The following is a 123,607-nucleotide window of genomic DNA, read 5'->3' as shown; positions in this document are numbered from 1 at the left end:
TTCACCGAAAGGTTGTTCGTCAGCGTTGAGGGTTAATATGATAACCAGTGTAAAGCGAAGCCTTGATATGTCACAAAGACAACACCAATGGAAACAGATCCACCAAAACAACTCACGAAAGATTAGAACAAACACAACAAATATAAGAAACGATCAGAGGAAAAGTAGACTCGGGTAAAACTCCTGAGGGACTGGCTATTGTCCAGCTCTATCTTCGAAGGTTTTTTCCAAGTAGAGGGAAAATAGGCCTTGTGGGGGTAACTCGCGATAAGGGTAGAAGGAAGGGAGGCGGTAGAAAATTTCTCACCCAGAAGAACGTAATAAAAAGTTTGGGTAAATCCTTTGGCCACATGTGGGTTTAAAGAATTCGGGAAGTTCTCAAGTTTATAATCAGGACATCTGGAATGGCTTGGAGATCAGGAAATGTGGCTTGCTTATGGCAGGAGTTGATTTTATGATTTAAACACATTTTCTTTCTATACGAGCCATTTTTTATTTTTTAACAGTTCCCGTACCTTAAATGGTTTTTGCCCTTACGGGAATTGTATTTGAATTGAATTGGATATTCATAATTGTATGATATACTTGAATTTTATGACAGTAATCGAAGTTTATGTAATGCTTTATGCAAATTGATATAGACTATTGAAAGTCAAAGTTATTTATTGTAAAAGTCGTCGCGTAGTCGAGACAAATATTATTGAATGTTATAGAAGTCGTTAATGCTTCAATTTTAAATAAGAAAATAATCTTATGATCACTAATTGTAATTGTAATTGAACTTTATATCAAGACGTGATATTATACTTGTAAAAGAAGTTAATTTATGTTGAATTATTACTATATTTGAGAGTCAATTATTTATATTTCAAAAAAATCCTATGCCAATAAACTATTCATTGTTTTATTGTATTTATTTAGTCGAATTATTTAAGGGGAACCTTACAGTAATATTATTTTCCCTGAATTGTATTTATTGCTCAAGCAAATCATTTGATTCAGTTGAAGTCATTTTAGTCGTATTTGGATTGCTCTCAAAAGTGGAATTTGTATGGAAAACTGTTAGGATAGTTGATGATCTATAGAATCATCCATCCAACTACACGGGGATCGTGATCACCCTCATTAAAAATTAAAGATCTTCTTCCCACATATATCATCATTTTCATAAAAATCACATTAACAAAGAAGGTAGTTCGAAGGATAATCATATAATCAACATAATATAATTGATAATCTGATGTTTGGCTCTAATAATTTTTCATTGTTGACATGAATTCAAAAAAAAATAATGTGTTATATGAACTAATTTACACTTTAAGCTTATTTACAGATATTGAGATTTCAACAAGATTAAGGAATTTATTTATTGTATTGAATAGACAATCACTTCATGTTACAATAAGTAGTATTGAAAAGTTCATACAAGGAGTAAGTAACAAATATTAAAGTAGAAAAGAATTTAACAATCATTGTGATAATTTTTATTTGATTCAGTATGTACATCAACTCCAGAAGATAATCCTAGTATTTTTAAATGATCCTTGGGACTTAAGGACTCAATTAATAGAAGTAACAGATTCATTCAAAATAATTGATTTTTAACTTTAAAAAACTATTAAATTTTTTATTTCTCCTCAGCAATTAGCACCTGCAATTGATATGTCTGATCCTATTTGGCTTATTTTTCTGCAACCAGAAACTGAAATCGACCATTACTTTGATGGACTTGATATACCTTTTAACTGTCGATTTATGGTATCACAACAGAATACCAGTGATAGTAACAATAGGGAGATTATTACAGAACTTTATCGAGTGTGGAAAGACAAAGAGTTAAGATATGACATTTTTGGAAGCTGGAGTCCAATTGCTGGAATGAAATTACCAACAAAGACTTTGTATAAAAGAAGAAATAGTTTGCATGGACATACATTACGAGTGTCCACAGCAAATGTTAATAAACTATAACTCTAATAGATGATTTAAGTTTTTATCATTATTGATATAATATTTATGATTTTTCTTTTAACAGTGGAAACCTTTAGCAACTATCACTGTCGATGAAAATAACAAAACTAAAATGGGGGGAAGCATGGGAGAAATTATGGATATATTACGGGAAACTATGAATTTTACGTAAATGTTCAGAAATATATTTACAGAAAGATTATGAGTATTTATTGGTATTAATTCATTAATGTATTCTTTCAAGATCAACTTATTTAATAACAGATGGGTTTGGTTATCCCATGAAGAATGGAACCTGGAGTGACAGCACAGGTGATTTGATTGCCCATCGAGCAGACATTTGTCCTCTGGCTTTTCTGATGACTCGGCGACGAGTAGATATCATGGAATTTACTATGCCACTTTTCGCAATTCGGTATATTTTTTTTTATTCAACTTGAATACTTAAATTTCACCATGCCTCTGCTGAAAGTTCACATTCATATCTAAGGGGTGTGAAACTTTAAGCATAGATATGGTGAAGAAATAATATTTATTCTAGGTAAGACAATAAGGGCTGTTTCAAACCATACAATCTTACTATCTTACTAGTGATTTGAGTTGGTCCACCTTACCTCTCTAAACGTGAAATATATTTCTGTAATAATTATTTTCTTCTAGAGGTTATTTCTTTTTCAAAAAATCAGCCCCACCAATCAATTGGTATGCTTTTCTAATGCCGTTTCATAGCGACCTTTGGATTTTTATTGTTTTTATAATCATAATCACTGGCACTTTGATGAATCTTATAAAAATATTCTATTGGAAAAAATTTCCTACAATTATAAAAAATGAAAAACACCTACACTTTTTAAATATATTCATCAATGTTTTCGGTGCATTCTGTTCTCAAGGTATAATTATGAATCAAACAGGATGTAAAAAAAATATTTATTTAATTTAAATTTTGCGTTTTGTCTCCTAGGAATTCCGAGATCATCAATTACTTCTATTGCCATCATTCAGTTCACCGTTCATTTGACATCTATTGTAATATATGCTGCTTACTCAGGATTGTTAATTAGTTCTCTGTCAATTGATACAACTTTGATTTATACTTCTTCATTAGAAGAAATTCTCAATAATGAAGATTTCAAAAATATTGGAGCTGTAAAAGACATTGGACCTCATATAATAATCAATGTACTAATTAAAAAGTTTTAAAAAACAACTTCATTCAATTATCTTGGGATTTTTAATTTTAGAGTACTGAAGATCCAGTATTAAAAAAAATTCATGAAAAAAAATTTTTACCGAGAAACTTACTACCATTAAATAATTTTGAAGCTTTGGATCGTTTATGTAACGGAAGTATGATATTCTTAAGCACTAATTTATATGTATTTAATCTTAAAGAAGATGATTGTATTGTGAGAGTATCAGAAGCTGCATTTGAATTTAATAATGCTTTTGGATTGCCGCAGAACAGTCCATTTCGTGATTTCTTTAACTATCAGTATGATTGTGTTTAATAATGTATGTTTAATTACTTTGAAAAATTGTTTAATTTTTATTTTTCAGGATCGCTTATTTACATGACAATGGTATTCTAGATAAATTGTTAGGAAAGTATGTGAAAATAAAATCGATTACAGTAAGAGACTTAATTTTAAAAAATAATTAGTAGTCATAAGACAGATTTAGAAACAAACTGCCCCAAGTCTGCTTAAGAAAGATCACACTTATGGCAGTCTGTTTTCCTATGGCTAAATATTAAGCTGTTCATAATAATTATTTTATTAATATGTTATCAACAGGAACAAATTGATTTTGAACCAGTCGACATGGGTGACATAGCCATGCTGGTTGCTTTTCTTGGTGTGAGTTATTTCATCGGTTTACTTTTTTTATGCTATGAAAAATATCTTTATATGAAAAGACAACGAATATGATGAATAAATTCTGGACAGTTGTAATTTAGATTTTTTACTTATAAATCCTATGTTAAATGCTATGTTAGTAAATATTATAATTAGAATTATGAATAACAATAATAATTCATTTTTTGTGAAATAGTACTGAAGGGTTTTTTCCTGTAGAGTTGCTTAGGCACGAGACTCTTGGAGCTCGTACACCTTAAGATCGGCGAAATACTAGACGTGAGTGAGACCCGTCGTCTTCAGAGATGATGTTCTCTGAAATTTCCTGAAAGTTTTTTACATTGCTGGATACTTTCGTACCGAGTTTTGCCATATGGCGCCAGGTATAATTGCTTCTTCACACCGTCCAAACCAAAACTTTTGAACCTGCAATATCTCTTTGACAGATTTGCCGTGTAGCTCACCGGAGGATAGGGATCTTGATCTCAGGGTTCGTTTGGACAATTGATTATATTGAATGGATATAACTGATTCTCAACTGAACTAAATTCTCTCTTTTTTACAACGAATGTAAGGTAGATTTATTCAAGAAAACAACCGGATCATTTACAATACAATTTAGCGAATCTGACTCAATATTCTCTCTTACAATTATTCTAATTTTTCGTCTTAATTCATACAGCATTCTATAACATTCTAATTGGCACTCTCTAAGGTAGGGCCCCCGGGGTTACATAGATGTTTCTGTTCTTAAGATATGTCGCGTAACAACGGGGGCAGATTATTGATCACAGCTCGTCGTGCCCCATTTTCTTACTGCCCTATATGGTAAACTGAATGTGGGCACGTCGAACACGTCGAGCGCAAGACGCGTTAGCAACCGCCGACCAAAGCGGATAAAGTTGGTACTACGGGAGGTCATATTCCAAGCCCTGTGCCTGGGGCTGCAAAGTCAAAATATGACATGTAGGCCTAGGTACAACTGGCCAATTGAGGTCGGACTCGTAGTGGTATGTTGTAAGGCCTCGGGCTTGTTACGTGTATCCCTGTGCCTGTTCTAGGTGCAGGTATACGCGTCCCGGGAAATGCCATCGCGAAGAGAGTAGAGTTATAATTTCCCAGAGTTATGCCCAAAGAGGCGAGGTACTCAATTTCCGTCCTTCGGACAGGGGAAGCATGGTGTGGTGCACTCTCTAAGCTTCTTTATCAATTCAATTACTGGATTTACAATGTTTACATACAATAACGGTCTGTTCTGACTTTATGCAAATTCTGATTACAATTTACTGATTTACTACTTCATCGAGATCTCCCATACGATGCATAAGGAGAGAACAGTAGTGATGCCGACTTACGTTAACTTCTCCTCAATCCTTACCGGGTGTTAAGATAATCCTGCCGGTGGACTAACTCTGACTGGATTCCTTGAAGCCTTCTCAACTGAGTAGATACCAAATCCACGGGTTTTCATGGACAACCTCAAACCGTACTGAATGGATATTCTCGGCGTGATTGAGACACCTGTCTCCTAATTAGTTCCTCGAAAAAGAACTCTACTGATCAGGAACTGGATTTGACGCTCTGGTCCGGATTGCAAAGCGATATGCTCTAACACTGCTTCTTATTTACTAATAGAAGACTTCAAGTACTGAACTGAATACTGTGAGAACGCTACTGTGTCTCCTCTGAATACTGTATAGCGTATGCTTTATCGAGTTGCTCCTCGTGGCTACAGTTTCTCTTCACTGGATCAGGTGGGCTGTTACACACACAGGTGACTGAAACTCGAGCAGATAACGTTAATATGATGTTATGAGATCTCTGACAGCCCTTTCAGAAGCTCTTAACATTCAAATATTCCGGTGGGAACACGTACTGTTCTGGTCATATCACAATTGTATATCTTACTGTTTTTTCAAAAGGAACTGTAGAAATACAAAAGAAATTTTAATTAGAAAGACTTAAAATTATTGTAACAAAAGTTTTCTACTTATTAATGAAGTATGTCAAAATAGTATTAAATATAACTTATAAACCTGTCTGAAAGCTCACTAATATCTTTTTATGCTCAGCCTTTTAATATGTCAATAATAAGGCTTTGAAACTTATGCTCGCATGATAATTAATTATAAATTTATACAAAAAATTCTTCATTAACTTCTTTATTCATTGTTCAGATAACCGTAGTAGTAATTACTCATTAACTACTAAAATCGATACATGTATCTTTCCATGCACATTCATTTATGATAATTAATACTAGATCAAAATTGCATCGTAATATTACATGTTACAAAGGGTTTTACATGATAAAGTATATTCACAAGAACTAAAACGTGCATTCAAAAACAAACAAAAAATGAGTTTATTTTTCAAGAGAATTTTTTTTTTAATTATGTTCTTAAAGTCAATAAATCCGTATCTCATAAGACCAAATAATATATATGAACATATTATAAAAGAAGTATGTAATTATTATTATTGTAACTCAATTATATTATTTTATTCTAATCCAGATCAGATCAACAGTCAAGGTAAATAAAAATTTTATTTTAAATCCATCCTACGCATAATTTCAATGAATTGTTAAAATTTCAAATCAGTTAGTAAAATGTAATTTTATATTCAAAAGTATTCATTCATGATTTAACTCAATCTATTTAGGTATTGAGGAGTCAACAAGGTTGAGAAATTTATTAATTTTTTTAAATAAACAATCAATTCGTACTGCTATCACAAGTGTAAATAGGTTCACCCAAGATGTAAGTAGAAGATATAATAATGAAATAAATCACATTATTATTACAATAATTATAAATTCTTCTAGATCATAAAAAATTCAAATAAATTAAATAACATGCTTTTGGTGTTTTTGGATGGCTCTCCGGACCTGAAAAATCAGCTTATAGAGGTATAAATTTTCTAGATTATTTATCCATAGTAAATATTGTTTATAAAAATGAATAATGTTTAATGTAGAGAATATCTATTTTTCTAGCAATTAGAACCTGCAATTGATATGTCTGATCCTATTTGGCTTATTTTTCTGCAACCAGAAACTGAAATCGACCATTACTTTGATGGACTTGATATACCTTTTAACTGTCGATTTATGGTATCACAACAGAATACCAGTGATAGTAACAATAGGGAGATTATTACAGAACTTTATCGAGTGTGGAAAGACAAAGAGTTAAGATATGACATTTTTGGAAGCTGGAGTCCAATTGCTGGAATGAAATTACCAACAAAGACTTTGTATAAAAGAAGAAATAGTTTGCATGGACATACTCTACGTGCATCTGTATTACATGTAAGCACAATCATATATGTATATGATCTGATAATTTTTCACGAGGTATAATACTTAATTATTTATAAATAATTTATTATAGTGGCCTCCATTAACACTTCTTACTGTAGACGAAGACAATAAAACTGAATTAATAGGAAGCACCGGAGGTGTTATAAATGCACTTCAACAAAATATGAACTTTACGTAAGTTTAACAAATATCTAGGCTTTTTTGTTATCTAGATATTTAAACTATAATTACCGTTATTTTTACAGGTCAAAATTATTGATCACAAAAACTTTCGGTACTCGTTTGAAAAATGGTACTTGGACTGGAGCTATAGGCAATATAGTTTCTGATTATTCAGACATGTGTTTTTTATTTTTTCAAATGAGTACGGCGAGGATGGAAGTTATCAAATATACAACCCCATTTTACAGAACTCGGTATATAATTTAATGTCAATTTAATCAAAATCAATTATGTTGTTATTATTAATACATATTTCTTTTCATTTTTATCTAGATATTATTTTTACTCGAGAAAACCAGATGTAGTAATTTCATGGAAAGCTTTTCTGATGCCGTTTCATTGCAATATTTGGACCATGGTCATATGTACAATACTAGCTAGTAGCACTCTAATAAAACTTACATTCAACTTTTACCAGAGAAAATTTCCTCAAACCACGATTCATGAAAAAGATTTGAAAAGATCAAGTATGCTCCTAAGCATATTTGGCTCATTCTGTAACCAAGGTATTAAAATGATCAAATGAATCAATTGAAATAGATATATCGGCATCCTTATACTGTTACAGCAACACCCAGGTCATCAATCGACTCCATTGCTATTATTCAATACACTATTAATTTGACAGCTGTAATTATATATACTGCTTATTCTGGAATTTTGATTAGTTCATTGATGATTGATACAACTTTAACACATAGAAAATCTCTTGAAGATATCTTGAATGACAACGATCACCGAATAGGGGTATTGAAGAATTCCGGGCTTCATCAAACGTTGAAGGTTTAATCATAAAAATTTAAGCAGAGGATGAATCTGTAATAATTAATATTTTTATTTCAGATAACTTCAAATGTATTATTGAGAGAAATTTATGAAAAAAAAGTTCTACCAGACGAATTATTACCGAATACTCATCAAGAAGGTATAGACCGTGTATGTGAGGAGAATTTCATGTATTTAGGAACAAATTTATATGTATTAAATCTTAAAAAAGCTGATTGTATTGTCAGAACATCGGAAGTAGTGTTTGATTTCAGCAATTCACTAGCATTGCAAAAAAGCAGTCCATTTCGTGAATTTTTTAATTATCAGTAAGTTTATGAAAATAAGAAAAAGTTTTTTTCCTTTTTTTTTTAGTATTTTATCAGATTCTTTGAATTTTTCTATTTTTGTAGGATTAATTTATTAAGAGAAAATGGTGCTATTGATAAGTTCTTAAGTACTTGGGTAAAAACAAAACAACCTGAGGTAATTTTTTTTTTTGCAGAAAGGTCATTTTATTATCTCACTCTTTTTCGTGTTAACAGGAAATTGAAACATATGAAGCAGTTGATATCTTCGAGGTGCTTGCACTTTTTGTGTTTCTTGGTGGAAATTTTTTGCTCAGCTTTTTATTCTTATCATGGGAAATATTTCACCTTAAAAAGTGGAACTTACGTAGAATGTTGCAATCTAACAAAGAAAAATTTTTAATGCAATTTGTTTTAAAAAATAGAAAATAGTCATAGATGTATAATAATAATTAGTATTTTTTACCTTAATAAAAGTGTTCTTTAAAGTATTCAATATTGATTTGAATTGAGTTAAATTAAGATTGATATGATCAAATGACATACATGTATGGAAATGCAATAGATACCTATCAGCATAATTCCATTCCACTTTACTTTATTCATCATTGGCATAATCGCAATTAATTATTACAGAATTTAACAAATGTTTCCAACTAGATTGTAATTTATGAAAAATACAAATTTTTATTCTCATAGTAAATTTGCTACAATCTATATTTACTGATCTTATCAGATCAAACAAAATTTACAGTAATGTTATAAAATGGACGTATAATCACTACTATTTTTCATCAATTATTTTATTTTACCATCATCTGAATTATTATTTTTTATCCAAAATATGGAGAATATCTAAAGTAATTACAAAATATAACTCAATTACAATTTCTAGCTTTAAAACAACATTAGTAAAAGCTACTTAAGCTCTTCAATTTAGTTCTAATGATCATGATGATTTAAATGAAATATAAATGCAATAAAATACAAAAAATTTAATTCATATACCTATATGTTTAATTTTATGAATATAAATATATTAAATTATAACTTACTAAAGAATAAATAACTCTTCAGCCAACCATACCCAAGAGAAAACACCTGTGTATATAATTTTGTCCACTTCAACCAATATGATTTTTATCAACATTGCATATGATATTATTATTTTTAAAATATATCATTTACTTCATGTTAAATTATTTATTTATAGAAATGAAAGTAAAAAAATACTCTACAGAGTCCCTACAAATGGTATTCACTGCAGTTCCAACTCAATATGACAAGGCACCGTTTTTTATATTATATTAAACACAGGATCTGAAAGGTTTCGTAATCATTAATGTCAAAAATAATGTCCATTTGGATACCACTATTATTATCGTTGATTTCATCACTATCAGTTTATTCAAAATTAATAAGATCAAACCATGTTTATGGAAATGTGATAAAAGGTGTATACAATTACTATGATTGTAGTGCTGTTATTTTATTTAATTCACAATTTGAAAATGGAAATATTCAAGGTAAGTTTATTTTCAATCTTAAAGCAGGATCCATAATAAAATATTAAACATTACACTTTTGGAATAAAGAATAAACTTTAGTTCTGCCTAATGGAACACCGTGTTGCTGTCCACATTAGAAGAATAAAACATTACCATAAACGTCCATGTAATTCGAAAATTTTATGTGTTATGTCAATTCCTGATTCCTACACTGTAAATTTTCGTATTTTATTTTAAAACATTAAAAGTGTTTTAATATGACGTCACCCATTTGACTAACATTGTCTCGATTTTAAAATGTTTTTAAGTGTTTTATGTTTTATAGCGACGTCATATAAAAACACTTTCAATGTTTTAAAATAAAACACTAAAATTTACAGTATATGTTTAAAGTTGAATGTACTTATTATGGCTGCTCCTTTAAGGCCACCCATTAAAATGATACACCAAAAATCTGTTTGTAGAGAAAATCATTGATAAACGATAGATAATTAGTGGCCATTTTTAAAGCATTTTTCAAAGTGAATTAATTTCCTATATCTTGTTTATGGTGTTGATAATGTTTATTAATGTTTACAATACACATTTAGTTTAAAAATTATTTTTTAGATACAAATGAAATGGCAAAACTGCAAGAACTTGTGTTTATTCTGAGTAATAATATGATTCTAACTACAATTACGAGTATCCCGAAATTTTTGACTGTAAGAAAATGTTATTATTAATTGATACAAGTTATTGGTGTAGTAATATTTGGGCAGTATTAGGTGTATAATAAAATATGAAATTTTGAGTGTCCGTTGCACGACTGACGGTCAATAAGATTTAATTTTTACAAATTTATTAACTTTTTATCATATTTTATTTAGAACTCCAATATTCGTCGCCGTTTGGATAATTGTCTTTTAGTTTTTTTAAATGATTCTCTCGATTCAAAAAATCAGTTGATGAAGGTAAATATATTTTCTTCCTAAATAATTATCAATTTATAGGATTATGTTTTTCTTCTTGTTTTGCAGCAATTACTTCCAGTGATAAATATGTCTGACTCTGTCTGGTTATTTTTTCTCAAAGATGAGACAAACGTTGAAAATTTTTTTTCTGATATTTACGTGCCTTTCAACTGTCGATTGATGATATCCAAAATAGATACAGAATCTAAGAATAGTGAAATAATCACTGAAATTTATAGGATAGAAAGAAACAAACAACTGAGATATAATACTTTTGGAAGCTGGAGTTCACGGGCTGGAATGAAAGTACCAAAACTTTATCTATACAAAAGAAGGAATGATCTTCACGGTCACTTATTGCGCGTTACTGCAATAGATGTGGGTAAAATAGTACATTTCACATCTAGGGAGGAAAAGTAGACTAGCTTAAACCACGTGTGGCTAGTCTAATTGTCCTCCCTAGGGCCGAATATGATTTTTCGTCATACCTGTGTGGAAAGTTCAACCTCTCTCCAATGGAAAAGTGAACTTTTCGCGCGGGTATGATGAAAAAACATTTTTGATATTCATGATTCTTATAAAATATCACATTATTTAATTATTAGTCGGCACCCAATACAATTGTTAAACTCGATGAAAAGAATAATATAATATTAACTGGAATTTTTGGATCAGTGTTGAAAGTACTGCAACAGACCTTAAATTTCACGTAATAATCATAAAGCATAAAACTAACATTTTCTATTTTGATGTTTATTAATATTCAATGAAAAATTAATTTTTTAGGACTACTTACACACTTGTTGATAAATATGGAAGTTTCAAACACGGAAAATGGACAGGTGGTATGGGTACTTTGGTTTATAATCAATCAGATATTTTTCCGGCTAATTTACGTATTATAAAGAGCAGATTGGAAATAATTCAATTCACTGTACCAGTATATCCAACTAGGTATATGTATATGATTAAAAATAAATGAAGAAGTCTGTATTGATTAAACGCATGTTATTATATAATTTGATATTTTCAGAGATGTATTTTTCTTTAAAAAACCAGAAAAAATAATAACATGGAATCTTCCTTGGAGACCATTCCATGTAAAGGTTTGGATTGCTATTTTATGTGTAATCATACTTATAAGTACAGCACTCGATCTCATCTCTTTATATTATCAAAAGAAGTATTCCATAATGAGATTTAATCGAAAAATTGTAAAACATTCGAGTGCTTTTCTAGATGTCTTTGGCATATTTTGTAATCAAGGTAAACATGAAATACTCCACAAGATAATTTATTTAACTAATTAATGCATATTTATATTAGCAATGCCTTTGTCACGAATAAATTCAATTATGATCCTTCAATATACTACCCATATAACAGCGGTAGTAATACTTGCAGCATATTCAGGAATATTAATGAGTACCATAGCAGTTCTTACTGTTGAACCTCCTTTTAAAACTTTGGAAGCTCTTCTTCATGATGAAACTTTTAGAATGGGAATTTTAGGACACTCAGCATATACTGATTTCTTCAATGTAAAACGAATAATTTTAAATGATAAACAATTTTCGTTCTAATATCGATTTTTTTTTTAGAATTCTGTGGATAAAACCATCCGTGAAATTTATAAGAAAAAAATATTACGAGAACACTCTCTTCCTTTATCTTACATACAAGGACTGGAGTATGTGTGTAAAGAAAACAAATATGCTTTTTTGGCGACATATTATTCAGCGTTACAATTTCATATGGAAAATTGTGATATAATAGCATCCGAACATGTTCTTCTCGCTATTTTTGCTATGGGATTGCAACTAAAAAGTCCATTTAGGGAATTAATTAATTATCAGTATGTCAATAACAATGGTAAATCGTTGACGGAATTTATAACTTTTTTTATGTTTTAGAATTGGTTTATTGAGGGAGAATGGAATTCTGCAAAAAATTTTCCATGATTGGATAAAAAAAAATCCTTCTGAGGTGAATATACAAAAAAAAAACTATTTAAAATGTATTCTTGAAAAGTAATAATTATGCATAAATATTTTTTTTATTTGCAGAATAAATTTATGTTTTATTCAGTTGATATCATTGACGTCTGTCCCATATTTGTTTGTTTTTTCATAATAACTATCATAAGTATTTTATTTTTATGGGCTGAAGTAAAAGTACATAAAATATTAACAAAACGTAAGATCAGTGAATTTTCAAAAGTACATTTGAAAAAACATTGTTTACCGAAGAAAATATCGAAAAATCAAATAATACGAAGGAAGAGTCGATTATTTAAAAATAAAAAATTGCACAAACATTTATAAATCATCAGTTCAATTTTAAATTATTTAATAAAATTGATTGCATTAAAAAAAAATTATAATTGATAAAAATATAAGTTGTAAGTGAATTTTTTATGTTTCTAGAAAATTTATTCACAACAAACCTATTACCTCATTGTTATCAACACTTCACATCATTTTTTTTTTCTATTCAATTATCCACTTATCAGTCAGTTAACTACGGGTCAATGGATATTGTTTGAACAGTTATATTTTTGTAAATAGTTAATATGTTGAACATGTTTAAAATAGAAATACTTGTTCGTAGAATTTAAAATGATTAAAAATAAAAATTATTCACAAATAATTACTCATTCATTTTTAAAATACAGTAAAATAAATAGTTAATTTTTCTTCAAATAGAGCTAAAAAAGAGTATTAGAAATTATTTCTTAGAGAATAGCAGTAATGAAGTTCCATACATGCCCTATTCTTCTCTTTATTCATCTTCAATTGGTGAATACACAATTAATTAAATCCAATGATATTTATAAGAATGTTATCATAGGTATTTATAGACATTATGAATGTCAATCTGTCATATTATTTCATTCTGATACAAATTTTGCTATTATTCAAGGTGAGTTAAGTTCACTTATGTATAAATATAGACACATTTTAATTTTTACAATATATTAAAATAATTGACTCCATTAATCTTGAATAGACATTGAAGTTTCAACAAAATTGAGAGATCTTTTAATTTTCTTTAAGAAGCATTTGGTAAAAGCTCTTGTGACTGATGTAAACACATTTATAGCACAAGTAAGAGAATCATGTTAATATTTATAACATAAATTTATTTGATATTCTATTTTTTTTTTTTATTTAGAATGCAACAGCCAACCATCATATTGTAAATAATCTCTTCGTATTCTTGGATGATTCTGATAAACTCAAAGATCAACTTGTGACAGTAAGTGTAATATTCTGATATTTTTAATGATCCACTAATTAATAGTTTATTTACTAAGTAATTTAATTATTATTATGTTGTAGCAATTCATACCTTCAGTAGCGATTTATATCCCAATTTGGCTAATTTTCTTCAAAGATGAAACGAGAATTGCAACTTTTTTTGAAAACTTTTATATACCATTTGATTGCCGGTTTATGATATCCCAGCGAAATGTCACTAATGACAAGACGAGTGAAATAATAACAGAAATTTATCAAATAGATAGCCATGGAGAATTAAGACAAAATATTTTTGGAAATTGGAACCCAGAAACTGGAATGAAACTACCTGCGGTGAGCTTATATAAACGTAGAAATAATCTACATGGACATGTTTTTCGAGCTACTGCATTGAATGTAATAACATTTTTTTATTAACCAGTTATTATATAAAACTGCTATTCAATTACTGCTAATTATAAATTAACTCTTTAATTAAATAGTCTCCACCGGGTTCAATCGTTGTCATCGATAAAGATAAGAACATTAAGTTGGGAGGATTTTTTGGAGACTTTATGGAATTATTACAAGAAAGTATAAATTTTACGTGAGTAGTATGAATTTTGGATCACATTTATTAATAATTAAATCTAAAAAGTAATTTTTGTTTCTGAAGCGTAACTTACACAATTGCTAATTCATATGGTATACGTATGGACAATGGTTCATGGACAGGAGGTATGAATACTTTGGTTAATAATCGTTCAGATTTATTTCCTACTGATTTGAGGTTTGTTACTGAACGACTTAGTGTTATACAATACAGTGCTCCAATATTCATGATCAAGTACGTTTAATAATATAGCAATAACTTTATAAATAAAAGTAATTTATTCATACCTTTCTTATATTTTAGCGATTGTTTTATCTTCAGAAAACCACCAACAACTGTTACATGGAACATTTTCTTCCACCCATTCCATCTAAATATTTGGCTCGCTATTATCTGTACAATTTTTATTTCTTCTCTTTTGATAAATCTTATTCAATTATTTCATCGAAAAAAATATTTTCGAATTATGACTGACCAAGGGCCTTTCACCAATTTAGAAGTTTTCCTAGATGTTTTGGGTGCATTTTGTAATGAAGGTATTCGACCTTAAAATTATCTATTTGCCATTAGTTTTCAGCTAATGTTAGATAATTTCCATGAACAGCAATGACTCGATCAAAAATTGAATCAATCGCAATTGTTCAATACACAATTCACTTGACAGTAGTCGTAATATATGCAGCTTACTCAGGAGTATTAATTAGTTCGTTAACAGTTAATCGATTTGAGGCACCTATTCAAACCTTGGAAGAATTTGCTAAAGATAGCTCTTACAGAATGGGAGTTCTAGACGACTCGGCATATTATTACATTTTTCGAGTATTTTAAATATATATTAAATTAAATAACAGTTATCTTTCTTCAAACATCAATATCTTCTTTTTCATCTTTTTTATTTTAGAATGCTACTGATAAAGTAGTTCATCAAATTTATGAACATAAAATCAAAGTAGAAACTTCATTACCCCAAACTTTTGCTGAAGGAATAAGACGTGTATGTAATGAAGATAATTATGCATTTTTAAGTGCACAACCTCTCATATCACAATGGAAATCTCCCAATTGCATATTGAAATCATCAGAAACTATATTTGCAGCATCAATATGTATGGGGATGCATAAAAGCAGTCCATTTCGAGGTTTAATAAATAGCTAGTATGTCATTGAATGATGTTAAAAATATAGAAGTATGTTCCTTTATTGTGGTTTTGCTTTTTTTAGTATTTATACATTCAGAGATAATGGCCTCTTGAACAAAATCTCCGATGCTTGGATGGTACTCAAACCAAACAAAGTGAAATATCATTCTTATTAAATTTATAATTGCTTTTTGTTAATTAATAATCTAATTGTAAATTTATATTTAAAACAGGAGGAACCAATCACTCCAGTACAACTCCACAATGTGGTTCCATTAATTGTTTTTCTCCTAGGGAGTTGCCTCCTCAGCCTTTTATTTCTCTGGTGCGAAAGAATAGTCCACAATCACAAGGAGAAAATAAAATTACGTAGAAGACGGTTACTGAAAATTAAACGATCAAAGAGAATACGTTTCAAAAGAAAATTTCCTCATTTTAATTTATGCATTTAATTTCGTTTAGATAAAATTAAAATCATGTTTGGAAATGTCACGCAAGTCTATTTTTATAATAAAAGAAAGAAGATTGTCGAAAGAAAATAAGTATTGATCAAATTTACAACAAAATTAAACATTAAAGTTGATTAGGTACTGTTATTAAAATCTTTGAACTCAAAGAAACATATCATTACAGATAATCAATTTTCATTTAAGTCATAAGTGGTTTTGTATTCTTTGATCAATAAAAAGTTTCTCTATGATACTCAACACGCAAATCTATGCAAGTACATAAAGCGACTCTTTACGATCGAATAAACATTCTTGTATGACATTTTCAAATATAAAAAATCTTTAAGAACCTTAATATAATGAACACTTTCATACAATTAGGATTATTATTCACTTCATTACAGTTTATTGATAATCAATTAATAAAATCAAATGATATGTATCAAGATATCATAACAAATATTTATAAATATTATCAGTGTAATTCTGTTGTCTTATTTTATGCATCATCCAGTTTCGTAGGCATTGGAGGTAAAATATCATGGTAGTAGCAATAATAAATATATTTTGCAAAAAATGTGCGAGTGAAAAAACAAATGAAAATTGTAAACAAAACAGATTAACTGGAAGTTTATTTAGTATTCTATTTTTTAAATAAAAGTTAAAAGTTACCAGTAGCTCATTAAAAAAAAATGACGATTTATTATTGTTTGTTTCATTATCAATAAGACATTGAAGGCAAGACTAAGTTAAGAAATCTCATTATTTTTTTCAACAAAAATTGGATCCAAGCTACGGTTGTTAACATTGAAGAATTTTTCATACGAGTAAGTAAAATATAATAATTTTTTGTAGTTATTAAATAAATTTAATTTCTTTTAGGACAACAAAATTCTCCAACAAAACAGTAAAAATTTCTTTGTATTCTTCGACGACTCTGATCAACTAAAAATTCAGCTTATGAAAGTAAATCTCATTCAACATATTTTAAGTGAATATTTAGTCTTAAAAATATTTTCTACATTTGTACAAAAATTTTTTACAGCAGTTAATACCGCTGATAGACATATCTGATCCTGTCTGGCTGATTTTCTTTAATGATGACACAGAAATCAAGAATTACTTTGTTGATGTTTATATACCATTTAATTGTCGATTTATGATATCACAGAAAAATTCTAGCAGTAGTAATAATAGTACAATAATAACAGAAATTTATCAAGTAGATAAATACACGGAATTAAGATATAACATCTTTGGAAGTTGGAATCCAGATTATGGGTTTCAATTACCCACATTTACCTTGTACAGGCGACGAAGTAACTTGTATGGTCATTTGATGCGAATAGCAGTGTTAGATGTGAGTTCAATTATTTTTCAGGTTAATTGTGTGCATTTATAAAAATATAAAAATTAATTAGTCTACTCCTGGTTCCACAATTGTAATGGATGAGCAACGTGGTATCAGAATAGGAGGAATTTTTGGTGCAGTTGTGGATATTCTACAAGAACGAATGAATTTCACGTAAGAAAGAGTTTTCATTTCCTCAATCTCCTAGATTCGTTGAATTTATCTAATTTTAAATCATGGTTGTGAACTGAAAGGCCAGCTTATCATGTAGTATCTGAATACGGCTCTCGCTTACAAAATGGCACTTGGACAGGAGGTGTTGGTAGTCTGGTCTACAATATTTGTGACATTTTTCCTACTAATTTACGAATGGTTTCTGCTAGGCTGGAAGCTATACAATTTACTACACCATTATACTTAACTAGGTATTGTTATAATAAATTAATTAATCATTGTATAAAATATTATTTTTAACATCATCTTATTCAATTCAGAGATTGTTTCTTCTTCAAAAAACCTCTCTCAACGCTATCATGGAACTTATTTCTAACTCCTTTCAGCGAAAGTATTTGGATCATCATTCCATGCTTAATTATAATTACTAGTAGTATAATTGCTCTCATTATATTTTTCTATAAGAGAAATAGGTTTTTAACATTAGTAGAAACAAATGCCTTAAGAATCTCTGATGTTTTTTTGGATGTTTTTGGAGCATTTTGTGGTCAAGGTATAATCTACTCATTGTATCAGCATAATTACTATTAATTGATAGGAGTTATATTTCCAATGATACTAAATTGATTTTTCAGGCATGCCAAAGTCAACCATCGCTTCAATTAATGTTGTCCAATTTACTACTCACTTAACTGCAATAATAATACTTGCAGCATATTCAGGAATTCTCACTAGCTCGTTGACAATCAATAATTTTGTAGCACCCTTTGCGACTATGGAAGGATTTATCAAAGATGGATCTTACCGGATGGGAGTTTTAGGAAACTCGGCATACTATGATTTTTTTCAGGTATTATGAATAGTAAAATTTATATATTATATTTTATTTACTGATTTTTTATATAATTTATTTGATTAATAGAATGCTGCTGATGAAATAACAAAAGAAATTTTTGTAAAAAAAATATTAACAGAGGCTTCATTACCACAGACATTTGCAGAAGGATTGGAACGGGTATGTCTTGAGAAAAACTATGCTTTCTTATCATCAGATCTTCCTGCTGCAAAATTTCGTATGAAGAATTGTATCCTATTGGCATCAGAAGCTGTGTTTGTGGCATCTTTAGCCATTGGATTACCACAAAATAACCCATATCGTGGATTAATTGATCGCCAGTATGTTGATGAATATAAAATCACAAAAATAACTATGTTAAGTTATTAATCAATTATTTGAACATACTGCAGCATTTTCATATTGAGAGATAGTGGTGTATTACACAAAATTATCGACGATTGGACTAATACTCCACCTACAAAAGTAAATGCATGAATTTAAATAATTATATAAACGACCTTTAATAATTATTAATCAAAAATATTTTGATTTAATAGGCAGAAGATGAAGCTAAAACAGTCGAATTTTACAATATTCTACCACTGATGACTTTGTTAATTTTTCATAGTTTGTTGAGTATTTTATTTTTATGGGGGGAAAGAATAATGTATAGAAAATTTTTAGAACGTAAAAAAATGAAAATGTGGAAAAATTTGAATATTAAAATCCGTCGATATTGAATAATGATAGCTCCATTATACTTCCTAGTATTCTTATTAGATGATTAACATGATTAACAACTGAGGCCAATATAATATAGTTGTTAATAACTTCATATGATTCTAAACAATCATGTATTTGTTTATAACAAATTCAATTTATTATAACCAATTAAAAATGGTTTTAATCAATTGAATTATTATGACTATGATTATATTTGATAAATATCAACAAATATTGTTATAAATAACTTGATGTGATTAAACAATTGTATATTATTTATGACAATAGTAATTTTTCAGAAACGAAAAAAATAAAAGATGACAAAGTTATGGATTTCAATTAATGGGAAGTTCGTTGTCAGGGCACAAATTAAGCCCAGACCCATTGCTTATTTTGCTTTTTGGATAAAAATAGAAAAATATAATCAGATAATCATAAAAAAGTTTTATATAGTTATAGTTGAACTACTTTCATTTGATCCACAAGATTCAGCTTTACTTTTTCTCCATTTAAAATAAAAAATAATTCTCAGTTGACCCCGACGTGATTTGAACACGCAACCTTCTGATCTGGAGTCAGACGCGCTACCGTTGCGCCACGGAGTCTTTGAATCTCATTGATTAGATTACCTTTTTGAGTAATAATACACCGGTTGAATTAGGAAGAGTCATTAAATCATTACCTTTCTATAAGTGAAAACAGTTTTATCAAAACGTTCTAAAAATTTTCACCATATTTATAATGTAATAACTCTATTCTCACTCTGTAAAAGTTTTTCACCAAAAATTGAAAATCTACTAAAAATGTTATTAAAAGTTTCAACGTCAAAGCTAATCAAAAGAGTAAATTTTCTGTTAAAAATATAAGAAAAATGTAAGGTATCTATGAACTTTTATTAATTATAAAATAATCTAAATATCTCTTCAGAACTTGAACTAAAAATAATGAAAAAAAGAGTTTTGTTTCTTCAATAATAAGTTCTCAGTTAATTAATCATCAAATCTTAATTCATTAATAGTGATATTTCTTATTTTTATAACTATATCATTGATCTTCAAGAATATAATAATTTTTTTATTTCAGAGAATAAAATAAAGCTATACCTTCAAGAGATTTGACACTTCTAAAAACTCATCATGTTGATCCAGGTGTGCTCCAAATTAACGAGATGCTTACTGAGATATTTAGGCTGTCATTATCTATTAAAGAGTGTTGTACTTCTTAGTGATGGAGATAATAAAAAAGTAAAAATTCAATGAATGTAAAGAGGGGTCATTATGATTGTGGAGGTGTTGAAGAATTTCGCGCGGATTGTCTCGCTAAGCCCCTCCTACTATCAGGAAATCATGTCAATAATATTATTTTTGCGGCAAACCTTGTGCTATATAACCTTGTACAGTTCACCATTCTCTATACTACTCCACAAGCCAGTGAATATTGCATATTCCGTCGTACCTTGACTTTCGCCCGTGAGGAATTTTTTCAACAGGAACGCATGTAGTCGACGGTGCGCACTCTGACGCAACTGGCAGAAACGGCACAATGTCATTGACTTTGCAACACGCAGTGAGGCAGGGTAGGATAACGAAGCTTTAGCAATATAGATTTAGCAAAAATTAGGGGAAATTATTAACACGTTTGACCCATAACTACTTTCTGAGTTGATACGTCTCGCTGTTATGTATATTAATATTGAAAAAATATTTACCTCAAAATATTGTAATATCCAAATATTTATCAACCACTGAGGAACACTTGAAATGGCAGTGACTCGTTAAATTTGGGGGAAAACAGAGTCATTGCACTTTGTATGACTTCATATGCGTTATTCGCACGTATTTTTGCACTTGCTTGAGAAAATTATTTATCAATCATTCATCTCTGGCGTCAAAGTAAGACCAGAAGCTAAATGTTGTAAGCTTAATGTGTTGGTCCTGTCCAAATTTCTGGACAATCTGATATCTATGGACCAATACACAATGGAAAGAATCATAGTAAACCAATAAGATGACGGAACGTCATAGAGGTGCTTAAGGCCCATGCGGCTCTTCCTCAAAATTATGTCTTTCCGATCCACGGGAAACATACAGTAGATGAAGCCAACATGTAGACACGTGGCAACAGCTGTTCTTAGTTACTCAACTATGCCTCATGTTCGCCTAATCTAAAGTCAGTTGATTTGTTGATTATGTCCATTCCGCCTTCTTGTTGCAAGAATTTACCATTTTGTTTGTCCTACTGATGATACCTAACATTCAGTACTTATCCCCTCTGGTTCCTATACTATCATCACAAGTCAGTCAAGAACTTCTTTTCTCAGTAAACCTTTTAGTATAAACTGATTCCAATAAATCATCATGAATCGAACAGTATAGTGAAGTAATGATGATTCGTCAACGATCGCAGGAGTTTAGAAATGAATAATTAATGATAAATTCTTGAATTTTTAGAAGTGAAATCTTTGTGGTTTAAGCTGAATATAAAGAGATACAGTGCTAAGTGATTCTACTTTCCTGATGCTAGGAGGGGCTGAATGAGACAACCCGCGCGAATATCGTTTCACTGCATAAGCTACTAAAGAGCTCTTGAGTTCTTATTGTTTCCTAATGTGGAATAGACCGTATGCGGGATGTAAGCACGCACCACTCGACATTTTCAAGATAAAACAGGGATCATATGACTGTAGATGAATGTAGATGTTGATCAGTATGAATAAAATGACCAAGAATTGTTTCATCAATTAAAAATAAAAATCATTTCTGATGAATTCTAGCATTTAAAATGAACTCTGTAGAGTAAAATAAATTGACTTGATGATGAAGTAAAAAATATTTTGAATTTTTTTCATAAAAGTCATCTTCTGAGACACTTGGATATTTCGATGAACTGTTGAGTTTTGATATGAAATATATTTTTCATCGAATTTATTTTTATTTATTTTTATATCAACACTAGAGTTCATTGAAAGGAAATGATGTTAATAATGTAGAAATCAATGCAGATAAGAAAAATGATAAGATAAAAATAGGAAATGAATTTTAAAAAATATACGATGGTTGCAATAACAGTTAATATCAGCACATCAATCCCTTTATATTACGTTACAATTAGAGGCGTGGTCCGGGGTGGCATCTTCAGAATGAAACCTCTATCAGGGCAACACGCCCGGTTTGGAGTAACTAGCACATTCTTCTTTCATTCTCTCTTTTTCGGCATCCATATTTCCATCTTCCCTCCAGGGGTAATACTCAAGCCTTGCCCTCAACAGACTTGATGACCTCGGTACCATTTGTTGTTTTTAACATAGAAATCTATACCCACATAAGGATTCTAATAAACTCACTCGAGCCCCTGAGAACAACATTCTCAGCAGGATTTCATATGCCAGCAAGAGCTTACGAAGTGTATCCCTGTAAGGAGACCCTTTATCCCTTTCTTGATTCCAACTTCTTTTTAAAAGACGCTACGAATATCGAAGGAAGTAAAAAGATAGATGGAAGATTAAAAGGACTAAAAAGTACCGAGGCCTAACACACATGTACGTATCTATAGCCTTGCAGGATACCTATTCATTTTGTTGTTTATCTTCTAACAGTTCATAATCTCCTGTTAGGTGTGAACCACGGCGCCGCGTGCCGACGCAACCCATTGGATCATCGTAAGCCGCAAACTTGCGCATAAAAATTGGCGGATTATACATATTGAGTGCGTCTGTAAATACTGAGAGATAATCCTAGTTAAAAAAAGAAGCAAAATCAAAAGAAACTGGCAGCGGTGGGATTCGAACCCACGCCTCCGAAGAGACTGGTGCCTTAAACCAGCGCCTTAGACCGCTCGGCCACGCTACCTCGAAAGAGAAGTTTCCAAATAATCTATTTGAATTTAACATAGGAAATACCACTAACTTTTATTTTTGTGCTGATAATTTGATGGTGTACTAAGCCAATAATAACTTGGATCATGTCCAGGAGAATTAATACATCAACCTACCACTCACTATTTTGATCCAGCTCCAAAAATTTAATTATCCAAGACCAACTGCTAGGGCAAGGATACATACACTTTAATACTCAGCTCCAAATTTTATCACTGATAAAAATAAAAATTAAATTGTAAGTGGATGTCATGATGTAAAGATTGATAAATCTTGAATAAATAAATATTATGCACCTTGATTGAATAAAACTCTTATTAAAAATATTTATAATAAAAAGAAATTACTTGAGGTATTTATTTGTTATTTATTTATTATTTTTAACTTATTCACTTTAATGTTTAAAATAAAAGCAATATTATTAATTGATGACATATTTGAATTTAGCTGGTTTTCGTTATTTTTTAGATTGAGAACAAAACAAAAGTAATGAAGATATTTTCTGCTCCAAAAAGTTTGGAACTAAAGTTTCCAAAGTTATTGATCCATGATTTCCTTCCATTTTTTCATGCTTTCTCGAGTTAATAGAATAACTGGAATAGAAAACTTCTTGATTTTCTGATAAAAGGTTTGCGAACATTTTATTTTTTAAAGTTGCATCAATTATTCGTAATTTTATTCCAATTAATCAAACTTTGTTTTCTAGATCTTAAGTTTTGGAACAATAAATCTACACCGATTCATTAATGACAAATAACAGTGAAAACATTAGCAATGTTTACATTCACATAATGTTTATCATCCTGAGCAGAAGCTGTGTTAACTTAGTTTAGTATACTTGACGATAGTTTTGTTTGAATTCTGATACAAAGAATGCGTATATAAACTTTTGTATTATGCAGATGAGTAAGTGATCCATATATAGAAACGCGCCTACGCCAATTTACACTAATACTCTTAAATCCATGACACAGATATATACCTCCGCACGGACCATCGCAGCCCCACATTTTTGTGTGCTTGCGCTAACGTCAGTATAAGCAAGGAGTGAAAAAAATTTTTCAATTTTATCTGCCTATTTTCTGTGAAAGCATCAGTTTTCAAAGTTATACTCAACATGCCTGGACGTCCATTGTGGCAGGTAAGCTTAATAAACGTCTACATATTGAATAATTAGCTGGATGATTAAATATTGTAACTGAATCTCGTTGATTATGAAGTATAATGATATTGAAATATGGTAATTCATTGCGGTCAAGTTGATGAATGCGTTTCAATTTGCGGTGAAGTGCGCGCGACAATTATGACGTGTTTAACAAATGGAACATTGCGTGCGCAACATTTGACATCGCGCGAAAATCAAAACAATTGCGAATTTATGGTTTTTGGTGATTCTCATTCATCAGTTTATTGTTTGTTTACAGTCTATTGTTAGTTTGAATATTATAAGAATAATTGTTCAACTACTATTGACCTCTAAGTCTTAAGTAGACCAATTTATTGAAAATTATATTTTTCGCATTAATTACAGACAGCACTTGTCATCTTCCGAAAATTTAAAGCTTTCCTTTGATATTCAGAAATAAGTTCTAATTTTATCGATGATCTATCATGACTTAAAGGCTACGTAATTTTAACAGATTAAAAAATATCTTCTAACATTTTTCAAGTGAAAAAAATATAGTTAATTTTCTCGGTTAAATTTGGTGTTGTGAAAATTTAAAGTCACTTTTAAATTCGTGATAAAAAAAATAAAACAAAATGAGGTCATTTATTAATAGAGAAGGATGCCCTTGTTTGTTTTCAAATTTGTTACGGAGCCGTGACCTGATCCAGAGATGTTGAAGAAAATCAAATGAATCCAGAAATAGTTTTCTTCATTTAATGCCAACCAAAGTGAAACTGAATTACATTTTCTTACAAACTCGACTGATTTTTAATCTTGAAGTTTTTTTGTTATTTTGCAAGATATTTCAAAAAGTTACTCTGATTGTATTATTTTTAAAATATATATTCTAACACAAAATGTCAACAGACACTACGTTCACTTCTATTACATTAACGTGTACTGGTGTTGAAAGACAACCGGCGTGTAAATGACTTCATCATCATACTCTTGTCTTTCATTAAGATCCAACGCATATCACTCTTATTTTAAAATAGTAAATAGCTTCAATTTTCAGCTCCAAGTATAAAAAATAGAATTGTTTATTTATATTTCATTCCTAAAAATAGTTAATAATTTAAATAAAAACTACAAGATAAAAACTTGTTTTATATTATTATTATTCAAATAATGTCAATTGAGTAGATGTTTTTGTGTGTACATTGTTGGTGTTTGTGTATGTGTGTGTTGTAAAGGTGTTTTGACTTAAAAAAATATTCCAATTACAATCATTTAAATATTTAACTTATATAATATCAATATATGACAAATGATATCTTATTAAATAATAAAAGAGTTCACATATGTCTTGTGTTTCCAAATCCACCATGACCAGCTTGAGTTGCACCTTTGTTGAATCCCATTTGAAGGTTGAGTTGGCCTTCATGTGCTCTTAGTTGTTCTTCAGTAAAGGTTCTTTCATTTTTGTCTGCCATTTTGGGGCCCAATCTTGGTCCATTATATTCAGGATGTTTTTGGGTCTAAGTGGAAAAAATTAAATAATTATCCATCATGTTATAAATAAAATAATCTTACAAATTAGTTATAGAAATATAAATATGTGCTCTTACTATTCTTCCAAGAGCATAGAGACACAAGGTGACTTGAGGAATATTTCTTTTCTCAAAGAGATCAGCAGTTTGGAAAATTTCTTCTTGAGGCACACCATATGCTTTGATAGCTGCTTGGAATCTGCAAAAAATTTATATTTAGATATGTCATATCCTGTTAAGTAAGTCTAGAGTTTATAAAAATAAATTCAAATACTTTTTCTGAAGTAATTAAATCAAATTAAAGGTAGTTAAAAATGATTTACCTCTGAACATTCTCCATAAGCTGGAAGTTCGTTCCTTTAGTTTGGATCTTTTTTACTGATCCAGGGGCAATTTTATTGATAAGTTGACAAAGAATCACACCATCCTTTAAAATGTTTTCATAATCTCCATTAGGAAGTTTTTCACCTAGAACTGCTTCAATCCAAGCTAAAACTTCAGCTTCTTGTTCCTTATTGCGAGCCTAAAAAAAAATATTTACTTCAGAAAATATTTTCATTTTTATTTTATTATTTATGATTGTTGTTGATTTGTTATTGAACTTAACTGTTTATTTTAAATAAATTAAGATTCCCACATATCATCAAGAATAATTATTTTTGATGAAAAGATTATGAGAAATAAATTAGAATCAATTAATAAATTGTAACTTTTTTTTATGTAAACTAATATATTAGTATTTTAGGAATATGTTAGTGTGCCCAAAATTAATATCAGAAAAAAATTTACGAGGTTAATAGTATCACTTAAGCACATCTGAAAATAAAATTGGCTAGAAATAAAAAATGACAGATATAAAATATCATCAGCAGTAAATATACTATGCAGCTGTTATCAATAAGTTACTTGAAAGTTTTATTTGTACATTTAAACAAAGTCGTGGACTTTATTATCTTTATAATAAACAATTAAGTGCCAATAATCCTCATATCTCTTTTCTAATACTTTGATCTTTATTTTTTTCTCCAAGTTCCATGAAGTCTGTGATAATTTACTGGATGTATGGGCTAGTTAAATGCGAATGACGTAAAGTCTTAACCTGGCGCGATAAATAAGTATTTATAAACTGGATAGAATCATCATCATTTTTAATTTTACTCTTGAAAATTGACGATGAAGTTATAACATTATATACTGGTGTCATGTTTGTCTATTAACAAATATTCTTTTGGCAGATCTCACGATGATATTTTGGGATATTAACTTGTAAATTATCTGTGTTTGCCAATATATTTATTAAGCTTAACGGTTAATTTTCCATTTCATTATTTTCTAACTCTCAAGTAATCTACCACTGTTATAGTTACTTCACTTAGATTAATATTTACAATTAATTTGTGAGAGACAAGGAAAGTTTGTACGCTGAAATAAATCTTCCAGTCTCGTTTAGATGGTTGTTCTGGAGCTTTCTTGCTACCTTAGATTATTTTCAGCCACTTTTACAAGTACCTAAAACTCACTAGTGTTGGATGGAGTGCAGATGGCTAACTTAATTCTCCTTTCTTTTTTATTATTACACACCGGAAGTCTAATTTCAGCTTGCAAAGGTGAGCTCATTCTTTTCTAAATCAGTTAAGATATTAATTGAAAATTAAACTAACTAAAAAAATAAAAATTTTATCAATAAATTTGAAATACAGAATATATTTGTTGAAAGTTCTCTTATAAAAGAAATTTCGAGGAAGTTGGCGAGACATAGAGTTCATCAAGTCCATTCCTTAATTTTATCTCAAAAAAGTAATATTCAAACCAAAATAAAATTTATAATAATTCAAAAAGTCACGCCCAGTTGTTGTCATGTTGAAGTTACTTGATAGAATCCCAAAACAATTATATAAACATTTATGACAAATGTTTGAAAGTAAAATTACTCTAAAGCTTCCATACATATGAGCAAGTGTTAAATTAAAAAGCATTATAAAATAAATTAGCAGATAATTTTTTAATTTCATATTTTCATTTGTTTAGTTAAATGTTAATGAAAAAACTAAAACTGTTCAAAACCTACCGGCATTTTTTAAGTGTCTTGGATCACTATTAACAAGTGAAGTAAGCTTTATCCTGATAAGTAGGATGAAAACCACTAATTTTGAACCAAGTCTGTCGTGTTGGGTAGAAACTAAATCAGACGCCGTACGTCGCGATGCTATATGCCAACATCCCCTCCAGTCCAGTAAAGAGAAGTCTACTGATCTTTGAAGAAGCTTGAACACTCTTTGGCATCTTTCCCATTGGATGTTCCCACACCCTCACACGCTTTTTATTTTTTTATTTTATTTTTTGTACTATGATCTATGATTATCTTTTTCCGTGCTATCTTGAAGAGTATTTAAAAAAGTAGAATTTCTATAAATTATACTTTGTGTCATAATATTCATTTTAAATTCATTTGATTAATGTTAGATAGGTTAATGTGATGAACATTAAGTTGAATCTCCTGCCAAGGGGATAGTTTTAAATCTTGCTCAACTCTTCCATTATAAGACAGATATTAGTTTGCAAAGACAATGTAACTATTGAAGTAAAGCCAATAGTATAATAGAACTATAATATAACTTTTTATTTATGATATGTCATTAAATTTAATAAAAGTTTAAGTTTTTAGTGTTTTATTTTTAACTTAATATTCATTTCTTAGATTTTAGTTAAAATTGCTTGATACATTGTTTTATCCTTGAATAAAGAAATTTTTATTAAGAAGTAACGAGAGAAATATTCATGTTAACTAATTAAAAGTACCCATTCAGAAAGTTTCAAAAGTAAAGTATAATTATACACTTATATTCATTTAATTAAACATTACAATAAGTAACGAATTTAATTGCATATTTGAATGTATTCATTGAACGTAGAAAATATCATAACGTTCTAAAGATGATTAATTATTAACTATTTTTTATCAATCAATTATTCATAAAATTTTTGTTTATAATTAATAATAATCAAATTGTAATAAATTATTATTAATTATTATAAGTAATGTTATTATTTATTTTCTTTACAAATCAAAAGTTTATAGTAGTAATGTTTTAATTATCATGAATTAGCTATTAAAGCATGGTTGTAGAAGATACGGGGAATTTAATTCATTGGATATTTGTAGATGGCGCACACCCGAAATTTTTTTCGCATTAGTAATATTGTCAAATACTTTTTAAATACAAAACTTGAAGTAATGATCGTTAGCTTTGCGCAGTGGCGATATCGTAACCAATGAGGTTCTACCGAGGTGCGATTATTGCTAGTTGAAAACTTTTACCAATACCCCGCCAAGACGATGTGAAATACCATCGGCTACGGCAATTTTTGAAAGTTTCTGCGGAAACTGATTAAAAAAATCCAAAATTAATTCTCATATACATAACACTATGTATAACAGTAAAATAAAACCAATAGATAAATACATTATCGTTTAGAGGCAATAAATTATAACTACATTTCTTATAATTTGTTGCTACGAATTTATTTTTATGTGACTAGCTGCTGAATGACGACTTCCGCCCACAACGAATGTAAATTTATATCCCTAACGACGTAAGAGAAGTGTCTTTAGTTTAGAGTATTTCGATCGAAATTAATTTTGTTTAATTTTTTTTTTTACTAAATTAGAATGAAGATTATTAGAAAATAAAACGGTTGTTTTAAAGAGCAAAATCGATTTGTCGTTTAGAACTACAGTTACGTGAAATCAAAGTGCACTCTTTTTTTTATTTCAAAAAATGATAACTGATTACAAGACTAGGTTTTGTAACATTCATTTGAAAAGAGGTCCTTCAAATTCTTGTAGAAATAATTATGTAATGCAAGTACATTTATAATAAATACTTTGTCCAAGAAAAAATCAGGTTTTATAGTATCGTTTCTGAAAAAATTAATTATTATTAATAATGTTATTCTAAATCTTTTTACATTTTTCGAAATAATAAAAGACAAATTCATCAATATGCCAAAAGCTAGTGTGTATATTTAATGAACAATATTAATTTTCTTCGAAGGGCCTTGGGTCTTTTTTTTATACTGCCCAGAGCGATTGAAATACTTTAAGTCTGATTAATAAACTCAGACAGAATGACATAGCAATACAAATAGCCTTCTTTTTTTACATTATAGGTTGCTGGTAAACGTGAACCCGAGCAGGAAGCAGAAGCACAACAATGGATTGAACAAGTAATCGGGGAAAGGTTTCCACCAGGTGAGTACATAGACGTAATTGTTTGAAACTTGTCTAAACATCAATTGGTCGAGAAATCAGGAGATCATAAACGCAAGTAGTAATCGTTTACTCTACTCAATTCAACGTAAGGGGGCAGAGTCTTTTTATCGATTTATTTGAGCATGAAATTTTGTGTACAATTCTATGACATTCTCTACCCTAGATGCCATATCAACCCTCGTATAATATCCTGATATTTAGGGGTGGAAAAATCGCTGCAAGCCCTTCAGAATCATTTAGAAGTTATCGGTGTTGCAATATTTCGTACAATCATAAACCAGGGTTATGATTTCACCCTCTAAAAAAATTTTCAACCCTGCAGAGTATATGATATCCTGTTCATTAAAGGTGGTAAGGGTCTGCAAGCTTTGACATTTGGATATTTTTGATCCCATTTACGTGAGAGTTTTCCCTACATACATATGATGCGTTCCGGATAGAAATTTTGAGGTACATGACGTTGGTAAGGTTAAATTGCTGTGAAAGGTCAGTTTTTGAACAAATCAATAGAATTTAATCTACGTATATGCAAGAAAAGCATTATTCACACGTGGCTGCTTCCTTGATTTCCACACTTGACAACCGTACTAGAGGGTAGCTTTTGCTTTCTAGGCTTCGTACTACCCTGGCATAACGCGCGCTCTATTATGTCACAACGTGAGTGAATTTAGATTCTAGAACAATCTCAAGGGTAGATCAAATTCATATTCTTACCCATGTCTAACTACATACAATCCTGATTTTGTGAATACATCGCGCGTCGACGCAAATCAACAACTTTGTCTCAACGGATGTTTCATCATGTTGCTACTGATGTAACAAACACGTCATTATGTTTAATTCAAGACATGAAATCATGCGACTTTTATCACGCCAATCAATTAACAAAGTTTAACAGCATCAGCTGATCTGAGTGTATTTCTTTGATATGTAATTCATTAGACTTTGATTGTCAAAAACGTATCATTTTCAATCAAAAATGGTTGCTAATCTCAAAAGTATAAATCCTCTATCCACGACTGTCATCCTGGTGAAATAGAGGACGCTGTGGAGGTGGCCAAACGTCCAAACCAACCCCCACTTACCTATACAATCCCCTCTCAGAGCTTGCACTGTACCTTTATGTTATTCGCACCAGTACCAACTCGCGAATGTCTGCAATGTCTGGTGGGGGTTTTCCACAGTGAGCTTTCACCACCGAGTAGAAGCCTGGTTGCTTAAACAGCCAGTTCCACCTGTCGAGTTCAAAAATAACGAAATTAGCAGAAGGTTGGTGGATCGAAATGCTATACAGACCTTGATAATTAATACGAGATTGGTGATTTTAGGTATGAATAGTATCATTAGTCTCAACAGCAACAACGGACTGCTCTGAGAAATGTTTCAGTTATCGATTTGCCGTCACTCGTTCATCATGTTACGTTGTAGAGACGCTAGAGTATCAGGGAGACATAGTTAAAGCCTAGTTGTTCATCTACTTTTTTTTCATACTTTTCAAGACATCAAAGATCTTTGCTTCTATGTTTTGTAAGTAAGAAATGCTAGAGTGTCAGATTCAAACAAAAGCTTTTGACCATCACATACTGTCACTTGAACTATCCAAACGTCAGTCATCCGTCTGTCACGACGGCGCAAGGCGACCTACAGCATCAGGAAACTAGCAGACGTTTGAGGGATTTATAGGGTTCTCTTCTTCACCCCTAACGTCAACGTCAACCAGTTGCGCCTGATCAATCTACAAAATTGACTACTGTAGCTTTTATACTAGCCCTGTTTGTAAAACTGCTAGTTTCATCGTCTTTCCTTTTTTTTCTTCTCTGGACACCTTTGGTTTATTTCTGAATCAATGATACTCTGGTCAAGGTGAATGTTGATCAATCGCGTTGAAGACATGACAAACTTCAAGATACTGAAAGCTCGTCAGAGCTTCGTCAATGACGTCACTTTGAGACAAGCCTACCAGGATTACAGCCTGGGGGAAAATTTACGAGCTTGCGCAACAAGTTGACGTCAAACCGCGCATTTACTTCCTTGCTTTTAGATGCTAAGCTTTGCTATCTATTTTCAGTGATCGTAGTTTTATTATATTTAAATCATTCCCCTTTTGTTTGGATCTTTGAATTTTATTACAAATTATGAGGAAATTGTTGGAATATTTACAAATTGAGAATTCAAAATAGATTATTGTTGAATTGAGTTAACAAATGATTGTTCAATTACTCTTTGAATTGAATAAACATCTCATCCTCTTTAGATTATGTTCAATTGTGTAGTTACGCCATTCGTGTAAACTCCACCTCAATAATTTCAATAAATTATAGTCAAATTTTTTATTCAAATTTAAACTTTTTATTAAAACCAATCATTTTATGTTTCCTATTCTTTTAATTTATGTTGTTAAAATGATTAATAATAAATATTTATGTATCAAAAAAAAAATGATTTATGAGTTTATCATTCAAAAACTTATTTTGATTTGCATAGAAATAATATATTATGCTATCATTGCAAGTGTTTCTTGTATCTAACCATCATACGACATGAAAAATACATTCCCGCCATTGTAGCAAAACCTGTTGCTTGAGGAAAAGTCGTAAATTCGCATGCAGGATGTTGTCCTGATGAAAATCGTGCCTTTGACGTCTTTATGATGTGAGCTTGACATTTAATCGATAAACCTGAAATACCAAGCTACCAGCTGACAGTTTCATTCAAATACTTTCATTCATTTTTAATGGAATATAAACTAATTGAAAATTTATTCTCATTAGTTATATTCTTCCAGTTCATTTTTCAACAATTTGTTTTATCATACATTAACTATTTTAATTAATTCTATTGATTGTGACGACAGTAATGATTATTATCATTTATGAAACAAATATTTATTTATCAGTGAGAGAAAATTTTAACTATTGATTAGCTGTCACCTCTTTTCTTTTACGACATTTCATAGGTTTTCGAGAATACCAGGGTTGCATCATTTATTTTGTTTTCTGATGAATGTCCAGTTATTTTAAATAAATTTCACAAACCAAAAGCTAGCAAATCTACTCAAACATCAAACAGATGTTATAAAATAATCTATAAATTAATATAATAAATTAATTAATATATTATTATTAATGATGACGAAAAAATTGATTTAGTGTTGAACCACCAGAATCTCTAAATACCATTTTTGCATCTTGAATTAAATCAGCTTCAATATGATCATAAAACCCTAGTACTAAAATACGACTGGGCGCCTCCCCAAGGATAAATTTTTGTACTTCTTCTAAACAATTAAAACACACTCATAGCGAAATAAATTCCTGATACTATGATATCGTACCCGGAAACTGACTTCCTGGACGGTAATGAGTTCCTGATGTCGTACGAGCACTTTCTGTTTGCTGCTCCCATATCTTACTTTTTTCTGAATGTAGTATATCTACAAACAATGTAAGCATCATTCAGTTTTCTAAAGAAGCATATCGAACAGTTTTATACTTGGTTCAGTCTAGAGTTAATAGGATTCCAACGTACTAGGAAGAGTCGATCGGCTGTCAATGGCTCGTCAATTGGGAACGCCGAACTCCGACCAGTTTTGTATTAGGCTAGCAGATTCAACAACAAGATAAAACGTATCTCTTTCCCTCTGCGTCGCACTTTACCTAGTTGGTGTCTTCCAAACCCTAGTTGCCAAATCTCCCCATGATGTAGTTTCCCTAGAAATTTGGAACCACGTGATCAAACGTCCTTGCAGGATCAGGCTAGTAGTTTCATGAACAGATGGCATGTGGTTTCGTTTATACCTGTTGACCTTCGAAATTTCCTGATTTTGCTATTCTCCAATATCACCATGAGCTGCTCTACAACACATGTCAATATGGGAATGACATGGTATGAACAGTAATTCAATTTCAGAATGAGTAGGTCAACATACCCAACATCATGCATGCTCTCTTAGTATAAGTTAAACTTTTATATTTATAGCATCCGCATATTTTTCAAGTCAATTTAAATATCAGCACTCGTATTGTATAACCGCCTGGTTCCTAGCAATAGTGTGTCCACCGGCCATCACTGATTCTTCGTATTTCTCTTCTTCCACGTATCTTCCGGCAAAATCCTCGAATGGACGTGGTCAATGGGAACGAGTTAGATTTTGAATGCTACACATCAAAGGATAACATGGAACGAACATAATACGCCAATGAAAAAGTACAAAACGAATGAATTAAAAAAAGAAAATAAAAACGTATCGATACACCTCCACAAGTCAACTGCACTCCTGGCTATTGGAGATACGGTGCGTCTTTCGAATGGCGTCGAGTTACGAATGAAATAGCTCCAAGCTCATGTGAGACCGGTTTGTATCTTGAGTATGTGTCGTCGTTACTCGCTTGACGAAAAAACGCATTTGAGATGCTTGTAAAGACGATTCCGTAGTCCAATTTCTTCTTTGATAACTGTAAAAAAAATTGCATGCCCCCTTGGACTCCCTCTTGGCATAATGGGGTGACATGAAACTGCGTTGGTCTCTCTTCGCCTCCCCCTCATCCCACTATTTACCCATCAAACAGGTTCGATTATTATTCCATACTGATAGGAAAATAAAAAAAATTTCAAAATAACACCCAGAACAATGAAAGCTACACATTGGAGCCTTATGCTATCAATAATACAGAGGCGGAGTTCAATAATTGACGCCGGCGCACTTTCGATTTCTATTCAATCTCCACGTCATCTTTTTTACCTCACGATTGCGCAGTTTGTATTTTTTTGCAATATCGTGCGAAAAAATGTGTATTCTTATATTTTCTCGTCGATTTATGCGTTCCTGATTCGTTCGTGTGTCTCAACATTCTTTTCAGTCAACTTTGTATCCTCTGAATCTTATTTTTATTAGATTCATCAGAAAATACGAAAATATTTAGGTACTTAGATTAATTATATTTATGATTAATTAAGTTCTTAATCAACAATTCATGTATATTTAAATTAATTTCAATGCAAATAATGTTTATTCTCATTTGTTGTAATGCTTTCAATTTTTCACATTGTTAATAGATAAAAAAATATACAATTTGTTTTAAAAATTTAATTTTTTATCATAATTTATCATTTTTGTGTAAAATAAATTCAATAATTTGTTGAAATAAATTTCTATGAATTGTTTTATTCATTTAATAACAGAATAGAAAATTTTGCAATAATTTTTTAAAATATTATATAATAAAGTAAAATAAAACATTTCAATTATTAATTCAATTACAATGTTAGAAAATAACACAAAGTTTAATTAACAATTATTTTTACTAGATTATCTTCTTCATTGTTAGAACGTTTTTTCGAAAAAAATTTTTAAAATTCTTCCCATTTTTAAACAATCATTTAGATACTAATCTTAAATTTTAGGTGTCAGATATGAAGATGCATTAAGAGATGGTGTGATTTTTTGCAAGCTGATGAACCGTCTTCAACCAGGAATCATCTCCAAAATCAACACATCGGGAGGCGATTACAAAATGATGGATAATTTGAACCAGTAAGTAGCAATAATTAGCTAAAATTTCTTGAAAATCTCAAAGTTTGCGAATAATACTTGCTTTCCATTTATTATCTCCCCATATAGAAGTTTATTTTTTTGCAAATAAATATGCGAACTGATTGCAAAATGTTGAGTCAGTCTTCCACTTACTTGCCTTCATGCTTGCCGGATTCTTATTCGACTTTACGCAATCGACAGTATTTTGTAGTAAACTATTTTTCGATAAATCTTTCCAGAAGACATGATATGATATAACTTATGATGTCATTTTTAATAATTATTTGAAATGGTGAATATTACTTCAACGATTTCAATCTAAAAAATTATCAAGTGTAGTTGCAATTTTCAAATTTAAATAATTAATTATGTAAGTTGTAGAATTTTTTCGAGAAAACCGTGTTAGCTCTTACAACTTCATAAAACCTTGATAAAGAAGCACTGACAAAGTCCGAGGTCGGGACCATCGCTTATTTATGACAACAGACAGTATTATTTTTGCTTGGAATTAACTCCATGATCTTTGTCTTATTGATTAGGAATAAACCTGTTCTAATTACGAATGTTTATCAACAAAAAATCATCTGGGAAGTAAATATCAATATTAAACAATACATATCTTGAGACTGCAGTAAATTCACAATGATTTTTCACTTTTACGACATCGTCTAAGTCTAATGATTTTCTAACGAGCTAAATTTCTGCTTTTAATACTTTGCTACCATCCTGATCGCATATCTGCATGTGAGGAGGTGGTCAAAATAGCTTTGATATCAACACTGAAGAAGTTTTATTCCTAAACCGATTAAACTCTTGTTTAGATTAATTTTTTTCAAATTTCATTTTGTTTTTCTTTTTGGTAATTTATTTTTTTATTTTTGATAATCTTCTTTATTTACATAAAAGATAAAAATAAAGTTAATATTATAAAAATACATAAAATTAAGCAATAATTGATAAAAAAAAGTGTTCGACATTATATCCAAACAATTTTTTTTATTTTTCTCTAAACCAATCCTTCATTAGGAAATCATGCGCACGATTGAATACTCAATTGGAAACTTAAAAGGTAAGAATGACTGGATTTTTTCTGTTTCTTCTGGAGAAAAATTGACTGATAATTCACTAATTTGTGGATCTACTCTAAATTTATTTAAAAAACGAGGAGGACTGAATTTAAATTTTAGATTTGAAATTCCAACTTGAACATAGGCCATTGAATTGTTGAGAGCACATACAATTGGACTACCAAAAAAACTCTGTCAATGATAAAAATAAGCAATAATTTCATATTTTTCAAATAATTATAACAATCTACATGGCAAAAATATATTCCATTATATTTATTTGATTAATTATTCTACTTACAACTTCTGTAGCAATTCTTTGTAGTTCTAGTTCTTTATCATTATCATCAATTAATCGCAATCTGCTTTTTGGCAAGTAAATTCCATCCACTTCTTCAAATCTAACTGGAGTTACATATGAAACTAAAAAAAATAATAGGATATTACTATCAAGTTCTACTTCTTGTCATTAAAAAATAAAAATGAACAGATTTGATATTTGGTAAAAACATGTACATACATAAATTTTAATAACTCACCAAAACTACTCAAGTATTCATGATGAATAAAAGAATAAATTAAACAATTAGATTTATCAACAATATCATCACTGAATGCTAAACGAACCACATCTACTCTTGGATTCGTAAATATTGAATTTTTAAGAACTATGAAGCCATACTTTGATTCTATTCCTGTAGAGTTTGAATAATTATCTGTGATAAATTTGAAGCGTAGAGCTTGCTTAATGTCAGAACAAGATTTTAAAAAAATAAACCAATCTGAATAACAATCAATATGAACCAATAGATCTTCTGGTTGGTACCTATAGTAATTAATATAGTAATAAAAAACACCAGCAGTGTAATAAGTAAAGTTATTTAATAATAATCAAATAAAGAATTAAAATTTTTCTAATGAATCAATCAATTACATTTTTAGAATATTTGCAAATGTAAGAACATATCTGGGATGAATTATAGATCCATATTGTACCATAGTTTCATCTAATAAGCTATCTGAAATTTAATAACAGAAATGAATTAAATTTCGAAGAAATGAGTAAAAATTCATATTTACCATGTACTTTGTTTGAAATCATCACGACTGGTGTTGTAAGTGTATTATAATGTTTTTGACGGTTAAGAGAAATCGAAAATTGACACAAATTAATGATAAATACAATTACATACGAAATAGTTTTGAAATTAGTCATTTTAGTGGTGATAAAAAATAATCTTCCGCCAAAGAAAGAGGATTCGTTGATTGTTCAGTACAATAGTAATTCTGTTTTGGGAAAACCTTATGTTGAAACGAGTGTTTTTATATATTAGTGCATGTATATTGTAATGTCTATCTTATCTAGAAAACTTCGTATAAATTTAAATTAATTTATTGAGTAATATCTATCTTTAAATCATCAAATATTTGAAGTAATAGGGATCAATAAAAAATCAAATCTGTTCATGATTCAGTATCATGATTAAAATAACAAATTCAAAAATTATCAACTTAAGTAAATTTAAAGTTTAGATAATACATTTATATTAAGATTACTACGACGTCAATTCTTATGATTTAAATATTGACGAATGTAATTCAGGTGTCTATAAGAGACTTATTTTAAGGTAGCAATTTTTACTTTTATTTTCTTTGTTCGAAACATTCTTAGTTCAATCAAGAGTTCAAATAAATCAGTAGACTGTATGGAATTTAAATTATGATTAGATAAAATTAGAAATGATCTTCCTATTTTAATTTAATACAATCATAACATATGTTATGAAAAATTCATGAAAAAAATTATTCTTCTTAATTTTGTACTAAAATTATATTTAATTCGATTTAATCTTTAATTCTATAGAAGGTCTGCATCTTTGACTGTAAGGTTAAGTTCATCCAAGCATCCTAACATATGTATTGGGGATAACATAATGTGGAAAGAGCTTTTTTAGTACTTTTACTTTCACTACTCCAGTTCATACCGACTCTTCTAGATCTTTATGTACTTATGACTCAGTTAAGAGAAGAGAGAAATTAAAAAAAAAAAATACTCAAATTTCTTATCAAAGTCATGCGTATGATGATCAGAATGATGTCTAGAAAATCATTTTTACCATTTATCTTCATTTATTTAATTCCTGTGATTGTAAAATAAATATCGGTATAAAAGAATTCAGTAAGTAATCAGTCAGATTTATTCAAACCATAATATCACCAATTTATCAAAAAATTCAAATAATTTCATTTTATCAATCTATTTTTGTATAAAGAAATATGTTCGACATTAAATTGATATCTTTGTGCGTAGTATAAATTTTTTTAACTATGGTGTATTGTATTTTATATTTCTCTTTTCAAATTGTTAAATTACCAAGTCTCTTACCATTGAAATAAAAGAAAAATAAATAAGGATTAGTATTAATTCAGTAACTCTATCATACATTATTTTTCTTAAGCTTAAAAACCATCTGTAAAAACATTACTAAGGTATTTGAGTGACCAATTGAACGGAAAAAGTTCTCGTAACACGATGTAGTAATTAATTAATAACTATCATAAATACTAATTATATAAATAGAAGAGGAGAGTGGGGTCAACCATGCGCAACGCGGCCACTCCGCATTACTCCCTTTTGATGCGAAAAGCATAAGAGCAGTACAAGTATAAGGTCCACGTGTTTAAGAGAACGCGAGAAAGGAAACCACGGGTATTCTCTACTGAAACTAAAAAGACGTATCGTAACTTTGAAACCCTTCATGTTACTCTGGTCTACCTGGGCTTTCTAAGTACCGTCCTTCCTCATTTACTGATCGTTCAATTCAAAAGCATCACACCCTCAGACATTGTTCGTCTTGAAGAAAATACTCACTCAAAAGCCGGACATTCAGAGCACACGTGTGCTGTTTAATTGGCAGACGAGTAGCGCAACATCATAGAAATAAAGTTCGGTGCTCATATGCGGCAGACGCGTTAGTCATCAGGAAGTTAGCTACTCGAGGAAGGTATAAGCTGAAATACTCACAGTCGACTTTGTCGTGTATGTAAAAACCTACACATGCGCGAATCAAATCATGAATTTTATAGATGAAATTAATCTTTTTACTAATAATTCAAATTTTATACATTTTAGAGGATTATAAATTTCCTTCAATCAATAATGCATTTTGTATTGCGAAAATTCATTGGAAGAAATATTTTCAATATAATATAACGTAAATAAATATTTTTAATTATTTTAAATAAATTTCAATATTTAATTAGCTATCAGTTACATCGAAAAATTAATCTTCAGATTTACAAAAATTATTTGGATCGATCAAAATAATCAATTTCAATAAAGAATTTACTTTTGTATCAATATATTGTATTCCTAAACATTCACTTAAGTGTTATCATGCATGTATGCCACGTTTTCATCGTCATATTCTCCTGGTCGATTGGGATATGCGACACGTCATTTCTGTGACAGAAATCTGCCTTTTGAATGACCTGGCAATTTCTTCCCTTTACGAACGTCTTTTAGAAATGTATCCCTTAAGAACAGCCTAGTGTTATTAATTAATATTTTGCAATTAATGTTGAGACAATAGAAGCGCGTCACTAAGCTAAGAAAAGGGTCAGGCGAACAGATTTACCAAAGAGCTGATTCATGAGCTTGGTTTTCTTTTTCTTCATTTTTTACCTTTTCCACACACACTTTCTCTTGTTTTCTTCAGCTTTTTTACAACATTTTTTCCAAATAAGTCTAAAAATATTCCCCTCTCGTAGCACATTTTCATCTGTATCATTATTCATGTTGCAGATTTCAAAAAGCTTGTGTCAAGTATGGAGTACCAGACGTTGATCTATTCCAAGCAGTGGATCTGATGGAAAGGAAAAATATTGCACTTGTTACAAATACTATTTTTGCTATTGGTCGCACGGTAAATATACTCTTCAGTAATAAACTTGTCTACTTAACAATACAATGATAAGTGTTAATAGTTACTTCATTAATTAATCAAATAATAAGGAAGTGAAATTTATTGTCATCAAACCTGAACTTTTTTTCAGACTTACAAACATCCTGAATGGCGTGGACCATGGTTGGGACCTAAACCTTCAGAAGAAAACAAAAGATATTTCACTGAAGATCAACTACGAGCAGGTGAATCAGTAATTGGTCTCCAAGCAGGATCCAACAAAGGAGCGACACAATCAGGACAAAACTTTGGCGCCAGCAGAAAAATTCTTCTTGGAAAATAGACATTTGTTGACTTATAGAAGCATTTATTGATTCTTTTGTGAATTTTCTTTTATACTAACCCTTATGATAAATCCCTTGAGAATACAATAAAATAAATCTACTTACTCTGAATCATTGATAAAGGTTTTCATTTTATCAACAAAGAGGCTTTTTCATGAATAATGTTGCTGATATTGGCATGAGATATTAAAGTGAGCGATAAATTTTGCAACAACGTAAGCTGAATCGTGGGGCAGGCCAGTTCTCGGGGACCCCCTGAAACAGGAGAACAGAGTAAAGCGCGAGAGTTTGAATTGATATCGCGGCTATACTTAAGTAACATGTTGACTCCTTTCTGTTCATGAAAGCCTCGTGAAAGGGGAGCGCTTCGGAGTGGCCGCTCCGCGCATCATTGCGTCCCACTTATTGATGCAATGCTTAAATTTACTTTCATGTTATGGATTATCTCATTCAAACTATTTATCAATGCTGCTCTCAAGCCTTTTTAAAATTATTCGACCATCATTTTTTTCATTGTGTGCTCCAAAACTATTTTAAAGTATTTTTTGTATCCCATAAATTGCAGGTGAAATAAAAGTAAGTTTATTTACTATAATAAAATTTTCCTAGTTGTTCTTTCTTTTTTGTATAACATACTTTATCTTATCTTATAAAAACATTCCATTTACTTTTGATGAAAGGAAAAAAATATTAATGGCATTTAATTTTGATGTTTGTAAATTTTTATATTTTAAATGTTTTCTAGATATTTTTCATTATTATCAAAATCAGTATGAATCGTATAACCGATTTCTAGTAACATTAATTTGAATTGTTTTGCTTATGTGAATAAAAGAGATAAAATGACTTAATAATATTGACATTAATCAAGTACTGTGCTAAATACTTGTTATATTTAGATATCTTGAGAGGGAATTGAAGTTTAAGTTATTAAAAGTTTTAAGTAACTTGAAATTTTTCTCTAGTAATAGTCAAAAATTTGTAGAAAAAATCTAATTTTATGATAAAATATTTCTTATTGTTATTGATAAATCAATTAAATAATCATAGCTTTCAAAATGTTACACATACATCACGAATACCTATACGTATATGAAGATCTGCTTCACCAACATCTCAAATTGATGATTTGAATCATTTAATAACGAAAGTTTTCGAATTTGTACTGAGAAGCAGTTACAAAAAATATACAATTTAAATTTAAAATTACACAGATAAATAACTTGGAATCTAATGAACAAACCCTTCTATTCCTCACTCTTAGTTTAAATTTTGTGTATTCTGAAATTCAAAGTACTGCTATCTTTAAAGAAGATTTAATCTGATACACATATGTTTTGAACTTCTATTCGCTTTATTTAAGTGAATTATTATAATTTTTATATTTCTATTTGATTGATTTTTTCAATTTCTGTTATTATTCACGATGAATATAAAGACATCAATGCTTATTAAAAAGATTTAAAAAAATGTAAATTTTTATCAATGGGATACTTGGGCAGAAGTCAAAATAAAACGGCATTCTATATTAGACTTTGCATCAAAAGTAATAAAGTGAAATTGATAATATAAATGTGTTTAAATAATTGAATCAATTATAATTTTATTTAATAAACAATTGAATTGATCAATTTTTTTTCTTATAATTAATAATATCTATTATGTTTTTATATAAATGAAAGAAAGTCAGTGACACCTAAGTATTGAAAATCCAAGTTATTTGATTCATTTTTAAATTATTTATTATAAATACATTAAACAAGATAAAATGGAAATGTATACGTTTAATTTTGATTAAATTTATTAATCTAGTAAAAAATAAAGTTACAACCGTTAGAGCTCATAACCCATATAGAGCTAATTTGTTTCACTGAGAGTTTACTGGGAAGTTATATTAGTATTTTTTCAAATTAAGAAAGAAAAATCATTTTTTCTTATATCATTGGAATCAATCTGATTTTTATGAGATTATTAGTTTGTTTAGCTATTGAATGGTTCTATGGCTTGTATAAATATCTTCAATTCAGTAGTATTTAAGTAACTGAAAACTCTATCAATACAATTATAAGGCATTATTTGGCAAACATTTCTATGAAAATATCTTTTCGCAGAATTCATCGCTTTATATCAATATTTTACATTTTATTTGAATGCCCTACTTATCACCAATTCTGAATAAGAAACGATCATGTTGTTTTAAAATATCCGCAAAAGTTATACATTCACAAATACCATCAGTCTCACTGGTTATATTGATATTTTCTCTTTTCATCTCGTCAATTTCTTGTTGACATTCTTTCTCAAGTTCCTGTATATTAATTACAATGCTTGTATTCTTGCCTAGAGAATGATTAGAATCATAAACTATTTTCTTTATTTACTTTGAATCCAGCAACACATAATTTAACAATTTGTATTTTCAAAACTTCTATAATCCTTTCATTCATTTTCTCATAACGATAATGTAGTTAGTAATGAAGCGTACTGTAGAAATCAGTATACCGGCCAGTGTTTTTTTATGATGATAGTAAACTACAAAACAAACCAACAAGACTTGGTGTTGACTTATGACGTCATATACAGATTGACCCTGGACCCTGTAAACTGGATTATATTTCAGAGCATACCCATCAGCAAACGTTTAGTGTCAGTTCTGTGGATAAAAAGTCTTCTACTTGCGATTATTAAAAGTGAAACAAATTCACCAAATTCATGAATCTTGATGACACAGAAGGAAGTATAAATCAATAACTAGGGTAAAGAAAAAAATAGTTGCTAAAAAAGAAAACCGTAGAAGTGATGTTACTGTACCGACATTAATATTGATAATTTCTCTTGTATTGACATTTCTCTTCTATCGATGAAAACATAGAAACTAATTCTACATGGAGAAAAGTTTTAGCAAAGAGCCTCTAAATTTCAACTGTGATTCGCAATAATGCGTGTCTGTGTGTGCGAACCCACATATACGGTTACATATGTTTTATGTGATACATCAAAAATATTTTCCATATATGAAAACCTATATGGCCAGATTTTTATGTATAATCAGATATAAAAAATTTTTCTCGGGTTCTCACAAATGATGATTATTTTTTCTCTTTTATCTTAATATTATTTATTTTTTATCTTAATAAATACATTTGATCATATGAGTAATTGAACTTTCAACAATCAGACAGACTAATGATTTATGAAAATGTTAGGCCGTATTTGAGTGCTAAAAAATTGAATGTATTCTAGTAAGGAAAAACTTTACTTCTATTAACTAATTTTTTTTATTGACAAGTGATCAGATTATCACTGATATTAATAAAAATTTTAGTGTAAGGAGAGTCATTTAATTGGAACAATGAAAGTGATCGGAGATATATTTTTTTTCAAATAGTTTTTCAATCGTAATGGCATTAAGTGGTTCAAATTTATTGAACTGAATATGAAATCATATAAAATGTGTATTCATTGGTCAGCTCGAGCTAAAACATACTGCTCTAATATTATATATTTGTACAAAAAATTTTATCTCTTACTCTAGAGAATACGCATGATCGAACAAAGATAACAGATGCACAGAGAGAATTTTTTCACTAAATGTAAGTGCAAAAATGACAAGCCCGCGTTTCGAAATTTAGAAGTGAAAATATTTCTGTTCAACAGTGAATTTTGGGTTGTCATAAGTAAACTTGAGACTTAAAAGATGTCTTAGTAAAAGAATTACTTACGACAACCCAAAATTCACTGTTGAGCAGAAATATTTTTACTTCTAAATTTCGAAACGTGGGCTTGTCATTTTTGCACTTACATTTAGTGAAAAAATCTCTCCGTGTGAATTATCGGGTTTAATATTTAGTGTGATATTATTTATGATTTTCATGTTCATGATATTTCTTTAAAATGAAATTAACTTTACATATACCTGAAAAATGTATTGATATGATTAAAAATTTTTTTTTTGAATATTTAATTTAGATGATATTATTTTATTCTACTCAAGTACATGGAACACGTAGTAAACTAAAAGACTTCTTTTTCAAGTTAAAGGGATCTTTAATCCCTTTTTTATCTCTTTGCCCAGAAGATTTCTGAAAAAGTTACGACACTGAAAATAGACATTTTTTTGATAACTTTTTTCAACTATCATATGGTCCACTGGGAATTGTCATATAGATAAATACAAAACTCTTGCTACGTGGGCTATCACAAGCCTTTCAAATATCACGCATGCGCAGTGACAAAATTAAAATGGCGGATATCAAGTGAGAGGTGTGTTGTCATGTTCTAAAGAAAATTTTCAAACAAAATTAATTAAACTTTCAAAGAATTAATTATGCTTTATTATTGTTACATATTGTTCTAGATTCATTTAAATAGTTACATATTTATTTTAATTTAAAAAAATAACAATGGATGAAAGTAATGTAGAACTTAAAAATAATACTAAAAATATTGAAGGATTTTCAAGTATCCAGAAAAATAGTAAGTTTGGCCAATCAACAGGTAACATTTATCTTCCAATATTTTACTAAATGGATTATTTATAAAGTAGTAAAAAATATTTATTTATTAGCTCCAATGTCACTGCCCTGTCCTGGACGTACTCAAGGTGATGGAATGGAAAACGTATCCACAGATAAAGTAGAAACGAAGAAAACTCACTTACGTGACACACTTATCTATCATCCAACAAATCTTAATCAATCATCATACACTCCTGCAGTGACTCCAACAGGAACAATTGTTAAGCTTATTCCAACGCATGTAACCCAAAGGAAGAAAGAAAAAATTTTACATAGTTTAAAATCTAAGGAACCTAAATTTGTTCCTTATGAACCTTATAAAGCATCAGTAAATCCGATAATTCCTTTTGAAAAGAAGCATAAAAGTTCGAGAAATAATTTAGATATTAATGAAATGGTTGCTCAAATGGCGATTCATAAATCAATTGAAATGGAAAAAGATGAGGCTAAAAGAATAGCAGAGTCTCAAAAAGACAATAAAAATAAAGAACTTAAAGACTGGGAGATAGAAAAAAAATCTTACGAACAAGAAATCCAAAATCTAAAAGAAGAAAATAGCCAACTAGAGAACCAATTAAAATTTCAAGCTCAAGTAAATGGGGAATTGAAAAATTTATTAGTGGCAGCTGTTGGTGAAGATCTTGAAACTAAAGTTCATTTACTAACCGAGGACAAACTGCAGTTAGCAAGAGCTTTACTCAATTCAGCTCAACATTTAAGTACCCATCAAGAACAAACTGAATGGCTGGCTGGCCAGTGCGAAGTTTGGAGAAGTAAATTTTTAGCAAGTAGTTTGATGGTTGAAGAGTTGGCAAAGTGGAAAGCTGCATTGAGCCAAAGAACAACTGATTTGCAAGAATCCATTAAAAGACTGTTAGAAGAGAGGACTAAAGTTCGTGACACTTCATTAAAAACTTACAAGACGTTAAGCATTTTAAGAGAAAATTTTGATCCTGTGGGAACACTTACTTATAAAAAACATGAACTGCCCAGCACCAATATTATTGATTTAGCTGACGGATGCTGTCAATTAGCAGAAATTCTGAAAATTCAACTTTTAAGTGGAATGACCCACATGCCTAAGCAGAAAGAAATCGTAGCTGGCTTGGAAATGAAAACAGTTGGAGAAAAGAATGCAGAGCAATTGTTGATGAACCCAAATGTTATGATGTCTGGAAGACAAGATGCTGCTTGTAGTGCCGTAATGGGAGCTGCATTTGCGTTAAGTGGAAAAATGTGTCTTCCTTCATTGATGACTGAATCTACTATTGCATGTTGTCCACATTGCAGTGGAGAAGTGAAACAAGTATGATGAACAAGATACTATTAAAACTGTAAGTTTCACTGAATAAAAGGCATTTATGTCTGCAAATACTTTAATTGCTGACACTCTCTGTAATGTCAATGTAAAGTAATAGAAGCTACGATGAATTATGACAATAGATAGTAACAATTACCAAGAAACAGTAATAAAAAATATTTTGATGAAAAATATTTATTTAATCAAGGTAGTTAGATAAATTATCACAAACTATATTTTTTTATTAACTAGATCAATAAATCATCATCACTCGTTTCCGATGAATGTGATATTTTTGATATGTTAATTCCCTATAAATATATATGTAGATTTATTACAACTTTCAATGATCATATTATTTAGTTTATTATTTTCTAAATTACTGCAAAAATAAAAAGATACTAAGTATATAGCTTATAAAATAATTTTCTTACATTTTATTTAAAAAATTAATTAATTCTTTACTTCATTTACCTTTTGACTCTGTAGTTCGATAACTCTACGAGAGCTAGAATGTGATTTATTAGACATAACAATTATTGTAAACTCTTTAAATACATCTTGTAAAATGTTTTCAATTAATGATGGATCTGGTTCTAAATCTTCAATTATTATTATCTATAAAAATGTCAATTTCTGTTAAAAGTATTCTATAGAAATATTTTTTTAAATAATTTAAACATGTCATGTAATACTCACAGAGCGATTTGGAAAAGGTGAATTAAGGTAAATTCGAGCTAAAAATAAGAGTTTCTTTTCTACTCTGCTAAAGATATTATTTGCATCATTATCTAGTTTGTATTTGAGCTTAGAAATTTTTTCCCAGAGTAATACTTGCTGTAAAGCTGCCATTATTTCCTCATTAGATTTACGTACAGTTATCTCTAGATTATATCTAATTGTGCCATCAAAAAGAACTGGCGTTCCCGGAATATAGTTAACGTATCTTCTCAATTTATCAATGTGTATATCATTAATGTTTACATTGCCAACTAAAATGTTTCCAGAAAATACTTCTTCAAATTTCAGTAAAGCATTGACTACATCTCTTTTCATGATACGATCATTTGTATGAATTTCTAGAAATCATCAAAATATTATTTATATTTAGGCAAACATTTATTTTTATAAAAAAATACTTAGAGACGTTATTAATAAGTATTTACCAACTTTATCGCCAGCATAGATAGAAAAGTTTAGAGGTTCATAGTCGGTAGAGCTACTTGTTAAAAGAACATTCTGGAAATGAATGTTTGGTGCAGAAGGCCAATCTCGTCTTTGATCATCTGAATCTTTTTTTTCTTGTGGAATATTCTTAAATTAATAATTAACTATTTTACTATCTTATACATTTCCTGGTTACGATTTAAAAAAAGTTTTCACTTATAAATACCTGGATATAATTTTCAACAAATCCAATTGACATAAGACTACCATAAGCATCGATAATTGCCCTGCTTAGATGAACAATACTCTGAGTTAATTGAAGAGTACAAATAAATGCCAACCCAAGAACTTCATAACGATCTTTAAAACTACTCAACGCTGCACAAATCACCATAACTGCCATTAAAGTAAATACTGAGAATATTTTAACTCGATATTCAAACCATAATTTTGTTGCTTCCAGCATGAAATTATAAGCAGCATTGATATTACAGTATTTATAAAATTTTCTAGCAAACTCTCTGTCTTTTCTATAAGCTTGAATTATTATCCTTTCATTTACAGTATTAACCATGTGACTGTAAATTGGAGTGATGGATTCTATTTTTAATTCATCCAGTGTTAAAATTATTTGTCGTACATAAATTTTATAACCGATTATTCCAGCGATAAATAATAAAATTGGGATCAATAACCATGGGCAAACTATAGTGAGGATTACTGCACTAATGATGCTAATCCCTATGTGCATCAAGGCAGTTATTTTCAGCTTAGGCAATGCGTAATCGACTGAAAAATATTATTTTTATTGTTATTATTATGAGTGAAAATATAATTAAATATAATTATTGAAATGACTAATAATGTTTGTAAATAGAATAAAAAATTTTAAAAATAGATACAGTGATTGATTTAAAATAAAAATTACCTTCTTGCATATCATGAGTGCAAATATTTATTATAGCAGATGAGGAGATAGCAGAAAACACTGATATATGTGCTCGATAAATGCTTTGGAGCCATCTATCATGCATCGTTTTTGCAGCGTTAAAAACATCCTAAAAATAATAACATTTGTTAATTCATTTATAACAAATCGTATCATCAATAATAAGCTTTACCTTATTGTACATAATAATGAGAAATAATCCACAAACGACAATAAATACTGCTAATGATGCCAAAATTATTGCAATATAAGTCGTAGTTGTTAAAGTTTTCTGAAAAAGTTGATAATTTTACTATTAAATATGACAAACTCATTAATTAAATAGTTAATCAAGGTATATCTTTTATTAAAAATTTACCTGTGCAATGTAAAAAAATATTAGCGGCGCAGCAGCAATAGGAATTGAATAAAATAAGGATAATCCACAAACGAATTCACTTAAACACTTTCCCTTATCATTTTTATAAGGACGGCAATCAATTCTTGGAGCAATTCCCCAATACATGCTAGTGCCAACAGAGTTCTCTGGGTCTTTATCTACATGACTGATTGATCCTAAATTATGTGTTGACGCTCCTGAATTTATAAAACTCTTCATTCTGATGATATTCTTTACCGGTGTTTTCGGGATTTCTTGGTACTTCTTTTCAAATGAATTTACTAAATCTTCATACTCTTTATTCCATTGACGAAGGTCATCATGTTTTCCTTGATCAACGATTTTGCCTTGTTTCATCATATAAACAACATCACATTTAGTCAAAAACTGTAAATGAAAAATATTGAATTATTAAAACAATTCAAATATAAAAAAAATAATGTAGAAAAAGTAAAATAGAAATATTAGTGAAATATATACTTGTATCTTATCAGATATCATGATAATAGTCTTATTTCCTAAAATTTTCAGAGACTTTTCAAAAATCTCTAAGCTTTCATTCAAGTCCACATCCTTTAATGGATTATCCAGCAGAATAATATCTTTATTAGTATATACCGCTCGTGCAAATGCGATTTTTTGTTTTTGACTTGCCGATAAGTCAACGGTGCTAATATCAGTATCATCAGAACCAGGAAGTAAGCTTATATCCGTATTTAAATTACATGCTTGGATAGTTTTATAGTATAAAGTAGAATCAAAGGGTTCTTCCATAACAATATTTTCTTTAAAAGTCCCTTCTAGTAGACAAAAAGCTTCAGATACATAAGATAAGGTACCATCAATTGTTACTTGACCATTTACTCGATTTAATTGGCCCATAATTGATAACAGAAGTGATGTTTTTCCACTTCCTGATGCTCCACATATTCCTACTAAACGTCCTTTAGACACATAAAAATTTATATCAATCAACTCTGATGAAGTATTTGTTACTTGATTGTCTAGACATGATAAGTTGTCATTATCTGAAACAAAACTACTAGACATTCATCAATTATTAATACATTGATATGAATTACAATTACTTTCAATAAGACTTTGACGTAAAATACTCACTAAGAAGTATGTCTGATTGATTTTTCAAGAGATGATTGATCACAATCCCAAGAAAAATGTCCACAATTAATTGTAATAGCAAAATTTTTATCAATCGGTTTATCAGTAAAACGGTCGGCATCTTTTAGAATAAGAACGCTCTTCAGTTTATTCAATGATGCTACTCCATGTGAAATACTACACATTGCAAGCCAACTACTTCGTATACAATGTTTCAGGTGGAGGAAGATTAATACGAAGCATGGAATGTACTGTAATCAAAATTAATGAGTAACGTTATTGATAATTAATGTTTATGAAACATAGTGTAGGGAACTTACGTTTGCTGAATCAATGAATTCATGAGTAAGAAGATAAGCCATCGTCATGGCACTTACAGAGACTATTGGAATAACATGAACCATGAAAAGACTACACCCTTCACTAATTGCTCCAAATTTAATTTCCCTTATTTCATTTTTTCGAATTGAATGGATTCTTGATATAAAACATCTGTCTCTCTGTGTTATTTTGGCCAAGTGAATTTTACCAATGAACTCTTCTAATAAAGACAGTCTTTTCAAAGAGTAATGCATCGCGCTCGTAGCAAACTTGTTTGTCAGGTAAGCATTAAGAATAAAGCCAAGATATAATGTTATCATAACAATTACTCCTATTAAAGCCCAATGTCCCATCGAGTACCAGATGAATAGTGAAGATAAAAGTAAAACAATGGGTCCAGAAAATATCAGAGGCCCATTTGTGATAAATTCGTATAATGTCTTACTATCGGGAACATAGTAAGTTAGAGTCTAAAATAAAAATAAATTCATTGTAATTTATGTATTTTTTACAAACAAATGTTTAGTGAAAGTTTTTTGAACCAAGGCCTACTTATGTATAATGTTTTTATTACCTCAAGGTTCTTTCTCAATTTTAATTTATTTATATGAAGCCTAAGGCTACAATAAAGAAATTTAATTAACTAATTATAATTTCTTTTGGTAAGAAATATTTTATGTTCATATTTTTAAATTAAACAGAAAATATTATTGTGTAGTCATTTATAAGTTAATTTGATAAAATATACTGATGCATTTTTAAACTATCATATTACTGGTTTCGATAATTTCTTGTGAATAGTATCATGTCCACAACACTCTATTTACCACTTGTTCAAATAATGTCGTACTAGATTAAAAAATTCATATTATACAGACAAGAAAATTTAAAAACTTATTCATGACTCTACAAAAATATCATATGTAATTGTTTTTTTAATAAAAAACATTACTTGGTATACTGGAGCTTTAAATCGTATTGAAGATCGAAGAAGTTTTTTGTAAGCCAATGCCAAACAAGCAGATTTGAGTCTTGTTGCAGTTCTAAGATTCATCGAAGCACTCCAGGAAGTCAGAAAATGAGAAGTAATTTCAGCAATGACTAGAATACCAATATTGGTGAAAATAATGATCTCATCCATTAGCAATAAGTGCTGGAAATTATCAGTACTGTTTCCAGGAGAATTACTACTGTTGTTGACTGTAAAATTGGATGCATTTAATGAAATCAGTTTGTTTGTATCTATACTGATGTTACTATGTTCAGCAAGCATTTTTATTCGATCTTCAGTAGCTGTAATAATTTTGTGTAATACTAAAATCTACAAAAAAAATCAATTAGTAATTCTATTCATTTATTTGAATTATTTTCATAAAATAAAGAAATATTTACTGGACTACAAAGTGCAATGAGCATTCCTATAAAGTAAATTGCAGAACTGATAAGAACTCTGGTTCGAACAAAATGCCATGCAATTTTTGGGACTGAAGCACCTGCTTGACCCCTTTCGACAATATGGGTATGCCATAATGCATCTAGTCTATAAAATAGTTGGATATTTTATTTTTGTTTTGCAATAATTAATACTTATAATTTAAATCAATTCAAGCATTTATACCTTGCTCCATTTATTTGACAAGAGTCCTGAATAGCAATAGTGGGTAATGGCTTATCGCTCAATACTTTTTTATATCCAGCTGAAATATATTCATTGAGCCAACTGAAAGAAACACTGGAGAAAAGTCCTATTTTATCCAAAGGGAGTTCTGAACCAGGAACTCTAAAATTGATATTTACAGTTCCATAATAATATTGAAAATTTATCAATCTTTTAGATAATTATTGAAAAAAAGTATTTTAAAAATGCTTTAAAAAACACAAAATCTTCACTCACTTTCCAAACCGTACAGGTACTAAGTTAGCAAGAGCTGCCGTATACCTAGAGAGACGATTATGAGGAATGTATGTGGAACTACACTTGTCTTGTTTTTTCCTTGGAATAAGTTTCTTTTGGCCATTGGAATCCATGCTGACAATAATAATGGAATAAAAAATAAAACTAAGTAAATCACAAGTTAAATAAACACCAGATTAATACTTTAATGATAAAAGCTAATGTGAATATTTTGATTTTAAATTATAACAAGTTATCTCACTCAATACTGCCAGAACCATCGCCAAAGATTTCCAATGACGAGGCTGACATTGTTGACTGTATAAAGAAATAAAAAGTCGTAAGTATATTTTCGATTTTCTTCTTTGGAAACTACACGAAAAGTCTTGGTAGAGGCCTCAATGACTTATCAAGCCACTCCTGACGCCTATCAGTCGAGCATTTATCAGATAAAATTCAATGTCGACATAAGTTTGTGGATCCAACGGTCACATTTTAGGTTTTTGATATCACATTTAATTTATTGTTGATTCTAGTCAAGTAACAAATGTCATCAAAGTTTTATTTCATTGTCAAATGGTGTTGAACTGAAGACACACGACAGAGCACTGACGTGTCTTCTATCAAGAGTATTGATGATGATTTTAGCTCCTTATCTCGTAAAATGACCTGATTCTCTTATTATACTTATCGGCACTCCGTGACATATAAGACATGAGTCTATGATCCTACTTAATACATGATTTTAATTTTGGATGCAATTAAAATGAAAATGAAAATAGCGAATAACTCTGTGAGATAAAATTTATTAATTATAAAATATTGATCAAAAAATTACAAAATATGGGTTTAGTTATTTTTTAAGGCACTTTACACTCAATTATTTTTCTGTTCTTTATATAAATTATAAAGGCGTAAATTAAAAATTAGATATTACGATATACCTTGTCAGTAGTTAATTGACTAATTGATTGACATTCACATTAAAAATATGAAAATTAGTTGAGATTCCATAAAATATCTCCATACAATATTAATTATTCATTACTTTGGTTATTTAAAATATTTCATAATGGCAAGATTGAAATATCAATCAATTCGCTGGCAATCTCTTAGGGCTGAGGTCATACATTCGACGCATTCTCTTTTTAAGTTCTTGAGGAAATTTGTCATAACACTTCTTGCAGGCTGGTCGTAGATCAAATTCATAAAATTTTGTCTTTTGGTTCATTTTTTGGTCACAAAAAGCACACGCGAAGTGATGAACACACCAGGCTTTATTGAGAGCAGTAAAAACTGGAAATTCAATTATCAATTGATTATAAAAATTCGATAATAATTGTTCTGTTAAACAAAAAAAATATTGGCAAATAAAATATTCTTACCATCACCAGCTATAACTTGATTGCAGACGAAGCAAAGATTACCAAACAATTGGTGATAATGAGTTTCACAGTACGCTAAACCTTTTTTTTCGTAATGCCGATGACCCAAAAAGGGTTTTTCACATTTAGCACATACAAAATGTTCAACATGCCAATGCTTGCCTAATGCAGTAACAACTCTTTCCTCTATGGGACGTCGACACGCTCCACAGATTGGAATACCCATTTTATCATGACACCTTAGGCAATAGAGTTCATTCTAAAAGTATGATGATAAATTATTAATTATTGATTACACAATTATAAAGATGATTAATAAAAATTGATAAGCAAAATTATAATAACCATTTCATTGGCTGCATATCCAGGTCTCGATCTAACTTCTCTAGCATCTGAATTCAATTCTATACCACACGCAGTACAATTGAAATGATAAGGATGATAAACTTCACCACGAAATCGTAAAGGTTTATCATCAATTACGCCACTATAAACAAAAAATCATTTTTAATCAAAGTAGAAAGACATCTTTAATTTAGAATAATCAAATTAAATGTAAACATACTGGCATTGATGACATATATGTTTTCCAAGTGCTCCTGCTTTGACACGAGCATTACAAGTGTGACACAAAGCTCTACCCTGACATTTAATGAAACCTGCATCAGCTAATTCACCATTGCATTCTTCACATCGAAAACATCCTGGATGCCAGTTTGCATTCATTGCTTTTATTACTCGACCAATTACAAATTCTCCTGAAAAGTAAATATTAGAGAAAACATAAAGAGTGCGTTGAGTGTTTATACTGATAATAACAGGAAGGAAATTTTAAGTATTTACCACATCGTCCACAACAAGGAGCAAATAAAACATGAAAATCATGTTCACAATACTTTCTTCCTTCGAATTCGTAGAAAATTCCTTCTGGGAATGGTCTAAAGCACTGGGCACAACTGAAATATAATTTCACATAAAAATTAAAATTTTATGATCACTTGCACATAACTTATAGAAACATTTTTAACTTACACAAAACATTGAGGATGCCATAGTTCTCCATGAGAATTAACTATTTTTTCATGTGCTTCAAATCCTTCCCGACATCGGGAACAAAACATGTTATCCAAAGACATCCCGGTAATTCTAAAAAAAAAATAAACAATAGTAAGCAAAAAATTGGCACATAGATAGGTAAAAAACATTCCTTTATCATCAACTAGACACTTAAGTAATAATAATGTTTAGGCTTGTTTTTAATCCAGAATAACATCTTATTAATTACGTATACTCATTTTTATCAGTGAAAAAACTCCAAAATCAGTTTATCAGTAAATAATTAATTTGTTACCCAGATTTTCTGGCATTTGATCGAGAAACAGGATTATCGACATCATAAAAGTTAAGGATACTAGTAGGAGCTGGAGAAGAAGCTGCAGATTCTTGCCACTCTAATTCTTCATAATCAACAACACTTAACATATCTTCTGATTGTCTATCGACACTATTATTGATTGTATTAATAGTAATGGAACTACGTTTTTGTATGAAATCTTCTTTAGAATTCAACATCCTTCTATGATATAATTCACTACTAGCTAAAGACAACAAAGACGGAGTTGGAAAAGGATTTAATGGACTTTGAGCCATTCTTTGGAAAATTTTAAAAATTCAATAAACAATTTAAGATTAGGTTGAGGTTGTTAAAATAAACAAGAATTCTTTCGACAATTAGTCACAAAAAAAATATTTGATTAAATTTTTTAAATACTGCATGAACGTAGAACTAATAGAATGTAAAACTAAATCGTGTATAATAAATGATAAGCTATCTATGAACATTGTGTTTCATCAGCATATACGATATCTTGGTGAGTACATATATAGATAAAAATTCTTAAGTCATATGACATTATATTCAGAATTATTCTAGTGGATTAGATGCTTATATTTTACTCTTTGACTAACCACTTGTTAAAAAGTTATATAAAAGTGAGTTTTTTTATTGTCTTTCACATAACCTATACAGTTGATCCAAGTACAGTTTTTTTAAAATGAATATAAAATAATTAGATGATTCTAAACTAAAAAATAATATTAATTAGTTGAATGAAGTAGAAAAGCATGTGATGTCAGCAACAAAAATAGAAATATTAAGCTTACCCTGGCATTTTTATAAGAAGAAAATAATTTCCTAAAGTGGGGTGGGACTCAAAAACACTTTTGTTTATTTAAAAAAACTTAAATTATTCAAGCTTGCTGTAAAATCACTTGGATTCTGAAACAAGAATAAAGTAGAAATAAAACTATATTTTTATTCACTGTCCCACCCCGTTTATTCTGCGCCCACACAAATCTTGTATTTATGGTTATATCAAGGAGAAGAGAAAGAAAAAAGAATAAATTAGCACATAATTTATTCAAGTGTAGATACTTGAATGAAATTACTTTTCTACTGTCATTTAAATCAGTTTTATCACTTTTACCTTAAGTTTTTTGCACAAATGACTAAAGATGATCTATTTTAATGCTTTGACATCATTCACAAATGAACATAACCACACCCACACATAAGACTCACACATTTCTAGTTTTAGGACTACCACTACACTGTCACCTTCAAGTAACCAATGAAAACCCGTAAACTCACATCTGCCCATTTCAAGAATACAAAAAATTTCCTATTATTTTTAATTATTTTAATTAATCAAATGAATAAAATATATATTATTTATTAACCAAGAGTTTTATTAAAGCATTCAGGAAAATTTGTTGACATTAAAAAAAACTAAAATAGAAATCAAAAACTTAACATTTTACTTAAAAAATCCTTAAAATAATTTCTAATTTACGAATTATATTAATTTTCAGTCTTTATCTTTAAGGAATTCAATAAAAATAATATTAATAATAATAATAATTGAAAGAAAGTGAAAATAAAATTACTATAACAGACTAAATTTTGTTCAAAATGTAAAAATAAAAATAAATTTCCAACCTAATTGAAGATTTCTAATGATTTGATTCTTTATCTTATCAATAAGTTACTTTTAATTGTTACTTTGAATGCCCACACTTAGAAAAATCTTTTGGAGCTTGTGTCATTTCTTCATGTTCACCAATTTTCAATACAAAATCCATTCCCATTTCCATGTGATTGGCAAGATGACAATGAAATAACCAATATCCAGGATTCGTAGCTATGAATCTAATAATAACAAATCCTTTAGCTGGAACGCTTATATTGTCCTTTAACATAGCATTTTTAAACTTCTTTTTGATTAAACCTTCCTCATTTCGACGTTTCACCTCAACTAAAGAAACATTTTTTCCCATTGATTCCATAGCTACCACATAAAATGCTAAACCGTGAGAATGCATAGGATGATCTTGATCTCTGTCATCAGCTGTATCTACGAAGACCATTTCTACCAAACTGTCTTTAGCCACTCGATAAATTAATATACATTTACAGAAATCATCCACACAATGTTTGTTCCGATAATCGTCTTCGGTACAGTACATGTGATCTTTAAGTTCTTCATATTGAGTCAACAATGGAATTGGAGGATACTCAAAACTGATATTATTTATTTGTGGGTATGGCCCCGGTGCAAAGTATGAACCTAAAATATAATTAGAAATAAATTTAAAAAATGATTTGATTAGCTATCAATAATACAACTTACTATAAGTATTGAAGGAAAATTCATAGTAAAATATGTGATCTGGAGTTCGTGAAATATCTTCATGTTCATTGGAGTCTGTATTATTTAGATCAACAACTTTGATTAATGAATGATTTTGGTAATTTAATTCTAGATTACCTAATGGATTTAAGATCTAAAAATGATGAAAAATATTTTTTAATATTAATTAAATTAATTATAACATAAATTACAATGAAGTAACCCTTACCACTCCAGGTCGATCAGTATCTGCATATAAAACTGTTCCGTTTGGTTGTACATTTTTCACTCCATCATCATTATAATGAAGAATTGCAACATCAAATATTTGTACTCCGTTTTTATTACAATCACCTTCACCTCTAAATTTTATCCAATAATTTCCAGGTGGTTGATTAGCATCAAGAACAAAATCGTAACGTTCACCTCCATTCAAATTAAAAGAATCAACCATAATTGGTTTGAAATTTCCTGTTTCAGAGGCAATTGCTAACAATCGATGATTATCAATAGACATTTGAATTGGACAATAAATTGGACTGTTGTATATCACTCGAAATCGGTATTTGTTCCCCTAGAAGTAGATAATAATATAAAAACTCAATACACTTATTAAATTACATAATGAAGATTTTTATATTTACTGAAGTAACATTGAAAACTGCAGTAGGTGTGTAAGTAGAAGCATTGTCTGATGAAAATTGAACCTTCGCTGCTAACCCATTAATTATAAAACCGTGACCATAAACACTACCATACTTATGTAAAATTGTAGGGAGTACGAAAGACGTAGAAACATTATACCAATGCCAAATTATCATAACATGTTCTGCTAAGTCATAATCATAATATTTCTTCATTGGATCATTGTTTTTTCTTACGACTAAACTTCCGAATAACCCATCTGCTTCTTGAAACCCTATCATTCAAGAACAACAAATTAATCATGATATTAATTACTCAATATTGACTAATAATAAAAGTTTACTAAGAAACAAGATAAAGTTTCAATATTAAACAAACCGATATGAGAATGCCATAAATGAGTTCCTGCAGGAGACGCAGTAAATTGATACACAAAATTATTGTGTGGTAATACTGGACACTGAGTGACGAAAGGAACACCATCCATGAATGGGGAATGAACCTGATGAATACCATGCCAATGAATTGTTGTAGATTCACTAGTGAATTCGTTTATTACTGTCACGTGTATCTTATCACCTTCACAGACCTTAAAAAATTTATCTTAATTTTTTTATCTGAAATTAATTTAAATCATTTGTCGTATGATTAATACCTGAATACTTGGTCCAGGAAGCATTTTATTTGCTACTGTCACTGGTCGAATATATCCTCCGGCAGTGATACAAGGAGGTAAAAAACAATCTTCCTTTTTATAGGGACAATCATGACAACTGTAGCTCATTGACGTGTATTGAGTAAGTATAAAAGTGTAGTAACATGTGCGGCTTTCATTACCACAATTTCTGTAACACTCATGTAACTTTCCTCCAACAAATTCAGGATCAGAGTAATTTACATTGTAGCTAATTGGACGTTCAACAGACTCAGAAGGAACTGATTGATTAAGATTTGGTGAAGTTATTTGAAATACTAATGACATCAAAGCTGTCACTTCTGACGGTGTCATGATTGGTAGTTAAATTATTGAACAATGCAACAAATATATATTTTCGAGTAATCTATATTATGGATTTTATCAAATTAAAACTCTTAATTTATCATCAATAATCGCTAAATCATCATTAAATTAATAATGATATATCACTAAAAAATAAAAATACTTGTTTACACAATAATTCAACTCCACTTAAGATAAATTTTAAATGAATCACACTGAATTATGATGAAAATGAGCAATATTCTCACTCACGTATTGTACAACTTAATATGTAAAATTATGCTGTTTTTTTTTTACAATTATTCATACAGAATTTCAACGGTGAAATATTTTATAAATGTTTCTACATACATCACAAACGTGTATCTTACAAGATATATAATGGGATTCTACTATAGAATCACTTGATTCAAATGTACAACAAGAGTAAACTACACCTATAATCTAGACGTTTCGCTTTCATATTACGAAAAACAAGGACAAATGATGAATGTTAAGTTTATCTTTATTCTCACAAATCTTTGTAAACTTAATTATCTTTCTTCATTCTGTTTGAAGTCATTCTGTAGATAATAGAGTCTCGTCCAGGATCCATCTCTGCGATGGCAACTAGTGCAATAAAATGAACGGATTAATCAAAGGAATTTTTAAAGAATTTTTTTTGATAATTTTTCAATTAAAATCGAAACAAGTTTTTTTTCTTATATACGTGAATCGGATTTTTAGTTTATAAATTATTTCTTATCAAACAGGAGACTGTCTCACGACATACAATGTCACACGTACAATTTATGAGTTTATATTGGAATTAACAGTAAAATTAATGTTTAACTTTTCAATATGTAAACTTGTTTTAACTAATAATTTATCAAACTCCAGAGTATTTATTCTTGCAATGGAATTAATATTTTTTTTTAATTGAAGGAAATTATGTAATTTTTTTCCAAGCGTGAAATTAGTGATGGAATTGGACTCAAGGAAAATAGTGTATATAATGCTATGTAACTTGTTGGACTTTAATCTTAAAATGAAGAAATTAGTTAACTACACTTACTGCAAATGGCGATAAGTGAAAACAAGAAAGTTACGCCAAACCAAAGGAATATGTTGAAAATAACTGGATAGTTAGCACTGTACTTTTTAGCGAGGTTCGCGTCTTTGAGCTGAAATACAAAAAATAACTCAAAATATTGTTCAAAAATAATCATTTAACTAAAACATTAAATCAATAAACAATTACAAAATAAATGAACATTCTTCATGCTATAAAAATATGATTAAAAACAAATTAAAAGATAAAAGACATAAATCAAATTAAACATTAAAGTGCAATAAATAAACTAGTAACGCCAGTAAGAAACAAAACGTTTCTTTTTTGCTTTCAACTTACATAATATTTTATCAAGGAATCATAAAATAAGGGTTAATTGACTACTTTTTACCACCTACAGTACCTGAATTGGTTTTTTAATGACTTCACTTTCGGTCATTGAGTGAACCTCGTGTTCCCGATGGTTCAACTCGAGACCAGGAAGTTCAGTTACTTCATCATTATTTGATTCTGAGGATTTTTCTATTTCATTTGTGTTTTCATTCACATCACTTTTACTACTCTCAGTTGCTTCAGTGGTCATTTTCACATCCTTGTTAGTTTCTTCATTCTACAAAATGTGTCATCATTGATTGGGAGTTAGTTTATAAAGCCCAAGGGAACTAGATTCCTATGTTTTATAAGTTATTTGCGTTACTAGGTAAATTGGTGCTCTCTCGTCATGCTAATAATTACATATACTCCAACGAGATAATGTTTAAATATGAACTTTTAGTAAATAACTTGAAAAAAACCATCATGCAATATATTTATTACCTCTATTGTTTCTGATGATGATGTCGCATCTCTAGGATTTTCTGTAGATGAATCGGATTTCTCCTGAACAAATTGTATTTTTAATTGTAAGAAAATAATGTTTGTTGATAAAAAATGAAAAAAATATTAGACAAATTTTTACCTGTTGTTCTTCTCTACGAACTCGTATACTTGTTTCTGATTCATCATTCTGTTCTGCATTCGTATCACTTGTAAATGCAGCAATAAAAACATTTCCCTTATAAGCATCTACAAATGAGACAGAAAGATCATCTAAAGCCTCATTAAGTATACGGAAAGCTTCATCAACAGCTAATGGGGTGTCTTTATGACTATCAATAAGTGGTCGAAGATTGCATACGACGAACCAATAAACATCAGGATTTGAATTAGGAATAATTGTTGATGGAACTTTTTTGGCAATTGCTCGAAGTAACTGAATTTCTTCAATAAAATCTCTATCAACATTATTTTCTAAGTCTAGATACTTCAACACTGGTTTATCGATTGAATTGGGATTCAGTTCACCCAATGCTGAGTGGCCCAACTAAAAAATAATAATAATAAATTGATATATTAAAGTAATAATAATGGAAGAAAATTTTTTTTATTAATCATTTTTATACTAACTGCAGTAAGACCATCTCCAACACGCATTCTGATTAATGTGTTGTTCATTCTATTTCCTTCAACTACACGACATACTACTTGCCAAGTTGTCTCTTCAAGTTCATCAACATATAGAGGAAATCGTGTACCGTAAGGAGAGTTCACTGATTCAACATCTTCAATAGCAATAATGACTACTGCTTCAGGTAAATCGAAAATGTTTTTGATATAAACTCCTTTCCAATCGTGCTTAAAATTATTAGAAAAATCATTAAATTAATTAGAAATCTTTGACTATTATGATATGGAATTAGACTTTAAAATAAAACTTCATTATACATATAAATTATAGAATCGTTTTATATTCTTCATTTTTATATTCTTACATATAACTTTCAGAAGAATATTATAATGAATTCATTTTTATATCCTTACATTTTATTTATTATAGAATTAAGATAAGCTAATTTTATTGTTCTAATATTCTATAGTTTTATGGATCCGATGAAATTTTTATAGATAATCAACGTATAAAAATATTAAATTATTGCTTACTTCTCTGACACGATATCCAATTACTCCAGTTAGAACTTCTCTCAGTAGACTCTGATTGATGGCTTTGCCACCTTCAACTTCAAGACTACTTGGACTATGAAGAACGACGAAATCTTTATCAGCAAATACTATAAATAAGAATAGAATAATTGACAATTAATTTGTTTATTCTACATGTAAAAATAATCATTATCGCCACACCCACTTGTCAAAACCAAAAAATTATTGACATGCACCAATTTTCGAAAAAAATGTGTGACATAATATAATATATTTATTGATTATTACCTGTAGCTAACACTAATGTTATAATAAATATTAATTTCAACATTTTATTAACTTTCTTTGATAAATAATAAGTAAAATTTATATTCTATTATTTTTCCTAACCCAAGATCACAAGATTTCATTCATCTACCTTCGATCATATGACAGCATTTAGTTCATACTCTTAACTGTAGAGGCATGGCTGAACAACAATTGACCTGTCCTCTATATTTTAAAATGCGGGCAATTTAAAAATGAAAGGAATTTTAGGTTATGGCGCGAAATCACGTAACGGTCTCCGGTAAGCCGGAAAGTAATAATACTAAGCCGTGACGTCTTTTTTACGGCTAATACTAAATATAATTTACATTTTTGCAATAAATTAAAGTTTATAAAGTGTGTGTACAGTAGTTACATTTTTAGTGTTGAATTTGAGTTAACGAGAGCTTTTTTTCAAGTCAGTAAGTCCTGTCTTTTATCTTGAGACTTGTAACATAACCTACAAAAACTCATATTTAAATTACGTTGAGAAAATATAATAAATAATTTATACAATTGAATTAACGTGAAGTATTTTTTAATAAAATTTTACTTTAAGCCATGGAGTCACTCAAAATTCACTTAGATGCCCTCGAAATGGCTGGGAAAATGGTCGATAAACACATTGTTGTTGATAGTAATTTCCCTTCATTGATAAATCTTATGAGATATTCTGTTCAAGGTAAGAAATAGATTTTTAAATATAGAATCAACAAATTGAATTTGATCAGATGATTAAAAGAAAGATCATAAAAACTTGAATTTCCTTCTAGGTGGTCCCACAGTGAGTGGATTAGACGACTACGATTACCCAAATTTGAACAGTAATATGATGAGTTTAACGAGTTTAAATCAAATGAAAATGCACAGTAAAATACCATTGCCTTCAGAAGTAATGGAGCATTTTAGTCATATGCAATGTCACTGCATGATGGGCCTTTTTACTGATATCTCTAAAGCTTGGTTAACAATTGACAGTGATATTTATGTGTGGTCTTACGAAGATGAATCAGATGTTGCTTACTTTGATGGTCTTAATGAAACAATTATTAGTGTCGGTTTAGTAAAACCTAAACCTGGAATATTTCAAAGCTATGTCAAGTATTTATTGGTTCTTACAACAACAGTGGAAATTACAGTTCTCGGTGTTACAATGATGGAAAAAAACGATGGAACTCAAGGAGAGATGCAGCTAGTTCCTGAACCAATTTTTACTGTAACAACTGATGGAATAGCAATTACCACAGTGGCAAATACTAACAGTGGTCGAATATTTTTAGGAGGAAGAAATGGTTCATTGTATGAAATTCATTATCAAGCAGAAAGTACTTGGTTTGGTAAACGCTGTAAGAAAATCAATCATTCAGAAGGACCATTATCTTTCTTAGTGCCATCTTTCGTCTCTATTGCACTTTCTGAAGAAGAAGCTATAGTTCAAATATCCGTTGATGATTCCAGAAATATATTATATACTCTTGGAGATAAAGGAACAATTATGGTATGGGATATAGACAGTGGAGCTTCTAAAATTACCTCTTTATCTCAAGCATCACTAGTCCAAAATGCAGTTCATGTTGTTAAAACTCTCGATAGTAATAATTTCAGACCCTTAGTTAGCATTTCTGCCATTACCGAAACAGAATCCATCCATTTGAATCTTGTAGCCGTTGCTGCAACAGGTACAAGATTCTACTTTACTTGTACATCTATAACTAATCCTGGATCTCGTCCGCAATGTCTTCAACTGGTTCATGTACGTCTTCCTCCCGGCTATGCAGCAAATGCACCTGTCATGCGACCACGGAAGGTTCAAATGGCTCATTACAAAAAAGGAACCTTGATTTTAGTTTGTGGAGGTGATGTAGAAACTGCTTGGTGTCTTAGTAATGATGCATATCCTTTCACAAATCATCTTGCGGAAACCCAAAGTATTTTGCCATTCGATAGTCCTGCTTGGGCAATGGCCGAGATTCCCGGAGAACCAGCAATTTATATAGAAAAACAATCTACCAATAATCAAGGTGATCCACCTCTTTTAGTTCGTCAACATATGGAACCTCCAAGAAAATTCATTTTTCTCACCGCTCAGGGAGCTATTATTCTCGTTCAATTACGTCCCGTTGATATTCTCCGACAATTACTTTTGGAGCAACGTGGTCCAGATACTGATTTAGTTCGAGCTTATTTTGAAAGTCAAACTCCTGAACAAGCCTGTGCCACTTGTTTAATTTTAGCAACACTGGAAAGCACACAAAATGCTCAGTTATCTGAATGGGCAACAAGAGCCTTCTTCCTTTATGGAAGTCAACGAACTATAACCCAACATGATATTCATGGAATGAATAATGTTTGTACATCAACTCCGCGAGTTACTAGTTTTGATCCACGTCTAGGAATGTATCGATCACCTCATCAGCCTCATACAATGAACGAAACTGGTCTTCAAGAATTTTCTGCTAAGCATGGAGGATTATATCTGTATGTGGGAAGAATTTTAAGACCTATTTGGAACATTCGTTGTATTAAACAAGAAATTGTAGATAATAAAACGCAGATATCAAGTACTATAGGTTCAATTCAAGTTGGTTGGATTCTAGGACATCTACAAGCACTAAGATCATTTTTGAATAAAAATACGCATATTTCTAAACATCACAATACAGCTAAAAATATTACAGACGGTTTTGATTGGACAATTTCTTATCACCAAGAGCCAATGGTTGAAGAAAGAAATTCATTGGATGCTTTGAAAATTTTTATTACTCATGCCTGTGAAGTTCTGGGTCTCTGGAAGATCTTATGTGAAAATCAGCTACATAATATTGTTAGTTGTTTATCTAAGGACCAAATTAATCAATTTTCTACTGCCACTTTTAGAGATTTAATTCTTATCGGACACGAAATATCATCTCTTCTTATTATCCACTTAATAGACAGCTATTTAGGAGACAATGCGTCTGTAGACACAGTGAGTGCCAAATTACGTGAAGTTTGTCCAAATCTATACAAAAGTGAAGATGCTGTATGCTCCAAAGCAAACGAAATTATTTTGAAAGCCAAAAATTGCACAAACGCTGAAGAAAAAGAAATACATCTTCAATCTGCTCTGAAACTTTGTAAAATGGTGGCTCCAAGATTAAATTTCTCTGCTGTATGTCAACAATTTGTAGCTTGTCAATTTTATACTGGTGTTTTAGAACTTTGTCTCTGTTGTGCGGAAAAAAGCGACCCTAATAATGCTGCTTTACACTATTATAAAAATAATGAGCCACCAGAAGATCACGAAGGATTCATGGCATATACTCGGCGTTTAGATATTTACAGAGAAATTACTGCTATGCTGGATCACTTATATAATCAGAGTATATCTAATCCTCTAACACCAACCGTACCCAGTAAACCGGGTCCACCAACTTATAATACTTCAACGACTACTGTCATACCGGCTAAACAGATTGTAAGTATACAAGATCATAAATATTAAATAAATTCAATAATCCTTATGGAAGTAATAATAATTATTTTTCATATTTTAGCTTCATGAAATCATCGAAGATGCTCTTCACAGTCCTTGTGAAATACTTCATGCATCAGTGTATACCTGGATGATTGAAAAAAATCTACATGGAGAGTTGGTAGCTCTAGCTGCACCCTCTTTGGAAGCTTATCTCATTCGTGTTAATGCACCTGAACTGTTATGGCAATTTTATGAACGAAATAAAAATCACGCAGCTGCAGCAAAGATCCTTGATGCTTTGGCTACTAAACCTGGATCTGATGTATCACTTTCTCAACGTGTCGAATATCTAGCTCGAGCTGTCGTTTGTATGAGAAGTGATCAAGCTGGTTACGCTCCTTATCTTGGAGTTTTCTTACGAGAACTAGAAGATAAAGTTGAAATTGCGAGGATCCAGCAACAAATTCTTGAAACAATCTGCAATCAAGCAAATTTGTATAATACTATGACTGTGCGGGACGCAAAATTAAGACTCAATTCTTCACTGTTGGACATTACTCAATTGTACGAAGACTATGCTGATCCTCTAAATCTTTGGGAGTGCAAGTTAGCGATTATTCACTGTTCTGGACATCAAGATGCTATGTTGGTTCAAGGAATATGGACTAAAATTATAGATAATGAATTGAATAATGTTCAAACTCAGTCTCCTGAAGATAAGATGTCTATTGTTATGAGTAAAATTAAAATGTTAGGCCAAGAATATTCAGGAACACCTCATTGTTTCCCTACAGACTTTCTTATAAAAGAATTAGAGATTAGAGCATGTAGACTTCAAGTCCCTAACACAGATATTATCACTGGTTTCTTACAATTAGGAATTTCTATGGAAGACCTCTTAGACTATTATGATAAATTAGTTAGTGGAAATAATCGAATTTGGTTAAATGAAGGAAATGAATTCCATTTAATTGAATCTACTGCCAATCTTGTAACCTATTTTACAAAGAACTCAAAAGTTGCTAATAATTTTATTAGAAGAAAAATTATCACAAAGTGTCAGGATGTGATTTCAAAATGTCTTACGACACTTTTCAGCAAATCTAATGGTAATGAATTAATTAACAGACTCAGGGAAATCCAAAGTGTTCTTAACAGATTATGAAATATTTGAGTGATAAATAATTTCTTTTTTAAATGCAAAAAATTAAATGTACAGAAAATTAATCATGAAAATCATTCACATTAGTGAAATGGCCTAACATTATTTTATTCTTCTATACTTAAGATTAGGATAATTTGTGAAATATATGTTGTCAAATAAAAACCATCTCAATATTAAGGAAGATTAATTATTTTATTATATAACACCAATATTAAACATCATTAAGTTTTTATGTTATAAATTATTAAGCTTTTCTAAGATTTATGAATTAAAGATTATTAACAATTAGTTAATAAATACATGAATATTCTAAAGTTAAAATGATTTATCAAAATTGATAATAACTTATATTTCAATCATTTAAAGTATGATAGAAAATTCGAATTTTTAACATTGTGTTCACCAGAATGATGAGCATATTGAAAACTCAAAATATCGACCTGAGGAAGTTCTGGACTGCTTAATTGATCTGTATGGTCGATCATATTTTCCGACATTGATGTTTTACTTCTAAATGATGAGTCAGATGTTCGTAAAGGTGAAAACATATTTTGCATTTCCGTTTCACTAAAATATTTAAATAAGTAAATTGTAATGAACGATTATCACGTAAGTAAATATTTATTTATTCAATAACTTATATTCAGGGTTAAATCCGTTGAATGAATATAGATTTATTGGTGTGTATAGAATAGTAAAAAATGAATATTAATATCGATGACAGTACCTGGATGGAGTGTGATAATGAAAACCAAAGGAATTGTGATTTTTTTCAGGTGTATCGATTTGATAATCAACATTTTCTTGATTTCCTGTTGTGTTGGATTTATTTATATTTGACATGCCCGAAATTGTTTTATCAGATAAATCTTGTAAAATATTACTTTTAAAATATTTTTTAAAATTGTCCATCAAATTCAAACTCTCATCATTAAATAACGGTTTTTTTCTACGTGGTAATTTGTGTTTGATCTGAATATCTTTTTCCAATACAGGTTGACTTAAAATTAAATAAATTGGATATCAGAACAATAGTAAGTATGAAAAATAATTTAAAAACTTTACGTACCTCATAGATTCTTTATCAAAATTTTTCTTTAAATTTTCTAAAAAGTCTTCATTACTGTTTGAAGCAGAATATCTCTTTTTTCTACGATTTTCATCAAGTTTCAATTTTTTACGACTTACATCTTCTGAATAAATAATTCCATTATGATTTACTTCATTTTTATTCAATTGTATTGATTTATTAGTTGATTTATTCATAATTGGTTTGAGAGGCAAAGATGAAATACTAGATTTAAAGAATTTGTTAGTTACAGGTGAGCCTACTATTTTTTTCGGCTTCTGCTGGTTTTTGATGAGAATATTATATTTAGCTGCGGTAGATAAAGAAGCTTTAAAAGAATGTGATTGTCGACTCATTTTTGTAAAATTAGTAATTTATTATGCATAATTTCTTAATTAAAAGTAGATTGCAGTGATTTTAACGATGATTGAATTTGATCGTATGTAGCATTAATCTATTTTGGATAATGTACGTTACGACCTCTAGTATAAAAATTGTAGAGGTCTCTACATGTAAATACATTTTTTGAAATAACTTTTATTTTATCAGAAAACTTCTATTAAATTCACTAAACATGTATCTAACAAAAAGTTTTTTATTAATTTTAATAGAACGTTAATTAACAAAATAAATAAAAATAATTTTTGAACAAAATCACGATAATTTTAATGCCTCTCAAGTATTGCTTGCTCAATTTTTTGCTGGAGTATATTCAAATTAATTGCATTCTCTGGTTCATCTTGATAATTATTTACAATGTATTTAATTCTACAAAAAATCATATTATAATTTAAAACTTTGCTTATAGAAAGGAAAAATATTCATAAAATCAATTTTATTAAAATTGAGTTACTTACGCATTATGTTCATTGAGTTTTGGTTTATAAGGAGGTAATTTTCCGTCCTTCATATATTGAAACACTTCTTTAGCTCTATCAACTATTTTCAATGATAATTTAGCACTCTGAGCGATTGCATGAGCAAAACTATAAGTAACATTTCCAGAAATCAATCGATAGAGAAATACAAGCGTATCATTTTCGCTTAACATGAATTCAAACGTCTATAATAATATAAATAATAAAAAATTTGTTGAAACTTGAGTATAATGATTATTTTAATATTTTTTACCTGAGCTTCGACAATAGGTATTTCAGATAGTAATTCAATAACTCGATGAATATGAGTAGCAACAAAAACATGAGGACAGTATTTTCCTCGATCGATAAAGCTTTGCAAAATACTAGTTAACAGTGCTAATGCATCTATTTCAGCAGTACCTTTTCCAAATTCATCCATTATAATCAAACTGTTTGGTGTTGATGAATAGAGAATATTATGCACTTGACGCAAATCAATAAGAAATGAACTTGCATTTTGAGAACTATTCTCAATGGTTGGTATTTGTGTCAAGATATGAGTAACAACACCAATTGTTGCTGATTCTACAGGTAAAAAACATCCAATGTGAGCCATATAAACAAGTAAAGTTACTTGTTTCAAATATACAGTTTTTCCACATGCATTAGGACCGGTAAAAATTTTTATTAGGCTTCCTTCATTTCCGGAAAATGTATCGTTTGCTACGAAATTTCCATGTAATTCTGTCAAAGGATGACGACCACCTTTAATATCAATCACATGAGCTTTGATTATTTCTGGTTTTACATAGTTATGATCTCTAGCCACCTGGGCAAATGATAGAAGCCTAGCAAAAATAGACGTTTTTTTAAAATCATCTCTTATTTTTATACTTATTTAAATAACAAATTTACGTGTCTAGCTCAGCACAGTATTCGATGAGATGCAAGATTGCTCCAATATTTTTATTTACATAATTTATCAGTCTCAGCATTATTTGACTTTGATGACGTGTTATTTCAAGGGCAATATCACCTATTTCTTCATCTAATTCTACAAGCGAAAGTCAAATAATGTAATATAATATTAGATTATTATTCTATTTTATGTTGAAGGTTGAAATATTATCCAACTAACCTTTTGTTCCTTGACTCTTATAATACCGAACATTATTAATATCAAACTTAAATTCCAAATTAGGTAACATTTCATCTTCGAGTGGAGGACCAGTCCACGAAGTAATACCTAAACAATACTGAATATCAGGCACATAAATTATACGACAAGTTTCAACATTCTCCGGCAAATGTTCTAATTCTTTCGTTGCAGCTTCTGTTAATCGTTGTGGGAGTGTTCGTTTTATATGATTTACTGTAGAAAAGAAATGTTTTAATAGTTGAATTGAGTTAAATACATGATACTTAAATTGATGTAAACATACGCTCATCAAGTCTAGTATCAACACCAGCTTTTACAATAAATTTCCTTTGTTTTTTACTCATTTCAAAATCTATTATATGATCAATAAAGTAACGAGTGTAATGAATCCCTTCGATGGCAGAATCAGCTATTTTACCAAAGATAGATGCTACATTTCGATATTGTGAACAAATTTCAGAAATATGAATAACATTTGATAAAGTCTGTAATAAACAGGATGAATTGCTATCAATAAATGTCAGCTTTATGTAAATTGTAAAAATGATAGTAAATTCTGAATAATAACCGTATTAAATCGACTCCAATCTGTTGCTTTGGCTTGTGTTGATGAATATTTATTAAGTACCGATGAAGGGACACGATAAACTTGTCTTAAACATGACTTCATAGTCTCAATAACATTTTGATTATCAATATGCAAAAAAAATTCAATAGCTCGATGACGGTCATGAAGAATTTCAATATTTCTTGTTGGATGTCTCATCAATTTCCTATACAATTATTTCTTATTGAAAAAATATTCTTTGAATGTACTCGATTTTTTTTAAATCTTGAAATACATACCATAAGTAAAGAGAACCAGCACGTGATTGACATCGATTTAAAAATGTGAAAAGACTTGTTCCTTGACTTTTGGATGATACTCCATGTTTAAATAAACTGGGATGAAATCTTGATCGAATAATATTTAATATTCTATAAGTATTTTCTTCAATCATCACTAAATCTTTAAGCTTTATCGTATTAATTGTAACGAATTGGGCCTGTCCTGATGGATTTAAAGATAATCTATTCCAATTTTCATCTAAATATCGCAAAAGAACTCCTAAAGCTTGAATCATTAAACATGATTTAAAATTAAATAGAGAATTTAAAAAAATTATTCTCTCTGCATTAGAAGCATTTTCTGGTTCACATTCCAATTTTAAACATCGAACACGATGAAAGCAATTCTCATAAGTGTTGTCATTTTTAGGTAAAAATTTTAATACAGCTCCAGCCATTCGGTTAACATATGAAGAGTTTGATGGAGAAGATTGATCTTCCTCATCAGTTCTATCTTCTACAATTATCTTTTTTATGACATTAATAAATGATTCAGGTGTACCATTTATTATGAGAACGTAACGTGGTTGAATTTGTCGATATAGAACTTTTGTAATGTTATAACTAAATCCATCTTCAACAGTATCTTCCATGATAAACAATTCCGATGTTGTCATGTTGTAATAAGCAGCACCAAGAACACTTTTTGCCCATGTCAAAGATAAAATAATCTAAAAATATTAATAGCTCTAGTTACGACCACCGTTTAATTATTGGAATTAATGGATATTTAGAAAATATGAAAAAACAAACAAAATCAGTATCATCAGTTTTATCTGAAGTTCTAGGAGTGACAGGAAACGTGTCTGATGTTGTTGGATCTTTATTTTCTTTTTCACCAGACTCAGTTTCTATTAAATTTTCTTCTTCACTTGATGAAGAATCTAACAGTGATTCCCATTCAGACGGTTTTAAATTTCTAACCATAAATAATATTTGTTCACGAATTAATGTTTTTTGTTGATTCAATAAATAAATAAATTATATTGATACATACTGAATAGGTACCCCAACTTCATTTCCTTCACTTGATTGTTCACTACTCATTGTTACGGTTTATTTCTATTTTTGTAATAATCAAATTTATTTATTTTTTTGTTTTTCTTTTCGTAACAAAATAAATTGTTTATGTTTAATTGTAAATGAAAATAGGAGAAACAATTCGAATTATACAGGAAGAGGGCGTTAGGTGTAAAAGATAATAATTGCGGGAAATTGAAAATAAATTTGAGATTTTGTTATTTAACAAAGTTCATTTATTTGATTACATTAAATGAGCAAATTTCGAGTTTGTTGCCTGTACATAATTACAAAATATTTTCCCTATACCTTGTTTTGTAACATTATAAATGTGGTATTAATCAATATTATTAACATTAAAAAATTTAGTAATACAAAAATCGTTAGCATAAATTTTTCGACTTGATTGAGAGTAGTTTATTGATATGAAGACTAAAATTCTTTGATTGAAAATTTGTTAGGTTTTAATGATTAATATTAAATACTTTGTGAAAATATGCAAACATTGTACAGAACACATTTGGTTAGAAACTAAGATACTAAATATGTTAAATAATTAATTAATGTACAATTAATTGAAATATATCGCGCGGAGGCAACATTTTAAATAATATCATCGCAATTAATGTATAATTTGGCATCTTCATTTCTAGAATAAACAAATAATAACCTGACATATTTCATGAACGAAAAAAATACTGAAAAAATTTCGCTTTATACATTTCTAAACATTATTCAAGTTCCTGAGTAAAAATAAAAATTCTTGAGGTCATCAATGATTCTTTGAATTATTATTTTTCCTTCGAAAACAAAATAATTCACAAAGAATATATATTTACAATCATTTTCCATAACTATTTCACCTCCTCGCTTATTATCAATTCATTTCTAACACGCATCATATTAAATACAAATTGTTTGAATAATTAAACATTATTACTCCAGTAATAAAATATATATATATATATATATATATATATATATTTTTCTATGAATATTAATTTTTTCGTACCTAAATGATTTATCTGACCTATTACCTATTATTATTACTGTTAAATCTAAAGAATTAGGTACATTATGATAGATTTATGACTTTGTATGAATATATTTAATTAATAATAATATAATTAATTAGTTGATTGATTAGCTAGGAATTGGTGGTGGTGGCTGAGGATTGAAAGTAATAGGCCGATAACTTTTTTCTCTTACAAACGGCTGAACAGCATTTAAAATAAAACCGTTGTTCATATTCACATGATTACGTTGCTGTTGAATAGCTTCCACAGGTGTTTCTTCTTCAGAGCTGGCAACTTCAGAGCTTCTTGCTGAACTGACTGACCTAGTTAACGTTGTTTTTTCTTCTTGTTCTGTTTCAGCCTTCGATGATAAAGCTTCTTCCCTATTGTTATTTAGTATGAATATGTGTATTATTCAATTAATTACTTTTTCATATAAAATTACATGATCAACTGGACTAGCTTCTTCATTAAATGTCCCATTGCCTTGATTTAATGATATTAAAGTTGTTTTCCATGAAGTTAAATCTGTTATTTGAGGATCTGGAGGCGTAGTTATAAAAGCGAGTGATCATTTCACTCATATAAATTTATAAAATAATGTTTTTTTTTGTTTTAATGAAGCGTTGTTAGATGACTAGAGGTGTTAGGACTACTTACTTTACGCCAACCTTAAAACCTGCATAGAATAAAAAATAAAAAGCATAGAATTAGCGGAATAATTGCAGGAATATTTACGGGAGGATTTTCTGAATAATTCAGATTTTATTGCCATTTTTGTTCATTCAAAGAATTCATCAATTTTTATTTGAATTCAATCAATGGATTAAATTTAAAAAAATAAGTATTGTAGCATATTTTAACGTACGTAAACGTTTCAGTTGAGTCAATAAGTCAAACCAAGACGAGAGAAAATTTATTGGACCATGCAACATGCTTGAGGCATTATTACGATTTGAATTCAGAGTAAGTTATTGTAGTTCAACAACTCAGCTTGTGTAATGTTTGAACTGTAGACGCTAGATACATTACTTTAGTAGATTGATCAATAAATTAATCGATAGATAGCTAGATAATTATTTAACCCACTTTAAATTCCAAACATTTAAATGTCTTTGGTATCAAAACTATAAAGCAATTTTTATCTTCCAATAAGTACTTTATCCATACCTAGAACGAATAGGTTTACTATTTTTATTTCCATTTTGTCGAGAATGTGGTCGAGTATTTGGTTGTGACAATTCACTATCGCTACTTGCTAATGATGATTTTGCAGCTACTGCGCCGTGCGCAAAATCTTTCCTATTAATACACAGAAAAAAGATTAGTCAACAATAATTAATGACAAGTATGTAGGTTCAATTAAATGTGAAAATTATACATACCTGTAATTATCTGAACGAGGTGTAGAATTTAAATTGGCATGTTTCCCTGTGTGAATATTCGCATCAACGAATACGTGAGAGCTCTTAGGAATGTCACATACAATCTTTGGATGAACCGTAGTCTGCTTGACCTCGAGATGTGAAGAAGACTCGGTATTTGGTGCCCAATCGTAATATTTTGGTCGGTAATCCTTGTACTCTCTAGGCTCTTGCTTCTGCTGAACACGGCATTCTTTTTTTCTGTGATATTCATCACTGCTGACACTGCCTTTCCGATTGTTTATCAGCTTTCCGGGTGGTGCTGAAGTTGGAGATGAGGCTGATGAAGATGGAGCACCATCTGGATCTGCACGAGACATATGAGAACTGTCTGATGGCGGAGGTAAACTGCTAAAATTTTAAATAAAAATAAAATTATTTTTAAATTGTACTTTTTTTAAGTCAATTCTTATTTTACTATTTTAATTATTTATTGAATAAAATAGTGTTACACTACCTAGAATTTTCATCCATACTATAAAGTCTGAGCTGTTGCCTAATATTAGCTTTTTCTTTAGCTCTCTTTCTTTGAAATTCTTCTTCGACCTTCCGCATTGCCTCAAGCTCGCTCTTTCTCTGCCGTTCTTTAGCCTCAGCCTCACGAGAAAGTTTTTCAGCCAATCTACGTCGCTCTATTTGTCTTACAGTAGACTGGAACGTAAATCTCTTGCCTTTTGGATTTGGTTTTATGGTGACTTTGACATTTTCCGTGTCATTCTTCTTATCTTGTAAACTTTCTGGACCATTAACTGGAGAAGAACTTCTTTGCTTCATTTCAGAAATATTTTCACAAGATTTCGAAAAGTTGGAATATTTTTTATTTTTATTTCCTAATTCTGTGAATGACCTCTCCCTATAAAGGTTCAACGATTCTTTCGATTTTTCTGAAGAAAATTTATTGTGAAATCCGTTGTTGAACCCATTAATAAATTCATTTGCTTTATTAATGTTTTTATTTAATTCTGATATTTTATTATTTTTTGTATCTAAATTGTTCAATTTACCACAAATTTCTCCAGCGGAATTTTTATAATTCAGACTTTGAGTTCGATGCTCAGTGGCATTAGATGCAGGTAAATACATGACATGTCCTCCAGAGGCAAGATAAGAGAAAGAAGGTGGCTTCATCACAACAGGAAAATCAGCTTTTTCATCCGGATAGTCTAGAGTCTCATCTTCAAAGTCTTCTGCAGGATAATTTGTGTCCCAAGCAGGCGAGGAATTGATTCCAGTTTCTCGATGATTCATTTGATTCACTTGATTGTGCTGTAAAGATGTTGGAGCACTAGTAGATAATAGCCAATTATCATCAAGAGTTTCTCCAGAATGTTTTCTTTCAAACTCTCCATTGCCCAATCCAAAAGCACCAGATACTGATCTCTTAATTTTCTGCAGTGAATTAAAGGAAGTATTGTCTTTACTTTTTTCAGGAGTATAAACACAGTGACGATTATCATCTCGAGGTAATGAAAGAGAAAATATATGAGCTCTTGGTGGGAATCGTGCGCCTGGAGGCATTGGTGGTGGAGAATCAACACCAGCATCGCTGCTAGATTCTTCTCCTAAATCTTGTTGAGGCGTCCATGTGGGTCTGGTTGTTTGAGTCTTTGATCTGTGCGCACTGACATCAGGAGAACCTTCGTTTGGAGCACCAGCATCACAAGAAACCCCGGAATCTCCAGATTTATCATGAGAACTTCTTGGACCCAAGGCAATTAACGGGCGGGGTGGTCTAGACATTCTCTCAATCCTTTCTTCATACATCACTGGAACTTCTTCGCTTGCTGTGCTCATATTTGGCCCAGGCGTTTCTAAAGCAGATAATAATCTCCATGCAGCAGATGGCGAAAATCTCGGTATCTCTAGCTGTTTTTTCGGCAATGTGGGACGTAATTTTAACGCAATATCTTCATGCTGATTTTTAGCCTCATCTAAATCACTGTGTAAATTTTGGTGTGATTTAGAATATTCTTTGTTTTGTAGATAAAATGCTTTTGAATTTTCTTTTGGCTTGGAAGAAATCCCGTTGCTTGAATTCCAATTTTTTTCCTCTATTTCTTTCGTCTCTCTAATGATGTTTTTTTCGTAAGACTTGATTTGGATTTTTTCAGTCTTAATCGGCCCTTCTGACCATCTCTTCTCATTGTCTCTGTAGTTGTTCTCTTCTTTCACGTCTAATCTCTTTTTTCTATTTTCTATGACTTTCTTTTCCTTGCCCCGCGGCGGCTCTGGTGTACTCTCTTGACCAGAGCCTTGACCTCTAGCCTCCATTCTATCTCGTGATTGTAACATTGCAGGGCTCTCTGACCTCGTCCCTGTGAGTTCTTCAATGTTTTTCTTATTTTTAGAAATAAAAATTTCATTAGTCTTATTTTTTTCATTCCTCTTCTCGAATTCTCGTCGTTGTCTATCACTCATTTTTTCATCCTGAGAGTGACTAAAATTTTCTACCCTATTATTCACTGATTTTCTCGTAGAAATATCTTCACCATTTCTATTCGTTATAATACTTTCTTCATAGGTTGTTGACTTTTCCAAGATTCGTCTTCTGTTTACTCCATTTTCTAGTGACCGTTCTTCAAGATCATTAGATCTCTTACTATCCCGAGGACTATCCATCCTACGTTCCTCATAAGAACGCACTTCCTCGCTCCTAATTACTCTGTTCTCACTTCTGCTTCGTTCTTGAAATTTCTTTTCTTCATAGAATCGAGAGCAAGTTCGAATCTCCTCACATCTATTACTATTATTATTACTGTTAGTAAACTGTTCAATACTTCTACTTTTACGTTTATTAATTCGAAAATCATTCAAGTCAGTTTTAGATCGTGCGGATTTTCTCTCCATACGTTGATCTTTATGAGAGTTGAGACAAGTGGTAGATTTTGAAAGTTGTGGTTCACTTTTTTGTTCATTCATTGAAGCACCAACAGGTCCTACACGATGATTATAATTAAGTTTATTGCGCACTTTTCTAGCTACCTGCATCAGCTCAGCTTGGAATTCAGGACTACTAAGACTTCGTTGAAGAGTATTCTTGCCGTCAAACTTCTTAGATCTTCTTCTATCTTCCCGCGACCATCGATCCTGCTCATGATACTCCCTCCAGACGGGTCGGTTTTCTTTGCCGGATGCTCGCTGTTTCTCGTTGGACCATCTTCGTTCATTCTCAAGAATGCTGTCACTACACTCTTGTTGCGACAAGGAGGGTGTTGTCCAGTTACTTTGAAGTCTCTTTGTTTCAGCTCGAGTTTTAAATAATCGCGATTTCCTAGGAGGTGGTTGAATTTCCCTCGATCCAGATTCATCCTCATGTCTACTATTATCACGATCTTGACCAATCACTTCCCACTTGTATGAATCTGGCGATGAACCATCACCGTTCATTCCTGGAGGCGGTGGTGCTTTGTACTTCTTTTTACCACGATAACGACTTTCTCGTTCTTTTGACTCTCGTTCAGGATAATAACTAGAATTACGAATTTCAGTTTGACGGCGTGGTTCTGTTGGTGAATATCTAAGGTCGGGTTCACTACCAAATCTCTTTAACTCGACCATTTCATTGACACGACAGCTACCATCACACGGGCGAAAGTGACCAGTGCAGCAATGTTGGTTCCGTTGATCACTGCTTCGAGATCGAGATTCTCCCAAGTGCGATGCTGATGTACTTCTGCTTCTATAAATTCCTTGCTGTAACAAAAATATTCAGTTGAACATTGATAGTTCTTTTGAAATATTTCTTATAAAAATTTTTATGCTCGAATTAAAAATAAAAGAACTATTTGATTATCAAAGGAAGTTGAAAAACCTCAATTCAAAGGTGAAGCAAGAGTTTTAGAAATTTATTATTATATTTATGGAAGTAAAATAATTTTCTTGTTAAAATAAAATAAATTTTTTGTTATGTAAGTATTTTCATACAGAGATTATGGTGTAATTTACCTTATTAAGATCATGCGGCAGAGTTAAAGCGGTGGGTCGGCGACCACTTATAGTTCCACCGTTGTGAATGATATTGCCATTATTGGTAGCACGAAGCTTTTGATTGGGTGGCTCAGGTAAGACTTTATGCCCAGGGGGTTGGGAGTGATGTCTCGTGAACTCTCTCGGAAATGACTGTGTCCATCCACGGCCCATTTCCTGAGATGCAGAATGTTGATGAGAGCTGCTATTATTTCCCATGATTCGTCAACTACCGAACAAGCTTTCTCTCTTCAATCTCAGCCAGCTTCGGTGGACTTTTTGTTTATGGTTTTCTCGGATGGTTGAGCATTATGCTGCCTCTGAAAGTGAACATAATACGGATTGAAAAGTGATGACAGAGGTGATTGGATGATGAGTTAATAGTAAAGCGATAGATTTGGAGTAATTCATGTAGTACAGAAGAGTAGAATAGGAAGTTCATTGAAGAAAGCAGGGATGATGAGAGAAGAAGAAGAGAAGATGAGTACAAGCGGCGTCTGGTCGATCTGGACAGGCCAGTTATCTTACAGTTAGACACGGATTAACCTCTTGTCTTGGCGCTCCCCGCGGAGCGTATCTGATGCACCTTCCAAAGTAAGCCCACTCTCTTCTCTTTCTCTTCATTGAGGCACGAGACGAGGAGCGCACCTGCCCAACCTGCAAGAGAAGACTCGAAGTACCGCTAGTCGATGAGTGCCCCGACCAGGAGGCCGGACTCGTGACCACGGACACGCCGGGAAAAATAAGAAAAATCGTGTTGGCGGGCAGGCAAGGATGGGAACAAGTTACAGTACATAAAAGAAAAAATCCTTTAGTCGTGCTTTGAGCTAGAGAGTACAGAGCGAACAAGTCAGATGGTTCAGAGACTCCATTGGAATTTTCACTGAGCGTTTAACGATGTAAAGACACCTGAATGTCGATGACTTTTCGCGTGCCTTAGCTCTGAAATTTACGACAGAAGAATAATTGCCTTTGCCAAGTGTTTGAGAAATGCTGCAAGAAGATGTACCCGAGTAAAACGATACGATAAAATTTCATCGGAGCGTTACGCCTGGATGACGATAGTACTTTTCGCGCGATCTCTTGAAGGTTCCAAGTAGATTCTAACATCCGGCTGGAAGTTCTCCAACCAGTAGATACAGTTGATGAAGCGTGGCAAGGCCGACCAAGTGACATTGCATCGCATTACTTGTATAGCTGATAGCTAGAACAGATTGCTACGTCCAGACCTGCTCCCTGGGGTATCGATCAGTCGTTTATATTTTCAATTTATTTTATTTCAAACTCGTTAGAGCAACATGCACCTATGGTGAAAGTGTAGCTCATATTTATTTCATACCAAATTATCACACCCTTTTTTACTACCTCATTTACATGCTATACTTAATTATTATTAAGTACACGATCTTCACTTATGTAATTTTACTCTTTGCTGCCAATAATTTAATATCAAAATTTCATCTATTTATTTATTATTCGCCGACTAGTCTAGCTTGACAGAACAGAATGATAAATGTTTGCTCAAGAGAAAATTACTCGTGTAGCAGATGTTTGAGGCACTCGTGCGCAATTCCATCCGGTGGAAAATGATGCCAGCTTGGAGATCAGTATAGATATCCAAGCTAAGAAAGAGAAATGAAACAATAGATTTTACTTTCGGTGTTAGAAAAAAAAGGTTTTTTTTGTGTCTAGACTATTGTCGTAGGTCGAATCATTTGACCCTAATTTTATACATTTACATTTTCTTAAAGAAACCTATCAAAGAACCCATTAACATCAACAAGTTTAAAAAGAAAGTAACAAAAAATATCTTCATTTTTAGAGTAAAATACGTGAGAATTCTTCGTTAAGTCAGAGGAATTTTATTGAACAAATCCAATAAAAGCATCATAATGGATGAGGTATTTTGATATAATCTATCTAATAAACATGTTAAAATTTTTTTATAGGATTAAAACTATCATTTCATAAATCAATCAGTTCAGTTAAAAAAGGTTCCCAAGATTTATTTCTAAGCTTTCCTAGACCCTGACCATTTCTATCATAACCAGCCATCTAGAAACAGTTCCTATCTCAGCCTAGTCTAACCAGCCATAAAAAAAGGAAAAGTTTATGAGTTCTATGAAGAAAAGCTTCGGGTAGATCAGGAAGCTAACGGAAATACGTGACGTAAGTCTTAGTCTTCTAGGCAGAGAACTAACATCAGACCTGAAGCCAGCTATAGAGGTAGAGGTCAGTAAAACGCTGGCGTAGGTATGTATATCTCTCTGCACACGAGACTGTGTCTGGTCGTTGGAAGATGTGACTCGTGCTCCTTCGGTAACAACGATACACTACAAACCGTACGACACGTTTTGCCTTGGTCTCGCGTCCAGTCTCCAGCCGACAATCCTTTGAGCTCATAGAAAGACAGCTCGATCTTGAGTAGTCAGTGCATCTCTACTAAATGGATAACTTCTATTTACTTCATGCAATGCTATGAGAACTCGGTTGGTGACCTTAACGGATCAACTTGCTCTGACATACAACAATAATATCATCATCATCATTATCATCATGTCTCTTCATTTTATATAATTAACTAACAACTCTATTTCCTTGATTATTGCTGTGTGAATAATCTCTGTCAACATTATTAGCTCCTGAGCGACAAGATATCTTCACTGATTATAATAACAACGGATAATTGTTGCAATGATCACGACAATCATCTTGGTTATAACTTTTTATTCATCAGACTAGCAAATGTTTCCAATTGATTTCGTAGAACTTTTCATACTCAAGTGATTTAATACAAGGACTCAAGTGATTTTATATTTTTCATTGACATTTCAGAGTGAATGACCATCAGAGGAGATTGTTATTGATGCGTTCGAACTCACCGCCGGCACAAAGTGCCAAGTGATGCGTGACGGGAGGTGGCAGAAGTTATGATAACTCAAGTCTCCTGATCATCCTCTATATACAGCTCAAGAGTCATCGAACCTGTAACTCTTAGAGTCTTGGTGAATTCTTTCACACCAAGATCAATTTGATTGTTATTTAGAGTTATATAAATATGATATAAATGTGGTGAAATAAGACATCATATCGAATGTTTACCTACACCGTCTAAGCAAGGAGATTCTCTAAAAATCCTCTAAATATGATACTTTACAAGAAATGTAGAAGTGAACTATTATGAATCTTTGCTCATTGTTGAAGCAACTGGATATCTAAATGAATGTTTAAGTTTGAAATGGATATTTGATTTTCTAATAGCTTTCAAGAATGAAAGAAGAACATCATTTGAATGGTTGAAAACTTTGATTTAATTAAATCTGAACAATTGTTTCTATCTAATTGACAGTGAATATTTTTCTTCAATGAGAAAAAGAGTTGAGAATTTTTTTTCGAACATTAACTGGTTTATCATGAACAATTCTATTATGATAAGGCGAAAAGCTTGCAGAGATGGTACATTTATAAATCAACATTAGTAATAATAATTAAAATTTATTAAGAGATTAAAATTGATAAATTATTTAATGCTATAATAAGCGTTTGAAACACCTAGTATAATGTACTGTAAGATCATATGAATCAGGATTAAAATCAGAGTCTGACGACAGATGACTTTATTCCTCTCTGGGCAAGCAAACATTTCATATCAGCCTAGACATTCTAAAAGTCCAACAGAACATCTTAAAGATTCAATTAACATCTTATTTTTGTTTTAAGAATTGAATTAATTATTTTTCATAGATTTAATTCAGTAAATGTAAAAAAAAAAAATAAAGAAATTAAAAATAAACTATAAAAAATTGTTCCATGAGGATTTTTTTTCAAGTGAGTAAACAAATTTTTATCAGAAAATTTAATCTAATTCGCTTTACATAAGAAGCAAAAATACAATTCACTGTTGATTTCCTTGTTGAAGAATTATTATTTAATTTAAATTCTGCAAAATAACTTATCATTCATTCATCTCTATTATTACTAAAGAAATCTGTATCTCTTCCTGCTACATCTAATCTCTGAAAGTTGTTCAAACAGTTCCGTTAGTAATCGATTGTGAGTTTAATAAAAACGCATGTATTTTTAGCAATTTTTTTGTATTGGTGTTTAGAATGATTGAATGAGCAAGCAAAATGATGGTGGTGTTCTCGTGGCGCCATCCTCGATATCTAACGCCTACTCGTATTCCCTCTGGCATTACTCAGACACCAGCGTGGGTTTGCTCTAGCACGTGGTACCGATTCACGTTCCGCTGATATTTTTTTCTAAAGTATCAGTAGAGAGACGAGACTCCAGGGACTTTCTTGAAATGAGCCTGGAGGAACGGCTAAGAGTATCAAGCGGATATGTAGACTCTATACTAGCCGACACCGTATCTAACGTGGTGCGTTAAATCGTTTCCAGCTGCGGATTTCTCTTCATAGTACCTACATGTTCTCATCTTTATGTTCTGCATGTATATTTTATACAGGGTGTCTTGCCTACCACCGTTTAGCAAAAAATTTTAGAAATTTTATTTTCTTATTTCAATCAATTTTATTGATATTACATTTATCTTTTATTATCTTTCTTTTTTTTATAAAATATATTTACATTAAGAGATTTTTGAAATTCAAGAACTTGCTAGATTCGATTTAATATATAAATATTAATTATATTATATTGCTCGCTTAAACTGGTAATGTAACTATTAATTAAAATATTTAGTTAATGTTTTTCAAGTTCCAAACAAACTTTTTAGCTCAGAAACTTTTTGTATGATATATTTAGCAATTAAGATAACGTCAAATATAATTACAATTTGAATTAAGGAAAAATGTGTTACTCAGCTGTTTTTGTCACTAATCAAACCATATTATGTAATGTAATTTTATCTATTGAAACTCCTGGTATAATGTTTACTCTTTTATCAAATTAAACTCAAATGATAATTAATTATATAATTGATTTTATACATTGTACAATTAACTATCATTAGCTTTGTAAATTATTATTCAGAAAAAAATTGGAATTTATTGAAAAAAATTGTTCAGAGCTCAATTTTCTGCAATTTTTTTTTTCTGATTTTCAGAATCATAGTAACAAGAATGATATATATATATCTTATTCTCTATAAAATTCATCTGCGCGTGCGTGACAAATAATTACTTCTATACAGTGTTTGAATACGATTTTCGAATCAATTAAAACCGGTTTCTTTTACTTCCTTTCTCAAGGAAGGTACAATCATTTTTGTACCTGCTTTTTGCTCATTCGATTTTTTTTCTTCTGAAATTCTCTGTTTGTATGAATCATCTTGACAAACAACCCGCTTTACTTTTCTTCCGGGCTTTTTTTTCTTATTCCTCTTCTCCAATAATATTCTTTTGTTGTCTATTGAAAATTATTCGAACGACATATCTTTATAACCACAGGTATTTTATTCACATGAGTAAACAAGGAAAATGCGTAAATCAGCGAGAAAAGAGAGAACATAATAAAATAAAAAAAACTCAAATACATAAAAGATTTAATTCTTGAAGTGACTGTACCACAAGCACGTATGTGCACTAGTACTCATAAGAAGTGATTCTAAAGTGAATGAATCCAGGAAGGTAACCTGATGCAGTGTAAAGACCTCGCCAAGCCAGCTCTTACTCTTGCTTACTCTCTTCCTTACCAGTATCGCAATGACAAATACTCCCGGAAATTTCGTTCAGATGGAACGGATAGTATTTTAATATTACATTTACAATCAATGACCATGCTAAAATAATATATATTCCTATAATTATTGGTGAATAATCGTCCATTTTTCTCTAATGCTTGTTGCCCATATTTTATGGAATAAAAGTTTATTGCGCACGAGTCTGTTGAGCGATTTTATAATTAATTTGATATTTACATCTGATAAAATAACAATAGCTTAAATAAAATTCTCTGATAAAAATGTCTGAACTTGGAATGAAGACAGCTGGGGTAATTTAACCTACAGTAACAAATGTTATGTTATCTGGATGAACACTCAAGAATATTGAGATACTTCAAATTCATAAATATGTTTATTCTAATTAACTGCGAATTATATCAGATGAGAATAAGTTAAGGTGAACACTGTAATAAAATTTATTCATACTTTTTTTCAACAGCTGTACATAATTAAAAAAAAAATTTGAATGGATAATTATCTGAGAATTCTTCTATTTAATTTAAAGCGTCAAGTCATTATATAATTTAATCAATTGAATATAATTATATATTAATTATCCAGATTTTTAACCCTCAAAAGTATGTGACGTTATGTTTTCCGCGCCCCACATGTATATATCAAATCAATCAGCATAATTTTCTCTACAACATACTAAAATTTCAAGGAAATCGAGCGTATGCAACCTAAATTAAACAATTACTTAATCGATTACTCTATTGAGAAAGTTTAAAATTTTACAAATATTTATATAATAATAAATAAAAGATGCTAGATAAGATAAGAATATTTTTTATACGAAAACCATCGAAATAGTCAAGCATATTCAAAACTTTGGATCAATGTTTAAAAATTAATGTAACGATAATTATTCGATAATTAGAAGAACAAAAGTTAAAAAATTGCAATCGTTATAAGATAAGAAGGAATAATAACGTTCAGTAAATGATAACATTTTCGGTACAGTTGAGTAATTATTTATTTAAAAGTTTCGTATTTGAGGAAACGAAAAAATTGAATAATATAATTTTTCTCTCAAATAAAATTTATCATTAAAAAAAAAGTACATAGTTTAAAATTAATGTATTTTTTCCATTTTTTATATAAATTATAACAAAAGATATTGATTTTCAAATATAAATGTATCCTTTCTGTTTGGTTGCTGGAGATCGATTATCTCGTATGTCAGAATAAGAATAACATCAACACATATTTTAGTCTTACTTATAATAAAAGACTTGTGTGTACCATGCTCTGTTCTTGAAGCGATTTATTTCATCTATATCAATGTAAACTAAAGAAAAGATAAAATACTCTATAAACTACGGTGTGTATAGCGACTTCCTCCCTCTCTTACACTATTTTGAAAAAAGTCCTTCATAAAAAAATCTCAAAACTATTGCAAAAGACTTGATGGTTACTCGGCAAATAATTTGTACAAGTTTTTCTGTATTACGACGTTTAAAGAAAAAAAAAAAAGAAGATTCACAAAAAGAGACCACCCATAAAGATGAATTTTTGTCGCTCATACTCGTCATTTGGAAATCAAGAGAAAATGGCTGGTAGATTGAAGACATGGTCTACAGTGTCTCTAGCAGTCTGTATAGAGTTTGAAAGAGAAACATGAGAAATATAAGAAGTAGAAGAAGAAGAAACAGTGGACATTTCTCAGCTGGTTCGGAATCAACTCTTTTAACTCTCGGCACGCCGAGGTAAATGGAGATTGCGCGAGTATACGTCCTAAGCCTGTCTCGCAACTCTTGCTTAATTGACGCTGAGATCCTCCTGGATGCCTCGCCGGTCGGTCTAGCTTCTCGACTCCTTGGCTGAGCCACATCCACACCGAGGAGAACTACGCGTGTGAGTAATATATCGCGTGAACGCCAACAACAGCGAGAGAAGCGTTCTATATATTCAAAGGAAGGCTTCTAACCGAATTTTTCCTCGTTAAGGACCATTGATTCCCGTGAGTCAAAGCTCTTTAATTAGTCAACTATCGTAACTCTATCCCTATGTATATACTTTTATAAGCTATACCTGTTGATGGAAGAATCTATTTATTATACTCACTAATAATATATTTCATCGACACTTATGCTAAATATTTATTCATTTTAATTACAGTTCATTCATTTTTATGTATTTTTTGTCTTGTTTGAGCATACTGGTAGTATTAAACTAGTGATTAAATCACTTTTTTTGTATTATTTTATGTTCTATTTACTTCTACATCAATATTTTGTATAGATCATTCCCTAGGATTTCCAATTACAAGTCGAGAAAATTTTTTATTAACAAAAAATTATTTCTCTTTATTTTTATTTATTCTTTTTTTTCCTTTCGTTGAGATATTTTTTATTTATTGTATCGGTGAATAATGAAAGAATGCAATTAAAAGTATAAAAATATTAAAAGGGTTTAATTATTTATTTTTTTACTCGATTGATATAAGCGTGAGCTGACTCTCGAGTGTGTCTGACTTAGAATTCCTTTTCTACTTCACGCAAACATTTTTATGGATTTATAAAAAAAAATGTTTACTCAATTAATTTTTTATTAAATTATAAATCAAATCGTTTATTTGCGTAAATTTAGATTTATCACGTCTAATAATTTTCATTAATTAAGATTTTTAATTATTTAAAAAATTTTTTCTTCAACATTTTAAGATTACAAATTTTCTAAAGGCTTTTAAAATTATTCCAGTGATTTGTAGAAAAAAAAAATAATAATTAATAGTTTATTTCTTAATAAAATCATTATTTATGACTCGAATTATTCAATAAATATTAAATGAGTCCATCAATAATTCTAGTAAAAATTTTTTCCAACCAATTAAAATATTTTTTCATTTTTCATATCTCAATATTCCAAACACTTGTTCTAACAGTGTATTTATCGCTTAGGTATAATGTAAATTTTCATTTTTTCTTGAATTCTTCATCGATAGACGAAGCGCCATTAAGAAAAATAATCTATCGTAAATTTAATCAGGAAGTAATTACTCTTGAATTGAAAATATGAAAATAAATAATGCAAAAGTGGAGTGTTGTTGAAGGAAATCGAGTGACGTAATTTATCCAGAACAGCATGTATATCCTGTGTCAAGTAATAATGGACGCGTGGATGTTCGTCGATGCGTCAGATGTGCGTATACACATATATGTAGATGTATGTGAAAAAAATCGAAGTTTCTCTTGCGTGCGTGATTAAACTACGTAAATCATGTCTCATGTCTTAGGATCCCTTAATTAATCATTTAACACCACTTTGTTATAGGAATCGCGGTCTCTCGGACATTTAATTCATAAATAGTACGCAAATAAAATAATCTTAAGAATTTCTCCGAATCCACTGGTTTATAATTATCATTATTAATTATTAATTATTATTATAATGATGATTTCTTTGAAACCTTTAAACGATATTGTTGCAGGTCGTGTGGTTTGTTAAATAAATTGCCGGCATGACATCTACATTTTGCAAAAGTAATTGCGATGAACGTGTATCTCTGATACAATTCTAAGTATATATTCTGTATCTTACATTTAACGTCGCAAATTCATTTGCACGTTGTTCGAACATCTAGATGCAGGTGCACCTGCTGCTAGTAGCACGTAACCCCGCGGCGTTATTACCGGCAAACGCGTCGCAGGATAATTAATATGCTCGAACCAATAAATTCGAATTTATATACGTCTAAACAGAGAGAAAAGAGAGGGAGATTATTACGACTATGGATATATCTTAAATGCATCGCTAAGAGTAACTTGTTCCTTTACCGCGATAGATCGTCCCTCTTTCTTCTTCAAGAATTTCCTCCCGGCTGCTATAACTCTTTTCTGCTTGAATATTAATACTTTTTAATTGTTTCGAAAGATGATTCAGGCTTGCGGCTAGTGCTACTCCTTTCAAATACTTTTTTCTTTTACTGGTGTTGTTAAAATGGTATCAATTTTGTGGGGTAGATTGGAGATAGGTCGGCGTGGGGTCTCAGTCTAGGGTTCGGGAAATAATAAAAAATGAGAAAGAAAAAGAAATAGATTGGATGAGAATGTAATTAATGAACAATATAAGCAGGGTATAAATTATTTGAAGAGAAGAAGCGAAAGAGAGGAAAGGAAAAAGATTACTGAATAGAGAAAAATATTATTATTAATTTTTAATTGATTTTTTAATGTCTATTAATAGGTTTAGATTTAAGTTGCATAAAATTCTTAGAAATTTCAAATGAATATTTAGTATGTTTATTAGTGAATTTGCTTAAAAAAGATAAATGATTTCATTTAAACTTCATTTAGAGAGGAAGGTAGATGAGATTAATTTAAAGAAATTAAAATCGTAGACACTATTAATATTAAATTGTTAGAGACGATGATTAATAACAATTGATTGATGAATTTGAGATTAAATTAAGATATTTTCTCTAATACTACACAAAAAGAAAAATTAAGTGAAAATTACCCTACAAAGTTTAGAAGTAAAAATATTTCTATTCGATAGTAAATTTTGAGTTCTTGTAAGTCAACTTGATACTTAAGAGATGTCTTAGTAAAATAATTATTTACGACAACCCAAAATTCATTGTTGAACAGAAATATTTTCACATCTAAATTTCGAAACATGTACTTGTCATTTTTGCACTTAAATTTGATAAAAAAATTCTCTCTGTGTGCAGTGCAATATAATCTTAGTGAATTGCTCAAAAATAGTCGCATTCATTCTGCGGGATAGTAAAACAATTCTTTTCTCCACAGTGTACTCCAAAATTTTCTAGGTGTGTTGAAATAAATTAGATAAAGTGCGTTCAATATTAAATTCCCATAAGCAAATACTAGAATTTAAATGACTACCAAATGTAATTGAAGTTTTGATATGAAATGAATTTTTTAACGTAAAAATGATTATTATCAAAAATTATTAATTAATAAAAGCATTATTGACTATTCTTTGATTCAACATTATGTTCATTCAACGTTAAATCTTTGTTTACGATTTCGCAAATGATCCAATACTCATTAATTTACGAATAAAAAAACATTGATTTGTTTAAAAATAAATGTATTCATAACAAAAATTTTCAATCAACTCTATTAATAGAAACAGTTAGTCTTACATGAAAAAACTTGCAATTCTGAGTAAATAAAATAATAGTCTCTATTGGTCTAAGCCCCCCCACCCTCCCCATCAATTAATCAGTATGCATAAGGAATAACTGTTTAGTTTAATGTTAATATTAACACAGACAAAGTATAATTGAATAAATTCTCCGTCTGTGATACGAAGATTAGTATGAATAGCTGATTTAAGTCGAGACAATTGCAAGACTTAAGAGGATTAATAAGTCCTTAGAAGAATATGGTAAAGTGAAAAGAATGAAAAGAATACAACGGACGTGTCACAGCTGGTGATGTCGTTCGGGTGTCAGTGACCCTGAAATAAAAGACACAATATGTGATTTTGTACTGATTGTCGTGCACTATACAATCAAGAGTGTGTGTCATATTAATGATTTCGCAAAAGTCCACACACCATCATCGTCATGAGCATACCCGTGACGATCTATGGGGCCGGCGGCCTCGATCATCACCCCATCAAAACATTCCAAGCCGACTAATAACCTCTAACTAGATTCTCAATTGTTTCTTACTGCGTTCCACACGTTTTTCTATATGTTTAAGCTATCATTAAAAGCTTTTATCATTTACAGAAATTGCTTAATATATTTTTGCGTATAATTATCTATACTTTCCACCTACAAAGAAAACCTAATGGCCTTTCAAATCATTCTTTCTTCAGAGAAGTTTACTTCTCTCTGGATTTTATTACCCTCTTGAAGTTAAACATTTAATCTTTACAAAAATATTATACTTCATTTTTATTAACAAAGTAGTTAGGTATAAAATCAATTAAGAGATAATATTAAATTGGAAATTAAAAAATTTTTTACATGTACCATTCAAAAGATGGCTGTGTGCAATGATGGTGGCATTTTATAATATATCCTATCGAACTAGAAAGATTCAAGGATTACTTTTAACCCATTAGAGGTCAAATAAAAAGTACCGATATTTATACTAAATTCACTTTATTTTCATATTGTAATTAGAACATGAAAGGCATAATTCAGAAAAAAAATTTTAAAAAAAATTCCCCCGTAATTATGTTGAATATACTTGAAAAGTGTTATAATAAACTCATCTAATTAGGTAACCCAAGTGAAATTTACGAGATCTGTAATTGACACTTAAAAATATAGCTGTACTCGATCGAGTACAATGACTTCTAATGGATTAGGGTGATTTAATACCAATCAGTATTTTAATCTTTCTATAGGTAAATTATTGTAATGGAGTTAATTTCTAAGATTCAAAATTTTTGTAAGTTAATTTTGATTAATATAATTACTATAATTTTTTTTTAATTAAATAATTTAAGTAATTAATATTTAAGTAAACGACATAGCTATTTTTTTATGGTAGTTGATATAGGTAGACCAAATTTTTTAATAACAATTCATTTTATAGGTTAAAAAAGGGTTATTTAAAGCTTGTAAGTTACCGTGAACTGTCGAACAAATGACAAATATTTGGTGTTGCTATTGTTTAGTATGAAAATATTTTAATAGAAGAAAATGAATAAATTTTACAAATAGGGCGTAATATTTGGTTTACTTAGTTGTAGGTTAATAATCGACTTCTCCTCTCAATCAAATAGTTATTCAACTATTTACCTGTTATTATATTTCAAAAATTAAAATAACATTCCCCATTTTTGGGATAAAGTGATAAAACAAGTAAAAAAAAAATAATAAAAAAATTCCTGTTAATTTGTGATGTTGATAGATATGATGAAAAGATGGTGTGGAGCTTCCTCGTAAGGCTCAACTGCGGGTCGAATCATCTGAGAAAATCTCACGAGCGTTATTATTTACGGTCAGAAAACTAAACGAGGAATCTCGTCGTTGAATCTGTCACGTACGAAGTAAATGCGATAGTTGAGAGTATATCTATGGTGTAGGCCTTGATACTAGTATATAAGAAAGAGAAGGCATTATATCATATATTGGTAGTTCAAGATTGGATAAACCTCCAACAATATTTTCAATCACTACTGTAAATCTTATAATCAATTATAATGTACAAGTAATCGAAATAATTTATAAACTACACAAAATCTATTTTCAATTAATAATTTTTACACTTTTTTTATTTAATCAAAAATGTGTTCACAGATATTAAATATTGGTGTCTAGTCTCATGCCAAGTAAGTATTGAGTTAAACAACTGTATTAATAACTTGAAACATTGTTGGATTAGCGATTGAACCTTATCGATAATTTATTCATGAAAAATATTTGTTTTCAGTGTTATTCATGATAGTGTCATAGTGTGTAGATATATATAAGACCGTTAGCCGACGTCGTCTAATGAATTATAAAAAATAACGTACTGCGAGTAAGAAACCAGCACCATAATCAAAAATGTTGAAGCTATTGTTTTTTATTACCATTATTATTCTGATTAACTGTGCTAAATATCTGGTAAGCATTTTTTTTTTTTTTACAAATAGTTTACGAATAAATCTCTTAGTTTAAATTATAATTGATTCGAATTATTTAATAATTTAAATAATTAGTATTGTTCTTTTTTCAAATTAAAGCTAGAAATAATGTTGGACTTTTTTTACGTAGATTTCGGCTGAAAGTGATCACGAAGGGGAGCGAGCATGTTTCTACCGTAATGTAAAGGTAATGTTTGATATTTTTGCTGGAAATTAAGATTTAAACTGACATGAATATAATATTAAAAAAATTTTTAGCCCATCAATAAAGTCACACATGCGGGACACTTGCCACTTTTAACAGCTTCCAAGCTACAGGCGATGTTAGATGGTGTAAATAAATCTATTGAAATGTTGTCGAGCGTTGAACCAAATTCAAAAGCTCTTAGAACCCTTGAAAGTCTAAAGATTTCACTTTCGTTTCGACTGGCGAATGAGCTTTATAAACCAGAAAATTCAGAAGAACAAAATAATGTACAAATGATTAAAAGAACGACAGTTTTTGATTAGTTAAATCACACATCATTTCTATATCTATCAAGTATTATTTTATGCGCTCATAATATATTGTAGATTATTTAACAGTGGTAGACAAAAAGTTAATGGAAGGAACAATGGTTTTGTAGAATTAGTAAAAATAAATTATAGTATCTATGTAAAATATATTTAAGACATATAAAAAAATAATATCACGAAATTTATTGATAGAAGAGAAGGTAGGATTATGGTCCAGTTTCACTGCGAATCTCAAATGTGGAAATGTTTAAAACACTACGATTTGCAATGCTTTAATATAGTCTATTCGTTTATTATGCGAACACCGTGGTTCTTCCATCAGCTAATCCACAAATATATGAAAAAATAACTTATCGGCAATAAAGAGAAACTTCGAAAAGTGAAAATTGATGATAAGTTAATAGAGTAAAATGTAATGAATAAAAACAAAAAGTGACCCATAATTCTACCTTCATATCTATTTCAAACAATGTAAAATATAAAAATAAATAAAAAAATCAAAAATTTGTATATTATTTTTTCATAATTTTTTTTTATTTAATATAATATTATAACATGATATTTAAATAGTTAATTACATAAGTTTTATTGAAAGTGAAATGATCAATAAATCATACGGTTTTATTGCTGAGAATTTATGCGACAAATGTTTGAGAATGAATTCCATGTGTGAATCAAGCATATATATTATATGATGTGGGATATGTGAGAAATTCTATTGATGTATTGCAAGTGTTAAATACATATAAAATGTTTTATGGTGTTGTGTTCTGTACAGGCAGGAAGAAGTTCACAAGAATCATTTCAAAGATTCCTCATACATTGCAACACTACGAGTGTACATACGATGGAGATCCCCAGGGTGGCTTACAATTTACCATTATCCAGATTGCGATCTCTTGTTTATCTCTCGCGCAACCCCGTATAGCAATGCCGATCTTGCCACTGCGCGCATCCTTCGATGTAAACAAGTAGGCATTGAGCTCTGATGAAACTTTCATAATGAATTTTTCATGAAGGAAATTTTTTTTGTTTTGCTTTATGTTTAATCATTATCATTGTTTATCTAAATAGAAAATTTTACTACTCAACCAAGCCACAAAACATGGATTAAATATTCTCATATTATTTTTAAGGTTAGTAAGAATTAATATTACGTAATAAATAATTATATTCTGTTAAGCAGTGACTTTATTTTTCACTGTTTATTATCACAAGACTATTTTGTTTTAATTTTATAATAACCTTAATCTTTTTTTAATGATTTATAACGAATCAAAATTGTTATAAATAATATGCTATTATTATAAGTCATATGAAGTCATTAACGAAAATATTTGATTAATATTGACAAAATGTTTTAATCATATTTATCATTTGATTAATAGAATTTCAAATGCCTGCAAGCTTGATATATTTTATAGTTCTTTTGTTGTGAGAAAAAAACGGTTATACTAAGTTTAATTTTTTTAAGATTTTTTTTATTATATGTATTATCTTCTTAATAAAAATGGTCTGGATTTGATATTTTTCGTAATTCACAAGATATCGAAAATGAATTAACACTTGACATATGTACAGCCAATTATTTTTAACTTCTCAGTGGGAAGTTATAGTAATGGGTCCGATTTTGCGAATCTCATATTTTGCGCTTGACATATCTCCACGTTTTAAGGTCCCCAGAGTCCCATACGACCGTTTTCCAGTGGACGTCTGTGTGTGTATGTACGTATGTGCGTTCGGAATTATTTTTCGCCTCGATTATCTCGAGAACAAAAAATCATATCGATGTGGGACCAATTGTATTCGACACGTAATTATGTAACTTAGAATTGATTAGATTTTTAGCAAAATCGGTCCAGCCATTTTTTGTGCAGAACCAAAAAACTAGCAAAAATGGAAAACGACCTGAATTTTGCAATTTATAAATTATACCATTTTTTAGACAAAATTTCAAAATCTTTTAAAAAATATGAATATCAAATGATTAGAATACTTGTATGAAAATGTAATGACAACATTTCATCGAAAAAAAAAATTTTAAAAAACAAAATCAGGAATGAAAGAATTTTAAACTGGTGTCAGGATTAAGAAAACAGCATTAAAGACGCTATAATAGTCAATAATAATTGTTAATAATATGGAATTGTGTCCATAACAATTGAACATTGTTACTAACAAATGATTATTGATCATGGTAATATTTAAATAATAAGTTTCAAATTGTTATAAACAATAAAGATAAGGATCCATGCTATATATATATGAATACTTTTAACGCATAATTTTTTCTTTTATTAAATAAATGTTACCAACCGTATAACATAAATGAAAACATACTTTTCTCGTTTATAACAATGTAATTTGTTATAAATAATGAAAAAAAGGATCTATGAGGTATATTTGAATTCTTCTAACGCACAATTTTTTCTTTTACTAAAAAAAAGCTACCAACTGTATAACATAAATAGAAACTCACTCTTTTTGTTTATAACAATTAAATCTGTTATAAACAATTGGAAACGGGTTCTATTCAAGGTGTTTTTTCATTTTTTCCACTGGGAAGTTGGTCGTGTGGACCTTTCGGGTCGCACCCAGACCACTGCAGAGCACTGATATTTAAACTTTCTAGTATTCTCAAATGTCTTAAAATGTAAAGATATGACGAATTTCTGTATTTCAAAAATTGACTTGATTAACATAATTTCTTAATGGGAAGTTAATGGATTACGTTTAGATAAATTAATTAATTTCAATTAATCAATCAGTAAAGTAATTTATTACAACATTTCATGACTGAAATATTCCGAAAGTTGAATCGGATAAAGTCTTTCAACAAATATTTTTATTGCACAAAAAAAAAGTAAACTTTCAAATCAATTTAATCACTTTTTTTTTGTTCTCATATTCGATTGCTATAAAACTACAACTCGTAAAATTACCGATTTTTCTCGACAACACATTCATTGGAGCTGATATTCATTTGGTTGAACCCAAGATCGAAGTTAGTGTCATGTAAAATGAGGAAATCTTTTAATTTAGTTGATAGTGTGGTAACTTAACATTTTACGATCGTTATTTCAGCAACTTCCGGTCTGATTTACAGCATGAGGGAGGAGTAACATGATTCTCAGTAGGATAAAGTCGGTGCGCGGTTGTGTCTATAGTTTAACGATCGTCTTGGGGTCCACGTTGTCGTATACCTTGAGAGAATGATTCTCCGAAGTTATTTCATAGCATCGATCGATCCGTGAACGCGTTCAAGGGAAAGTGAAGATGCATTCCGACCTGCGAGACCTTTCTATGTGCTTCCGAGAAACCGCGAACCACGTGCTGCTACTCTTCCTGCCCATGCTATTCTCATCGTTGCAATTTTTCCAAAATTACTCTGATATTGAATTCACCTATTATGGTCCATTTAGAGATGCTCTCTATAATTTAACGAGCTTAAAAAAATGCCGGCTGTTAAATAAAACTTTTATGTTGCCCCAGACAAATTTATTAGGAGAGTAAAATGTAAAAAAATGTCGTAACGAGGAAATTTGAAAACATTTTTTATCAAGCTTCGTATATAGAAGTAAAGATCGTAAGGATAAAATAATCTGCGAAGGACACGCAGCAGGATGAAGAGAAGTAGTTTCAGTGAAGAGACTTTCTCGTCTCGACGATGTCGTAGGAAGGCGCTAATTAGCGCTAATGTGCGCCAGGCAAACATAGGTAGGGCCCGAAAGACCGCAAGGACGTTGACATTATCGTTATACTCGACATACGACGTACCAACGACGAGTCGTCGAGCGGCTTTGAGATTGTGTATATATCTTTGAGACTAGGCTTGCCGTACTAAATTCCATGCATTCTCCACATTCACTATTATATCTATATACACTTATATCACATATGTACTTATGTTTATATACAAATACATATCACAACTAAGCCCCACATATCGTACATTTCTCCTGACAACTAATCCGTTCAACCCAATTCGCTCCTCTGTTTCCTCCCGTGTTGAATATCACACTATAAAAGTTTATGAAGAATGTTATGTTATGACAAGCTTTATGGCTTTTATATTTCTATAGAAATCGCAGATCTATAAAGTTTTTTATTTATCGTTATGTTTTGTTGTGAATTTATTTGTCATGTGATTGGAAGAAACAGTTGAGAGACGATAAATAAAATCTAGTGGATAAGATAAAAATTTTTTATTGACAATCATACTTATCTCTGTGCGAAAGAACATTTTATTACAAAATTTCATTTTTTTTTTCGAACATAAATAAAACATTTTTACAATTGAAAAATTATTTATAACTTCATTCACTTTAACATCAAAATTAATGATGACAATCTCTTTTATGTATTAACAAATTATTATTATTATTATTATTATTATTATTATTATTATTATTATTATTATTATTATTATTATTATTATTATTATTATTATTATTATTATTATTATTATTATTATTATTATTATTATTATTATTATTATTTTGGATTCATGATGGTAGATTAATAGAAACGCATGTTAAAGCATAATTAAAAAATTTAAATCTATTTTTTAATTATTCATAAAAAAATGCATTAATTTAATGAATATGTATTGAAATATTTTTAATAATTAATTAGAAAAATATAAATTTTATTACAAAATAATATTTACCGATAAGATAACATTAGACATTAATGGATACAACTGGTGTTCATACAAAATCCTAAGCACGCAGACTTCAAATTAATTAGTATCATATATTCATACCTTCAAGCCTACACACACTAAGAAATGGGTTAAATATGTATTTAAATGAACAAAACAAAAAGGGAATGTTTTAAATGATTTCAAGTATGTAAAGGTCAAACCTTACTATCATTTTTTTACAATGTAAATACTCTCATTGTTTATGTGATTAATTAATATTATTCCTTCCATTATTCACCTAATAATTATGCTATTTGAGAAAAGGATAAAATAAGCGTAATAATACTCTATTAACACCATCCTTCACCCCGAGTGAAAAATATTTAAAGGTGTATTAAAAATTGATTCCTTACAAGCAATAATTTTTTTCAGAATCATAAACAAGATAATGAGAGTATTTGAGAAGATATGTAAAAACATTCATTTCAAGAAAGGAATTCAGTAATTACATTTTTTCACGTCGTTGAAATATATTTTTTCCAATGATTATAAGTTCAATACTTAGATTCTCAAGGGCTAAATTTGATGTCTTTATCTCATGGAGTATTCAACATGATAATACTGTTGATAGCAATTTGATGAAAAGACAGAAATTATTGACACAAACGACAATTAAATTGATGAATAAATAAGACTTGAATAGTCTCAAATATTGAAAATGTACTTAATCTCAATGTACTAAAAGTAAAGAATAAAAAGGAACAGCACGTGCATACGCAATTACGCGTATGGCGAAAACACGCGACGATTTAGCTTTGTGCACGGTGGCAATTGCAGCAATCTTCACGACCCATATGCGTGTTTGCTTGGCAGCTCTAACATACATGTACACGTACACCCTATACTATGTACAGTGATCATGACTACACCACAAACTCTACAATGGAGCCTCTAATTGCGAAAAAGAATCTGCTCACCCAAGAGAAGCCGCAGTCAAGCTCTTCATGTACTTCATGGGATCATCATGAGAATCTACAACACCAACATCATCAATACTTACACAATATTTGTACTAATCATTAGGTTTTTATTTACTCAAGGACTTTCTCGTCCACTTAGCAGGCCATTGAGATCACTATTTACCTAGCTTTTAGATTGACTGGAAATTTTTTTTTTTTCATAGATAAATAGACATTTTTGTCAAGTGCTTGACGTCCTTAATATTTACATGATTTATGAGATAATCAGTATTTAACTTGGAATTCAGCAAGAAGAATTATTTATATTTAATTTTCAATGAATAATTAACAATGATGACTTCAAGAATATTTTTTTTTTAGCTATAAAAGAACTTTTGTTATTTTTAACTTTCTCATTAGGAAGTTATTGAAATTGGGTCGTTTGGTGAAATTTGAATTTTCATCATATCTCCACGTTTCAAGGTATTTGCAAGCATCCTGAACAATTTTAAGAATGATGTGTGAGTACGTACGAATGTATGTATGTATGTATGTACGGACGTCAGCATTTTTGTTGCTTTCGATATCTCAATCCGTTCTTGAGATATCGACTTCAACCAAAATTTATTCGAAAGGTATTATTATAAAGAAGATCTGAGTAGAATTTGAACAAATTCGTTTGACGTGTTTTTTTTTCATAACAAAAAAACTAATAATGAATAAATGAAAAGATTAGACTATTTAAAATATTTTTAAGCGAAGGAATAACAATTTTTCGAAAATGGAGTCAATATTGACAAGACATTATTGTTTTCAGTTAAATATGACTTTCACCAATTACGCATTGTTTATAACCATATGAATTTGTTATAAACAATTACTAATGGAAAGTTCGTCGTGTTAGTACAGACAAAGTGTGCTCAGACCTATTTTTTTTCTTAGTATTATTATTAATAATTCAATTTGTTAAATTTAAAAAATCGTTGTAACATCTAGAGTTCTTCAATTAATATTTAGATTTTATAATGAAACTTTAAGATTTATGATTTATATGATTCTTAAGTAATATTTTAAACTATCGGAGGTTTTTAAATGTTAATAAAAAGTCTTTCAATTTACCTTTTTATAAACATTTTTAAATGTTTAACGTCATAAACGGCGTTATTTCTAAGAAAGGATGTATTTAAGGTATAATATTGAAAAAAAATTTCAATTAAGGATTTGATTAACATTCAATGGACCATCTAGAGGTAATCATCACGGTAATTATTATTAAATAATTCTTGATGATTAATAAACATTTTCTTTATATCTACAATACTTCCTCATTCTTGAACATCCTCGGATGATTTATTTTTCAATGGCTCATCTGATGGGAAATTATCTGCGATGAAATCAATAAAATAATTGATTTTTATTATCAGTGTATTATGATTATAATTTCCATCTAATACTTAACACTTGCAACAGTGTTAGACTTGACCTCGCTTGCTCACCGCATGTGGTTTTAACCAATGCGGGTGTAATATTATGGAATGTGAATAAGGAACGAGGAAACACCTCGAGGTATTTAAACTTATTTCGTTTAAGAAGATGCTAAGAACGCATTGAATCCAAATCACGTTTAAATGGTTAGCTATACAACGACAATTTTCAAGTCTAATTTCATTTCCTCATGGAATTCGACGTTTTCTAATGTTTTTATTATTGTTTAGTCACAGTTTAGAGTGAAAAATGATCAACTAATCACATAAAATCCAAGGTAAATTTTTTCTTTTCCGCCATGCCTATGCCATTCTCCTTAGCTTTTAACAGCTGTATCTTTAATACAATAACGTGTACAAAAAATTGATAAGAACTTTGTAGAAAATTTTATAATCTTCAATTTATGTTCTGATACTTGGCACGGTGAAGTTAACAATTTTTGAAATATTAAAAAAAAAACTAATTGATGCCATTATCATTGCTTGCCACTGCAAACCCAAGTGTATAAAAATTAAACACGTAAAGTGTTTGCAATGTTAAACATCATAAATGAACTATGGCAATTTTGTAGTTGACTTTAAAACGCTTTTTGCCGTTTACCAAAATTCTATAGTTTGTTTATGGTGTTAAACACTGTAAACATTTAGGTGTTTTATTATTAAACACTTTAAGTGATTTATCACTAAACACTTGAATTTTTCCAGATTTGCAGTATGATTAATATTAAAATGACCTGAAAAAATGTCAAGTTTTTTTTGTAAATTTTTTTGACGATAAATGAAAGTGTCTAAATGCATAGACAATTGCTGTTGTTTAGGAATTTCGTTGGAAATCAGATTTAAATTGCTTGGATTCTAGGTTACAGTGAGAAGTCAAATAACTGCTTCTGGCTATGAGACTTGATGTAGAATGTGCAGCAATAATCTCAACTCTTGTAAAATAATACTAGGGCAGTCTGAAAAATAGTATTGCCGAAAAAGAGCAACGATGCGATCATGGGATGGATTGTAGCTATTGAATGTACGCCTCAGGTTAAATTGACAAGCTGTCTTGTGTATCTATACACACCGTGATCATGCATAAAATAATTCTCAAGATATACGAGCAATTTGGCAACCAGCGTACGCCCAGGTACATTGAATTAATAGTCTCTGATAACCTCCTTTTCTTATAGAGAATTATCATTAAATTCTTCACTCGGTATCAATTAGTGTTATCATATATTCAACCGCTCAAGTCTCATACAAAATAACAGCCTTTATATATTATTATCTTCATTTATTTTTTCCGCTTTTAAATTATTCTATCTTATATTTTACTTCCAACCACCTTTCAATGGGAATTTATCTATTATACATTGTTTATTTCACACTAGATATAAAGAGTGAAATTGTTTTGATTATTTTTCTTTTTGGAAATTTTCTTTTTATTTCATCAAATTTCTTTATATTATTTCTCACAATAAATCATTTATTAGAATAAATTGATCTATTTATTTAAATAATTGGAACAATAATCAGTATTCAATTGAAAAAAAAAAAATTTAATTGGTAATGAAACTAAGTACAATTTTTAAAAATGGCATTCATTGATGATTTTCAAAAAAATTATCTTATATATTCAGAATCATTATTTATATTCATTATTTTTGAAGGAACATTGATAAGTAATGTATTTGTGGAATATAAATATGAAAATTATGTAAACAAAAAAAATTCAACGTCTGACTAAACTTAAAATACTCTACTTCAATTTCTTAAATTTTGTCAAGCTAAACACTATTGACAAAAAAATTTATCATCATTTAACGAATTGAATTGATCTTATTTAATAAAATAATATTATCAAAAGTTAAAATAAAATTGAAGAAAAAATTAAAATCATAAACTCATGCTCTGACACTCTTATTTACTTATACAGATGATGCAACAAAAACAAAACAGATTTGTAGAATAAAAAAGAAACATCGCCTCAGTCTAATTCTGTTTGATTTACATACAGATAAGGCTGGAAAATAGGCACAATTGCCGAGTGAAATTCTATGACGTTGATAATGAAAATAACAGTTGAACAGAGAGACGAGGGTTCGCGACGTAGCTTCTGATGCCAGAGAATTAACCACGGCTGGCGTCCAACGCACGATAATCATCATAACGGGCATCCTTCCTCGAGTCAAACTCACCTAGCTTTAGTTTCGCGTTCGCTAGCTCTACATCAGACGTATACATTTATGCGTACAATGCCTGACCGAGGCATACATACTTCCTAGTTTCTCAAGGTGCCGGTCCTTCTTCCGTATCCTGATACCGTTCCATTTTACTCCACACAAGGTACATCCAAGCTCATACCAACCACTACCAGGTGACATCAGATAGGTAACATCACACCTTGAAACATCTTTCTTTAAAGCATCCTTTTATGAGTGTACAGGCAATAAGAATGGTGTATAAGATAAAGCGGAAGAAGATGAAAACGTCAAAGAGTAAAAGTTTCGAGTTTGCCATGTCTTGAACAAGCGATGCGAGTCGCTTCCTCATCGAGCGATGGAATATGAGCCAGGAATTACGATTAGTTTAACCATGGCTGCTATATGGAAGCATAAATCGCGTTGATGCTTTGCTATGTGGCCATTAGTTGCGCGTAGGCTACGGTGTGCGGTCTCGGCCGATGCTCCGACACCAACACCACCAACTCATGGGCCTTCTGCTAAGCCATAAACGTAACCTGTAATTATTTCATATTAACCACAATAGCAGAAGTCTAATCTACTGTATTAGACACATTCTACGTCAGAATCTCTTCTTTAAATTTCCATATAAAGCCGATTATGTTTTTTATTTAACTCATGTTATGACACTCCTGCAACCAGTGGTTAAGCTGTCATTTTGGTGTTCATGCTGGGAAACTTATTCAGAAAAAAGACATAAATTATTCTGACCAGTTGTATGATAAAAGTAATGAATAATACAGCATTACCATTTTTTTTCAAGATTACTGTTATTTATAATATTTAAAATTCAAGGATTTGCTTACCTATGATAACAACTATTGGATTAACAAATTATATAATTTACTATTTCATGGTAACCAATGCTTATTATTTAAAAGTGTTCAAATAATCTAAGAAACAATAATTAAATTTGCGGTTCAATTATAATTATTTCATTCAACAAAACTTTTCTTTTCAATAATCGATCATTATTGAATTGCTTCATCATTAAAACATAAACAATATTCAAATTTTTTTGCAAATCGAACTTTTCAACTATTTTAATTAATTCATCAACAAAATATACATTTTATTGTTGATAATCTATTACTTTATTCTTTCAAACAAATTGACTATTCATTATTGTTGATAAATATTTATGAAAAATAGTGTTATCTTAATGTTGATCATGATTCTCAAGAATTGATAAAGATCAGTTATCATTTATGATTGAAGAAATAATAAATATCTAATTGAATAAGAAATGCCATTTTTCTCATGTTCTTGAGGACAATGATCCCATATGGTGGTTAAGAGAAAAAGAAGAATGTTCCAGTCATAGGCTGGCAGCAGCAAGCATATACCTAATACTCTAAAGTTTAAGCTGAGCATTGGTAAACACCGACCTGCACCAATGCCACCAAGCATGATGTCCAGAATAGCAGCATACACCATAGGCAACCTGGTGATACTGGTAATAGGATAGTCTAGTACTGCACTCGCTCAGCCTCGCTGCTCTAACGTACTCGGGCGTGAACGCGGAAACGGACTGTTATGGGCGTTACTTCCAGACGGAATTGCTCCATGACGAAGGTTTTGCTAAGGAAAAATTAACTTATACTTGTCTTCCTTCTACTTTCGAGTAATGTACAACACCACCAACGTTGAATAATCATTATGGAAATTTCTGCTTCAATATAATATACGTATTTTACTCGTCTTTTTCACTACAATTCCTGTTTTTTTTTCTTGTTAAAGTTTATAAATAAAATAATGATAAATTATAGATAGAGAAGTGGGCTTTAGGAGAACTTGATTTTCATGAAAAAAATTAGAAATAAAATATTGATAATTTTCTTATATAATTCTAATAAAATCGTAATAGAAGAAAATTTTTATTAAAAATACAAATTATATTTTTTCTAATGTTATGGCATACTGTTTAATGTATTCTAATTGTTCTAAAATATTGATCAATGAGAAATGAGGTAACGATAATTACTAGATATGTGAGAGGTGTAACACTTGTTATTGATTATTCTAACGGATGTTTATTTTGTCAGCTCATATAGTTCAGTAAATGAGTCTTATTTAACACTTTAATGTCGTGTAATTATTTATCATCAATTATCTAGTATTATAGTAATCTATAAATAGTTCTATTCGCTCCATTAATCTAAAGATAACGTTTTTTATAAATGAAATGAAAACATCGTACAACTGTAAATAAACTTATTTACAGAATAAATTATTTTTTAAATTATTAAAAATTTATCTTGTAAAAATATTAAATAAAAATTATCAAGTAATATTTTGATTACATCTAAGTAAACATATTAATTTTTAAATATTTAAATCAAAGTTTACTCTTCGACTTTCAATTCTCTTTTCATCAAAATTTTTACCTAAATATTAAGCCACGTGAATAAAAATTGTTTGCTTCTTAAAATTACACCGTAAGATCAGTGTGCTTCAATCAAAGTGAGACAAAAAAAATTAACGGTACCATCGTCGACTCCAAAATTTGTTAAAGCTGCCAGAAACACAATACAAATACTGTAACTACATGTTCTGGATAGTGTATAACTGAAAGAATGCCACGCAGGACGCAAAGCGACCTCCAACTTCCGTCCGATGTAGAGAGGTTCCGTTACACGAGGAGGGAGTCCCTGACATACAGAGAATAAAAAGGAAAAAAAAACAAGAAAGAGGGAGAAACAGTGAAAGAGTATAAGAGAGAAAAGATAGCCATGCTGCATTGATTTCTTGGCTCTTCCAGATGCCACATTGAAGACTCGATAATTACATAATGACAGATATCTAGATCAAAAGACTATTATCATCTAATCGGTAAAACAACGACGAGTTTAATTTGTAAGCATGGATAAATGTATATAATGTATACTTGTTGATATTTTATAAATATGCATCATTTAAAAAGATGTTATTAAAAAAAATCGAGAGTGAGATTTAATGATACTATTTTTCTTGTTGTTTGAAATAAAGATACTTATTTATAGTTTTGTTGCAAATAATTGGTCTGAACCTTGATCCTTTAAATTACAGAGTGTAATCGTGGAAAAAATCATTTTAATAACAGAGTCATGAATGAAATTAGGCCAACTGAAAAATTTACGATAATTTTTAGTAGCGTTCGAATAACATGCAAGCGTATGTCTAAAGTGCAGTAATATGCAAGAAGAAATGTTATTTGATAGCAGTAGATTCAATTATATAGACAAGGCCGTCAAGTAAATTCACAGGAATGAAATATAAACCTGAAAAAGTCTTGTTTATTTTTATGGTCCTTTACGGTAAACTAAATCGTTCTGATTTAAATCTTCATTATGTATCCCCCTAACATCCTTTTTTTTCCCAGAGGGAAACTTCTCTACAACAGTCGACGGGAGGTGCGAGATACCGATCGATTCTCGTACCAATTAGCTTGCGGTTTGCACGCGATTATTTTACGTGTGTCCAAAGTGGATAAGTATAACTCGAAATATTTTTAACAAGATAAATGGCTTGTTGTAAAATACCAAACGTCGTCTGTCAAGGATTTCGGTGGACCTTAATGGGTTTCTTATGCGAGACATTTTGGAGTAAAAATGATAAGTGGAGGTGATAAGATATCCATTTTGTCGTAATGAAAACATCAATGGATAAAACGGCAATATTTTTTTTGTTTTATTTTCCTTCAAGAATGTTGTTTCGATAATTAAAAGAGATCAGTGGGATATCAATTTTATAAAAGAAAAAAAAACGATTTATTTCGATAATTAATAAATATTTTTGGAGTGAAAAAAAAAATAATTTTTTTATCAATGTTTTTTATTAGTTTTCAATAATATTAATAAAATGATCTCGAGCATAAAATAAAATAATACAGAAGATAATTGACTAATTAAAATTATTTTTTATATCTCAATTCTTTAAATATCAATATTAATTAATTTTTTGGTTGTAATATTAAAAATAAAATTGAACTACCATTCAACTGTTTTGGGAAACAATAATATAGCAGCTCCAATTCAGTATTAATCGGATAATTTATTTATTTGAAACTTTACATAACATTTTAGTAATAACTTTCATCATTACTAAACCCTCGATAATAAAAATTTTTTATAAAAAAGGTATTTTTCATAAATAAACTCTAACAATTATATAATTCTATTAGTTCCAAGCTAGATAAATATATTCTATTACAAACTTTATTGATAATTAGTTCAATCTTTATTAAACTATAAATAATAATAAAAAACTATAAGCATAAATGTAGGATAAAAGTTTATTTCCCGTAATAATTGTAAATAAGGACCAACTATTTGGATGATTATAAAAGAAATATTGACACGCTATTATTCATATCCATCATTCATTCATTCCGAACGAAATTTGCTAACAGTTATAATACCTGTTGGTGCACGATGCAACCGAAAACCCCGTTAGGGAGAAAAAGGTAAAAAAAAGATGATTCTAGATAATGATATTTCTCAGAAGCTGCTATCAGTTAGCAAGCAATAATAAATGTACTTGTTGAATGACACAAATCTCGAAAAGTATGTCATAATTTTTCAGAGCCATCACATAAATACATAATTCCGGGCTTTCTACGTGACCCAAGTACAGCTCAACGCCGTCACGGATAGCGTCACATTTCATGCCGAGGAAATATCCACGTCCAATCGACTGCAGCAATCGTCGATCTTTTCGAGACCATTGAGGGATGAAGAAGCCACGATTGGGGTCGACAACACACTAAGAATCTAGGAAATTGTTCATGCCATCTAGTTATACTGACCTGTGCCATAATGCAGTTGTTTAAGTCAGTCAATTATACCGTTTAGCTTAACAATAAAATACCTCTTCGTGCTTACGAATAGCTGATAATACCACTGACTTACTCTTGATATTCACCGGCATTTGATGGACATCAACTACCGAGCTATTACATGAGATCATTGAAATATTATTCAGGTAAAGTATCGATAATTAAAAGATTGATCGTTTCAACAGTAGGCGGTTTTAGTAATAATTAATTATTGCTCACATTGACGAAGCACGTCCGTTATAGAGAATTATGTATTCATAATGTGTTAAAGTACGCTTGCACGAGCGAGAATTTAATAGCGAGCAATTATCTAATATAACGAGAACATTACACTTAAGGGCAATGCTTACGTAAAAATACTCCAATTGATGCGAAAAACGGTATCATGTACAAAGTTGTATTTCGAGTGCTTTGTATGCTTGAAATATTTATCGATAACGGTACTAGTGGTATTCTAATAAATAATTATAATTAATGATCATTATAATTATTTCTACATTATTTTTATCACTTAATAAATATTTTATGCCACTTTCAAAATAAAAAGAAAATGTTTCTTTTTTTAATGATAAAAATTCAATAATATTTATATCATAATTAATTTAGAGAGCTTTGAAATAAATTACATATTTTTTTTTATTTTTAACTGTAAATAACATTTTTATACCATTAAGAAAGTTTGTTTTTTAGGGATAAGTTTAATCTATTGTAAATAATCTAGTGGTTGATTTTTGTACTACGAGTATGATTGAATAACCTTGTCTAAATAATAATTCTTGTCAATGAACTATATGCCTTTACACGTGTCTAGAGTAATTAGAACAGTTTAGAGATGAGGATATGATGATAATCGTTTTTCCAACTTGATCAACTGGTTTAATTCGTCATGATAATCGAAAAAAAAAACATCATAATCATCATCATACTTTCCAGAACGAAATCTCTCTGAATAACACAAAAAAAAATATCTAATGTATTTTATCTACAAAAGGATTTTAAAAGCTGGCTCAGTAATAAATGAATCAGTGCGAAATAATGAAGTATAAAAAAGTGAAGAAAAAGATTTTTGCACGAATAGTAAAGATATAAGAGGTAAAATGGATCCTCCTCTGAGTGCTAAGGTGCCATTAGAAATCATTGGGGAAGCTTGGGAATTTCGAGAATGCGGAAGAAAAGGCACTGGGGATATAGTTAGTAACTGGAGAAGCCGGTCGTTCGTTTCAATACTCAGAGTGCACTGATGCGACCAATGATGGCCAATCTTTTTTCTTTAATCAGTTCTTTCAAGCGTATATATACGTTATACACATTATTATGTGTACAATTAATCGTTAAATTTAATCTTATACTCTTTCGACTAGAAATTACTTGATTCAGGCAAAGCTTTCAAGTAGATCTTGGTTGTTACATGATTTTAATGTCAGGAACTGATCTAAAATAATTTCTAAAGGTCTTTTAACAACTAAACAATTCAAAAATTGGTTCCCAATTAACTTTAATCCATTTATTTATCAATTAAAAAATAATTAAAAGTTATTTTATTTTTATTTTTTATAAAAATTAATTAGAAAAGTAAAAATAGAAATTTTCAATGACTTTAACTGATGTTTAAGTTTACTCTTGACCTTTATATAACGTCTAGTAATTGATGAATGTCCTGATTGATGATGAAAAATAATTTATTAACATTATTCTGATGAATTTATTATTTTATACATTAATATCAGTTTCACTAGGGTTTTTTTTTACTGTTCACACTATTAATGCTGGCAATTTTTCTAACGACTCATCATTTTTTATTTCTAGCCGGCCATTATTATAATAGTAATAATAATAATAACAACAACATAATGACAATAATAATAATAATAAAAATAATAATAATAATAATAATAATAATAATAATAATAATAATAATAATAATAATAATAATAATAATAATAATAATGGTGAAGCCATATGAATAATTTTCTTGTCTCCAGATTAGCTGATGTCGGGGCTGCAATCAATCGATCCATTCATCACTCAAGATGAGAGTAAATATCACATGCAAGCTAGTGTAATATGAAGGTGAAAATTTTTATTCATCAACATTTATTACAGATCTCAGAGTGATGGTCATTGTTATTTAGCCTTTGTCCATCTGCCGGCAGACGTGCACGCGCACCTCGCGAGCATCGGTCCATTCTCTTGTCGCCGTTATTTATTGTCTTATTATTTATCTTGTATCTCGTAGCTTATCATCGATCTTCGTTCCCGACTGACGACGTAATAGCGGTGCGATGCGATATAGTGTGCACTGCAATCGTGGCAGGTAAAGTCTGCTATCAAGAAAAACCCTCTGATATACACGTTTTTCTCTCATTATGTTCTGCTGTTTTCATTCACTTTTTAGTGAGTTTCCTTTATTTAAGCAGACTTAGCTGGACAACTACTATGCTTTAGTTTGTTAAGAAAAAATTTTTTATTGATTTTAAAAAATTTATTAGTCAGTATAATTTTTCCTAGCATGAAAAAATGCTTTTTTTCTTGCCATGCCATGAAAAAAAAATGATTCATTGCAAATAAACATTTACAAAAATATTTATAAAAAAATGTTTTTTATGAAACAAAATAATAGTTTTGATTTTTTAAAGAGAAAAAAAAAAATGAGACAGTAATTTTGAGAAAAATTTAATTAATTGAAAATAATTTATTGGATAAAAATACTTGAATAAATTCTAACAATTTCCTTATTATTAATTAATGGCAAAATAAATTTTCCAATATAATTTCATTTCGACATAATCACTGACCCAACAATCAGCAATTACTGTATAAAATACAATCTAATACTTTCATAGAAAATATTTCCAATAATTGATTTCCATAATTATCATCATTATTGTAATGATCGAGCTCTAACATCTACTTTCTATTCCAACATCAATCAATTTGCTCACCATTCATCAAAATATTGTAAATAAATAAATGTAATCTACATGTGTTGGTCGTATATTTCAATTAATTGATAACAGCAACTCACAATTATCGTAAAGACTATAATTATCACAAGTTATTGTAATGAATAATGTAATAATAATCAATTACTGATACTGATTAAGAATACAAAGGGGGAGGGGGGGGGGGTAAAAAGAAGATTGTTGGTTGGATAATAATCACGATTCGATAGTGGTCGAGTCTTAAATGACTTGAGTGCCTACATCAGGATATCGGCCTCCTGCATACCAATTGCGTCTCCGTGACCTTCGCGCGAGAACGGAATATAGATTGCGAATAACTTAACAATGAAGCTCTGCAATACCTGCATATGTATTGAGACAGACATTTCCAAGGCAATATAACACTACTATATATATACCGATGGCACGAGCTAAACTTTATTTATTACACCGCCTTGATTATCTAAGCAATTAATTACTTTTTTTTTATTTTATTCAATACTTTGCTATTTTTTTGGCCCTTTGTCTATTCAATTTCAACAATAATCGATGGTTCAGATTGTCTATTGCATTTCCTTTTAATTTAATTCAATTATTTGCTCATAAAAAGGTGGAAAATTTTAATTATCGGTATGCCTTCGGAGTATATAATAAAGAGATGATAAAAACTGTTAAGAAATCATTATTATTTAGAATAAATAAAAGAGCAATATATCATAATAAAGACATATGAATACATTCAATCCACTCTTCTTGAACGAATCAGTGAATATTGAATTACGTTTCTACAGAGTTAGTTAAAAATGATTAAAAAATTCATAAAAATTCGAATTTAAAAGCATATATGTTTCAGGAAAAGTGCTATTTATATTTTTATCAATAAAAAATAGAGAACAGGATAAAAATTATAGTTGTTAGTAATAAGATTATTGACAATCCTACTTTTGTATTTATTAAGTGTAATAAATCAGAAAAACATTTATAAAGAAATAAACAAATAAAATCTATTACACATATTAAATAAAAATAAGATGGTCAATGACGGCGCTTTTTACTTTATATTGTAATAATAATTTTTTCAATAAAGAAAGGGTCAAAAAATGTTTCATTTATTTATTATTTATTGTTAAAAAACGATTTTTTAATGATTAAAATCAATATTTTTTAATTATTAATAAATATTTTATAACAATAAATAGCCTTAATTATGAACACATAAGTGATTTCATAATAAATAAAACTCATTTTTTAAAAAATTAATAAATCAGCGTTCGTAACGCCATCAAACTTTATATCAACGAGATCTGTCATGTTCATTAGAAATTATTTTAAATCACTACAAATAATTTTTAATCGTCAAATGTTGATAAAACTAATTTAATAATATATATTTCATTAATAAATTCATAATAATTATGGAAAACGCGTAGATATTCTGGATGAAGACAAAAATTTTTATTTTAAATAATTTCTGTCAGGATGTTCAGCGGCAAAATATAGATTTTTAGGGGGTTCAGCGGCAAAATAAGAGTAAAATTCTGACTCGGGGCATGAAATAAAACCAAATCATAATCTTATTTGAATGTTATGTCATTTTATATTAAAAAAAAAACCATATAATCCACAATAAAATATGAATTATATCAATTACATTATATTCCTTAATAGTTTAGAAGATTTATTAATTGTTACAAAATATTCTTCAACAGTCAAGAAGCCTCCTTTATTATAACAAATCTCTTCTGTCAGTGCGTGTTTTGCATTGAAAAATGTTAAGAAACTCTTTAGAATAATGGAAGATCTTCCCTACATTTACTCGAACAAATTTCGTTACAATTTTCATCATAAAATTTTTGATAGCCCTACTTATTATTTTTTTACTTCCCATTAGGAAGTTATTGAAATTGGGTTGATTGGTAAAATTTGAATTTTCATCATATCTTCACGTTTCATGGTATTTGCAAACATACTGATCAATTTTTAGAATGATGTGTGTGTGTGTACGTACGTACGTCAGCATTTTTTTCGTTTTCGATATCTCAAGAACGGATTAAGATATCAACTTGAACCAAAATTAATTCGAAAGATATTATCGAAAAGAAGATCTGAGTGTAATTTGAACAAATTCGGTCGAGCCGTTTTTTTTTAATAACAAAATAACTCATTAAAAAATGAAAAGATTAGCTATTTAAAATACTTTTAAGCCAAACAATAACATTTTTATTGGAAAATTGAGTCGAAACTGACTAGACATTATTGTTCTCAACTAAATATAACTTTTATCAAACATGCATTCTTTATAACAATACGTATTTGTTATAAACAATTAAAAATTGTATTTATTGAATAAGTAATGTGTATATCACATGTATTTGGATGTTTTCAACAAACATTGATTATAACTATTTAAATTTGTTATAAACAATTACTAATGGGAAGTTCGTCGTGTTAGCACAGACCTATTTTTTTTTATTAATCTGAATTTTTTATTAATCTAAGGAAAAAAAACTATTTTTCTAAAATTCCCATTAATTTTAGAGCATCAATTATCATGCTAAGAATTAAAAAAAAATGGATTCTTTTATTATTATTATTATTATTATTATTATTATTATTATTATTATATTATTATTATTATTATTATTATTATTATTATTATTATTATGTATTATTATTATTATTATTATTATTATATTATTATTATTATTATTATTATTATTATTATTATTATTATTATTATTATTATTATTATTATTATTATTATTATTTTAAACACATGAATAAATGAAAGTAATTCATGTATCCCATTTCACTATAACCCTATTATTAATTAATTATCCTCAGCCCTCGCAAAAATCCCATCTCATGTAACTTCCGCTTAGTATTCACAAGCCGTGTGTATTCCGTAAGCTCGTCAAGTATATTCGCAAGATGGTTATCACATTAGATAATTTATCGTTCTCTAAGATACACGAGCATAGTCGCAGCTTTCGAGTAGGTCCTTCTCACCTGCTATCACGTTCATATGTATATATAAAAGAAGTAGAATAAATGTATACGTTTGTCGAGAACATATAATTTATCCAGCAGATTGATTCCTCTTGCACGCGCGCTTGTCCACTGTACCATCGTTCCGTTTGCCGAGAATCGATCACGCCTCTCGAATTATCCCAATAACGGATTCTCTATTTCCTATTTTTATCAACACGCACTTCTCTATTATCGTCTTTTAATACACATAATCATCACCACATCATTATTATTATTGATGAAAAAAAAGATTAACGACTTGTTTGATTCATGTATTATTAATGATTATTGTCATCACTTTTTTTTTTCATTAATTATGTATATTTTAAAATTACTTAAGTATGCAAATATTACAATTATCTATTAGAATATCTTCATCTTTAATTATTTAAAATTTAATCTGATATTTTTAGCAGAGAAGTTTCTTTTTTTTCACAAAAAAATAAAGAGTATATATGAAGGATAGTTGTTATTGTTTCATTATTAGTGCACAGAAAAAGTCTTTTTGTTTTTTTAAACACCTATTCTTGTTCGACCTACAAACAAAATCAATGAAACATTTCCATTATTTCTAAATAATAGTTCAAGAGCCATTGAAAAAAAAGAAACATTACTTTCTATAACAATAGCCATTACTTTTTGTATTATTATTTTTCTAATGATCCTATCACACCGAGAGCTCGTCTTTTATATATTACTCGTTGTCTTACGCAACGCAAATTATGCCTTTTCTTCACGACAAATATTTTTTTTCGAAATTTTTCCAGTCATGATCGAATGGATGACAAATGAGATTCCATTATAGAGATGACGCATCATACCTGCCAATTGTTCGTTATCTAATGAAAACGTTCAAGACATATGCCGATAGTAATAATTTTTATTAACGCTATTTTTTATTTTCCATTTGATTTCACTGCAGTTGAACATCTGACAATACATTGGTACTTAAAATATCCACATGATGATGAAGATGAAAAAAATGAAATTAAACAAGTACTATACAAGACACCTAATGTATCAATGTGTGTAAAAGAAAAATAGTTGTATGGTACACGAGCAGCAACCGTGAGGAAGAGACTCTGAGGGACATGTAAGAAAGGCCGAGGCATCGTAACTAACGACGGAACGTCGAACCAGCGAGTACGTAATCACGTGCGTATTGTGCTAACTCGGGAATAATGAAAGCCGAGAGCGCAACACCCGTGAATCCTCGCGGAAGGCCACAGAAGAAGGATAAGAAGAAGCTGAAGACGAAAAAGAAGAAAAAGAACAAGTAGAAGGAGAAGAAGAAGAGAAACGAGCCGCGCTGGTGGTAAGGAAAGAAGGAGGAATCGAGTCGAGTGCACAAGCAGTGAGCAGAGGTATGCGCAACTGCAAACAAGCCATAATGCCCGCACCTAGGCCAATCTACAGGCTGTTTCACTCGAGCCCTAACATAACTCCCTGCTAGGTGAGGTTAACGACACGACATCCATCGATCCGTGAATCTTCCAATCTTATCTGAATTATTCTCCAACATCTTTAATCACTAACTTCATCAAGCATACTTTTAATTTCTATCTAATAACAAGACTATTGTTTTCATTTGTGTCTTTAGGATTTTTTTACTGACGAGATTTAATAAGAATATAAAGCGCGTGTTTCGGCTTCGAGATAAGCTGTTATTTATAGGTGTGTACGATGGTTATTGTTGTATTTATTTGACACGTTATTTGTGAAAAAATTTATTTTACTGTCGTAAATTTTTTCTGAGATGTTTATTGGCTTTAATTTGGTAAAAATTATCGTATTTTGTTTACAAGATGAAACATTATTTAATCTTCATAAATATTTATGTTAAACTATTTTTTTTATTGAGAGAAATTATTTTTAAATTTATCGATCCATATTTGTAAATGATTTTTCAATTGTTGATGAATAAAAACTTATGGAATTATTGGATATGGAAAGATGAAAATATCTTATGATGAATATTGCAATATCTGATATGGAGTTGATTTATTTAAAAAAAAAAAATTTCTCTTAAGCTTCACGTCTACATGATAAGAAAAATTCTTTCCAACGATAATTAAAAATAGTTAATTTATCTCTTTTTTGTTGAGAAACTGGTTAGATAAAATCGAAATGTGCAATTGATGAAAATATTATTTCATTCAAAGCGACAGGAAATTTTGTCGATGTCTGATCGTAAACATCCACTTTCACTTGATCAAAGTCAAATGTTCATGTTAGCTTACATTCAGAAAAAACGTTTGTAACCAAGTTACACATCGAGAGAAGGATTTTATAAAAGTCAATAAAGTTTATTGAACAGGAAATAAAAAATCCTACTTGAAATGTTTACTTGAAATCGTAAAAATTATTGACATTACTTTCTCATTTTTTTTTTCTTATTTTTGAATTTCAGTAATATATTTAATATTTATCAAAATAAATAAATAATTACTTAGCATTTATAAACAATAAAAAAATCATTAATTACCTCAAAGAAATTTAAATTTATCAATTTAAATTTTCAACCTGTCATTGAATAAAAAGTAGAGCATAAAGTACTATTCGTTTTCCTAGATCCTCCAGGCAGAGCAAATAGCTATCCAAAGAATCGCAATCGATTACCGCAATAATTGAGGAAACAACTACTCAATCGTGAATACATTCGATTTAATCTCTAAAAAACATTTGATATACTACGAACAATAAACTAATTTTCAAAAAAAAAAACCAATAAAAATAATTCTCTTTCTTCATCTAAAGATTTACTACCACCATTAGATTTAAATTTAAAAAAACGATCATAAATTATTCCTTGATCCTGATGGATTCCATATCCTATTTCCCACTCACCATAATCAAAGAAATTAAGTAGTGATAAGTGTGATTCAAGTAAGGTATAAATTTGTTTATTTCCAACCTTTCATAATCCTGAGAGTTTTTTTTTTCTCCATTCTTACTTTCAATATCTTATAGGGTTTTACCTAAGTCCAGCAATCGGAGCTCTACCAAACTTTTTTTTTCAGTGCATGACTTACCTCCATAAAACGAGTTCATCCAAAGAAACGAAATAAATGCATTATTAACGGTAAAGAGTATTTTTTCTCAACGCGATAAGTATGGGAAAAATATAAAAAAAAGTCAAATTTATGGAATGCTATGGCAAATGGACACTCAGATGATTTCCTAGCAATCATGGATAAATGTATACATGAATAAATTACAGTAATGCATAAGTATCGTTTATATCCTGCTGATCAAACGCACCAACTGCCTATTTACCCGTCCGAAAGGGAAATTGTTCGTCTTACCACTGTCTCTCTTTGCAGCTGATGGAAGAGAGCCAAGAAGATGGATAGATTAATGGACGATGGGATAGACGAGTAAGCATCACCATGAGGTGGATGAAAGGATGAGATAGAGAAGGTGGTGGTGATGGTGGAGGAGTAGGAGGTAAGAAAACAAGAGACGACAAGAGAGGGAAATTGTCTCCTGAAATTGTTGCTGGCGAGCAATCAACGTCATGGCATACTTGAGCCGTAGAGCCAGAAGAGTGGCTCTTGTTGTTGGCTTTCCATGCGATTTCCGTACGCCTGCAACTCGTGATGGTGTTGAAAGGCCCCCGTGGAAAAATATCTCGCAAGATTCTCACGCGCTGAAACGCAAATTCCTGCCATCGCTCCCGCCAACGACCAGTCGTCTTCTTGGGTTTGATTGTCCCGCGTACTCTCTCCTACGTCTCAGCTAAATGCTCGGCATACCGGGACCGTGCGATCTTTAAACCGATCGGCTTTCAACCAGGTAAACTGGGTGTCGATGATCTTGTCTTCTCGCCCAAGACAATTTCCTTTGTTCCTTCTATTCTTCTTATTCTATACTCAAACTATTCAAATCATTTACTATATACTCGCATATAATAGAAAGTGCAAATTAAACCGCAATGATAATGATGCTTGGGATATGATGGTAATGGTAAATAATCGTGGGGATTTTTTGAGAGAATGTAGAATAAAATTTCGGTTTTAATGTCTAAGGAAAAATACATAATGAGAAAATTTGTATTGTTTTTCCTCAATTATATGATGTTTATTAGAAAATAAAAGTGATTTAAACTGTTGGCTGGAGAAGGTAATGCAAAGATGTTGAGATATGAATTTTTTTTTATGTAATTGTCGGTAGAGATTTAAATTAAAAAAAACCGTTGACTTCAGAAAAATAAAACCCACGCAAAATATAAATGTGTCATGTAAATTTGTTTGGTATTATCGACCATTTAGACTGTAACGTCGATAATTCCATGCAAGATAACTTCAATAATAGTAATAATGACAATAACATGTATTTTCATTGTTATTACTACAAGTTATGATGCTATAGAAGCGCAAATGTGTTCATTATTTTATTTCAAATAAAATTTTTACTGTTTGTAATAACATAATAATGATCTAGTTAGTGAGTTCTTTTATTTGAAAAATTTACAATCTCAGAAGTCATTTAAATTTTTATTGTCATCTCATGATGCAATTTTTAATTGGTATTAAATTTTCCACCATAATTATTACTTATAACTTACTACTCATTTCTGCATCTCATCTTACTAAATTAGAGATTCTTTCAAAATGAAGGAAAAGAAATCCTAGAAAATAATTCATTCATTAGAGAAAGTGATTCTAAATGATAGTAAAATTCATTAGAATATCAGTGATGATGAAAAAAGATTTTAAAAAATAATTATCATTAAAAATCAAAGTAAACAATAAGAGGGTTTTAATTATTGGTTAAATGAAGAAAAAAAATTATGTCAGAGGAAAATAATGAAGAAAAGTGAATTATCAAGTAAATATAAAGACACTTGAAGATCTAACGAAGAATATAGACGTATATCTACGCCCACGTATTGTAATGATAATAACTAGTATCTCACTCATTAAATTTGCATAAGTTAACTTTCACTAGCTCGTCACTTTCCACCGGATAGTTTGAAATGTATCGAGGAAGTCGTCAGTTATCTCAGTTTTTCCATCATCATGGGAAAATTTTAAAGAGAGTTGTATTATTGAAATTTCTATAGATGTACATATGTGAATGCATAGAAATTATCATACATCATCATCATCTGCATGACATTCTTTTACGTGTTGTGAATAGTCTTTGATTCCAACATTAGAAAGCTTCAAAAGACCAAAACATTTCTCGGTATGATAACAGTCTGACAAAAAGTATTTTTTTATTGAGGGAATATGAATGACTGGAACACAGTAAATGGTCGTTACATAGAACATTAAGCTTAGAAAATTATTTTCAGCTATTTTTCTTCACCAGTCATAACAAAAAATGTTTATAAATGACATATTAAACTGCATTGTTGAAATATGATATTTTTGTATGAATAATTAATTTACATAAAGTTAAACAATTGTTATGTTCCTGATATTTTTTAGTTTTAAGTGAAAGAAAATGATTGATGAATGCTACCTGAAAATTTGATTCAATGAATATTGACTAAGAGCAAATTAATACAAAAAATATCTTATATGGGTTACTTTTTGTGAATGAATTTCATCATATTTAAATGAGAAGTTTCTCAAGTGTTAATGATTTTTTTTTAAATTACAAAATCTTTTAGTGCGTCTATCATACAAAAAGAGTGATGTAAAAATTATGCCAGAAAATTTAATAATATCCAGGACAACGTGACACTTTAGTAAGAATTCTGATAAACGAGTTTTTAATCACACTGAATGAAAGTAACTGTACTGTCTCATGAAATAATCAGTCCAGTAATATTCCAATATTTTTATTAAAATTAAGAATGCAACAAATGAATATTTCAATTTAGAATAAAAAATGCTCAATGAACTGAATAAAAATAATGTATTTTTTCTAATCTTAAAAGATTCATTCAATTAAATTTAATGTCCGAAAATTGCAAAATCTATTTAGACTAACCAATTTAATCTCAACATGAAAGAAAAAAAATACCTTCAATTTTTTTCAACATCCTGCCAAAAAATAACCGATCTAAACTTGCTCAATTTTAGAAAGCATTCTACCGCAAACCTCAATGGAAGTAGTAATAGTATCTTCTTGAAAAAAATATGCAGCATATTTCAGTTGTATTATTAGTATATAAAAATATAACTGAAGAATGCAATAAAATGACGATGATCGTTAAAATCAACGATGAGAAAAGAGGAAGGTTGAAATAAAGATAAAGAGTCTTATAATAGAGAGTGGAGGAGAAAGAGAGATATCTCGCTGCCACTATTTCCCGCGCGCCGGATATTTGCCGTTTACATGTAATTGACGTTGAAAAAAAAAATGATGAATTCTCAGAAAGGTGGGAAGCTGCAGATAAAACAAGAGTCTGTGCTTTAACCCAGTGCAGTAACCGGCAAGCGCACACGCAGGTCTTTCGTATGCTTGACCAGTGATTATGTCTCCCGATTATTGTGGATTCCCTCACAGATTGTAATCTTTTCTATTGCTTTCTTTCTTTTACACAATTTCCACTTCCATCCTGTCGCTCATCGCTTCATTATATCGTTCGTTATCATCAAACTCTGTGTTTATACCGCAGTATATAAAGATATTATATATATACGTACTTAATTATCTAAGATTTTCACTTTTGCTTCAGCAATATTCGATTAGGCAATGAAAATTATGAATAAAATACTCATAAATTATTCTCATAATGTATTCATTAATTAAGACAAGAAACTCATCATGTCGTAAACATGTTTAAAAAATTATTTATATAATTTTAAAAATCAGAGGAAACACCGTCTCGAGCAAACGAGTTTTTCGATTGATGATATTTGAATCTTTATTCGGAAAAAAATGTATTTTCCTTGAAAAATAATTTTTCTCTCTCTTCAGTGCAGCAAAAAAAAAGGAAAATAAGAAGCCAAAGAAGACGACGAAGAAGAATAAAAGGAGGAAGGAGGAAAAAAAATGAAATAAACACAAATTCAATTAATCAATTTGGAAATAACCATGCGACTGTAACACTTGACTAGTGTTTCTTCTTGACTGGGCACGCGCTGATGACGGCTACCTAGGTCATAAATTAAATTACCTTAGAGTGTATGCGGCTGTGTTCTAAGAGAGCGCAAGAGCACTCTCAGGTGTACCTATCGCACAGCTGTTCAGGACCCCAAGGCTTGCGAATCAGTCTCGCGTTCTCCCGCGATCGCAGTGAATCTTCTAGAGTATTCCTCTGGTATTTCAAGGTAGACAAAAATACTTAAGATAAAGAGATCTAATTCACCGGGAGATTTATTGGCGGAAATACTTATCTCTTTAATTATACTTATAAATAAATAAACAACAAATAAATTAAAGGATACGATAGAAAGGATAGAACGAAAAGAAAAAAATTACAAATCGGATTAACGTTGTAAGTCAAGGGTAGTTAAAGGTGCAATTAACCTCTTCTGATATTTAACCCGAACCCCATCGGTTCTCGTTAGAGATCTCGAATTCGAAGCAGCGCGACACGCCAAGTCGCGTGTTTATATCTTTAAAGAAACCGGGCTGTGAGCGCCGTTACACTCTCTCTCTAATCGCGAGAAGAAGTATTAGACTGTCGTACCCAATATCTTTTTCATCTTTCTCTTTAGATAAAAAATTAATGAGCACTTTTTTTGCAGATGAAGAATAGAGTTGATGATGATCAGTATTTAAATTTCTCGCGGTTTAATGAAAAATTGTTTTCATACCTCGTTTATCTTCATTTTTCATCAGATAAAAATAATGAGGTGTGTCAATAATTAAAGTTTTAGAATTATTCTAATCAAATTATCTTGTATTTAAAATCAACATCAATTCAATCTGTCTTGATAATAAAAATCATTGTAATAATTTATTTTATTATTCTACGAATATTCTTTTCTAAGAATTTATTTTTAATTATTTGTTGAATAGATTGTTTTCGATATTTAGTCAGATTTTAAGAATTAAAAAGAAAAAAAAATCTATCTAAAAAAGAATTCGAGAATTAAAATTTCCTTGAATATTCCCCAAAAGAATAAACTATTTGAAACAATAAATATAACAATACACTTAAACTTGATTTTTTTTTTAAAAACATGATGTCCTTGCTTTAAAGCATGTCGAGACTTGAATTTATAATGATGCGAATAGCCAAGTAACTTTAATTGGATTCCACGTACAAAATTGAGCAAAAAAATACCATAAGAATCAATCATGCGGAAATAATAGAACCTATGTGTATGTACTCTCTGAGATTGAAGAAAAAAAAGTAAAATGTTTTTGTGTTTTGTATATATTACTCACCGATTTTTTTTCATGCCTGGTAGTTATTCCTACGCAATATCCGCCACTTTGATGATGAATGATAAATCTGTAAAGTATATATCTCATGTTATAGATGTACATATAATAGAATGTTAGTAGGTTAATTAAATCTCTTATGATCATTCATAAATTAAAAGAAAAATTTTTTCAAATATTATAAAAACAGGTATTTAAATTACTCCAATTATCAATGGAATTTCCGAAAAAATGATGTTAAACGGTAAAGATAATTATTCTTTGCAATAGTAGAGTGAAGTAGATGAATTATTCATAAACTTTCAAAATTTTTGGTAAAAAAATAAATCCAATGTTGCTAATGACTTCGTTATTCTATATATTACACTAAAATTGAACATAACATGTCCTTAAAGTAAAAGTCATTCATCTTCAATGTAAAAAAAATCTTCAAATAAATTCCCAGTAGTTGTGGAGAATATTTTTATTAAAGTTGAATTTAAGATTTTTTTGAGTAACGTGAGAGAATTTGAAGAAAAATTACAAATAACGTAATAATTACATTTATATAACAACAATTACTACATTTTTCAAACAATTTTGTTCTAAAAATACGAAAATATTTCATCAAATATTGAATCATTTTTATTTTTTTTTTTTAATTAAATAGTTAAAAAATCTTGTTCCAGGCAAATTCTTATATTCCAGATGGTTTTATATTTTCTAATGTCTATCATTAATAGTGAAAATAAAATTAATTATGATCGTTTCGTAATAATGACAATTAATACATCATCTAATATCCGGTTAATTAACCCAAAAAAAAATTATTTTCTATTTGTTTTTTTTTTACGATGACCACATAACAAGCAGGTTTCAAGTTTTTTGATCGTTGCAATACAGTGGGAGAACCGTTAGAAAAGATAGATGGAATCAAAATACAATAATTAACAAATAACAACAAAAAGTCATCAAAATACCTATAGACACGGATTAATACGATAAGACGATCTGAAGTCAAAAATAAAAATAATAAAGTAGTAATTTAAAAGAAATTTGCTCGGTCATCGATCTATCATACACACAAGCACTTTCCACTGTCGATCATTCTTGAATTAAAAGGTCGTAAAAGCCGCAACGGATACCGATCATATCGCCAGTCTTGTCTGGGCAAAATCCCCGAGGCCAGGAAAGTCTTTCTCCCGGTCAATCGAACATTTAATCATGCCTTAAGCAAGAAGCGCGACTTTCGTATTAATACATTGTGACCCAGATAAGGTGATGCTTAAGGGGAGACATACACTTGTCTTAATGTCAAGTAAAATAGCCTCTCGATGCAAGATCTCTTTCTTGTAATGCCGCTTGATGTCTCTTAGCAATTTCCGCACCATTCGAAAGTTGCCATTCTCTTCCTCTTTCATTTTTTGTTTACTCCACAGATTCCTCTTCTTTCACCAATTTCATACTGCCCTTTAATTCATTAGTGAGAGATAACGATCGTACACGTAACTAATTTCGACAAATTACCATCCACAGATTCTCTAAGTTTTCTAGTTTTTTTTTTCGTTAAGTTATTGTTTCTAGGTAATGATATAAAATTGGTTTTATGGGAAATTCGGTAGGAAAACATTTCATTTGTTAATCATTCATTTCTAGTATACTTGATGATAATTAAGTAAACCATTGTGTTAAAAACATTTCATTGTAATAATAATCTTATTTAACAGAAAAACCCATTTTTCTTTAAAAATCCTGCGATAAAAATTGAAAATATATCAATTAAATTAATTAATAATATTAATATTTGCCCTCTATCACTACATGTTTATGTAACATTGAAAAATATATTTAATAATTGAAATAAAGTAGATGTCTGGAAATAGACGAATTTATTATAAAAATTACATTTATAGTATTATTCAATATTTAAAATAAGTAGTTGATGATTTCACGCAACATGGTCATTTTAAGTATTGTTTGATAAAAAATTTTTTCTGGTAAAAATATAAATGAACTTTCTTTTTTACAAAAATCGTTATAAAAAACAATAAAAAATATGTAAATAAAGAAAGTTTTAAATTATATTGGTAAATATCTATTCTGTCAATCTAAAAATGACTTTTTCTCTGAGAAATTTAACATTTTAAAGACTCTATTAAAGAATTCCAACGTCACAATATATTCAAATAAAGTATTTTTTATCATTCTTAAAATTCCAAGACATCATTACAAGACATTGTTACTATTTACTGCCAAGTATTTATTGTAACTAAATAAAAACATCGTTTTATTCTAATTGCCTTAGATTAATTCATGTGCAATGCAAGTTATCTGGCAAAGAGAAAACTATGTAAAGTTAAGAATGTATACATTCGATAGAAAAAAAATAAACATTAATTGCCTGATAAAACAATTAAAAAGCGATGTAGATAATAATTACATGAGAGTATATTTTAATTGGTAGCATAATAGCAGGTTGAATTGTCATTTATAGGTACTTAGTAATTAATATTGATCTCGACGTGTTTTAGAAAATGAAAGCGACAAAGCTCATTATCAATCAGACTACAATGGATATTTAAAATTCACAAATACACACATATCCTCAATATATATGTTATATTCTGTACAACTTGTTCCAACATTTTCGCGC

At 29.9% G+C, this 123,607-nt stretch overlaps 12 protein-coding genes and 3 non-coding genes across 25 annotated transcripts; 6 read left to right on the top strand and 9 right to left on the bottom strand.

Annotated features, from left to right (window-relative positions):
* The first annotated feature begins 15,229 nt into the window (after positions 1-15,229).
* Positions 15,230-20,661, top strand: LOC118067628 (uncharacterized). The gene is made up of 14 exons (XM_035084466.1): positions 15,230-15,299; positions 15,368-15,582; positions 15,665-15,902; positions 16,136-16,227; positions 17,234-17,317; positions 17,397-17,711; positions 17,773-17,876; positions 17,957-18,127; positions 18,197-18,429; positions 18,512-18,726; positions 18,799-19,052; positions 19,125-19,197; positions 19,272-19,341; positions 20,521-20,661. The coding sequence occupies exons 1-14, from the start codon at positions 15,230-15,232 to the stop codon at positions 20,553-20,555; spliced, it is 2,169 nt and encodes a 722-aa protein (XP_034940357.1). The 3' UTR covers positions 20,556-20,661.
* TRNAW-CCA (transfer RNA tryptophan (anticodon CCA)) lies at positions 19,971-20,042 on the bottom strand. Its single transcript has one exon. It is a non-coding gene; the product is annotated as a tRNA-Trp (tRNA).
* Positions 20,662-23,203: 2,542 nt separating the features above from the next.
* Positions 23,204-23,285, bottom strand: TRNAL-AAG (transfer RNA leucine (anticodon AAG)). The gene has a single exon. It is a non-coding gene; the product is annotated as a tRNA-Leu (tRNA).
* Positions 23,286-24,314: 1,029 nt separating this feature from the next.
* On the top strand, positions 24,315-41,202 carry LOC118067640 (muscle-specific protein 20-like). 2 transcript variants are annotated; one of them, XM_035084493.1, is made up of 5 exons: positions 24,315-24,452; positions 30,140-30,221; positions 35,646-35,775; positions 40,648-40,768; positions 40,899-41,202. In XM_035084493.1, exons 1-5 carry the CDS (start codon positions 24,429-24,431, stop codon positions 41,088-41,090), a joined length of 549 nt encoding a protein of 182 aa, XP_034940384.1. In that variant the 5' UTR covers positions 24,315-24,428; the 3' UTR covers positions 41,091-41,202. The 2 variants fall into 2 exon arrangements, with proteins under 2 accessions (XP_034940384.1, XP_034940385.1); XM_035084494.1 differs by lacking the exons at positions 24,315-24,452; positions 30,140-30,221 and adding an exon at positions 31,624-31,769.
* LOC118067641 (myophilin) lies at positions 25,647-28,186 on the bottom strand. The gene is made up of 4 exons (XM_035084495.1): positions 28,038-28,186; positions 26,293-26,492; positions 26,048-26,168; positions 25,647-25,957 (listed from the first exon to the last, which is right to left on the bottom strand). The coding sequence occupies exons 1-4, from the start codon at positions 28,041-28,043 to the stop codon at positions 25,775-25,777; spliced, it is 510 nt and encodes a 169-aa protein (XP_034940386.1). The 5' UTR covers positions 28,044-28,186; the 3' UTR covers positions 25,647-25,774.
* LOC118067643 (U4 spliceosomal RNA) lies at positions 29,214-29,354 on the top strand. The gene has a single exon (XR_004690407.1). It is a non-coding gene; the product is annotated as a U4 spliceosomal RNA (small nuclear RNA).
* A 2,419-nt stretch (positions 41,203-43,621) lies between the features above and the next one.
* Positions 43,622-47,111, top strand: LOC118067639 (golgin-45). 4 transcript variants are annotated; one of them, XM_035084490.1, is made up of 4 exons: positions 43,622-43,847; positions 45,061-45,354; positions 45,449-45,588; positions 45,659-47,111. In XM_035084490.1, exons 3-4 carry the CDS (start codon positions 45,495-45,497, stop codon positions 46,918-46,920), a joined length of 1,356 nt encoding a protein of 451 aa, XP_034940381.1. In that variant the 5' UTR covers positions 43,622-43,847; positions 45,061-45,354; positions 45,449-45,494; the 3' UTR covers positions 46,921-47,111. The 4 variants fall into 4 exon arrangements, with proteins under 4 accessions (XP_034940381.1, XP_034940380.1, XP_034940383.1 ...); XM_035084492.1 differs by having other exon boundaries at positions 43,625-43,847; positions 45,449-45,567; XM_035084489.1 differs by having other exon boundaries at positions 43,623-43,847; positions 45,061-45,588.
* LOC118067638 (multidrug resistance-associated protein 9-like) lies at positions 47,088-53,333 on the bottom strand. 3 transcript variants are annotated; one of them, XM_035084485.1, is made up of 16 exons: positions 53,000-53,333; positions 52,738-52,872; positions 52,462-52,623; positions 52,236-52,383; positions 51,796-52,164; positions 50,843-51,313; positions 50,523-50,773; positions 49,884-50,445; positions 49,383-49,790; positions 49,197-49,295; positions 49,004-49,133; positions 48,302-48,864; positions 48,075-48,222; positions 47,608-47,987; positions 47,383-47,526; positions 47,088-47,219 (listed from the first exon to the last, which is right to left on the bottom strand). In XM_035084485.1, the coding sequence occupies exons 1-16, from the start codon at positions 53,047-53,049 to the stop codon at positions 47,157-47,159; spliced, it is 4,083 nt and encodes a 1,360-aa protein (XP_034940376.1). In that variant the 5' UTR covers positions 53,050-53,333; the 3' UTR covers positions 47,088-47,156. The 3 variants fall into 3 exon arrangements, with proteins under 3 accessions (XP_034940376.1, XP_034940378.1, XP_034940379.1); XM_035084487.1 differs by having other exon boundaries at positions 49,884-50,442; XM_035084488.1 differs by having other exon boundaries at positions 47,122-47,290.
* A 255-nt stretch (positions 53,334-53,588) lies between these two features.
* Positions 53,589-56,717, bottom strand: stck (LIM zinc finger domain containing stck). Of its 4 annotated transcripts, XM_035084481.1 has the most exons (8): positions 56,609-56,698; positions 56,286-56,400; positions 55,155-55,268; positions 54,966-55,078; positions 54,688-54,880; positions 54,468-54,609; positions 54,123-54,381; positions 53,589-54,033 (listed from the first exon to the last, which is right to left on the bottom strand). In XM_035084481.1, exons 2-8 carry the CDS (start codon positions 56,291-56,293, stop codon positions 53,831-53,833), a joined length of 1,032 nt encoding a protein of 343 aa, XP_034940372.1. In that variant the 5' UTR covers positions 56,294-56,400; positions 56,609-56,698; the 3' UTR covers positions 53,589-53,830. The 4 variants fall into 4 exon arrangements, with proteins under 4 accessions (XP_034940372.1, XP_034940373.1, XP_034940371.1 ...); XM_035084482.1 differs by lacking the exon at positions 56,286-56,400 and having other exon boundaries at positions 56,609-56,717; XM_035084480.1 differs by having other exon boundaries at positions 56,286-56,684.
* A 192-nt stretch (positions 56,718-56,909) lies between these two features.
* Positions 56,910-59,574, bottom strand: LOC118067634 (laccase-like). The gene is made up of 6 exons (XM_035084478.1): positions 59,112-59,574; positions 58,835-59,045; positions 58,456-58,730; positions 58,041-58,385; positions 57,812-57,965; positions 56,910-57,748 (listed from the first exon to the last, which is right to left on the bottom strand). Exons 1-6 carry the CDS (start codon positions 59,463-59,465, stop codon positions 57,180-57,182), a joined length of 1,908 nt encoding a protein of 635 aa, XP_034940369.1. The 5' UTR covers positions 59,466-59,574; the 3' UTR covers positions 56,910-57,179.
* A 369-nt stretch (positions 59,575-59,943) lies between these two features.
* On the bottom strand, positions 59,944-62,923 carry ATP6AP2 (ATPase H(+)-transporting accessory protein 2). Of its 2 annotated transcripts, XM_035084483.1 has the most exons (8): positions 62,776-62,923; positions 62,488-62,615; positions 61,954-62,181; positions 61,466-61,870; positions 61,324-61,386; positions 60,911-61,117; positions 60,511-60,619; positions 59,944-60,065 (listed from the first exon to the last, which is right to left on the bottom strand). In XM_035084483.1, exons 1-8 carry the CDS (start codon positions 62,816-62,818, stop codon positions 59,986-59,988), a joined length of 1,263 nt encoding a protein of 420 aa, XP_034940374.1. In that variant the 5' UTR covers positions 62,819-62,923; the 3' UTR covers positions 59,944-59,985. The 2 variants fall into 2 exon arrangements, with proteins under 2 accessions (XP_034940374.1, XP_034940375.1); XM_035084484.1 differs by lacking the exon at positions 60,911-61,117.
* A 109-nt stretch (positions 62,924-63,032) lies between these two features.
* Positions 63,033-67,572, top strand: Nup154 (nuclear pore complex protein Nup154). The gene is made up of 4 exons (XM_035084477.1): positions 63,033-63,215; positions 63,353-63,475; positions 63,567-66,250; positions 66,330-67,572. Exons 2-4 carry the CDS (start codon positions 63,355-63,357, stop codon positions 67,413-67,415), a joined length of 3,891 nt encoding a protein of 1,296 aa, XP_034940368.1. The 5' UTR covers positions 63,033-63,215; positions 63,353-63,354; the 3' UTR covers positions 67,416-67,572.
* Positions 67,573-67,771: 199 nt separating this feature from the next.
* On the bottom strand, positions 67,772-68,840 carry LOC118067618 (uncharacterized). Its single transcript, XM_035084445.1, has 3 exons — positions 68,485-68,840; positions 68,143-68,415; positions 67,772-67,982 (listed from the first exon to the last, which is right to left on the bottom strand). The coding sequence occupies exons 1-3, from the start codon at positions 68,838-68,840 to the stop codon at positions 67,772-67,774; spliced, it is 840 nt and encodes a 279-aa protein (XP_034940336.1).
* A 221-nt stretch (positions 68,841-69,061) lies between these two features.
* On the bottom strand, positions 69,062-121,055 carry LOC118067617 (uncharacterized). Its single transcript, XM_035084444.1, has 14 exons — positions 120,979-121,055; positions 78,797-79,137; positions 75,309-78,544; positions 74,813-75,202; positions 74,598-74,729; positions 73,560-73,810; positions 71,350-72,052; positions 71,072-71,276; positions 70,787-70,988; positions 70,483-70,716; positions 70,260-70,398; positions 69,616-70,192; positions 69,342-69,547; positions 69,062-69,252 (listed from the first exon to the last, which is right to left on the bottom strand). Exons 2-14 carry the CDS (start codon positions 79,034-79,036, stop codon positions 69,150-69,152), a joined length of 6,618 nt encoding a protein of 2,205 aa, XP_034940335.1. The 5' UTR covers positions 79,037-79,137; positions 120,979-121,055; the 3' UTR covers positions 69,062-69,149.
* LOC118067616 (uncharacterized) lies at positions 91,753-93,008 on the top strand. Its single transcript, XM_035084443.1, has 4 exons — positions 91,753-91,766; positions 91,868-92,043; positions 92,194-92,250; positions 92,322-93,008. Exons 2-4 carry the CDS (start codon positions 91,984-91,986, stop codon positions 92,571-92,573), a joined length of 369 nt encoding a protein of 122 aa, XP_034940334.1. The 5' UTR covers positions 91,753-91,766; positions 91,868-91,983; the 3' UTR covers positions 92,574-93,008.
* Positions 121,056-123,607: the final 2,552 nt, after the last annotated feature.

This window comes from Chelonus insularis, unplaced genomic scaffold (assembly GCF_013357705.1).
Source record: "Chelonus insularis isolate UGA/USDA-ARS -01 unplaced genomic scaffold, ASM1335770v1 contig_390_pilon, whole genome shotgun sequence".
Lineage (NCBI taxonomy): Eukaryota > Metazoa > Arthropoda > Insecta > Hymenoptera > Braconidae > Chelonus > Chelonus insularis.
This window is presented reverse-complemented; position numbering and strand designations above follow the sequence as displayed.

What these genes read in the sequence shown, in the direction of transcription:
- Nup154 (XM_035084477.1), top strand. Translation starts at nt 63,355, where the DNA reads ATGGAGTCACTCAAAATTCACTTAGATGCCCTCGAAATGGCTGGGAAA. An exon ending in TATGAGATATTCTGTTCAAG is followed by an intron (nt 63,476 to 63,566) that starts GTAAGAAATAGA and finishes ATTTCCTTCTAG; the next exon opens with GTGGTCCCACAGTGAGTGGA. An exon ending in TCATACCGGCTAAACAGATT is followed by an intron (nt 66,251 to 66,329) that starts GTAAGTATACAA and finishes TTCATATTTTAG; the next exon opens with CTTCATGAAATCATCGAAGA.
- LOC118067638 (XM_035084485.1), bottom strand. Translation starts at nt 53,049, where the DNA reads ATGTCAGCCTCGTCATTGGAAATCTTTGGCGATGGTTCTGGCAGTATT. An exon ending in TGATATCTGATAAGATACAA is followed by an intron (nt 49,791 to 49,883) that starts GTATATATTTCA and finishes TTTCATTTACAG; the next exon opens with TTTTTGACTAAATGTGATGT. An exon ending in TCATTATTATGTACAATAAG is followed by an intron (nt 49,134 to 49,196) that starts GTAAAGCTTATT and finishes TATTATTTTTAG; the next exon opens with GATGTTTTTAACGCTGCAAA.
- LOC118067640 (XM_035084493.1), top strand. Translation starts at nt 24,429, where the DNA reads ATGCCTGGACGTCCATTGTGGCAG. An exon ending in CGGGGAAAGGTTTCCACCAG is followed by an intron (nt 30,222 to 35,645) that starts GTGAGTACATAG and finishes CTTAAATTTTAG; the next exon opens with GTGTCAGATATGAAGATGCA. An exon ending in TTTTTGCTATTGGTCGCACG is followed by an intron (nt 40,769 to 40,898) that starts GTAAATATACTC and finishes ACTTTTTTTCAG; the next exon opens with ACTTACAAACATCCTGAATG.
- LOC118067617 (XM_035084444.1), bottom strand. Translation starts at nt 79,036, where the DNA reads ATGGGAAATAATAGCAGCTCTCATCAACATTCTGCATCTCAGGAAATG. An exon ending in TGCCGCATGATCTTAATAAG is followed by an intron (nt 78,545 to 78,796) that starts GTAAATTACACC and finishes TTTTTGTTACAG; the next exon opens with CAAGGAATTTATAGAAGCAG. An exon ending in CCTCGTTCAGATAATTACAG is followed by an intron (nt 74,730 to 74,812) that starts GTATGTATAATT and finishes GTGTATTAATAG; the next exon opens with GAAAGATTTTGCGCACGGCG.
- LOC118067641 (XM_035084495.1), bottom strand. An exon ending in CTTATGGAGAATGTTCAGAG is followed by an intron (nt 26,169 to 26,292) that starts GTAAATCATTTT and finishes AATTTTTTGCAG; the next exon opens with ATTCCAAGCAGCTATCAAAG. An exon ending in TCTATGCTCTTGGAAGAATA is followed by an intron (nt 25,958 to 26,047) that starts GTAAGAGCACAT and finishes TTTTCCACTTAG; the next exon opens with ACCCAAAAACATCCTGAATA.
- LOC118067628 (XM_035084466.1), top strand. Translation starts at nt 15,230, where the DNA reads ATGACTGACCAAGGGCCTTTCACCAATTTAGAAGTTTTCCTAGATGTT. An exon ending in GGGTGCATTTTGTAATGAAG is followed by an intron (nt 15,300 to 15,367) that starts GTATTCGACCTT and finishes TTCCATGAACAG; the next exon opens with CAATGACTCGATCAAAAATT. An exon ending in TGCGAATAGCAGTGTTAGAT is followed by an intron (nt 17,712 to 17,772) that starts GTGAGTTCAATT and finishes AAAATTAATTAG; the next exon opens with TCTACTCCTGGTTCCACAAT.
- ATP6AP2 (XM_035084483.1), bottom strand. Translation starts at nt 62,818, where the DNA reads ATGTTGAAATTAATATTTATTATAACATTAGTGTTAGCTACAG. An exon ending in AACATTAGTGTTAGCTACAG is followed by an intron (nt 62,616 to 62,775) that starts GTAATAATCAAT and finishes TCTTATTTATAG; the next exon opens with TATTTGCTGATAAAGATTTC. An exon ending in TTGGATATCGTGTCAGAGAA is followed by an intron (nt 62,182 to 62,487) that starts GTAAGCAATAAT and finishes AATAATTTTAAG; the next exon opens with CACGATTGGAAAGGAGTTTA.
- LOC118067618 (XM_035084445.1), bottom strand. Translation starts at nt 68,840, where the DNA reads ATGAGTCGACAATCACATTCTTTTAAAGCTTCTTTATCTACCGCAGCT. An exon ending in TTTGATAAAGAATCTATGAG is followed by an intron (nt 68,416 to 68,484) that starts GTACGTAAAGTT and finishes TTTAATTTTAAG; the next exon opens with TCAACCTGTATTGGAAAAAG. An exon ending in CATTATCACACTCCATCCAG is followed by an intron (nt 67,983 to 68,142) that starts GTACTGTCATCG and finishes TAAATATTTTAG; the next exon opens with TGAAACGGAAATGCAAAATA.
- LOC118067639 (XM_035084490.1), top strand. Translation starts at nt 45,495, where the DNA reads ATGGATGAAAGTAATGTAGAACTTAAAAATAATACTAAAAATATTGAA. An exon ending in TAAGTTTGGCCAATCAACAG is followed by an intron (nt 45,589 to 45,658) that starts GTAACATTTATC and finishes TTTATTTATTAG; the next exon opens with CTCCAATGTCACTGCCCTGT.
- stck (XM_035084479.1), bottom strand. Translation starts at nt 55,772, where the DNA reads ATGGCTCAAAGTCCATTAAATCCTTTTCCAACTCCGTCTTTGTTGTCT. An exon ending in CATATATGTCATCAATGCCA is followed by an intron (nt 54,610 to 54,687) that starts GTATGTTTACAT and finishes TTTTGTTTATAG; the next exon opens with TGGCGTAATTGATGATAAAC. An exon ending in TCAAGTTATAGCTGGTGATG is followed by an intron (nt 54,034 to 54,122) that starts GTAAGAATATTT and finishes TTGAATTTCCAG; the next exon opens with TTTTTACTGCTCTCAATAAA.
- LOC118067634 (XM_035084478.1), bottom strand. Translation starts at nt 59,465, where the DNA reads ATGACACCGTCAGAAGTGACAGCTTTGATGTCATTAGTATTTCAAATA. An exon ending in TTTATGGCATTCTCATATCG is followed by an intron (nt 58,731 to 58,834) that starts GTTTGTTTAATA and finishes CTTGAATGATAG; the next exon opens with GGTTTCAAGAAGCAGATGGG. An exon ending in ATTTTCCTTCAATACTTATA is followed by an intron (nt 57,749 to 57,811) that starts GTAAGTTGTATT and finishes ATTATATTTTAG; the next exon opens with GTTCATACTTTGCACCGGGG.
- LOC118067616 (XM_035084443.1), top strand. Translation starts at nt 91,984, where the DNA reads ATGTTGAAGCTATTGTTTTTTATTACCATTATTATTCTGATTAACTGT. An exon ending in TTAACTGTGCTAAATATCTG is followed by an intron (nt 92,044 to 92,193) that starts GTAAGCATTTTT and finishes TTTTTTACGTAG; the next exon opens with ATTTCGGCTGAAAGTGATCA. An exon ending in GTTTCTACCGTAATGTAAAG is followed by an intron (nt 92,251 to 92,321) that starts GTAATGTTTGAT and finishes AAAAATTTTTAG; the next exon opens with CCCATCAATAAAGTCACACA.